The 142,542-nt window shown below is 37.4% G+C and overlaps 10 protein-coding genes, 3 long non-coding RNA genes and 2 pseudogenes across 24 annotated transcripts; 9 read left to right on the top strand and 6 right to left on the bottom strand.

Moving 5' to 3' along the window:
• The first annotated feature begins 26,333 nt into the window (after window positions 1-26,333).
• LOC126625995 (transcription factor GTE10-like) lies at window positions 26,334-32,525 on the top strand. 3 transcript variants are annotated; one of them, XM_050295142.1, is made up of 11 exons: window positions 26,334-28,488; window positions 28,597-28,645; window positions 28,757-28,915; window positions 30,423-30,496; window positions 30,698-30,767; window positions 30,860-30,940; window positions 31,021-31,136; window positions 31,244-31,310; window positions 31,409-31,539; window positions 31,629-31,977; window positions 32,014-32,525. In XM_050295142.1, the coding sequence occupies exons 1-11, from the start codon at window positions 27,163-27,165 to the stop codon at window positions 32,061-32,063; spliced, it is 2,472 nt and encodes an 823-aa protein (XP_050151099.1). In that variant the 5' UTR covers window positions 26,334-27,162; the 3' UTR covers window positions 32,064-32,525. The 3 variants fall into 3 exon arrangements, with proteins under 3 accessions (XP_050151099.1, XP_050151097.1, XP_050151098.1); XM_050295140.1 differs by having other exon boundaries at window positions 26,334-26,825; window positions 27,051-28,488; window positions 31,629-32,525; XM_050295141.1 differs by having other exon boundaries at window positions 26,334-26,717; window positions 27,051-28,488; window positions 31,629-32,525.
• Window positions 32,526-33,585: 1,060 nt separating this feature from the next.
• Window positions 33,586-36,134, top strand: LOC126625996 (3-oxoacyl-[acyl-carrier-protein] reductase 4-like). 2 transcript variants are annotated; one of them, XR_007624557.1, is made up of 11 exons: window positions 33,586-33,909; window positions 34,002-34,150; window positions 34,251-34,304; window positions 34,506-34,586; window positions 34,678-34,723; window positions 34,814-34,908; window positions 35,005-35,037; window positions 35,127-35,261; window positions 35,396-35,488; window positions 35,642-35,724; window positions 35,815-36,134. XR_007624557.1 is itself a non-coding variant. In XM_050295143.1 (11 exons), exons 1-11 carry the CDS (start codon window positions 33,750-33,752, stop codon window positions 35,845-35,847), a joined length of 966 nt encoding a protein of 321 aa, XP_050151100.1. In that variant the 5' UTR covers window positions 33,586-33,749; the 3' UTR covers window positions 35,848-36,134. The 2 variants fall into 2 exon arrangements, 1 of the variants encoding a protein (XP_050151100.1); XM_050295143.1 differs by having other exon boundaries at window positions 35,127-35,265.
• A 7,335-nt stretch (window positions 36,135-43,469) lies between these two features.
• Window positions 43,470-49,031, bottom strand: LOC126627508 (uncharacterized). 8 transcript variants are annotated; one of them, XM_050297088.1, is made up of 7 exons: window positions 48,810-49,031; window positions 48,515-48,647; window positions 48,319-48,357; window positions 47,205-47,274; window positions 46,624-46,698; window positions 46,174-46,281; window positions 43,470-44,976 (listed from the first exon to the last, which is right to left on the bottom strand). In XM_050297088.1, the coding sequence occupies exons 1-6, from the start codon at window positions 48,939-48,941 to the stop codon at window positions 46,248-46,250; spliced, it is 483 nt and encodes a 160-aa protein (XP_050153045.1). In that variant the 5' UTR covers window positions 48,942-49,031; the 3' UTR covers window positions 43,470-44,976; window positions 46,174-46,247. The 8 variants fall into 8 exon arrangements, with proteins under 8 accessions (XP_050153045.1, XP_050153046.1, XP_050153043.1 ...); XM_050297089.1 differs by having other exon boundaries at window positions 43,470-45,035; XM_050297086.1 differs by having other exon boundaries at window positions 46,174-46,293.
• Window positions 49,032-64,972: 15,941 nt separating this feature from the next.
• LOC126627082 (lysine histidine transporter 1-like) lies at window positions 64,973-68,206 on the bottom strand. The gene is made up of 7 exons (XM_050296504.1): window positions 68,028-68,206; window positions 66,948-67,331; window positions 65,827-66,220; window positions 65,628-65,733; window positions 65,409-65,500; window positions 65,252-65,320; window positions 64,973-65,158 (listed from the first exon to the last, which is right to left on the bottom strand). Exons 1-7 carry the CDS (start codon window positions 68,078-68,080, stop codon window positions 65,060-65,062), a joined length of 1,197 nt encoding a protein of 398 aa, XP_050152461.1. The 5' UTR covers window positions 68,081-68,206; the 3' UTR covers window positions 64,973-65,059.
• A 966-nt stretch (window positions 68,207-69,172) lies between these two features.
• On the bottom strand, window positions 69,173-72,374 carry LOC126627473 (uncharacterized). The gene is made up of 7 exons (XM_050297035.1): window positions 71,593-72,374; window positions 71,096-71,260; window positions 70,918-71,016; window positions 70,443-70,559; window positions 70,070-70,210; window positions 69,680-69,967; window positions 69,173-69,540 (listed from the first exon to the last, which is right to left on the bottom strand). The coding sequence occupies exons 1-7, from the start codon at window positions 72,112-72,114 to the stop codon at window positions 69,250-69,252; spliced, it is 1,623 nt and encodes a 540-aa protein (XP_050152992.1). The 5' UTR covers window positions 72,115-72,374; the 3' UTR covers window positions 69,173-69,249.
• Window positions 72,375-74,443: 2,069 nt separating this feature from the next.
• On the bottom strand, window positions 74,444-77,765 carry LOC126625006 (glyceraldehyde-3-phosphate dehydrogenase, cytosolic-like). The gene is made up of 12 exons (XM_050294082.1): window positions 77,690-77,765; window positions 77,556-77,579; window positions 77,350-77,450; window positions 76,968-77,083; window positions 76,757-76,856; window positions 76,062-76,208; window positions 75,906-75,966; window positions 75,715-75,812; window positions 75,451-75,593; window positions 75,248-75,331; window positions 74,923-75,012; window positions 74,444-74,787 (listed from the first exon to the last, which is right to left on the bottom strand). Exons 1-12 carry the CDS (start codon window positions 77,691-77,693, stop codon window positions 74,736-74,738), a joined length of 1,020 nt encoding a protein of 339 aa, XP_050150039.1. The 5' UTR covers window positions 77,694-77,765; the 3' UTR covers window positions 74,444-74,735.
• Window positions 77,766-92,892: 15,127 nt separating this feature from the next.
• LOC126627479 (GRAS family protein RAD1-like) lies at window positions 92,893-94,696 on the top strand. The gene has a single exon (XM_050297041.1). The coding sequence runs from the start codon at window positions 92,893-92,895 to the stop codon at window positions 94,480-94,482; it is 1,590 nt and encodes a 529-aa protein (XP_050152998.1). The 3' UTR covers window positions 94,483-94,696.
• A 2,776-nt stretch (window positions 94,697-97,472) lies between these two features.
• On the top strand, window positions 97,473-99,857 carry LOC126626688 (nucleoside diphosphate kinase 2, chloroplastic-like). Its single transcript, XM_050296072.1, has 7 exons — window positions 97,473-97,758; window positions 97,879-97,935; window positions 98,231-98,317; window positions 99,044-99,124; window positions 99,248-99,360; window positions 99,498-99,547; window positions 99,627-99,857. Exons 1-7 carry the CDS (start codon window positions 97,519-97,521, stop codon window positions 99,692-99,694), a joined length of 696 nt encoding a protein of 231 aa, XP_050152029.1. The 5' UTR covers window positions 97,473-97,518; the 3' UTR covers window positions 99,695-99,857.
• On the bottom strand, window positions 99,832-101,748 carry LOC126626689 (uncharacterized). The gene is made up of 2 exons (XM_050296073.1): window positions 101,046-101,748; window positions 99,832-100,548 (listed from the first exon to the last, which is right to left on the bottom strand). Exons 1-2 carry the CDS (start codon window positions 101,137-101,139, stop codon window positions 100,070-100,072), a joined length of 573 nt encoding a protein of 190 aa, XP_050152030.1. The 5' UTR covers window positions 101,140-101,748; the 3' UTR covers window positions 99,832-100,069.
• Window positions 101,749-101,882: 134 nt separating this feature from the next.
• LOC126626687 (uncharacterized) lies at window positions 101,883-106,554 on the bottom strand. Its single transcript, XM_050296071.1, has 12 exons — window positions 106,095-106,554; window positions 105,781-105,909; window positions 104,805-104,999; window positions 104,349-104,396; window positions 104,148-104,276; window positions 103,918-104,042; window positions 103,732-103,842; window positions 103,267-103,375; window positions 102,981-103,099; window positions 102,528-102,681; window positions 102,237-102,381; window positions 101,883-102,092 (listed from the first exon to the last, which is right to left on the bottom strand). Exons 1-12 carry the CDS (start codon window positions 106,215-106,217, stop codon window positions 102,031-102,033), a joined length of 1,449 nt encoding a protein of 482 aa, XP_050152028.1. The 5' UTR covers window positions 106,218-106,554; the 3' UTR covers window positions 101,883-102,030.
• A 1,286-nt stretch (window positions 106,555-107,840) lies between these two features.
• Window positions 107,841-108,520, top strand: LOC126625581 (cytosolic sulfotransferase 14-like; annotated as a pseudogene).
• A 7,295-nt stretch (window positions 108,521-115,815) lies between these two features.
• LOC126627295 (uncharacterized) lies at window positions 115,816-119,414 on the top strand. 2 transcript variants are annotated; one of them, XR_007624962.1, is made up of 4 exons: window positions 115,816-115,967; window positions 116,051-116,173; window positions 116,713-116,781; window positions 117,654-119,414. It is a non-coding gene; the product is annotated as an uncharacterized LOC126627295 (long non-coding RNA). The 2 variants fall into 2 exon arrangements; XR_007624961.1 differs by lacking the exons at window positions 115,816-115,967; window positions 116,051-116,173 and having other exon boundaries at window positions 116,699-116,781.
• Window positions 119,415-119,842: 428 nt separating this feature from the next.
• Window positions 119,843-121,841, top strand: LOC126627300 (uncharacterized). The gene is made up of 2 exons (XR_007624967.1): window positions 119,843-120,976; window positions 121,107-121,841. It is a non-coding gene; the product is annotated as an uncharacterized LOC126627300 (long non-coding RNA).
• A 917-nt stretch (window positions 121,842-122,758) lies between these two features.
• On the top strand, window positions 122,759-124,541 carry LOC126627294 (uncharacterized). The gene is made up of 3 exons (XR_007624960.1): window positions 122,759-122,868; window positions 123,408-123,476; window positions 124,349-124,541. It is a non-coding gene; the product is annotated as an uncharacterized LOC126627294 (long non-coding RNA).
• Window positions 124,542-138,215: 13,674 nt separating this feature from the next.
• Window positions 138,216-139,608, top strand: LOC126627254 (flavonol sulfotransferase-like; annotated as a pseudogene).
• The last annotated feature ends 2,934 nt before the right edge of the window (window positions 139,609-142,542 follow it).

Consider the following 142,542-nt stretch of genomic DNA (forward strand, 5'->3'; position numbering starts at 1 on the left):
CAATCATAGCGCGACACATATCAACATCAGAAGTCAATCACAATACGACACGTGTCAATGTCAGAATGAAACTAGAAACTCTCTTCTATAAATAGAGATCATTCTCTCACAATATTTTCAAATGTCATTTGTACTAAATCATTCGCTAGTACTCACTAAAAGAGAGTTTGAACCTATGTACTTGTGTAAACCCTTCACAATTAATGAGAACTCCTCTACTTCGTGGACGTAGCCAATCTGGGTAAACCATGTACATCTTGTGTTTGCTTCCCTGTCCCTATCCATTTACTTACTTATCCACACTAGTGACCGGAGCAATCTAGCAAAGGTCACAAACTTAACACTTTCTGTTGTACCAAAGTCCTCGTTGATTTTGTGTATCAACATTTGGCGTCATCCATGGGAACGACACTTATTCCCACTCTCTTCAGCTTTGCCAAGCTGGTTTCCACCATTTGTACACGCTCTTTTGACCAGGCATCCCTTTCCAACATGGGGAGCGAAGGAAGCCATAACACACAGAATGACACCCCTCTTGCACCTAGTGCGAAGCAACGAAAGAAGGAAGGAAAGAGAGGCTCTTCAAGCTAAAGTCAATAAGCTAGAAGCTCAGAACAACAAGATAGTAATGAAGAATGAGGTCCTCCATGAGCAGTATGAGAAGCTCTTTGAGACGTTCCACGAAACTAGGCGTACTCAAACACGCGAGATTGTTGCCCCTGTGGACATCAACCATCATCTGGGTACCCCTCAACATGGAGGGTCACCTCCTTTCGACATGGGTATCCCTGATGAGGAGCGAGCTAATCATCCAAACATTGATCAATATGAGACTTCTCTCAACCCAGATGCTTCGACCTAAAGTAGAAGAAGTGGAGGAAGACACGTCCTTGTTGAAAGGTTGGAAGGATCGAAAGCCATTTATCATGACTGCCGAGACTTTCTAAAGCAACGTCGAGAAAATCCCCTCCACATATGCTCGAAGATCAATAACCCAAGGGTTTCGGTCTCCTCCCACGACCCAGGCCAGCTGCCAATCTAGGAAGGAACGACAAGTCCCAGAAGAACATGAAGGTACGGGGGACTTTGAGGTATTCCGACAGACTCGCCCTAGAAGTCAGTACGGCGAGTCCAAGAAAAAACCACACGCCCAAGCTCAAACTTTCCTACTTCCAAGAGGCGATGGATACTTACGAAAGAAAATTCCAGTGGTACATAACTCCACTCATGACCCCATTGTCCTACAGCTCCTTGAGAAAGTAAACAAGTTGAAGGCCGAATGTCAGATCGAGATACCTAATTGGAACCAACCCACGCCGGACCCTCTCACAAGAAGGATCATCGACACCCCTCTTTAAGCGAAGATAAAACAAAAGCTTGGTTTACAACTCTATACTGGAAGGGAGGACCCAATTGACCTCTTTGAGTCCACCATGGCATATCGGATGCACACCGATGAAGAGCGATGTCTTCTCTTACCTCCACCCTCTTTGGCGGAGCTCTAAACTGGTATTGCCGTCTTCCACTTGAGACAGTAGACTCATTTGAGGAATTAAGGAAACTGTTTGTTTCTCAACACATCTTCCAGACCGATCGCTTACATTCTACAGATAACTTGTACACTATTCACCAGAAGCCGAACGAGTCACTACGAGAGTATGCCGGTCGCTTCAGCCATGAGTATTCTTGTTGCGTTGAGGTAGATGACAAGACCGCCCTCAAGGCTTTCACGGCAGGCCTACGTGATTGTTTCTTCAAGTACATGATCAATGCCAACACTTGGAAGACTTACTCTGAGGTGATGGCACATGCTTACAACCACGCCTCCGCCGAAGCAAGGACATACCAAGGGAACCCCCATATGGTTAACACCTATCAACAAATGGGAAGTGGAAGCCAAATTCTACCAAGTGAGGAGATCTTGGCCATTCAGACACCCATTGCATCATCTCCTGCCTCATTTAGCTACTCGCTAAGTCACTAAACGTATCTGTCTCTTGGTAAGAAGAAGGATTTTTACTCTCAGCAAGCCCATTACAACAAGAGAGATAAAAGTTCGTAACAAGACAACCAGGGGTGAACGTACCGTCGACTATTATGATATGGGGCCAAGCCTCACTCTTTCAAAGTAGGGGACTAGGTACTGAAGGAAATGCTATTATAAGAAGGCATACACATTACAAATGTTTTGACTCTCAACCGCTTGAGATCTTTTGTCACACAAGCCATTCGGCAAATATTTAAAGAAGAGGGAATTCAGACAACTTCTTTTGAGTCTTTTACGTTCCTAACACTGGAACACTTGGTATACGCTGACCTACCCTTATACTCCAACTCAGAGCTTCAACATGCGTACTTTGACACAAAGTATGTGATACTAAGTGTTACAACCAACATGGTTCACATATCAAAAGCATGGATCCCTTCATGCATAGCAAAACATTCATAAGCATCACTCATATCAATCAACATAAACATCATACATTCCAACACATTCATACATAAACATTATACATTCCAACACATTCATACATAAACATCATACATTCCAACACATCCATACATAAGCCAATTGTGCTTCGAAAGGGTTTAACATACTTTGTGTCTTCGACACTTGCTACAATGTGCCTCGACACATTGCCCTTATTCTCACCAACCAGGTTATGAAATGTGAAGAATGAACTCATCTTCATGCCACCAACCAGGTGATGAAATGTACAACCTGTACTCTCTTTCATGTCACCAACCAGGTGATGAAATGTATAACCCGTACTCTAATATCATTTGGCAACTTGCCACTCATGCCACCAACCAAGTGAAGAAGGAACTCATCTTCATGCCACCAACCAGGTGATGAAATGTACAACCAGTACTCTAATATCATTTGGCAACTTGCCACTCATGCCACCAACCAGGTGAAGAAGGAATTCATCTTCTTGCCACCAACCAAGTGATGAAATGTACAACCCGTACTCTCATTCAGGCCACCAACCAGGTGATGAAATGTACAACCCGTACTTTAATATCATTTGGCAACTTGCCATTCATGCCACCAACCAGGTGAAGAAGGAACTCATCCTCGTGCCACCAACCAGGTGATGAAATATGATGAAATGTGATGAAGGAACTCACCTTCGTACCACTAACCAAGTGATGAAAGCAACTTACCATTCATTCCACCTACTAGAAGACGAGTGGTACAATTTGTACATGTGAACTCCTAGCATTCACAAATAATCAAAAACCCTCAAGCTTGACAACTCAACTAGGGGAGCACTTATGCCCAACAAGAGTTATAGTCACTAACAAAGTCTTATTGCAAGCCAACAACAACTTCAGTGCATGGCATACGAATATCAAGCTATTCAGCCCTCTTGCATCTGCTTCAAACATTTCCCTTCTGTAACAATGCAAACATTACAACTCGTAGAAAGCTTCACACACTCTTGATCAAGACAGTGTGAAGCAAAACTAATTTATGGTGCCAACAAGAGCTTCATCAATTGGGGGCAACCACAATTCTCAAAAGCTTCACACACTCTTGATCCAGACAGTGTGAAGCAAAACCAATTTATGGTGCCAACAAGAGCTTCATCAAAGGAGTTCAACCACAATTCTCAAAAGCTTCGCACACTCTTGATCAAGACAGTGTGAAGCAAAACCAATTTATAGTGCCAACAAGAGCTTCATCAATGGAGGGCAACCATAATTCTCAAAAGCTTCACACACTTTTGATCAAGACAGTGTGAAGCAAAACCAATTTATGGTGCCAACAAGAGATTCATCAATGGAAGGCAACCACAATTCTCAAAAACTTCACACACTCTTGATCAAGACAGTGTGAAGCAAAACCAATTTATGGTGCCAACAAGAGACTCATCAAATGAGTTCAACCACAATTGTCAAAAGCTTTACACACTCTTGATCAAGACAGTGTGAAGCAAAACAAATTTATGGTGCCAACAAGAGCTTCATCAATGGAGGGCAACCATAATTCTTAAAAGCTTCACATACTCTTGATCAATACAGTGTGAAGCAAAACCAATTTATGGTGCCAACAAAAGCTTCATCAAATGAGTTCAACCACAATTCTCAAAAGCTTCACACACTCTTGATCAAGACAGTGTGAAGCAAAACCAATTTATGGTGCCAACAAAAGCTTCATTAATGGAGGGCAACTACAATTCTCAAACCTTCAAAACAAATTCAAGACTGTTTGAAGCAAATTCAATTTATATGGTTAATCCAAACCTTCGACTACTACAAGATGTGGCTTGCATCACAATCTCTTGCTCAATAGTGTGGAAGCAAAATTTGTATATGTTGTCACTCCTACATTTTCAAATTTCTAGTTTCCCAAAAAAAAAAAAAAGGGAAATTCAACAAAACTTTATCAATGGAGGACAACTACAAATTCTCAAAAGCTTCACACTATCTTGATCAAGATACTGAGAAGCAAAATCAATTCATGGTACCCAACAAAAGCTTCAACTACAAAGCTTCACCTACAAAGCTTCAACTCCAAAGCTTCACCTACAAATGCTTCACCCACAATAGCTTCACCTACAAAAACTTCACCTATAAAAGCTTCACCAACCAAAACTTCACCCACCACAAAAGCTTGACCCACAAAAGCTTGACCCACTACAAAAGCTTCACCCATAAAAGCTTTACCAACAAAAGCTTAACCCACAAAAGCTTCACCTACAAAAGCTTAACCCACAAAAGCTTGACCCACAAAAGCTTGACCTACAAAAGATTCACCCACAAAAGCTTCACCACAAAAACTTCACCTACAAAAGCTTCACTCACAAAAGCTTCACCCACAAAAGCTTGACCTACAAAAGCTTGACCCACAAAAGCTTCACCTACAAAAGCTTGACCCACAAAAGCTTCACCTACAAAGCTTTAACACAAAAGCTTCACCTATAAAAGCTTCACATTATCTTGATCAAGATAGTGTGAAGCAAAATCAATTCATGATGCCCAATAAAGCTTCAACCTCAAAGCTTCACGTACAAAACTTCAACACCAAAGCTTCACCTACAAAGCTTAATATATATATATATATATATATATATTTCAGAAATTTGAAAATTCAAAAATTCAAAAATTCGAAAATTCGAAAAAAAAAATTGCCTAGGCCTCCTTTTCTTTAGGTCTAACAACTTTCATAACAAATATATATGAAGGAGGAGTTTTGAGCTACCACTTAGAAAGGAAATGCCTCATTCGTCAACTCCCTTGACCGGAGACTTGGGGGACTCCTACCATATGCTACTGCACCTTGATACTCATAAGTCTCACGACCACTTAGTGACTTGGATTTTTCAAATCTCCAACCGAGAAGTTTTCCTCACTCCAGAAATTAAGGGAGTACTACCTTAACATACATGCTTCACTCTAAAAGCTTCAACATACAAGCTTCAACAAAAAAAAAATTCAAAGAACTTAGTGAAGAAGGCCTTGGTGTATTTAACACAATACGTTGAAATGAAGCAAAGCTTGTTTATTGATATCTCTGATAAGTTACAAATATGTACATATACATGAATCAAAATAAACAAACAAGAGGGAGCCTTCACAAAGGTTGCTCATGAGAAGTCTCAGCAGTCGGTAGAGCCTCAGAAAGAGTAGGCACTGGAGGGTGATCATTTGGAGCCTCAGTACTGGGCACAACCCCAGAAGGAGGAGGCACCGAAGGTTGATCATTTGGAGCTTCATTACGCGGTACAACCCCAGAAGACGAAGGCAATAAATGCCTTTGGAACAAACCCACAAACCTCTGATGATCAAGTAAAATCTGACCATCAGATTCCTGCAGCTGGTCAAGCTTCATCTTCATGTTTGTAGCATAGTCATGTGCAAGCCTGTGCAACTGCTTATTCTCATTCTTGAGCTCTCTGATCTCCTGTTTAAGACTTATCACTTCAGCCGCCAATGATTTAACTTGGCGGGTTCGAGCAAATAAGCGTTGGGCCATATTAGACACAGAACCTGTACATTGAACACTGAGAGCCAGAGAATCCTTAACAGCCAACATCAGACCATTTGGAAAGTAGTATGTTATCTTTAGGAGTGAGAAGGTTCCTGGCCACCACCTCAGCTGTCATATCATTCTTCATCACAGAGTCCCCAACGGTAAGAGGACCAGTAAGGGATAAGAAGGATGGGCGCCATATGTTGTCTTGAGAAGGCATGACAGCCTCTTCACCAAAGTTCAAGTCAAAACGACGATCGGATAGGCCATACATTCTTAGAAATGATAAAGGAGAAATAAGGTGCAATAAATCTCTTAAGTACAAAAATAAGGGGAAAATACAAGCAATAACTCTCTGAATGTACTTATTGCACACAATTGGTGCCCTTATAAAAGAAAGGGTAACAGGGCTGTTGGTTCAAAAATCGAAGAGGCACCACTCTCCACACGCAACATCATCTCCTCGGGTACTACATATAACTTTGCCAAAGATCTCTGACAAAGTTTAGACACATAAATTTTAAAGGTCCAGCTACCTTACTATTACCCACAAGGGTAAAGGAACATCACCACTACTTGATAACTGAAAAGTTCCTATGTGTATCAACCTTCATGCTTCGTGGCAAGGTAGACTGGCAAAAATGCCCAACCTTTACTCACATTCGAGAAAACACTCCCAACAAGATTGCTTGCTTAAAAATCAAAGAGGCACCGCTCTCCGAATCTTGAGAGCCAGATTCCCAACAGGATTACTTGCTCAAAAATCGAAGAGGCATCACCCTTCGAATCTCGAGAGCCAAACTCCCAACAGGATTACTTTCTCAAAAATTGAAGAGACACCGCTCTCCGAATCTCGAGAGCTAGATTCCTAACAGGATTACTTTCTCAAAAATCGAAGAGGCACCGCTCTTCGAATCTCAAGAGCCAGACTCCCAACAGGATTGCTTTCTCAAAAATCGAAGAGGCACCGTTCTTCGAATCTCGAGAGCCAGATCTCCGACATGATTGCTTGTTTGAAAACCGAAGAGGCATCTTACTCCGAACTTTTAGAGCCAGATTTCCTTGGATAAAGCTTGTCTGCAATCTTCACACACAACATCAACTTTCCAGATACCACGTACCACTTTTTCAAAGTGCTATGACAAAGTTAAAACACGTGAAGTTTGCAGCTCTCACTACAATGCTACGACTAAGAAGGGTAAAGGAATAGCATTACTACTTGTTGTTAGGGAGACTCTTATATATGTCGACCTCCATCCTCCACGGACAGGCAGACCTACAAAAATGCTCAACCCTTCCTCATATCTGAGAGGGCACTCCTAACGAAGCCTCTTGAAATACTCAGCTTTCTTCCTCCCCAATAATACCTATGCAAACCAGCCACACCAGAGCAAGAGTATCTCATATCATCAGGGTCAAAAGCAAGAGTGTGCCATATCATGCTTTTTCCCTGTCTTTTCCTTTGCCTTTGTTCTTACCTGTAAGACAAGGAGAAAGTGAGCAATCAGTCAGGACTTGGAATCAAGCTTCCAGCTAGGAACTGACTGCCTGGAACCCTTTGCCTGATTACTTACCTGGCATTGCTCTCGAGTACTCATCTTCAACATCTTATGCTTCCAAAAAAGATACCACATCTGTCTGAGGAACAGATAGGGCAAGTGAGAATAATACAAGGAAGCATGTGGAGACAAGCGCAACAGAACACGTGCCAATTCATCTATTACTTCGTCAATAGAAAAAGTATCTCATATCAACAAGGTCGAACGCACCCTTGATTTGATGGACTTGTTTTGACCCTTAAATTCTTGAGTCGGCCTTATACTATGGAGGAAACCAGAAAACCCTCCAGCCCAGTTCAAGAATAAGCTTGTGGAAAGTTACTTCTTCAAAAGCAAAAGTATCTCATATCATCTCTTCTCTATTTGCTTCTCCTTATCATTGTTGTTGTTTACGACGCAATGAGAAGGAGAACAATCAACCGAAAGCTGAAGTCGAACTTCCAATCCAGGTTGCTTGCTTGGAAGTCTGATTGCTTACCTTGTCTATTACCTCTTTCGGCAAATCTCCTAGCTCGGCGACTTGGGGGACTCCTACTATAGGGTTTTGTAGCGCACTTGACCAAACCTGAAACTACAAGTAAGCTTCAAGTGAAATTGATACATTACCTTGTGCATCTTCATCGGTTAAAGATACCACCCTTGGATGAAGGAAAAGTACTTCCAGAGAAAATGCCACATTTACGTATGAGACAGATAAGGCAAGTGAAAATGATACCACACTTTGGTACTTAGAAGTTTCGTGATTACTCAATGGCTTGGATCTTGCAAGTCCCCAACCGAGGAGCTTCCCTCACTCGGGAACTTAGGGGAGCACTGTTTGTACCATACTTGACCAATCCCAAAACTACTGAGCACCGGTCAACGTTATACCGTCAAGGACCCAGAAGAGTTTCCCTTCAACCAGGAGACCAATCACAGCGCAACACATGTCGACATCAGAAGCCAATCATAACGCGACACATGTCAACATCAGAAGCCAATCACAATACAACACGTGTCAATGTCAGAATGAAACTAGAAACTCTCTTCTATAAATAAAGATCATTCTCTCACAATATTTCCGAATGTCATTTGTACTAAATCATTCACTAGTACTCACTAAATGAGAGCTTGAACCTATGTCCTTGTGTAAACCCTTCACAATTAATGAGAACTCTTCTACTTCATGGACGTAGCCAATCTGGGTAAACCACGAACATCTTGTGTTTGCTTCCCTGTCCCTATCCATTTACTTACTTATCCACATTAGTGACTGGAGCAATCTAGCGAAGGTCACAAACTTAACACTTTTTGTTGTACCAAAGTCCTCGCTGATTTTGTGCATCAACAACATTAATCTGAGGGATAGATGTAAACTGCACACGGGACATTAGGGCAGAATGGCCATTCGGGGTCACGTGATGGGTTACAATTTATGAAGGATATAATGGACACGTAAAGGAATGATGTGATATGGAGGTATGTGGGTAAAGCTTTGATATTATTTTCGTACTTTATAGCATGTGTAAAATGACATTGCTTGACTGACATATTACATATTCTACTCACTGGGTGATGGTGGTTGTTGCTCACCCCTCACCATTTTATTTTTTTTCAGATGAGTTATTTGGCAAGACAAGTGCGAGACGAGTTAAGGTTGTGTTAGACGAGAGATTTAAGAGTTTTTATTTACTTTTGTAGACCTTGTAAAGATTTTGAGTTATTTTTAGCAGAGAAGTTTGGTTTTACATTTTATTTTTATTTTAATCACGCTCCGAATTTGGGTTTGAGATTTTTCACAGACCTCAGGTATAAGGCGTGACATCTTTCAACTAAAGTGATCACGACTTGTGTCACGTATCGATATATGCACATATATACCAATTGTTATGCACCTATGAGACATTTGCTCCCGACCAACATCATAGTGAGCAGAGAGAAAACTAAAATAAAATGTTGGTACACCAAATTATACTAGTGTGTCAGAAAAAAATCCAACCACACATTTCAGCCCCCCTCATCTTCGCACCCATGGTAGTGGCATCGGCGAAGCACCACCGTCGCCGACACCATGAGTGGAAATGCCATAAGATCGACACACCCTTTATACCGAGGCAACATTAGGGTGGGAGGATCCACGCACCAGTAACAAAAGTATACATACATACAAGACAAGAATATTGACAAAGATGGGCATGAGCAGTACATTATTCTATCTTTATACATAAAGCCAACAACTCCTTTTGGGGTCACAAACTTCACCAAAAATGCCCTAATAAAATTTCAAAAGCAGCCCAAAATAATGCACCAAATAATGCAGGGGTATTTTCATCATTTTAATAATGTTTTTTTAATAATTAATTTTTTTTGTACAATTTTTTTTAATTAGTACCTCACAATAGGTTAGCAACAATGTGATTCAATAAGTTGTTCATTAAATATTATTTTCTCTATTTTTAAACACGTTCAAAACATATTCAGTTTGACAACCTGTAGCTAAAATTATGTTTTTATTTATTTTAATCAAGGGAATTGACAAAAATGCCCCTAAAGGTAAGGACTTTGACATTCGTTGATCATCGTTTAGAGAAATGTATGGCTTATTCTTTTAGCATAATTGGGTAGTACTCGACGATACGAACGCGTGGGCACAAGCGGATTTGAATTTGGAGCAAAAACGGGGATATTATGGAATTCGAAATGTAAAGGTATTTTGGTAAGTTCACAAATGGAGATATTTCTCCACTTTGGGCACCACATGACTGACACGTGGCACCCAATTTCTGGTGCCCTTTTCTTTCCCATTCCGTGATCTATCTCTCTCGAGAACTCTCTCGTCTCTTCCTCTCTGCCAATTCAACCCAAAATGCCACCATCTACTGCCTTCTCCGATGAACTTCACCATAACACCACCATAACTTTCTCATCTCTAACTCTTTATGCACCCACTGTGCATAATAAAACTGCACCATCATCACTGGCTTTCTGCTTAACCTTGTGGTTAACTGTGCTAGCATGAATCCTCAGGGTACTGGGTTCGAAAGCTGGTACTGGAGATGGTGATGATGATGAATTCATGAATGAATGTTTATTGTCAAGAGAAATGCAAAGGGACTTTCTCTCTCTCTATTCTCTGTGCACAACACTATGCAACCATGGTGAGTCTTGAGACCTTCAAATTCTTCACGTTTCAAAGCCCTTTTTATGTTGGTAACCTTTAAACGGTGATTTGATGATGAATTAATGTAGGATGCAACCTTGGAAAAATTTCCCAGATTTATGAAAAACAAAACTTGTGGCCATTTGGCCATTTTCATACCAAATTTCCGGCCAACTCCGATCTCCGTTGGGCCTCCTAAGGGTATGACTCTCTTATCTACATTTCTAACTTCATTATGGCCTTTGAATCATCAATTTTGGCTAAGAATTGAATTAGAAACTAGCTATGAAAGTTGGGAAGAAATTTTCAAAATTCTGGAACATTTGGCTGTGACCATCAGGCCACTTTTAAGGTCGTTTCCTCGTTCAACTCCGGCCATAATTGGACCCCGAACTAGTATAAACCTTTTCCCCATATTCCTAGCTTCTAGTTGGCTTTTGAATCATTGAATTTGGCTAAGTATTGAGTTAGAAATCAGCATTGGAAGTTAGGATGAAAACCAGCAAAATTATGACTTTCGCGAGGAAGGCGAGTACTGATGTACTCGCGTTGCCGGCGCTTGCAGCGCATGCGGCGGCATTGGGAGGAACCGGAGGTCCCTCATTAGGTTTCTCGATGTGCCAAATCCGAATCCGCCATCTGTTTCCTGAAATTCGACTATTTTAAAATACTTTCTTTATTAGTCGTACTTTCTACAAAAACACGTTTATATATTAATACATTACATATTTACCTAAATGGTTTCGTTTCTAGGTGAAATGCATCGCAAGGACTCTCGATGCTACGAGGCGGGTTCGACTCGGCAATATGATCTATGAGTGGGCATTTGTTTATATATATATGTATGTATGTATGTATAAACTTTGTTGTTTCCAGAAACGTTTTTAATTGTTTTATGTGTAGCATGCCATTGTATAAATGTGTTATATTTCATTGTTGCAGTATTATGAGTTGTGATTATGCCACATGATTTTACGGGAGATGCAGGTAAGTTCAGGTGAGTTGTGTGTGTGATTGATTTGGTTGCATCATATTGGTATGCACATATATTCATTTAGAGCTCATCATTGCTACACCCTGGTGTTAATGCTCTAGCCCTGGGTCAGGGCATAACCTTCACGTGATTGTTCACCTCCCACATTGCATGCTCACCTTAGATCTAAGTTAGATGCTAGCCTGTTGTACAGGTCGCATTAGGTGACTCCGACTGGTATGTGACTTACACATAACGCTAGCTTTCAAGTGATCGAAACACTAGAGCGTACATATTTACACCCAGCTTGTCGTACAGGTCACACTAGGTGACTTCAACTCCTATGCTAGCATAGACTGATGAGCAATAGGTCCAGTCGTACAGGTCACATTAGGTGACTCCGATTGGCATGTTAGTTTAGAATGATTTCACACCTAGCTTACATTTACTATTGCTGAGATATTGTTGCATGGCATGCTTCTGTTTTCACAGCCCTAGTACATTCATTTACGTATTATGTAGTATTATTTTTTGGAAATTATATGGGTTTTACAATGAGGGGTTATTACTTTCAGAAAAGATAAATGTGTTTTCTAAAGCTTTATTTTTGCCCACTCACCCTTCTGTTTTTCGCCCTTCCAGGTTTTAGTAGCTAAGCTTCCGTATCGACGAGGATTCTTAGAATATCCCAGTATAAGTGGCTACCTATGATGGTATAATCCTTATCTTACCTTACTTAAGTTCTGTAATCACGTGTGAAATGGGTTCATTCCCGTTCACAGCGCACTCTTATATTTAGGCACTTTTAGGTTTAAATTTATTCACATTTTCCACATTACTACACTTTATGGCTTCGTCACCTTCCAGGTGTCGGCCAGCACAACTTAATTCAGAGTCCTAGTGGACATTCCGGGTCAAGATGTGTCATTAAGAGGCATGTAATACCAATTATAAAAAAAGTCTTTCGCACTTGCATAATAATGTGATTAAATTAGTTGTCAAATATATATTTTTTTGAACAAACGATATTATCTACACTAAGGGGGATGAGGTGGGCTTAACCTCACAATGGACTAGCAATAATGTGATTCAATCAGTTGTTTATTAAATATTATTTTCTCTATTCTTAATGTAAATTCAATAAAATGTAGATGGAGATTAAAAGACCGATTTTTATTATGTGTGTTGATGCACAAAACCGGAGGGGTCTTGGAACAACGTAAATCCGACCGTGAATCTACAAGAAAGTAAAGAACACAAGATGTATCGTGGTTCACCCCAATGTTTGGGCTACCTCCACACTGATATTGTATTTCTCTGTTTGTGAGAGGATTGTAAAGGTGAGAGCCTTGTATGTGAGGATAAGCTCTGAACATGAGAGTGAGGCTTTGAGGATCTCAGGCCCCCTCATTGTGAAAGTGAGGAGTCCCTTTTATAGAATAAGGGCTCCTCACTTATTACATATTTGCCCCTTCATTTATTACATAATTACATTTGAGTCCCCCGAGTATTTATACGAGGTCTAAATACGGAGGTCCTAAGTATGGTACAAATAATAGTCCCCCAAGTCTTCAATCAAGAGAGTCTTTTGGCTGGAGACTTGAAATTCAGTCCATGTGTGGGCCGAAGTAACTAGATGTCGTCTAAAACTGAATACTCGATATGAGGCGGTCTCAATGTGAAATGATGCTCAATTAGATGTAACACATGTTACGAGGCTGCTCGGCTTGTGGCTTATGTTGCCTTGGTTGGCTCAGTTTGTGGCGTTGAAGGTGAGGGAGTCCCTTTTATAGAATAAGGGCTCGCTCATCAATACATAAATGATGGGCTAGAGTTGATGCTCACGGCAAGGCGGTTGCTCAGCAGGTGGCGATGCTCTCTAATGATAGTGAGGGAGTCCCTTTTATAAAATAAAGGCTCGCTCCTCCATACATAAGTGATGAGCTAGAGTTGATGCTTGCGGCGAGACGGTTGCTCAGCAGGCGGCGATGCTCTCTAATGATGGTAAGAGAGTCTCTTTTATAGAACAAGGGCTAGCTCCTCAATACATAAGTGATAGGTGTTCTCTAATGAAAGTGAGGGAGTCCCTTTTATAGAATAAGGGCTCGCTCCTTAATACATGAATGATGGGTTAAGTCCCTTAAGTCTTTTTCATAAGGCCCAGTTTTGGAAGCCCAATATATTGGTACATAGTGCAGTCTCCCAAGTCTTCAGTCAATAAAAGATGTTGGCTGGAGACTTCAAATTCAATTCATGTATGGGCCGAAATGGTGGTTGTTCAGAGGCGGTCTTTATATACAATGCACTGAAGCTTTGAAGTCGAAGCTTTGTAAATGAAGCTTTTGAAGCTAGAGCTCTGTAAATGAAGTTTTCGAAGCTGATTGACATGAGTAATGCTCATGAATGTTGACATGAATGATGCTCATGAATGTTGTCATGAGTGATGCTTATGAATATTTATGTATGATTGACATGAGCGATGCTCATGAATGTTTATGTATGATTGACATGAGCGATACTTATATATAATTTTGGAGTACTGGTCATACTTTTGATCACATGGTTGGTGGTAATAGCGGCAGGCTGCCGAATAATTTTAGAGTACTGGACGTACTTTTGATCACCTGGTTGGTGATAATAGCAACAGGTTGCCGAATAATTTTGGAGTACTGGGCGTACTTTTGATCACTTGGTTGGTGATAATAGCGGCAGGCTGCTGAATAATTTTTTGTAGTACTGGACGTACTTTTGATCACCTGGTTGGTGGCGGCAGGCTGCCGAATAATGTTTTGTAGTACTGGACGTACTTTTGATCACCTGGTTGGTGATAATAGAGGGCCTAGCTCTTTTGGGCATATGGGCATTTGCCCTCCACATAATATTCCAGCCCATTATTTTGGGCTTACTGTTTTTTTTTTATTATTACCCTCTGATGGGGTTATACAGATGTCTCCGAAATATGAGAAAAATAAATCACATCATTCAAAAATAAATCTGACTCTCTGCTCAATGGATCACGCTCATAATTCCCTTTTCTGCATGACATCACCATCGCAATTATGTCTGCTTTGTTATCTTCCTTTTGCTTTCTGCTTTTGCTTTTGTTTTTTCTGCTTTGCTTTTGTTTTTTCTGCTTTGCTTTTGCTTTTTCTGCTTTGCTTTTGCTTTTCTCCATTCATCCTTTTTCTTTTTCTTTTGTATGAGTGGTTGAGCTGTCTGATGGTTTGTAATGATCTTTGAGACTGATCAAGTAGTGGGTTGTTTCATCATTCTCTGGTGGCTTAGGGAAGTAATAATGATAAAGCAAAATAAGAAAGAAAAATGAGTCTTATCTGCTTCAATGCTTTTCTGTATGCATGGCCAAAGATATTGCACTTGGACTTCTGGAAAGATGTTCAGGGAGCACGTGTTCCAGAGATAATTATGGCGTCTCTCTACTGCTCTAAGAACAATCCTAAGCGCCAATAGTAATCCTCCAACTGTCCATAAAGTCAAAAATCTGCTCATTCTCCAAGATGGTGAATGAGTCCCTCACTTTGAAACTCTGCGTCGTCGTTAGTGGCGATGCTCTCTCTTTCCGCTTCTGGTTATCGGCAGTTAGCGGCGGCTTGGGAGCCGAATCCTGCTCAGTGCTCGCACTGGCGCTCGCGCTGGAGCCTCCTGGAGACGACGTCAGTGACATCTCACAGGTGGTCACTTCTTTTGCAGGAAACGACATTGCAACGGTTAACGATGTCGCTCCATTAGCCAAGCCACCACCAGTGCCGTCGGGCCTAGACTCCAAAGCCCTAGAGCATGGGCCCACTAGCGGAGTGTCTCTGGAATCCACCACCGTCGTCGTCTCCCTTACTACACTTTTTTTCGAGCTCGACGGTGCAGTTTCTGAAATCATAGGCATGTTGCTGCTGGCGTCGTTGTTGCTGGTCCTGTCGGATTGCAGGAAGTTCTGGAGCTCAGTCTTCTATTCATAGCCTCAAATCCATCACGGAGGAGGACGTCGCCGCCGCCAACGAAAACCACCAAGTGTTCTTAGCCTCAACACTTGTTCCTTCTCTGCAACTTTAGGCTTCGCCGGAGCTGCTGTTTTTTGATCAGCTGTTTAACCTTCAGTAGAAGTGGATGATTCTTGCAAAGCAGACCAGGCAATGTTTCTTTTTCTTTGAGATGCTTCCACTTTACTTTTCATCATTTCCTGATGGTTTGAGGTCTTCATTCAAAAAGGAAGGTAGACTGATGATTTGGGGAGAGCTGAGAACTTTGCCAAACGTTTTCCATTTTGTTGTCGTCATTGTCGTCGACATTGAGAAGCATGAAGCTGAACCTGCAGAAGAGATGGTTTGGGTAGAGAAAGAATAGCCGAAGCCATGCTTACTTGCTTGGTCATCGGGTCCCGCAGATCCCTCGTCGCCATACCTCTATCTCCTTGGAATAAGCCCTTCGTTTTGGAGGAGAATAATAACCACGGCTGTGAGATCGAGATCTTGCACAGCATGGAGGTGGAGAACAGGAATACCGTGAAGAGCGTGAATACCGAGGAGGAGACCATATTTGATTATGATATCGACTAATAGTCCTGAAGCTTAAACGGAGCCATTGCTTTTGATCAGCGGTTACGATGATTGAATGCGTTGATCGAACGGTGGAGAATGAACGATAGGGTGAGCAGTTTGGTGTGAGAAGGGAGTGTTTGGTGTGCCGGGGTCTCGCCCCAGTCACCAGTGGCCTCCTTACGTACATCACCAACATGCTTTAGTACGATCTCGGGTTGTGCAGATTCACGATGGGGGTGAAAAATTGAAAGAGAACCGACGTAATTTTTTGTGTCGTTTCCCACAGACGACGCCAAATGTTGATGCACAAAACTGGAAGGGTCTTGGAACAACGTAAATCCGACCGTGAATCTGCAAGAAAGTACAGAACACAAGATGTATCGTGGTTCACCCCAATGTTTGGGCTACGTCCACACTGATATTGTATTTCTCTGTTTGTGAGATGATTGTGAGGGTGAGAGCCTTGTATGTGAGGATGAGCTCTGAACATAAGAGTGAGGCTTTGGGGATCTCAGGCCCCCCTCATTGTGAGAGTGAGGAGTCCCTTTTATAGAATAAGGGCTCCTCACTTATTACATATTTGCCCCTTCATTTATTACATAATTCTATTTGAGTCCCCCAAGTATTTATACGAGGTCTAAATACGGAGGTCCTAAGTATGGTACAAACAATTTGAATTTAGTTGCTTTGATTGGTTTGTGAGGGGTTTTTTTTTAGCATGATCTAACACTATTCATTTACTTCAAATATTTAACTTTCCTTTTGTCAATTCACACATATAAATACATTTAAAATGTGTAAGTCACACGTAGCACGCTGTGATTCAAAAAAATATCTTCTGCATGCACGTGAGTGTGTACATGAAGGCTAGTATTAAGAATTCATACCAATATTGACAAAGATGGGGCATGAACACAGTTCAATTCCATGACACCCTACGAATCCCTTTCACCTAATCCTCCTCATCAAAGAATCCGGACCCTTGAAATTTGATCTAACGACTACAAACATGGGTCCACTCTAAAAGTTATAATAACTTTAGCCGTTGAATCAAATTTTAAGGGTCCGGATTGTTTGATCAGAAGGATTAGGTGGAAGGGAACTCTATTAGTTTAATCATTTATTGGACAAATTTAATTAGGTTGGCCCTAATTTGAATCTGCTCATGATCTAGATCACGCAACCCACTAGATTTTGTGGCTATAATTAAATACAATAAACCCTACCCATCATCAGATATAATGCATTTGTCCTAAAAGTATAAGTTAATTCATCGAGAAATTTTACGGTGTTATTGTCACACCGTCATGTGTATTCTTAATCACCAATTATTATAATACGTATTGGCGGACCCATTAAGCGCCCCCCCCCTCCCAACATATAGATGACTTTAGTACTACATCCTTGAAGGTTGGAGTTGTTTTCGTACATACTCTCCAACTGCTTGATAAAATGTCTTAAAGAGGAGTTGTCATTCTTATTATTCTCTAAAAAAATATCAACTTGGGCTTATATTCTTGATATACGTTCAAGTAGTGAATTTTCTTAATTAAACGGAATTGGTAGTCTTAATAAAAATGGTGGAGCCAGGAAGAAATAGAATATATAATCATACGTATTTGCTAATTACATTCCTGAAAAGTCCATTCCGTAGCCGAATGGGAGATTAATAGTTGAGTAAATAATCTTTTTCAAAACATGAAAACGCATCGGGAACAATTGTAACTTATATTGTTATTTGTTTTATAAATTAAGAATGATGAAACTATGGATTCATTTTAAGGTTATTATATGTCTAAAAAATGTTTGTGAACTTTTACATATGATCTTCCAAATAATCTTTCCAAAAATTCGCCATTGATAATACAAGTATATATTTATCAATACTGTACTAAGCATAGGTCCATAAAAATATTGATTATATCATCACTTATATTATAATATGTGGATTGACAACACTCGTGTCAATATAAATTTCACACCTAAAACTTTTCCTAATTTATGCTGGCTAATTAATTAATTGATTAAATGATCAAATCTACCACGTACGCTAGATCCACCTGCATGACAAAGCATTTCTATATGTTGAAAGCCAATTCCTACCACAGTCAATGAGTCAAATTAGTTAATTGATTTGATGAATATGAGGGCCTTTTGTTGTTGGATGTTGCAACTGCAATTGCATATATATAATTGAAATAATGTAAGAAGGATTAAGATAATCTTAAAGCAAATGGATCATGCCCCACTGTCTTTACTTTTGATAATGAAGCTCGATCCAGAAGAAGATATATAAACAAAAGGAGAAGTGCCCCAAAAGTTGCTTGCCATGAATAGATTGGCTGCTGACATTGATGTCCCCAAAACCCTAATTCTTCAAGGCTCTGTTTGTTACGGTGGACTATCTTGGATTAAATTAGGTTCAGGTACTATAATATATAGATTAGCTTGACGAGTATTAAGCAGTATAAAAATAATGAATTGTATGATGCAGTACTGGATTAAGTCATAGACTACATTTTATTTTACCTTTTTAAATTTATTTTCGCATTAAAAACATAAAAATAAAACTCAACCCTCGCCCTGCCAGCCACCACGATCACTTATGTCTCACACAAATCATGACCACAATGTTATGAAAATGGCTGGGTTTTTTGTGGCTTAATTAGAGGAATTCATGGCTTTCTACAGAAAATCATACCTGAGTTATAGAGAAATAGAAAACCCCAAAAAGACAAAAAAAAATTAATTCCCAATGATGATGAGATCGGTAACGACACGCTTCAAATTGAATACGAGCTCCAACACGACTAACTCGTAAAGCTGCACGATTTTCTGTATGCTCGGAGGCAATGACGACGACAGGAAGACAACGACAAGACGACCACAGGAAGACAACAGAGACAAAGAGAAATTCGTTGAGATTTGAATTAAAAACCCGACGAGGAAATTTGACTAGTTTGGTGACTGGAGAAGGGGAGCGGCCGCTGCTGGTGATGTGCGAAGGAGAAGCCAGGTTGGAGGGCTCCTTAGCAATCCCACACTGACGAACGAGATTGCTAGTACCACGTTAATGATGACCGTAGTCTACGTGACTCCCATCAAATTGTTAGTCCTTGCTACACTAAAATGGAACGCTATTCTTGGCTAAATTAGTCTAACCTAAGGAGGTGTAACAAACAGAGTCTACGAGCATCACTAAGAGAAACTCTAGATTTTCGGTAAACTAGCAAATGAACCGTGTCAAAGCCATTTTAACCACTTAGTTTAAGCTCTCATCTCCAACAATACTCTCTATTTTAACAAACTTTGAACATTTTATTATTAACAATTAAAACTCAATGCACTCATTTTCTAAAACAATCTTCGTTCTCTTCCTTTTCTTCTTGCTCAATGATCCACCCTTGAGTTTTATTATTTTTAATTTTTAGCAAGTGAATAGTTACACTCTAAATTTAAAGAGTGACTGTTTATGTTGCTAGAAACTCTTTTCCAATTTTTTTAATTAATTTTTTTAAATAGAATTTTATTATTTTAGAGATTTTTTTTGGAGATGCCCAAAGGAACAAAACACAAAAGCACAGTTCGAGCTAGGTGAATCATATTCTGCATTTGATTTGCCCTAATTAAGAGTGTTGGCCACCAGCCATGATTTCAGCTGCAATAACCAATCAGTTTTCAACACATCAATGTCATCCTAGAAACTTCAAAAATTAAATATTTGATCAACTAAAGCCAAACTATTTTATAAAACACATTCTCAAAGACCTAAATAATTTGGGTTTTAGCTTAAGTTGGCGAGTAGTGTAACACGGATGCTAGCTAGGGTTTGGTGTTTGGGTCAAGCTAGCTATATATAGGCTAAGCAGGATTAGTGACTTAGTTTTACCTAATCCATGAAAGAAATGCAGCACTGCATGCCTTTAGGTCAACAGAAGAAAAAAATATTATGCATTGATATTAGCATTGCACCACAAAATCTAGCTCAAAGTTTATATTTAAGTGTGGTCAAATTTTAGTCTTAAGGAAGGTAAATAATTTTTCTCTCAATGTGACATCTCATCGTCAAAACGGCCTACTTCTGGGTAAGAAATTCAATTGAACAATCGGAAGAAATTACTTCTACACCTTTTCAGGCCAACAATTATGCATTTGGACTCAATGCTTTGGAGATTCAATATTTATATATAAGACCCTGACCAAAGTGAGATCCAAATTTGAGATTTGAGTATGAGGTGGAACCCATGCTAAAAAAATATTATTCAACCAACAAAAATAAGATTTCAGTTTTGAGTACAATCATCTTAATTAATGCATATACCTAAATTGTTAAAACTCGAAATTTGAATGCACCGGACTCATTTGTAAGTGCTTTTAAAATGACTAAAAGGGTTTTTGGTGAAATGTTTTTTAAACCAATTTTTGGTAAAAATCCAAGTGAATCTTGAAAAAACACTTAGAATGCTTCATGCAATAAGCACACGTTTTTTTATACAAATTCCGCTAATCTTTGAAGCTTCAGAGATGAGTAACAATGTCTTCAATTTTGCTCATCTTACTGATGCTTTCTTCAAAATTCTATGTACGATACAAAAAGCTTTTGCCAACTGAATCTAAACAAAAGTTTAACAAATTACAAGCGACAGATAGCTCTGTAATATGAAATTAGATTACTACATAGCATTATTTGATCAAACTATAATACATTTTTGTACAAGAACCTTTACAGCTAGAGGACTTTTGAGCTTTATGATTGGTCTTTTCGATGAGATATAAGTCGATTTGATGTGGTTTGAGTTACGATTTTTCTTCGTTGGAATCGGCTTAAACAATCGGATATAAAAATGTGTTATATGATGGACATGTAATTCTTGGTTTGCTTTACCAGTGTTTTAACTGTTTTGTTGTTAATTTGTTTGAGTAGTTTGAAGAATAAGGGGGAATTCTTGTGTAAGATGGATTAAGTAATGAAGACTAAATCTTTTTCACATGCATATCATCTTTTGTTTATAGATTGTATCAATCAAATCTTTCGTATATAAAAATTTATCCAGTGTTGTCAATGCAAATAGCATTAATCTTCTTTTATACATTTAAAATAAAAAATTTCACATAATTTTTAATCCCACAACAACAAGGGGGTAAAACTTTCTAGTTTAAGACTAAATATGAGGCCAAACCTCTCCGTTACACTTTTCAACCAAGATAAATAAAATTTGAGTTTTAACTTCAACCATTTACAATGCGCATACCCAAATTTTTTAGTTTTGACTTCAATGTTTTCACCTCAAATCCAAATACTCAAATCTTAAAAAGGAAAACTAATGAAAATTGTTTGAAAACTTTGAATTTTAACGATAAGAACAAAATAAAAGGTAAAGTGAATAGTACCACGATTGACTTTTTTAGTATAAAAATGTAGTTTTTCATTAAAATAAATAGTACCAGAAACTTTTCAGTTACTAAAACTATAAATCTAATGATAGATGCCTTTGCATTTTAGGAAAAAACCAAAAAACTCATCTTGCATTGAAAATGGCCTAATTGTTCAAAACTTTTCTTATTCCGGGTGCATATATTACGTATTTCTGTCTTCTGACCTGTCAATTATTAAGGTAGTGCACCTGGAATAGATAAGTTATTCTCTAACGACTGAATTTTCTTTTGTTAAAAGTATAACTATCATAAAATTCTAATTGTGCCTCTGTTATGAGTCGATTATAATTAATAATCAAACTAAACATAAATATTAACGTTCCCACCATATCTATAAGTCAAACATGTGACATCTCATATTCAAGTAAAAGAAAAACGCCACTGAATTAGAATACTAGTTGATAATTGGACAATTGGATGTTAGTTGGGTGGAAGGGAAGATTAGAGAATAAAAGATGGGAAGTTTAGTAGTGTCCTAATTATTAGCTTATACTTTGTAAAGCTCGTTAATTACTACCACCAACACATGTGACAACTGTGACTACTATTTCTATGTCAAGTCTATTCAAAGTAACTAGTAATTCCACACACTTGCTACATATGTATATGGATAAAATTTTATAACAACCCAAGATTCAATTTTGTATTCTACGTGTCCTAATACAAGTGGAGGGGTCGGGTACGAAAAATATATCTTTTTTTTACTTGTATTATAACACTTGAAGTAACAGGTTGAATATTAGGCACTAAAAAAAAAGTTGTCATGCATGTGGGAGAAAAATGTGGAAGAGAGATAGAAGTGGGAGACAAATATGAAAGAATTATTTTACATTGTTTAATTTAGTATAATTACTACCTTACTTTTCATATCTCCTCTTTTTATATATCTTTCTTGTTTTCGTTTCTAGAGAGATAAGAGTTACGTCTCTCTTATTTTTCATGTATTTTTTTTTATGTATTATAAGGGATAAGATTCATGTCCCCTTGATTAAGTGTAATTTTTTTTCCTTATCAATAAGGTTTCCCTCGTACCATCAGGATTTCTTAAAATATATATAAACGTAGTTCATTGTAGCAGGTAAATGTAAAAAAAAAAAAAGGAAATATAATTAGTTTTTTAGAAAATAGGTTGAAAAGCCCTCTTCTCTCAATTAATTGTATATTTATAAATTAGGAGACAACTAGAAAATTTTGTCCGCGCGTTGCTACGGGATTAAAAATTGTAAGAAATATCATATTTCAAGGATGTGAAGACTACACCATAGAAGATTAAAACTACTTATATTAAAAATGTTGGGAAGTTTTCAGAATAACAAAAATATGACAAATGTTGCTTACTGCAACACTAAAAGTTTTCCTCTGGTAGTGTTGATTGTCAAGGAAGCATCCTAGGCAAGGAAAAAAAAATTGAAATACATGAAATAAATTTATATGACAACATAATTACATCATAAAAAAAAATAAGGATAAAGAATGGTTACCTAGCGTTTTTATGCGTGGAAAGGAATGCGGTTTTGCATGAATTGGAGAGGACATTTTTCCGGCAATTTTATAGGTCCTTATCAAACTTTTGTGTGTTCACCTCTGTGATTTGTTTTGTTTCAATATCTTAAATGTATAACAAAGATTGAAAAAGATAAATGTATATTAGATAAAAGCTGGATGAAACATAGGAAAAAATATTCTTTAGCAAGGTGCTAGCATAAAGTTATATTTCTGTCCATCAATTAGGGTAGCAAAAGTTGTAAACTGAGATTTCAATTTAAGCATTCTATATGATTTTACAAAATGCAAAAACTTCTATCAATTAGGGTAGTAAAAGTTGTAAGCTCCATATGATAACTTGTGTGCCTAAAAACCGATCGACTCTTGACAACAACACATAAAAAATACTTGGAAAAACGAAGTTGTGTGCCTAAAGGCTTCATTTTAAAAGACGGAAAAGGGCAAAGGAACTTTACCTTAGGAATTTTCCTGCCCTCCGCTCAACCTTTTTACCCACCCTAAAAAATACTTGAAATTCGATCGACCTGCTAAAACACACCAAATTTTAAAAAAAAAAATTAGCAAACTAATAAACTTAATTATATATGATCATTTCACCACATAATTCAAATTAATTGGTGAAAAATTAATTAATTAAATTGAGTTAAAAACTAAATATAAAAACCAATAATAATTGTGAAAATGCTCCATGGGCTTTCCACTTGGAGTTCAAGATATAGCACGAAACCACCAAAAAAAAAAAAACTATTCAATTTCTGAGACCGGAGCACAAAACCAATGAGGGAAAAGACATCGCTTAGAAGCAAACGGACGCGTGGGTACCAATGAGGGAAAAGAATGGGAAGGCTGAATAGCACAAACAAAAAAGGGACAAACACGTAATTCCACAGTCCAACAAAGGAAGAAAGCTGAAAATTGAGGGGCAGATGGCAGTGCGCTCTCTCACATGATGAACAGTAAGTTTCTGCTGGCTTTTAGTAGATAGTAATGTGTACCTTAGTTAGGACACTCTTCAAAAGTTTCTAATGAAATTAAGATAAAAAAAATAAAAAACTAATGAAAATAGCTTGAAAACTTTGAGTTTTAACAATAAATAAAAAATAAAGGGTAAAGTGAATAGTATCAGGATTGACTTTTTAGTGTAAAAATATGGTTTTTCGTTAAAATGAATAGTATCGGGACATTTTCGCTAATGTTCTCATAAAAAAGAGTCTGTCCATAGAAATTTGAAAAATTATGTTTTCTAGGTTCAATAAACACTACATGACATAGATCAGAGCTCATAAAGATATGCACCATCTTGCTATGCACCCTCGAAGGGCCAGCCCAAATGATTCATTCCGTTTCAAGGGAGCCCAAAGGAGTTGTGGGGTTGCAAGGTTTGAATAGTAATGTGGGCAACCCAATCACACATAGCACATTCCAATGAGTTTTTACATTTTTATCCAATTATTTTAGTAAATGAAATTTGAATTCAAGACCTGTTGTAACATTATGTAGATTTCGTGCCATCAAACCTAATGATCGTCAACGCATATTAACTGAGATTGACCATATTTTGTGGCGATTAATACGTACTTGTTACCTCAATTATTAGAATTAATTATAATTACATGACAAGTAACCAAAAAAAAAAATGGTTTCGTTCTAATCTTTAAATCAATTTATCCATTTGGTTTGTAAAATCACTTAAAACAAAACACAAAATATCCTATTTGGTTTGTAAAATAGATTTGGCCCATTGGCCCATTTAACACAAGTCCATTTAGATCTACGTCCAAATCCAACTTCGGTTGTGCTCCAAATTTGGGGTCGGTGAAAAGAAAAAATAAAAAAATAAAAAACCCGCTCTAACACAAATAAAAATCTAAACTATATTTAATAAAATATTTATTGTCAACCAAAACATTATGAAATTATCAATTTAACTCTTTAGTAAAAATTGAACATGAATAAGTAGTATGGGCAGAAATGTAATTTTACACAACCAAATATATATATATATATATATATATTTTTTTTTTTTTCTTTTCAAAACAGCACCTATATGTAATCCTAGCATATCTCTAATTAAAAACTAAAAAAAAAAATTTCCACTCTCACATCCTCTACCACTCTCTTCCTCTCTCTTTCTACTTCAAAAACAAAAATAAAAAATTTTCATACACACTTTGTGTGTGCCCATATGCTAGTAAAAATGAAGATAACGAAAACAAGGTATGAAAACAAATTCCCTCATAAAAAAAATTTGCATGTGTACAAATAAATAAAACTCTATACTCCTTCATCAAACACCAATGTCCACGTCTTGCTAAGTAATTAATCTGTAAAATACATAAGTTAGGGGTAAGTAACAATCACCGTAACCGGTGAGTCAAAAGACTGACAATATATCATATGTTATTATGCAAGTGGAGAATAATTTATTTTTCAAGTGTTTTTCTACTTATATAATAACATATGACGTATGTGCTCGTATTCTGAGCACACGGAAAAATCTCAATTGTTGACAAGGTTGAAGAAATGAACAAATGGATTTTTTTTTTTTAAAAGAAATCTTTGTCAAGTTAACAGAGTTAATTTGTATCTAAATGAGAAGCTAGGTGTCGATTGTCGAAGAGAGGTTGCTGTCACAGGGTGGGCGGAGGGTTTTTGAACACAGGAGACCTGCGCTCCCACCGCAGTGATCTAGATTGTCTGAGCTGGCAAGTCAAAATCTACCACGTGTGGACCCAGTGGATGGCTTCCTACGTCATCTGGCTGTAAAAAGTCAAACACCTCACATGGTTGACACCGTCAGTAACTTTCCTGTTTTCTCCGAAAGAGTCCTCTCAACGCCACATAATTGTCTCACTACTCGCTCCCACCAACGGCCACGTGTCAGACTACAATTTCCTGAACAAATCTGGCCAATGAATGGCGAGTGTGAGTTTTTCGTACTCGAGAGAGTAGTATGGAGTTGTGTTCTCAATAATTGGATTTTTTAATGGGCTCCTGGGCTGCACGTTTAATTAATGAAGACAATCTGCACGGTAAAACAAAGCCGTCAGATCTGAATCTTGCGTGTGCGAAATTATCCAATCCTGAACCGTTGGATCGTCCAAGTCGGTGATCAACGGCTAAGATTCCTTTTTTGGCGGCGGGCAACGAGGCCTCACGGGCCTTTAAATACAGGCATCGAGGGAGAGGGAGAGCCCATTCTCATCCAAGGCTTGAGATCCTACTCTCGCTCTCTCTCTCTCTCTCTCTCTCTCTCTCTCTCTCTCACTTCGTATTTTCCTTCCTGTTTCTCTCCCTTCGGCTTGTCTCTCTCCTCCTCTCTTTCTCTCTCTACTCGACGAAGGGGCTTTCTAGGGTTTCTGTGGCGCGCGCTTCAACGGCTCCCTCGACGAGATCCAGGTTTTGAATTGCGGTTCCTCCGAAAGCAGTATCTAGGGTTTGGTTTGACCAATCGCATTCAATTTCTCCTCCCGCGCATTTGTTTTAGCTTCGATTTTGCCCTAATCATTTGCGATCTAGGGTTTTCAACTTGTGGGTTTATAGAGAGAGAGACCCGAGTATAGGATTTGCTCGTGTAAGTGTTTGAATTCCTTTTATCCTTCCTTGCATTTTTATTGGGCTCTCTATTTCTTGAAGGAGCTTTCGATCTGAGCAATTGGACAAAAAGCTGCTTTCTTTTGGGGTTAGTGGGTGGAATTCGAGTGTTTGAACATTCCAATTCGCTTAGATTTTCAGATTATTGTCAGAAATTGTTTGTTGATTTTGCACATTGGCAACTTATACAACTGCGAATTTTGAATTTTGAGCATTTGCTTGGACATCAAATAAACTGAAATATTTTGACTTTTGACAATAGAAAAGGATAGTATCAACCACTTGGTTAATGATGGAAAATTTTGGGTTTTAGGTTTCGATCCCGAAGCAAAAATTGGGACGTATTGTGTCGGTGTAATAGGAATAACGCTGAGGGACTAAACCGAAGCTACAGCTGATATGTGCAGTAATTGGGAGCGTATCTTATGGCACCAGCTGTTCCAATAGATTTCACTGGACAGAAAGAAAGGAAGTCTTTTCTTTCGCAGATGATGGGGAAGTCACGGAAGTACTCTAAAGGGCAGTTGTCTGGTTTTGTTCCAGATAACCGGCATGCTGTCGAGACAATGGCTGAATCGGAGGGGTTTGGAAGCTCAGGACGCGTCGACACAGAAATGACGGCTTCAGAGGATTCATGTGCGCCTAAAAGGAAATCCATTAGTTTGAATGTGGATGGTTATGATGGTTTGGGGGTGCCAATGCAAGTACTGCCATTGTCACGGATGTCGCGGTCAGAAAGGAAGGATTTGGAAATGAGGCTGCAATTGGAACTTGAACAGGTCCGGGTTCTTCAGAAGAGAATTGCTACTATGAATTCCATTGTTGCTGTACTATCCCCATCTAGTGATATTCGGAGTTGCAGTGATGGGAAAAAGAGACCTCCGCCTGACAGATATCAAAGATCATCCGAAATTTCTGCGCCTCAAGGTAAGAGAAAGGCTCCTCCGGGGCGTAATGGTGGCCGCACGAAGAAAAGCACGTCTGGTCCTGTGGAGCCATCAAGGCCAGTGGCTCCATCAACCACTTCAAATGCTATGTTGATGAAACAATGCGATCAATTGCTGACCCGCTTAATTAAACATCAGTTTGGTTGGGTTTTTGAGAATCCAGTTGATGTGGTGAAGTTGAACATACCAGATTATTTTACAGTCATTAAGCATCCAATGGATTTGGGCACTGTGCAGAGCAAGTTAAATTCAGGCGTGTACTCTTGTCCATTAGGGTTTGCTGCTGATGTACGGCTTACTTTCTCAAATGCTATGACTTACAATCCCCCTGGAAATGATGTGCACATTATGGCCGAGACCCTCAGTAAATATTTTGAGCAGAGATGGAAACCCATAGCAAAGAAGCTTCCTGTAGCGACTGGTGTGCAGTCTTTGCCTTCAAGAGCAAGACCGGCTGTTTGTGAAGAAACCAATCCTGCTGCCCCAATGCCACCCTTAAAAAAGATGAAAAGTACCCCTGTTGATACTGCTATCAAGCCTGAATGTCCTAAACGCATCTTGACTGTTGAGGAGAAGGTTAAACTGACTAAGGAGCTGGAGGATTTGCTGGGAGAATTGCCGGAAAATATTGTTAATTTCCTAAAAGAGCATAGTAGTAGTGAAGGGCAAACTGACGAGGATGAGATTGAGATCGACCTTGATGCCCTTAGTGACGATACCTTGTTTGCCTTACAGAAGCTTATGGATGGCCATCTGCTGGAGAAACAGAAAAGGCAGGAGAAAGTTGAACCTTGTGAAATGGAGGTATGTTCATCTTTTAAATTATGTTTTCATGTGTTATATGTTTACAATAGTTTCTCAACCCAATTTTTGCATGGATTTCTTATTGTTGTACTCCCTTTGTTTCTGCAGATTATTAATGAGTCGGGATTTAGCAACTCATCAATGCAACCCTGCAAAGGTTCATTTGCAATAACAGCTCTGTAAATATTTATTTGTTAAACTGTTAAAAAATTGTCTTGTGTAAACTTATTTCTAACAGTGGAAATGGTTATCACATGTATATATCCAGGCAATGATCCAATTGATGAGGATGTGGATATTATTGGTGGGAATGACGCTCCAATTTCAAGCTTTCCTCCAGTAGAGATAGAGAAAGATGCAGCTCGTAAAAACAGTAAATACAGTAGCTCAAGTAGCTCCAGCAGTGATTCAGGCTCTTCATCTAGTGGTTTGTGTTTCTCCGTACTTCTTATATATGTGGTTTCAATTGTTTTCAACGTTGTAATTTTGGAGTTTGTTTGCCTGAGGCTCTTCTTGCATTATTTAAATTTGCGTTGATGGGAGCATTACTACTGTACTAAATGCCCTGTCTGGCCCTGTCTGTCTTTGCCTCTCTCTCACACTCAGACACACACATGATGTTTGAGGTGCTGTGTGACTAACATTGCAATCTATGATTGTTATTTTTATCTACTTGACCATTGAATGTAATATCAAGTTGCAATCTTTAATCTATGATTGTAATCACCATCTCCCCAGACCATTAAAGTAGTGTAGACTGTCTATTATTGTTTAGCTGTTCTGCTTCCTTGAACAGCTTGTTTTGCATTGCCATAGTGTTCAACTGGAACATGGTTAAGAAAAACGTGGAAGTAGAAAATAATGCTTTAGACCCCATTAAGTTGTACATTGTTGTGCATCTCTCAGTATGACCCTTTTTTTTAATATTTATTTATTTTTATATCTGAACCCAGTAAGTTCTCCATCCCTTATTCACCCCCAAACAAAAGAAAATAAACCAGAATTTGTTGGAATTTGGAACCTTGGGGAGTCATTTCTTTTGGATGGGGAGGTTGGTTTCTATTGAAAGCTGCCTAGGGCCGGTTTTGCTTATTCATTTTAATGGTTGTGGTTCTGTGTCAGGGTATTCTTATCTCACATTTTTATTGGAGGGTTGTTGGTGGTTGAATAAAGCATCTTATGTGCTTAGAATATTTAGTGACAGCATTGGCCTAGGATTGTGTGAGAAATTTGTTAAAGAGGGTTTGATCATTGACGGGTTATTTGGATGCTGAAGCTCAATTGTAGGTGATTTTATCACCTAGTAAAAACCATGTGCACCCCCTCATGTTTAGGATTTTTGAATGGGGTGGGCAGCATGCAAAAGCTGGTAATTTGGTTTCTGGCCATTATTTTATTGGATTAGTATGTCTTTCAATGAATCCATTCTGAAACTGGTGTTTTGAGTGCTGCTACACCATTCCTGTTTCCCCATCCACCTTAAATTCAGTTGTTATGAACATTTTTCTTAGTAGGGTGGGTGGAAATAAAAGGAAAGCTGGGTGGGGTCTAGAAGCACTCGTGATATATAGTGAGAGTTAGTACTAACTACTAAGGTAAAAAAGTAAAAATAGATTTAAAAGTAAGAGAGTTCTCATGTTTTTGACAATTAAACATATTACATTCATTGGATTTCAAATGCTGGTAGCGTGTTTCTTTTTCCCAGCTTTTTAGAATTGTCCACTTAACAAGAGTAACTCAATTTATATCCTTTTTGTTAATAATTAAGTAAAATTTAGTTGGTATCCTCATTAATTTCACCCCTTAGTACATTTGTCTAGCCTCTAATGAAACTATAAGATTTCATGGAGTTTCCAGCATATTATTCCAAATAGAACCAACCACATTCTTACAATTTGGGGTGTGTGTTGCTCACATATAGAATTTCTTCACAGATTCTGACTCTGGCAGTTCTTCAGAAAGGGATTCAGATGATGCTAAAGCTCCAACCTCTATTGGGGGAGGAAAGGTATATTGTAATATTTTGAATAGCTGGTTCTTCTGTCTTGGATATCTATAGTAATATGTGTGGCTTTACAAGCATTCAGTGGTACCTATATGTTTTTGTGTGCATGCAACTCTGCACGTATATCTTTCACACTGTCTCTCCCCAACTCTCTTGTTCTTTGTTTGTGAATTGTGAAAAATATCTGACATCTTCATTTGGCAGGAAAAATTGGGTACTGGAGCAAATACAGATCAGAAGAGAAGTGATATTGGGGATTCAGAAATTGGAAATCGTGAGTTATGGATTTATGTTGCATTTTTTTATTTGTAGAATAGATAGGTCAGGAGTTCTTCTCTAAAATCCGTTGTCATGAATCTTGTGTAGAATCAATAAATAGAGTGGCCCCACTTGAGCAGGATCCCCCATCTAAACCAATTCCTGTTGAGGAGGGTGGACATAGAGAGGGTAAGCATGAATAATCCAAGAAAAATTGTCTGCTCTTAAATTTGGGATACCGTCTTACAACTGATGCTGTAACATTGTAGGGGAGAGTGCTCCATCTGAGAGGCAAGTCTCCCCCGATAAGCTCTACCGTGCAGCCGTATTGAGGAATAGGTTTGCTGACACAATACTAAAAGCCCGAGAGAAGGCACTAGAAAAGGTTGGTTTCCACTTGCCATTCTGGGTGCATTTTCCTTGATGTATGCATCCAAAATTTTGTTTGATTTTTGCATTGTGATCGGTTCTCATCTTATACTTTTGGTTCAGGGTGAAAAGTTGGATCCTGAAAAATTGCGAATTGAAAGAGAGGAACTTGAAAAGCGGCAAAAAGAAGGTTTGGCTTTAAAACTTCAGTCATCTGAGATGAGGTTTGCATTTTATGGGTTAGAAGGCAGCTGTTTAAAATAGTAATTTTACTTTGTGCGTCATTAGAGAAAGCACGTTTACAAGCTGAAGCCAAAGCTGCAGAAGAGGCTCGAAAGAAGGCTGAAGCAGAAGCTGCAGCTGAAGCTAAGAGGCAGAGGGAACTAGAGAGAGAAGCTGCACGTCAGGCATTGCAAATGGTAATTGGATGTGTCATTACATGGGTGGAAGCATTATACGGCCTTGTATTTAATTTAACTGCAGCTGACGAATATCTGTGTTTGTGCAGATAGAAAAGACTGTTGAAATTAACGAGAATAGTCGGTTTCTGGAAGATCTAGAAATGTTTAGGGCTGTTGATGAACATGTGACAAATTTCACGGAGGAGACCAGCCCAGAGCACATTGAAGACAAGCTTGCCCGGCTTGGTAGCTTCAAACTACAGGGAAGTAGTAATCCCTTAGAGCAACTTGGTTTGTTCATGAAACTGGATGATGATATAGAAGAAGAAGAAATCGAACCTCCCCAGAGTGCCCCAAAACCAGAATCAGCACTTGAACCAGAACCTGAGCCAGAAAGTGAACTTGAACCAGAACCTGAGCCAGAAAGGGAACCTGAACCTGAACTGGAAAGGGAACCTGAACCTGAACCTGAAGCAGAACGAGAACCAGAACCAGTAAATGATGCTGAACCAAATGACGTTGAAGAAGGAGAGATCGATTGATCTGTTTGTCTCTTCATGTTATTGTACTGACCAAGAAAAAAATGGTGGTTCTGAGACGCGCCGGGGCAGAGACTTGGGATGCTTCTATTTGGATTTGATGGCCGCATTATCTCTTTCCTGAAAGGGAGAAGATGGACTTAGCTGGAGAAGAATTGTCAGCAACACAAATTGAGTGATGGATTGGGCTTTTCGGCATGTTCTTTGAAAGGATTTTTTTTATCTTGATAGTTTCTTTTGGGAAATGTAGCGGGCGAATCTCGAATATAACGCGATTCGATCCAATTTTGGTTTGTAAAAAGAAAAGTTTAATTTTAGGTACAAGGGTCGGCTTAGAATTGCAAAATATCAGCCTCCTCGGACTATTTTGGCATTCTACCCATTTTTATTTTTTCCTTGGGAAAATGATGTCTTCTCTTGTTGGAGTTTTTAGGAAGGAATAATGACAGATTTGGATTTTAGAAACATGTTGGAATATCTTGGTTTCGCTTTTCTCATGTTTTTTTCCTTCATATATTTGACTTTCTATACCCTGTTTTTGTGTTGGTTATCATTTTCGAAACATGCAAGTCACCACCACCTTTATGATCATCTCCGCCATCACCTCAATCCCCGTCATTGCTACTACCATCGATTCTCCCACCATCACTCCCGTCCTTACGTCTAGTTACACACTTCGACCACAATGTCTAGTGGACAGGTGACGATGTCGTGATATGCATGAATCATAACTAAAATTATAATTGGGATCCCCAAAACCTTATGCTTTGATACTATTTGGCATGATCCAATCTTGACGTTCACTCGGATATCGGAGTTGAGACGTGCTATCTAGTGCTCTGATTACTAGTCATAACAATCGTTCGTAATGTTGAATTGCGAAAATAAAACAAAAACTGAAAATTACTTTTGTGAGTTTCAAATCTTGGTTTCATTTTAATTTTTCAATTTTTTTTGGCAAAACTTTTCAATTTTTTTAATGAAAAAAACAGAAGAAGTTATCTTTAACATTTTAATTGATCATTTTTGAAACAAAAAAATTTAAAAATCCTTAATGCCCCAATTCAAACGACACCGTCGTTTTTGTCGTCTTGTACACAGTAGGATGGATACACATTGCTCACCCGGACGCTGCCCCCTGAGAGCAACTCCACCCATGTGGGTTGTTCGGGGGACAGTGGAGAAGAAGGGGTCGGAGGCCCGGTGGAGAGAAGTCCAGCCGTGTGGAGGCCGAGCGAGGGTGGGAGCCCGAGCGAAGAGGGGGTGGGGAGTCGACGGGCCTGTAGCCCGAGGGCTTTGCAATTTTTTATTTTTTTTGTGTCTGTGAGAAAGAGAGAGAGAGAGATAGGGGTTTTTTATTATTTAAACAAAAAAAAATTATTATTTTAATTGCTTATTGCCAGAGGAGGGTTTTAAGGGTGGAGATGTAAATGGCAATTATTGTTCATTAATGGTAGTACTATTTATATTTATTTAAGGCCGTTACTGTTTAATGTTCAATTGAGTGGATTGAATAGAAGGGCTCCATGAAGTTGCTCTGAGAGAAAGTACGGCCGCCCATCTTTCACATTCTTCCCATCTTCTCTCTCTCTCCCTCCCCCTCAGAACTTCGATTGATTCTATCTTCTGGCGACCGTACTCGCATCTCTTGCTTCTCTCTCCTTCTCGCCAGCCATTCTCCGACTCTCAATGGCGGCCTCGATCGCCTTCAATACCGTCGGAGCTCCGTCGCGACTCTCCCGCCAATTCTCCCATCCGCAAAGCTCCTATCCGCTTCTCGGAGGGCTCAAACTCAGCCACGTTGCTCCGGCCCGATTTTCGAGCTCCTCATCTTCCTCCTCTGGCTCTGGTAATCGAATCGCATTTTTCATGTCATTGTAAATTGAAGTTTGTATCGGAACAATTTGGTGATGTATTAATTGAAATGTGATGAAATTTCAGGCATTAGGGCACAGGTGGCGGCCGTTGAGCAGTCTAGCTCTGCTGTGGCTCAGAATCCGAAGGTGGAGGCTCCGGTGGTTATCGTCACCGGAGCTTCTAGAGGAATCGGCAAGGCTGTTGCTCTTGCTCTTGGCAAGTCTGGTTGTAAGGTCTCTCACCATCACCATCACCATCACCTTCATCATTCATCATCATCATCATCATCATCATCTTCATCGTCGTTTATCACCATCATTTCATTGATAACAGGTGCTGGTAAACTACGCAAGATCATCCAAGGAAGCTGAACAAGTTTCTAAGGAGGTACAGTGCCATTTTAAATCCTTGAGTTCGTAATTTTACAGTGATTCATAACATTGATACTTGAAATGTGAGCTCGAATGTCAGCAATTTTAGCAACTTTATGACTTGATTATGTAGGGATTGCTGACTGCTTCAGTTGAAATGTTTCGTTAAAGGTCGCATTTTTAACATATTTTAGGGTGGTTTAATTAAATGCTGTAGATCGATGCATCTGGTGGTCAAGCTCTAACATTTGGCGGTGATGTCTCGAAGGAAGAAGATGTAGCAGCAATGATTAAGACGGTAAGTGAACGTGCCCTTTTTTGGCTAGCTTTGTGTTTTTGGGTTGGATTACTTCTTGCTACATGACAACATTTGAATTGAATGAATATAGGTGGTTGATGCATGGGGAACCGTTGTTGTCTTGGTAAATAATGCAGGTCTGTCGGCATCACTTTGCTTGCTGTATTTTAGAGTCGTGTATCGCCTTTCCTTTTTATTTCAACTGACTGGCCTACAACCCATTTCAGGAATTACGCGGGATGGCTTATTGATGAGAATGAAAAAATCCCAATGGCAGGAGGTTATTGATTTGAATCTTACTGGTGTGTTTCTATGCACACAGGTGAGTATTCTGGGGGAATTTTTTTATCTAGTAATTCTAGTTGTTCAAGCGTACATTTGTTGGATTTCTGAGCAAGGATGTTCGTGCTATCTGCAGGCTGCGGCAAAAATTATGATGAAACAGAGAAAGGTAAGCACATACGTTCTTCCCTTCTTGTATCGTTTCACTTTGAAAAATCCGATTTGCTTTTAGATCCGTTTAGTTATTCATCATTGCAGGGAAGGATAATCAATATAGCATCTGTTGTTGGTCTTGTTGGCAATGTTGGACAAGCCAACTACAGTGCTGCAAAGGCGGGAGTTATTGGCTTCACAAAGAGTGTTGCAAAGGAATATTCGAGCAGGAATATTAATGTATGTCAGTGGTTAAGCAGTTCAATCTTCAAGACATTAAACATGAAAGCAGATAGATTTTGACTTTCTATCGTATTGCAGTCTTATACTTTGGGTCCGAAAGAACATCTCTCTAAAGGTTTATTTTCTCCTAGGTCAACGCTGTTGCCCTGGTTTTATCGCATCTGATATGACTTCCAAGCTCAGAGAAGACATAGAAAAGAAGATCTTGGGGAGCATCCCCTTAGGTGAGAACACAATCAATTGGCTACCAGTTATTTGAGCATCAATTGAAATTTGATTGATTCTTCTTCCTTTGTTCACCCAAACTTAAATTCTTAATTTTGAAGATTAGGACATAAATTAGATTTAAATTAGATATCAATTTGCGATTCTTTCAGGGCGATATGGTCAACCTGAAGAAGTGGCTGGACTGGTGGAATTCTTGGCGCTTAATCCCGCTGCCAGCTACATTAGTGGACAAGTAATTTTCTCTTTAAGATCTAATATTTTTCCTTGGACAGATACGAAAAGGGCACAGTATTGATCTACTTTTTCTGCTCATTTGTTGTAGGTCTTGACCATTGATGGAGGAATGGTGATGTGAGAGGCTGAGTCCGGCACCCCCACGAGCTTCGTCCTACTGAAAGTTCAAAGGAAGAGATGCTTTTCTTTACATTCCGTTCTTGACGGCTGCTAGTTTCAACGAGGAATTGAACAGAAAAGTCGAAGGGATTTTGTTACCTAGTATTTTTAACGGGGATTGTGTCCGCTGATCGCTGCATGTATGTAAGAGAAAAGAAGATTACTTTCGAGTAGCGGTTTCGATCCAAATCGGGCAATGAGAGTTTGTAAAATTTGTAGTTCGTAACAAATTAAAGCTTCTGTTATTTCTTCCCCTTGTCGTTTACATTTTCTTTCAATTTTAAATTTCTTCCGCTTGGGCATTCCAACCTAAAATGAGCCTCGCAAATCAATTGGTTATTCTGTTAGTTTTTTGTTAAATTTGAGGCAGCTTAACGAAAAGGGCTTGGGTTAAGTTGATTGTAACTAAAAATCATCATATAACTCTATTTAATAAAAAAGGCTTACTTTAATGAAAAGAATTTAAATTTAATGAAAATGGCAAAAGTTTAACATAATAAAAAATGATACAACAAATAAATAAATAAGTGATAAATCCAACACTCTTCCTCATTATTTCTTAAACTGACTATATTTGAAAGTGAATACGTGTACTATACTATTTATTAAACTGAACATTTACTGTTTCTAAATGATTCCTGGTCGTTGCAGTTTCCTGAAGCATATAGGGAAATGCACACACTTGTTGTCGTTAACTGAACACAAGTTGGAGCGTGCATTGCACTCGCATTTGGTCGGATTTTATTGTTTTTTTTCCTTTTCTTTCTTTCGTCCTTATTATTAAATAAAGTTATTAGATACGTTTTTTATTAAAATTTAAAGTTTTGAATTCATTTTCATTAGTTTTTCATATTTTATACCACATAACACACTAACGTAAATTTTAACATAAAACTAATGGAAAATTCGAATTAATTTGCGAGACTCAATTTCAAGTTTCTTTGCCCCCAATTGTAACTTAAACTATACTTTCATCTCATCTGTTTATTTGAATCTAACAACTTTTACTTAGATGTGTAATTAGCATGTGCATTTAAGCATGTGCACAAAATAAAATCCAAACAGGGAGGGAAATTTACAAAACAATGGTAGCCCAAAGCCCAACAAATAATAACAAATAATAAATCTCAAATAAAGATGTTTAACTGGAACTAGTGATTTTTGTTACTTAAAATTGTATTTTTCTTTTCTTTTAAGTGAGATATTCGATTTAATTTTCGTTAAAGGCGAGATTAACCCACATCATCGCGCTTAATGTAAATAATATCAGTTGTTCAAAAAATAAAAAATAAAAAAAACTCTAGTAAGTCCATATAAATAGGATCAGTTACCCTTTCCCTATCTCCTAGGGTTTCTTTTTTCCGAAGAGAGATGAATTCAGACGCATGCAAACACTGCGAGAGGCTCGATCACGCCCAGAAAGAGTGCAGGCTTCTGAAGAACAATGTGGGTGCCGCAGACGCAATCGAAGTCATCAACGACGCTCTGTTTCTCACCGTCGACAGCCCGCTGGAGTCCTGGATCTTCAGCGCCGGCGCGCAGTTCCACTGCAACCCGCACAAGGGGATTTTGGAGAAGTATACCGCCGGCAACTACGGCAAGGCCTACTCCCTCACGACGGATCCTGGGCTGCACATTGTTGGAAAAGGCGACGTCCGGATCAAGTTGCCGGGCGGGGCGGGGCGAGGTGGATCATCCACAATGTGAGGCACATTCCGGGTTTGGTGCGGAATTTGATTTCGGTTGGGAAGTTAGATAAGGAGGGTTATGCTCTGCAAATGTCTAGTGGGAGCTGGAAGCTACTCAAAGCTGGAGAATTGCTTTTCACATATGAATTTGAGCTTCCTCCAGGCTTTATCTCCATGATTCGGTCTGATTAGGGTTTACGTAATTATCTCTGTTGATGAGGAAATGCTCGATTAGTTGTTTAATTAATTAATTATTAGTACATCGTTAATCCCAAATCAAACTCTGCGAGCCGTGTGTTAGTGTTCATATCAGCGTTTGAATGTCGGTTATCTATGGTCTGTACATTGCTAGCTAATCCCGAATCAAACTCTGCGAGCAGTGTGTCAGTGTTTATATTAGCTTTGGAATGTCGAATTATCTATGTTGTGTACGTTTTTAATCGTAATGAAGATCACTATTTTAAATACATTGTTCCGTTTATTTAATTATGAATGTCAATCGGAAGAATGTGCTTGTAGGTTATGTGGTTAATAGCGTTTACCCTTGCCGCCTCAGCCCTCTCACCCCCGAGGTTGCAGCATTCTAGGTGCAAATCCTGCAACCCCAATACTGCTTTTGTGAATGCCACCAACTATTGCTGCTAAGCAATTGGGATCCCCATTTGGACAAATGCTTGTGGTACAAGAAAGATCATTTGTTAAATCGCATCCTGCATCTGCTTGCATTTTGCTGTTGGAAATATCTAGAAATGGCACGTAATTGTGCAAACGAAACATCTTAGTTGAAATTCATGGCATTGCTATTTTACATTGCCCCAACTTCAGCTGCAGTTGGTTCAAGGGTTCATCATGAACATCCGCACGGGTTTTGTATTCTGCGGCAATTTTCTATTTAACTTGTTCCCGTTTTCAATCAACGGAAAAGTGATTAGTTTGGAATGCAGGGCAAGTTTGCTTCTCATCATTGAAAGGCTTTAAGGCATTACCAGTCTGCATTCAGTGTAGAGTTCCGTGAATTCTCCATGCTGATACCTCATGACTCGTATTGGTTTACCCCCAACTGCTGCATCAATCATTTGAAAAATCTAAAAATGTTAAATAAAATTTGGGGTTTTCTTAGTTGTTATTATGTAAATAGTGTTAAAAGCTTTAAAGAGACATGCAGCGGTTCACCATTAATAGCATCTATATTGTCCCTACTTAATCACTAGTGCGATCAATAGGTGTGAGATTTTTATGCAAAATGCCTCGATGCAATTAGAAGTGAAACCATTTGATTTAAAGTGTGATTTGTTTTGTGAGATGGCCGATGTGAGACATTTTACTTTCTTCAACAATTAATAAATCTCTTTGCACCAAATTGGTGATTTGTGATAGGTTTAGAAGAATTTCACTCTTGCATCCCGGTTACATTTAAGTTTCTCTTTACTAAGGGTTTGTCTTCAGTAGTCCGGATTACTAAGTAAGTCAATTTTTTAGCGGGGCCGGCAAAATAACCATTCCGGTGGTTGATAGTGGAGCAAAGGCTGGATAAAACATGGATAGGCATGTCTTATCATCCAAAAAGATGTAGAAACAGGAAGGGCGGGTCGATCCCACATCTCATAGAGAGGAGGAATACCAGGGATGATAAAGGATAACTAACTCTACAGCTCACAGGAATGGGAAAAGGAATTCCACATTACTCCAGTTTTATCATAGCTTTATTTAAGACAGAATAGGGAGTAAGGCTGAAATGGCTATAGGCTTCAATTTTTTATTTTAAACGTATGTTGATTGAACTAGATGCTGGGTGAGGGCTTAAAGACCCTATTCACATAGCGTTTCTGGACACATATTTTTCCTCGGGGCGGGCAGATTTTCCTATAAATAAATAGGGGATCCGGGCCTTTTTGGGGGAAAAGGGGCTTTTTATCGGGTCATCCTTTTTCGTCGAATGTTTAATTATGACTGCTATTTTCCATACTACTTAATAGTTCGGACTATTCAGGAAAAATTATTTACTAAATGAGAACCCAATACAAAATAAATCGACCATAAGAAATCCATTAGTCAAGCCCCAAAACAGACACTCCACCCATCCCAATTGCAAAGGGATTGGGCGATTCAATCCAAGACAAACAAAATGAGCTCCACCCCAGCCCAAACAAGTCGGGCTATAGTGAAAAACAGGAGGCCTAACTGCTTACTCGGGCCAAAATCGCCCAACCCACTGCCTGAGGCAGTCTGACGTCAAGGTGACTTCACCCACAATACAATTTTTTTTGGGAAGTTTTAACGAAAATCCCACGGTACTGTTCACTTTAACGAAAAACCACATTTTTACACTAAAAAGTCAAACCTGGTAGTATTCACTTTACTCTTTATTTTGTCCCTATCATTAAAACTCAAAGTTTTCAAACCATTTTCATTAATTAGTTTTCCTATTTTTTTTTGTGCTAGGCGATTGCGCTTCACGCGAGTGTGGGCAAGAGTCGTCCAACCAAAATCTAGGCAGCGGGCCGGCGTTGGGACAATCTGGGATTCCGGGCCGTTGTTATTTTGCAAGAGTGTGCTATTCATACACCCCATTTTACTTCTCATACACCACTTGATAATTTATGTCCGTTGATCTTCTTCAATTCATCCGATTCGACGACCGAAAATTAAAAAGGTGTGTAAGAAATAAAATGGGGTGTGTGGATATCACACCCCTATTTTGCAGTGCCTCAACCGCAGCTACAGTTGGTTCAAGCTTTCTTATTGAACAGCTCGTAATCTGCGAAAAATTGCATTTTAACGTGCTCCCTTTGTTTAACTTCAATCAACGAACAAAATGTGACTAAAATAGATGATCGAGTGATTAGATTCTACAATACAGGAGGTGAAGAGAGTGCTAAAGGGCTAAAAAATCGATGTGCCTGTTTGGTTCAAGATATTGAGGGACACTCTTGCACATAGGACCATTGATCGGTAGATGGAGTGTCATATATGGAAAGAGAAGTCCAAGAGGCGCTGTACGACACGCTCGACTAGGACTAGCTGTTTACAGATGAGGGGACCGACCCCTCTGAATTTGAGAATTTCTTGCTGCTATTGACTATTGTCCAAGCAAGTTCTGTGGCCATTGCTTAGCAACGGATGGAGAGTGGAATACTGGGGGATATGACCGATACATGGTTTGCCGGAACTGTCACTTGACGTAATGGGATGAGCATCATTTGCTAAATGGTTGCCTATCAAAATGTAAGAGTTCCTAAAATCAGATGAGCACCTGTTGATTTTGGTGATATAGTTGGTGCTAGTGGATCCATCAAACGGCCAGAGAGATGTAACTTCTTTAAAGTTTCTTGTTTCGTAATTGGCTGTTCTTACATTATTGTACAAATGTATTAGACTATATTATGTTGGTTTCTCTTTAATTTCTTGCCATTTAAAGTGATATTTAATGAATTTATTTATTTTTATTTAGTCAAGTATCAACCTCTCCTGTCGTAGCGAGAATAGACGTCGCATTCCCCGAAATGGCCTAATCATAGGAGTTATTATGAGCTTGATGAGAAGTACTTTCAAAATAACTGAAAACGCAAATGAATCCTAGAAAAACACTTAAAGTTCTTGCAATAAGGTACTTTGGAACCAAAAAATATTCTGAAAGTGCTTTCAATCATTTTAAAAGTACTTCAAAATGAGCTTTATATCAGTTCGAGTGAAATTTTATTTTGCATACTTATTTCGGTGAAGCTTCAGTTATCGTGATTTTTATTACCAACAATTATTACTAATTAAATAGTTTGAATTCGATAGGTTGAAGAAGAAGGGTCTAATCGCTGAAAATATTGTTATAGGGTTTTGAAAACCTTTGAATCTAACAAAGAGCGCGAGAATGTTAATTGTGACAGCCCGTCCCTAAAAATTATGGTTTTTATAATTTTAAAAGTGTGAATTTACGAAAATGCCCTAGAGGTGAAGGTGTTGACTTTCATTGACCAATGTGTAGTGAGACGTACTAAATATTCTTTTAGCATATTCCTAAAGTACTCGACGATATAAACGAGTAAGCGCAAGCAGAAGTTAATTTGGAATTACGAACCGAAAGTATTTTGAAGAAATAACTATTCTATTTATATTATATTAATGTATGCTAAATTAGGAGGACGTGTGTGTGTGTGTGTGTGTGTGTGTGTATGTGACGGAAAAGGGGAAGAAAAAGAAAAGGAATGGGGGAGAAGAAGAAAGGAGGAGAAGGGAAGGGCTGCTGCCCAATCAGGAAGAGAAGAGAAGTGAGGGACCAACCAAAGAAGAGAGCAATGAGGAGAAAGGAGGAAGAACAGAAAAAGGGGAAACCGGGTTTCCCTCAACCCGTGACCCGACCCGGTGGATTCTCCCATCTCCGGCCACTTTGACGACAAGGTTAGTGTCAAAATGACCCTTACCACGAGGCCAACCGATCCCTCTTCCATTTACATGTGAAAATTGGGTGGAAATTGGTGAATTTTGGGTAAAACCGTGCTAGGTAGAGATGAGAATATACATATAAGGATTACAGGATCCTTACCCCTAGGCGATGAAATTGTCACATCCTGGCCCGGGCCTCTACCACATCCCGGGCTTAACTCCACCGGAGCACGATATTGTCCGCTTTGGGCCCCAACCACGCCCTCATGGTTTTGTTTCTGGGAACTCACACAAGAAATTCCCAAAAACCATGCTAGGTAGAGATGAGAATATACATATAAGGCTTACAGGATCCTTACCTCTGGACGATGAAATTGTCACATCCCCACCCGGGCCCCTACCACATCCCGGGCTCAACTCCACCGTAGTACGATATTGTCCGCTTTGGGCCCCAACCACGCCCTCACGGTTTTGTTTCTGGGAACTCACACGAGAAATTCCCAGTGGGTCACCCATCATGGGATTGCTCTCGCGCAATCTCACTTAACTTTGGAGTTCTGATGGAACCTGAAGCCAATGAGCTCCCAAAAGGCCTCGTACTAGGTAGAGATGAAAATATACATATAAGGCTTACAGGATCCACTCCCTTGGGCGATGTGAGATGTTACATTAATCTTCACCAAAAAAAAATTATCGTGATGTTTTAGCTGCAATGGTAATCTTCACTAATTTTTTTGTTTTTTTGTTTTTGTTTTGTTTTGTGTTCTTAGACCAATTTTGTGGTGCAGTTAGCATCTAAAATAACCATTGTAGCTAAAAAAGAGCGTGAGAATGTTACAGGGAACAATCCGACTACCTTCAGAAGATGGTGAAAGGATTGTTTACCACCTGCAAAAGTAGGGATAAAAACACTTTAAAATACTTGCAAGAGTACAAGGTTATCGCAGTATAGCAGCTCAAGTAAGGTCGTTTTCCACATGAATTGAATGAATAACTTGTATTTAAACTAATCCTTAGCTAATTATTTAGAACAAAATTTCGAAAAGGTTGATTTTGGAATTTAAAATAATTAAATAGTTGGAAAAGTAAAGAAAGCAAAAGAAAAAGGTTTTGTAAAGCAATTTAAACACTAGGGTTCTGGCGTCACCATTAATAATCCTATGCAATTTTACTAACTACCTATGAATTTCTACATACATTCTTTGAAGGTTAGGCTTTCCTAATACATATTTTCCTCGTGATGTTCAAGTGAAAACGTATATCTAACATGCAACCCGTCTGTGATGTTCAGATCAAATATAAACATGCAAGACTCATTAAGTTTTATGAAAACCCTTTGAAAAACCATGCAACCCTTAAAGAGCGTGATGTTCGCCTTAAGTGAACTTACAATTACTAATCATAAGAAGCCCTCTTCAATTTTAGGGTGATGTTCGAACAAAAATTGCATCAAATTACTTGTCTAAAAACCCTAATGATCGCGAATCACTAAGACAATTAGATAGTTTAATCACGGTAATTAATAATTCAAAGCAAGCATGCATCCATTCATAAGCAAATTAATAAAATCACATATTCCTGCTAAGGCTCGCGGCTTCGCCTTAGCAAACGGAAATTAGTTACAAACAATCATAAAACAAAATATTATTGAGAATAAGGTTTGAAAACACCTAGAAAATAAACTTCAAAGCTCTCTAAAGTGTGCGTTTGTTTTCTCCTCTCCTCCTCTCAATGTTGCGTCCCTCCAAACCCTAATGTCTAAAAGCCTTATTTATACTACTCCAAATTAAAACCCTCATAGAAAAGGTTTTCTAAAAACTAGGAAATAAAATAACAAAAGGATAACTAGAAATTACATTCATATCCTGACTAGGAAATCTTCCCAGCAGAGAAAGAGCCACGTTTTTGGACCTTCAGGGCTCCAAAACGACTCGAACTAAAGATTAGAACCTCCTCTTCAAGTTCTAAGAAGAGCCCAAATCCAAAATCTATCATCTTCCCGCCCAAAAGTCGCAGATAAGCTCTTCAGCCCAATCTGCCAGCACTGCACGATGGGCATAAATTAATTTGCCACAATCAGATGCTTCGGGATAAAATTATGAAATTTTGATACAATCTTCTTGACAGATTCATGAACACGCTCCAATTGGAATCACTCAAAAATTCCACTGTTTGATTACTTTATGCTCAAAACAAGTTCGCATGTCTTACATTAAAAACATATAGGAAAACATCAAAATCTCATCAAAATAATAACCAAAATATACCAAAAACAAGGAATAATATATAGTATAAAATTGACTCATCAGATGACAAGGTGTATTAATTTTATATCGGTCAGTCAACATCGATGGTTTGCGACCTCTAATCGAATGTGGTTGCAGGACCACCAGCGCAAGCAAAGCAAAGGGTCGATCTAAATTATTAGGCACTGCTCAGATAATTGATATAATATTTCGTTTCACTCATAGTATGTAAGTAGCAACAGTGCCCACGCGATGCTGCGGATTTAAAATTGTAGATGTTCAAATCTATTTACAACTGTTACCAATTTGAATGAGATGTACAAAGAATTTGTGCAAGCTGGACACATGGAATATCAATAGTGACATAATTTTTTCTTAAGACATTGGAAAAACTAAGTTAAAACTTGTAATCACACGACTCTTCAATCACATGACACAAAACGCAACTACTGTTCACAAACATGTATTAGCCAAGAATGGAAAATCACCAACGATGAAATGTGGTAACAAATCAATAACCTCACTTATATAGCTTTAGGATTAACTATGCTAATTTGTTTATGTAAGTGATTTGTCTGCCCACATTTTTCCTTTTTTTTTAGCAGACAATAGACATTTTTTGTTATTTTTTAAATGTGCGATGACATATAATACTATAACAGAATGATGAAACAAAACAGGTTAATTTTTTAGCACAACATGGATTAAAATTACCTACATTTTACATATGCAGATTAAGGGAAGTGGTGGCAAACCTTGTAATTTGTGCAAGTTGATCATCTGCAATATCAACAGTGACATAATTTGTTGTTAAGGCACTGGAAAAATTATATTAGAACCTGTAATTACATGACACTCGAATCACATGATAGAAAACCACAGAGAATAGAAATTGAAAAAAAAGAAGTTGATAGAAATTGAAAAAAAAAAAAGTTGAACACATTAAGTCTTCACAAAACTCCCAAGAATGAAAAATAAGCAAAAATACAGATTACCAATGAAGAAATGAGGAAACCTATCAGCAACCTAAATTGTACGCTCATTTTAAATAAGTATGATAGAGAGTTAACATTATAATCAAATTTGATGAGCCCAACTGGAGCAAATTGAATACTAACATTCAAAGTGGATTAAAAAGATGAGAATATGCTTTAAATAAGTATTAAGTCTGTATTTATGTGTAGTACAATTGTGTGGGATTAGAAATTGAATATACTATCTTATAACTGAATGATCATGCAAGGAAAATTACCGTGAGATTGTAAGTAGCATGGAAAAGGAATCTAAACAATTAACATTACTGATTAGTAGTTAACTTCTTAGCATTTTCATTGTAAAAATTAAATATAAGGGTGTAAAATGATGGATCAGATTTAGTTGGTTTGGTAATTTTCCAAGTTATTTCAGTCTTCATCATTTGGAGGAATAACATCACTTCCATCTTTCAACTGTTACTAATTTATACACAGACTTTATTCTTTTGACCTATTCTAAATGCATGATTAATCACTTGACTATACACTGAGTGGTTTAAGATGGACATCCAAAAGTATAAACAGAGATGCTACCACCAAAGATGCACCCTCTCCACATGCTTTAGCCAAATAACACGTTAGGAGTGGGGGTACCATTAAATCTAATTAATGAGTGATGGGAATGGTTTATGGATAGATTTAACAATTCCACCATTACTAAGGTGTTCTTTGGCTTAATTAAAGCTTGTGGAGAGGGTATATCTCTGGTGGGGACATCTATAGTCATACTTTTGGATGTCCAACTTAACCCCTTAGTGTGCAGGCAAGCAATTAGCCATGTATTGAGACCAGGTGAAAATAGGATAGTATGTATGTGTGTGTGTGTGTGTGTACATATATTGGTAGTAGTTAACTCCCCCAAAGAGAAACACTAGCAAACATTGAATTTAAACGCAAAATGCCAACGAAAGAAAACCAAGAAAATCTAAAAAATTTCACATACCATTGGATCCTTGCGAAACCTATTTGTTGAAGCTGCAGCTTGGTTGTTGACTTTGTGATTTCTTCTCTCTTTTTTTAGTGTGTAATTGTTAGACAAAGCTTGTAACATCTTATTCCATACCTAGACACCAATCATACAAACTTCATTCATTAGAATATGACTGATCTTTCTGAAATTCCATGAATTGTAATTTTTTACCAAAAATTTGACAGAGGTCAATATCACACTCTCAACCAAACATTAAAAAAGTGGAGGGACAAAACAAACAGGTTTTAGTCCTCACTATAGTTAAAATAGTTATGTTTTTTGACAATTAAATAGCAGTGATAGGTATCATCTGGATTAAGAGAATTAGTCATTGAAGAATCTCCAAGAAATTATCAAAGTGGATTCAAATTTATAAATTTTTTATTGAAATAAACTAAAAAAAGTAATAGAAATCAAGCTAACATGTGTTTGGTATATGGAAGATACTGGATCTCCTTTTGGCCTTTGTAAATGACATGTTGTTCATTGTGTACAAAGCTAAAAAAACACAGTAAAAATGTTAATCTAGGCCAGAAAAAGTATATATAGAGTGTATTATGTAAATATTTTCATATAAAGTAAGAATATTTAAAACAATTAATTGCAAAAAAATAAAATTTCAAAGATAAGTCAGAGAAATCTTTGAATCAGAGAAATATAACAAAAGTTTTTCCAATTGTAGCCATGCATAAACCACTAAAAAAAAGCCAAGTATATTGACATAGTTGTAATGCTAACCAGAAGACATTAGGTTACGTGGATAAAAATGGATTCAAATAGAATTGAAAAAGGGTAGAAACAAATTTTTCGGATTGAAATTGACACATGTATAGCAAAGAACATTAAGTTTTAACTTTTAAGCATATCAACTCATGAAGCATCCCAACATATATATGGAAAAAGAATGATACAAATACCAGCATACACATGTAAAAGCAATTATTAACACAACTAACAAACATTTGTAAATTAAAAATTTTGCACTATTTAACAGCCCGACTCACCTTTCCCCTTTTTTTTTCTCAATTTGACCAAGAGCACTTTGCAGCTCATATAAAGTGCTTCCATACCAATCTGCAGCAAAAAGTGAAATTACAAATTAAACACACACAAAACAGTAAAAGTAAAGTATTTTTCTTTCCATTCAAAGCAATGCATAACTGAAAAAAGCATAATTGTATAAAAGATTAAATTTTTTTTTTCAAAGCATATACAGTCTAAAACCCAACGTTTATAAACAGTCGCATTTTTTGTCAAAATTGTATTTGCTTTACCTCCATAAGTTTGATTTCTTTTCAGTGTTTTTTAGAGCTTGACGAAACCATGAAGAGACAAACAACAGCACTCAACTGTTTTTGCAACCCTGTAACCAGTTACACAAATAAGAATGCAGCATTTCTATTAAAGCATGTAATTCTCCTCTTCCTATATTCTTCCCCTTTCTCTAGCTAAATAAAAATTTCCAAAACTATGTACCAAAAGCTCAAAAGTGGGATTCAAAGAGTCAAAATGTTCAAATGCTATATTTTTATTAGGACTTCATAGTCTATTTAACACTTGGTTTCTCGAGTAGTAAGTTTCCCATTCTTTGTCTAGTTAATTTCACACGCCTACAACAAATAAAATAGTTGAATAATTTCAGTATAATTACCAAATTTTGACTATTCAACGCTGAATCTCCTTTTTTATGTACCTACTAAAGTACACATATGAATATCAAAACAAAAACCTCCAATTATCATAGCATTCCCTTTCTATCTTTATTTTTGAAAAAGAAAACACAAATGGAAGAAAAAATTCCACAATTTGAACTTGTAACTCATAACCACAGAGAGTCAAAAGCACTTCAATTATGTAAGAAGGGAAAGGGGGTGCAAATAAGTGATGCTCATTTGAAATCACTGCCTAGTTGTCAACTCTTTAGTGAGTTTATCCCAATCAGCAACACTTTAACACATCACCTTCCAAAAACTTTGCATGTATACCACGGAATGAAAACACTTTATACTCCAACCAACTTAACCCAGATAACATATGAAGTCATCCAACAGTTGCAGGGGGGAATGAAAACTGTATCTAATGGCACAACAACATAAAGTTATTTGTGGCAAATCTTACCATCATATGTGTCTCGAACCATTTGAGATATGACGAATCCTGAAAAAAAGAGTCAGCCGAAATCATGAAACCAAAAAATCAAAATGTTTACAGAGTATTCCTTGAAGCAAAAGCATGCGCGGGACATTCACTTAAAAAATGAAAAGCTTTCAGTACCCAAATAGCTAAAAGCCGAGAACAAAAAAAAAAACAGTACCTTTGCGGGTTTGGAGCTCTTTTCTTATAAATATTATAGTATTGGTGTGGCGCCTCAATTCTTGGTGTTTCCGTCGATAACAATCGAAGGTGGGGCAGCTGGTTTGGGTGAAGAAGAAAAGGAAGATCCAAGCCTACAAACAGATTCACAAAAAACAAACATAACCACAAAACCCATCTGCAAACGATCGGATCGGAATCGAAACGAAAGAGATAGAGAGATCTAAACAAAGGCAAACAGACGGAGAGAGAGGAGAAAAGAAGAGGAAAGGGAAATGCCCAGATCAGAAAACCACCACAAAGAAAAAAAAGGCGGAAGCTGAGTAGAATACTCTCGAAGCGAATAGATCAACGATGAAAGACGCGTGGCCAACATGGGTAAAAGAGACTTTCCATTGCACAAAAAATGAATCAATGCTTTGAGCCATGAAAAAACAGAGGGCATTTCCGACCAAACACTGTTCATGAACAGTGAAAAACAGTACCGGGGAAACCGAGTTTTAGTATAGATAAAATGTGTCGGTAATCAGTTATATATAATATTAATCAAACAGTTCAATGATATTTTTATAAAAAAAATGGGTATACGATGACTTTGAAGTTGAACGGTTTCAATGAGTATTCAACATAAGCTATCGTTTATTGTGACATATCTGTATTGGTAGTTTTTGTGCATTTGGTGATTGTATGTTTGTGCTTGTGGGTGTCTACTAGGGGTTTACTATTATTTGTCTATTTGTGCAAATTCATTCCAAATCAATTTATTGATTACTGGAATTATGTACCCAATGACACTCTATGATTGTTTGTGTTAATTAATGAAATACTACGCTATCGTTTCTTGTAAAAAAACAAAAACATTTCACTACGAGATAATGAAACATGTCCAAAAAATCCCAAAGGGGGTCACTTTAAATGGAGCTAGTAATATTGCATTGCATGAGCCACGAGTGTGATTTCTTCATAATTAAGTCTCGAAGGACACACACACACACACACACACACATATATATATAGGAATTGCTTAAGGGGAGGGATCCCCATTTTTTTTCAAAAAAATAGGGACACGCTCCCTACCGTTGGATTTAACTTTAATGAAATTGTGTGGTTGAGATTGTGTGGCCTGTGTTTTAATCTCAACCACACAATTTCATTAAAGTCAATCTAACGGTGGGGAGTGTGTCCCCATTTTTTGAAAAAAAATGGGGATCCCTCCCCTTAAGCTCTCTGTGTGTGTGTGTGTGTATATATATATACAGATTGCCTAAGACCATCTCCAATCCTTGGGCTAAAAGCCAAATTTTTTAGCCCGGAAAATTTGGCTTTTAGCCCAGAAACATCTTTTCTGCTTCAACCCTTATGCCCTAAAATTTTAGCCCAGAATTATTAAAGAATGAACTTAGGCTAATTTTTTTCAAACCTGGGCTAAAAGCTAAATTACCCCCCAAACACTCTCCAACCCATGTTAAAATTTTAGGCTAAATGCCAAATGTTATTTATGGGCCAAATACCCCCCAGCTTTCCCCTCGGGCTAAATCCCAAATGTTTATCGGAATTTAAATTTTTTTAGATTAAAATGTTCATAAAATTAATTTACAATAATCTACATATTTAAATTTTTTTTTTAAATTGATTTAAGAAAAAAATTAGCCTAAGTTCATTCTTTAATAATTCCGGGCTAAAATTTTAGGGCAGAAGGGTTGGAGTAGAAAAGATGTTTCTGGGCTAAAAGCCAAAATTTCCGGGCTAAAAAATTTGGCTTTTAGCCCAAGGGTTGGAGATGGTCTTAGGGGAGGGATCCCCATTATATAGAGAGCTTAAGGGAGGGATCCCCATTTTTTTCAAAAAAATGGGGACACGCTCCCCACCGTTAGATTGGTTTTAATGAAATTGTGTGGTTGAGATTAAAATACAGGCCACACAATCTCAACCACACAATTTCATTAAAATCAATTCCAACGGTGGGGAGCGTGTCCCCATTTTTTTAGAAAAATGGAGATCCCTCCCCTTAAGCAATCTGTATATATATATATATATATATGTATGTATGTATGTATGTATGTATGTATGTATGTATGGCTATGGCTGTAAAGCTGCTGAAGCAAATATCATGACCTAATTCCTAAAGTTGATTTTTTTTAAATTCATTTCAAAAGTAGTGGAGTAAAGCGCATGCCAAATCAATAACTTTCAGATCCGTCCTTCGGCTCGGTTGGGCTTCAACCTAGTGCAACTTGAGTTTTTTTTTTTTTTTTTGTGCTCATTTTTTTTATACAAATGATGTGATAATCTATATTAAATTTATCTGTTAGTATTTATATTAGCTTTTAAATGTCGAATTTTCTATGTTGTGTACATTTTTAATCGAGGAATGCAGGACAACCAGCTTGATATATTAGCTTTTGTGAAATTTGTAATACATATCATTTTAAAGCCTCTGTTATTTTTTTTCCCTGTCGTTACATTTTCTTTTAATTTTACATGTTGGGTTGTAGGAAATGAACAGATATGGATGTTCGTCCCTAATTCCTCGAAAGAAAGGGAAACTATATATATGCAAGCTCCTCACAACAAAAATGGGATTCGACATGTGTAAAACTTCGGCTCCTCTGCCAGTTAGAGACCTTATAATTCTCGAACATGCCTTCATGTTTGTGAGACTCATCTGCACTAAAAACTTGTTACTAGGTTTTGAGAACTATTGCAGCTAAAAAAGAGCGTGATGATGTTAATCATTGCTAAAAAAATTATCGTGATTTTTTTAGCTGCGATTAATATCTTCACTAATTTTTTTTGGGTCTTCTTAGCCAATTTCTTTGAGTGCAGTCATCGTATAAAATAACCATTGCAACTAAAAAAGAGCGCGAGAACTTACGACTCCAGGTTTGTTGTTCCCTAAAGTGTGTCTCATTTATGTCTCCTTACTAATATGTTGACACGTGTTATTTAACTTAATTTAAAACTTAACTCTATTAACTTTATTTTTTTAACATTTAAATTTTAAAAAAATAAATCCAAAATAATAAAAAACTGTTGGGTTAACGAGGTGAGCAAACCCAAATAGGATTCTTCACCTTCTCAAACGCCTGTAAAACCCAGCCATCTAAATCTCTACTCTCATAATCTGCAATAAGAACACCACTGTTCTTGTATATTTTTTCGTTCTTTTTCAAAGCCCATTCCATCTTCACTGTTTTTTTTTTTGTTTTTTTTAACCCATATACAATGATTAAAAATTAACACTGAACTTCATCATGAACCATGATATCTTCAGGACTGAGATAAATTGTCAAACATTCTTTGTACTGATTTTTTTTACAAAAACAAAACATGAAAGAGGCATATGATATGAGACAGGAGCAGAGGGAGTGGACAAGAGATGAAAGTGGGCATAGAGGGTTCAAGATTCATATACTGGAATTGATGCTTGCCCCCAAATTGTACGAATTACAGGAATCCCGATCCTTCACCCTTGTCTTTTTTTTCTATTAATCCCTCACTCGGATAGGGTTTGAAGATGATAATCGAGATCGAGAAGAAGATTGACGCAAGATTTACTTTGCTCAGGCGTAAGTATTTCATCGTATTTTAAAATATTAGCAAAGAGACACAATATGAGACACAAAAAAGGGGACAGCAGATCCTTGGCCAGAACTTACAGGGATCAATCCGACTACCTTCAGAAGATGGCAAGGTGTATTTGATATTGATAAGTCAACATCGATGATTTACAAATAAAAATAAATGAAATAAAATAAAAAAAAAGTACAGGATGACTTTTGAATTGAATGGTTTCAATGAGAATTCAACATTGCACCACGAGATAATGAAACATATCAGGAAAAAAAAAATGAAAAACTAATGAAAATGGCTTGAAAACTTTGAGTTTTAATGATAAAGACAAAATAAAGGGTAAAGTGAATAGTACTAGGATTGACTTTTTAGTGTAAAAATGTGGTTTTTCGTTAAAGTGAACAGTACCGGATGCTTTTCGTTAAAGTTCCCAAAAAAAAATCCAAAAGGAGAGTCACTTCAATTTTATTTCTAACGTAGTTGAGTAGAGAGAGCATGTTAAATCAATAACGTGAATTGCATGCAAGGGTTATGCCATTTGAAGGATCTGAGAAGATTACAATTGGCAATGGTACTACTTTGCCTATTTAGAGTTCTGGTACCACTACTATAAAGACCGATACTCACTCACTTGTTCTTAAACATGTTCTCCATGTCAACTTTATGCTGATAATAAGTCTTGATTTATATGTGATGAATCTAATTTTTTTGTGCAGGACAAGAGGACAAAGGAGATACTGTATCAAGGAAAAGTAGGCCAAGATAGTTGTTTCATTTCCCAGTGTTCCAGAAGCACAAGGGTTTACAGTTTGCAGTTACATCTCCAGAAGCTCTAGTTGGTCAAGTAGTGAAGTCTCAGCTTTGGCACCAAAGGTTGGGTCATCCTACTAATGATATATTGGCCTCTATGTTAAAATAATCTAAGATTCCAACTAGCATAGATCATAGTCATAGTATCTGTGTATCTTGTATTCAGGGAAAAATGTCAAAATGACCATTTCCGTCTAGAACTAAACAATGTACCTTACCATTTGAAAAAATTCATAGTGATTTGTGGGGTCTTTCACCTATAAAGTCTCTACATGGTTACAAATATTATGTACTATTTCTTGATGAATATACAAGATATGTTTGGATATTTCCATTGGGGAATAAATCAAACTTGTTCTTTGTGTTTATCAAATTTTATGCATTTATATTAAATTAGTTTGGGGTATCCATTAAATGTTTGCAAACTAATGGAGGAGGAGAGTATATCAGTAATCAATTCAAAGAATTTCTTGTTGCAAAAGGTGTAACGTACATGTTGTCATGTCCCTACACACCTCAGCAAAATGGGATTGCTGAGAGGAAACACAGACATATTATAGAGATTAAAATTACTTACACAGGCTGGGTTATCATCTGAGTTATGGTATTTTGCTTGTGCTCACTCAGTATTTCTTATCAATAGAATGCCATGTAAGCCATTAAGTATGGCATCTCCATATTATCTATTGTATAAGAAACTTCCTGACATACAAAGATTAAAAATCTTTGGCATTGCAGTTTATCCATGGTTTAGGCCTTATACTACAAACAAGCTTCAACCTCGATCTGTGATGTGTGTTTTCTTAGGATACTCAGTAGGATATAAAGGAGTTATATGTTTTCATTTAATGACTAGAAAATGCATAATCTCAAGGCATGTGTTTCATGATGAGAGTATTTTTCCATGTAAACACGTGATATTGTCTCCTCCTTGTTTAAAGACTAGAAAATGCATAATCTCAAGGCATGTGTTTTGGATCAGGTCAATTCTCAAAGATATTGTCTCCTCCTTGTTTACATTGTGATAATTTATCTACACTGGCAATCTGTCCCAATCCAGTGTTTCATTCCAAGATAAAACACTTGGATACGGATTATCATTTTGTTCGATAGAAGGTTCAAAAGAAAGATATTATAGTTCAATATATTCCCATTGAAGATCAAGTTGTGGACATTCTAACAAAAGGTTTGCATAGTCCAATTTTTATCAAACACTGTCACAACCTGGCATTGGGAGCTTCAGGCATTGTTACATCGACTGCAACTTCTGTCACAACAACGAAACTCAATAGTGATATAGAATCTGCAAAGCATAACAATGGTCAATTCTAGCAGCAATCTCAGCTTCATGATCACTCGCTGAGTTTGAGGGGGGAGTAATAGCTAACACTTATCAAATACTGAGTGAATGAGTTAGTTGTTGAATTAGTTGAAAGTGTGGTGAGAAGAATAGGCAGTTAAGGTAGTTAAGGGGTATTTTTGTAATAATGAAGAAGGTTGAAATACTATGTAGTCTGAAATGTAATGCTTTAGAGATTAATTCATTTTCCTTGTAAAGCAATACAGTTGAAAGATATTAACTCTCTCTCTCTCTCTCTCTCTCTCTCTCTCTCTCTCTCTCTCGTGAGAAGAATAGGCAGTTAAGGTAGTTAAGGGGTATTTTTGTAATAATGAAGAAGGTTGAAATACTATATAGTCTGAAATGTAATGCTTTAGAGATTAATTCATTTTCCTTGTAAAGCAATACAGTTGAAAGATATTAACTTTCTCTCTCTCTCTCTTCGTTTTCCCTCTCATCTTCATAGCCTTCATCACTTTCGCCTATTCATTCTTCTCAAGAGCTTTAATATCTAGCTATCGACTCATTAATATAAATAAAACAAAGTCAATGGTATAAATATACAGTATAATATATATTATATATTGTGATCAATTTAATCATAATCATCAAGCAATCAAAGCCAATCAACAAATTGGACTGACTTTTGTACTGTCATCCTACAATGAAATCAACAGGATGTGAGTTCGCAAAATGATCAAACGCAATAGTTAGTATATATACCAAGAACATATAAAGATGTTACTTCCCTTTTGATGTAAGTCTGATGGTTCTCAATATATAGTGGCTTGTCCGCAGAACGTGAATTCATATTTGATCAAAGAATGTTGTAGTAGTATTTTAAGTAGCAACCAAAATCTACTCTTAAGATTGTAGGAGATATAGGCGATATGGATGCTTACTTCTTCTACAATAAATCACATAAGATAAATATTAGTAAATATCGTTTCACATAAAATAACAAAATAAATAAAAATAATCTAATAACAACAAAATACTCATCTTTTATAAGGTAAAAATGCTCTTGGTCGATGCTTGATTAGAACAAGATTTTAGGTTGAGGCGTGTAAGTTCACTGTCCTTAAGAGTAGATTTTGCCCTTCTAAGACAATGTCTTGGTGTAATAGGTTATGGCACCCTACCATCGAGGATACAACAACCTATGATCCTCGTAAGTGTACATTCGCAATACTTGAATCGTATGAACAACTCGATTTTTCTTTGGCATATGAGAAGTGAAATTATAATAGCATTTGAGAGAATAGAATAAATCAAGAGAGGAGAGGAAGGTGGGATTCATTTCAATTAGGTGAGGTTTGTAGGAAAGAAAATATTTGAAGTCCAATAGCAAAGGAGTAGTCTAGGTAAAGATCAACATGATCCTCACGGCTTGAAGAGTTGTTTTTATATAGAACATGAGAAAGGTAAACATGATTAAGCATGGTCTAAAAACGTTAGACTATATAATTGCTCAATTAATGGGTTAATCAAGATGGAATATCAAAGAGAAACTGTAATTTATAGCCTCAATATTATAACCCCTTTAATGCATCAGCAAAAACTGAAATTGAGATTAAAAGAAATCATTAAGAATGATATTAACATGATCAATGAGGAGTTGTATTTTGAAATACCCAATCAAAAATTCCAACAAGACAAGCATGATTCATATTATTCTTGGCTTCGGTAACTCAAACTGCTAGGAGGTGCTTCCATGTCCCATTTTCGTAATGGGACTCCTATAGGTACTTAGAACATCGATGACCTGTTTAGCTTTGTAGGAACTTATTGTCACTTCGTGCAACTGTCTTTCCAAAGCTATGGTTGAATGCTTCAGTACTCATCTCTCTCTGTAAAGTCATCCAAGTATAAAATTGGTCCTTCTGGCGCATCTTTTTAAGGGAATGCCATGTTATTCCTCTATTCCTCTCACTTTGGCTTCTCTTTTTATTTTTATTCAAGTCTTTGACCCCCTATTATGGCTCGGGTTGAAATCATGACTTCTCGATGCGGCAGCGGTGCAGTGGTGGTCGGCAGCAGTGCGAGTGCTTGTGGCCGTTGCTGTCTTGGCAGCATGCGTTATAGCCATCATGCATGATTCTTTTTGTTCTCTTCTCCGATCATCATTATAGTACGTAGAAAACAATTCCAGTGACAAACATTTGCCCCCAGTACACGCCTTGCGTGTCGATCAAGTCCGATCGCCTTAGCCTAAGACGAAGTCTGTAAAGCTGGTTGGTGCAGCGCTGAACTCTGATTCTTGCTCTTGAGAGAAGCGCGAGTGTGGCCATTAGTCGTTAGCGAACGTTTCGCTTAATACTTCGCAATGCCTTTCCTTCATTTTCAACCTTTCCTGCTAATGCAAAATTTTCTATACATTGGTCTTAATTAGATCGTGCCCCCCACTTTGATTGTTGCATAGCCATTGAATGCCTATTCGAAGTCTTGGAATCATGTCCCCATCGTAGCTTGAACAACATCTGTGGAGCAGCCGTTGAATATGGAGGCTCGTACGCTGCCGAAGTTGGTTGGCGGCTACCTCAAGACACCATTATAATACCATATATCTGTTAGGAATGTCGTACTACAAGATAGAGAATGCACAAAGTAAAGTTGAAAATGGACACCAAGAATTTACGTGGTTTGGCAATTTATGCTCACGTCCACGGAACAATGATCAATCTTCATTATATGAAAATGATGAGTACGACAAGAGTAGTCTTACCAAGCCAAAGAGAAGGCTTGATGGATACAAAAAAAAATATAACACATACTTTCTATCACTCTAAATTTCACTCACACAATATGTAGTGGAACACTCTCACTCTCACTCTTAGAGTGAAACTCTAGCTTTGGACTTGATCATTTTCTACTCACTTCTTTCTTGATTGGTTACATCACTACAACATCACACCCATATTTATAGGTAAGGGTTTGGCATTATACTAGTTTCTAGTTTCTAGTATATTCTACAAACCTCTAGCTTAGATAATTCTAGACTAGCCATCCTACTTTGCATGCTAGAATTTTCTAGCATCCATCCTTTATAATGGGCTGGACCTTTAATGTCCTTCATCATGGGCTGGACCCATGGTCTACCAACAATGTCAACTAGTAGAGATATTATAAAAGAAAAAGTAGGAGTGCTTCTCTGTTTGATGTCTCAGCCCGTGCCCCCATGGTATAGCTAGGATGGCTAATATTTCGTTACACTTCTCAATTTGATTTTTTGTTCAATTCCCACAGACAGTGCTAACTGTTGGAGCGAAAAAATTCGGATCTTCCAATCTTCCAGAAAGTAAATCTTGTGACCATGTTGAAAAGCCCACAACACCATGTTTGCTTGCCATCAATGAGGGAGGTGGAGGACCTGCGAGAAAACACTCTAATGCTCAAGTCAATCTTTGTTTAAAAATGATACACTGATACTTCTTTCTTTTCTTTTTTTTCCAAAAACCCCTATGCTGGTGGGATTATTAGGCTTTTATAGGCATTCAAGTCTTGGGCTCTAAGTCCCATTTTCCTTGTATTTCTCCATGTTTCACATTCCATGGAAGTGTTCGATCATGCTTCTTTATTCTAGCTCCCCTCCCCTAATTGTAGGATTCATGGGAAGTGGGCTCATTGCTTGAGCCTTAATTTTTGCACCCACAGTATTGTGAAATGACCAATGAGAGACCTTTTATTTTATTCAACAATTAATGAATCTCTTTGCTCTATATTGGCGATTTGTGATGACACGCCCCGATCCCGATATTTCCCCGAATACCAGGATAGGCACGTTCTGGCCGACACCCGAGGGTGACGAAAGCCATTTATTGAGTACAATTGCTGAAAACAAGGAATAGATAAGGTATATAAATATAAAAGAATAAAGAATATGCATTTAAGGAACGTGTTCAGAGCATACGACTAACTAGAATACTAAAAGAAATAATATAAAATTGAATGAATAAAAGAATGGGTCCCACACCAAGAGGACTCAAAGATGCCGATGCGGAAGTGCCTTGATGCCGGAATTGTATGCCTTGATTCTAAGTCCTGAAGGGGGCGCAAAACAAACATGAGTGGACCAAGTTGATATATATATAATAAAACAGTTATCAACGTACTAACTCCCAGGTTTTATGAAAACACATATATAATGTTAAACATAGGTTTTCCGAAACCTAGCATGTCGTGCAATGTCTCAAATCATAACTCATATATAATAATCACTAGTGAATTGTCCGATAACCCCCAGGCCCCATGCCGGCTCCCCGTCCCTGTATAGCCAGAGAAAACACACTCCAGGCCTTATGCCAACACCAAACCGTCGCCCGGGACGGACCGGAATCTATCCCTACGTCCCGTAGCGGAAAGGACCACTAGGTAAGTATAAAACCATTGAATATATCAATATTGAAAAACAACTTCATAGTATAAAGTCATCCATCATCTATACTATAAAGAGGTGTTCTAAACATGTTCTAAATATCATATCGTCATCCATCAGATATTCTATAAGAATATGGGTTATAGGAAAAATAGTAATAATTCAATCTAGCCTCAGTAAGCATATTATCTCACAAAACGTTTCTTAAAACGTAATCATCAAATCATGTTTTTCATTAGGGATGAGTTCAAAAAACTGAAAACCAAAAAAAATCGAAAACCAAATCGGACCGAGATCGAAAAAAACTGAACCGAAACTGTCAAACCGAACCAAACCGAACCGAATCTGGTCAGTTCGGTTTCAATTTTTGAGGTTCAGAAACCGAACCGAACCGATATATATATATATATATATATTTAATTATTGTTTTAATATTATAAATAGTTTATTCATACAATCATAACAAAATATAACCTGTTGTCAAGTTGGTTTCAGGGAAATTTTTAAAGCTGCAGCGCATGGGTTCGAACCCTCATGCCTCCAGGATTTCATAAAAGTTTTTAAATTTTTTTTGAGAAATCGTCAAAACCCTTTTTAACCCTAGCCACTAGTAGTAGCAGCCACACCTTTTATTTTTTTTCATTCCTCTCTTCTATTCTCTCTCGTTCCCTGCCTTTAGTGTAACCCTAACCCAGTAACCCTTTCGCGCAGCCGAGCCTCCTCTCTCTCTCGATGGGTCTCTCTCCGCTTCGTCTTCTTCCTTCCCAGCGACCTGCGACCTATCTCACATCTCGCCGATGCCATCTCACTATCAGTTTCTCACCCCCGTGACCCATGACCCGCACGCGACCCACGACTTCCTCTCGCCATTTCGAGTCTCGACCCACAAATTCCCTCATTTGCAAGGTTAGTCTCTCACCCAATCACCCCCGTGATGCTTTTTGCATATTTTTTTATTCAATTTCATTGGTTCTGATCTGTAGCTTTTCAATTTCATGGATTTTGCAATTTGTTTTGGGTATGCTGGATTTGGTTGGGTAATTTCATTTCTGAACACTATTAGACTTTTAGCTGAGGTTTGATTAATTTGTGAGAAATTTTGGTTCTGCACTGCAATTTGTTTTGGGTATGCTGGGGAGTGTCTGTCAATGTTGGGAAATTAGGGTTGTTGGGGAAATTAGGGTTATTGGAGAAATTGGGGTTGTTGGGGAGTACCAGGAAGTAGCAGGAAATTTTCGTTCTGCACTGCAACTTATTCTTACCATTCCTTTACCTTTTTAATCCTTAATTTTTCAACTGGTTTTATTGGTAAAGAAGTAGCAGGAAAGTTTAGATCTTAAAGGGTTTTCATATTATATAAATGGCAAAGAAATAGATTCAAAGGTCTTCCATGTTTTTTTTTTTTTTTGTATTAACGGGTGATTTATTTTCTTCTGGGGTTTGGTGTTTTTGATGGTGTCTGAGTTGGGTTGCTGCTAAAATCTGAGAAATGAGAATTATGATGTGATTCAGGACTAGTTTAAAGTGTGGATTTGCGGTTACTTTGGGACGAAAAACCACGAAAAGTATGAGTTTCTGATTGACTTTGCGAATGCAGGAGCAAATTGGATATATGGAGTGTTGGGAGGATGGTAGAATGGAGACCTTGCAAGTGGTGGCTATAAGGGCACCTCACTGGTACATTCCAACTTATTTTGCTTCCATTGCATTTGGATGTGATTAATGGGAATAAAATTAGGTTTGAGGTGAGGTTACTGCATAGTTTTTTGATATTCTGAGTCAGTCCCCTTAATTAACTATCATTGCAGACAATTGCATTGGTTTTCTACAGCTCTGCCATCAAAGAGTAATGGATTCATTCGAGTGGATTGCTATGGGGGCCTTAATCAAATGAGAAGAGATGTGAGTGATTGAAGCAACTTTGTGATTGCTTGTATATAATTTAATTTTTGAACTATTAGACTATTAGTTGAAGTTTGATTAATTTGTGAGAAATTTTGGTGTCGACCCACAGCAAAAGGAAGTTGCGTAACTGAGGGCCATGATTATTGAAAGCAGAAAGGATCCCCTTAAGCATTCCTTTTGGTGAACACAGTTTTCACCCCTCAATTTAACATTTAAGTTTAATCTCCACAATTTTTAAATCATAAATGTGATGTAATCAACATTTAAGTTTAAGCATTCCTTCTGCGTAACAGAGGCTTATACTGTGATGTATTCAACATGAAAGAATTTGACTGCATCATTACAGTTTATGATTGTGTTTGAAATGTTCAAATTTCATATTTCAAAATTTTTCATTTTTTGGAAGGAAAAAAAAAACCGAAACCGAACCGGAAAAACCGAACCGAAAAAAAAAACCGAACCGAGAAAAAACTGAAAAAATTTGAACCGAACTAAACCGAACCGAAATTTCAGTTCGGTTTCAGTTTTGGGAAAAAACCGAACCGATAAGAACCGAACCCAGCCCTACTTTTCATGTATGCATTACTACTATTAAACATGTATTTTTAGAAGGGGTCCACTCACAGTACTTTGCCGCCGAAGAGCAACGTCACTATAATTGCCCCTAAGCACATAAAGGGTCCAATTAATAAAACTCTATTATAACAATTGAATTTGAGAAAATGGACGTCAGAAATGGATTCAGGACGTCGAATTACGCTAAGAAAGGGTTTTGGGTTTAGGGTCCGAAGTTTCTTGGTTAAAAAGGGTTAGGGTGAAAATAGGTGGTTTGGGTTTAGGCCCAAACCCACACACACACACCCACAGCACACAACACACACACACACACGTACACCACACACAAGTGCACCACACGCACTCACACGGACACACACACACACATACGCACCCATACACACCCACACGGTACACACATACACAACACACACTCACACAGTACACACACACACACAACACACACTCACACAACACACACACACACACAACACACTCACGGCCCAAAGGCCTCACAACCAAAAGGGTTGGGCTCGGCAGGGAAGGTCCAAAGGCCTTGGGTTTGGTGGGTCACTGGACCCAATGGGAGAGAAAGCTGGAAATCGGCCGAAAATTGCACAACCTTTTAACGGCCATAACTTTGTCAAAACTCAACGAAATCAAGTGAAACAAGAACGAAAGTTGTAGTACTCAGCGAGACGAAGAGATTGATACCTTGCACGCCGGCCAACTCGCGGTAGTTTGGCCGAAAATTGGCTCGAAAACCGTCGATCTCATCTAGGGAGTGAGCACCGTGACTGTCACAGTGGAGTTCCTAGTTTTTGCTTTTGGTTTCAAGGTCCAAGGTCTAGTATTTGGTGGTTGGGATGGTAGCTGGGTGTGATTTTCAGAGAGGGGATGAAGAGTTGCAGAGGGAGAAGGCACGGGAGAAAGATAAGGGAGAGAAGAAGAAGAGGGAGAGAAAGAGAAGAGAGAGGGCTGAGAGAGATGGAAGAGTGACGGGAAAGGGGGACACAAAATCAAAAAGTGGGCCCCTTGGGCACACCAATTAAGAATTAAAAATCATTTTTAAATAAAATGGGGGTGGGTATTACATGTGACATGGTTAGAAGAATTTCACTATTATGTCTTTATTACATTTAAATTTGTCCCTTTACTAAGAGTTTGTCTTCAGTAGTTCGGGCTAGTGAGTAGGTCAGCTTTTTATCGATGAATGTCTAAGTAAGAAAAAAAATAGTTTTTTTTTTTTCAATTTAATCATAACAGCTCATTTTTCATACCATTTAATAGTCCTGTTAAAAAAATTATTTTATTAAGGGACAACCCAATCCAAAACAAATAGACCCGAAGAAATTCACTAGTCAATCCCCAAAAGCCTAACAAATATTAATAAAATAAAATGAATCCCTAGTAGTCGGAGAGGATCTCGTCGTATCTTTTTTGTGAGAATATCAGAGATTCACAAATCACATATGTTTATTGTACACCGTGCGATAAAAAATTATTATAAATTTTCTTATTTAAAATTGAATATAACAGTACCCGATGAAAACTGATCGTACAATATACAATAAACAAATGTGATTGAAAAATATCCAGAATCCTTGTAAAAAAAGTCTTCAGGATCTTCATAAAAAGAATCCATCGAGAATTATCTGTCTTCTAAATGGGACCATGACCCCTCCCCTTCCCTCCCTAAGGTTTTTTCAAGAGACCAAAACCAAGGGCAAAGGGGGAGAGAGAACGAGATAGGCAAAGCAAATATGAAATCAAGAACCAGAGGCATAAAAATCGAGCCCGATCTCGGAAAATCTGGATTCGGAAAGTGGGGAAACGCATGCTCGCACTGCGGGAAGCTCGATCACGCCCAGAAAGACTGCAGGCTGCTAAAGAACAATGTCGGTGCCGCAGACACCATCGAAGTCATCAACGACTCTCTGTTTCTCAGCGTCGACAGCCCCCTCGAGTCCTGGATCTTCAGCACCGCCGCCAGTTCCACTGCTCACCGCACAAGGGGATTTTCCTGAAGTACACAGCCGGAAACTACGGCAAGGCCTACATCGGCATGAAGAACAGTTCGCTGGACATTGACGGGAAGGGCGACGTTCGGGTCAAGTTGCCGGGTAGGGCGAGGTGGATCATCCACAATGTGAAGCACGTTCCGGGTTTGGCGCGGAATTTGATTTCGGTGGGGCAGTTGGGTAAGGAGGGTTATGCTCTGCAAATGTCTAGTGGGAGCTGGAAGGTACTCAAAGCTGGAGAATTGCTTTTCACTTATGAATTTGAGCTTATTCCGAACTTCGTCTCGTTTGTTACGTCCTCCAGAGATTAGGGTTCATGATCATGTTTCGGGCTTTGGGTTTAGGGTTTATAACTACATGGTTTGACGAAGAAGAGCTTAGTTGGTTGGTTAGGTAATTAGTACAATGTCGTTGATCGAAATCAAGCTCTGTTAGAATTATGTGTTAGTGTTGATATTAGCTTTTGAACTTCAAATTAACGATGTTAAGTACGTTTTTAATCGAAATGGAATCCCTACTCTTGTCAAGGCTTCCGTTTTTATATTGTTCATGTTGTTCGATTGTGAATTGCTCCCACCAATCGCAACTATTATTATGTTTTGTTGCTTCCAAATGGTATACAATTTTTGTAATGGTAGAATTTACCAGTTTTTAGGCGCGCAGCGCTCTTTGCTGCGAGGCGTATAGAATTTTCCTCGAGGCCCTATACCACACGCTTGACCAGGACTAGCGTTTACAAGTGAGGGGATTGAACCCTCTGAATTTTTTGCTGCTAGTGCTATTGTCCAAGCAAGTTCTGTGGCCATTGCTGCATTTTCAGCAACGGGTCGAGCATGGAATACTGGTTGTAAGTGCTGGGGGAAATGACCGATCCAAGGTTTGCTGGAACTGACTGATCGAGAGTGGAATACCCATCTACTCCATAGCCCCCGCCAACCTGAGTTACGCCAGTAGGGAGCCGCCTCCTCCATGGGCATTGTGCAGCCCGGTGGCAAACTTAGTGTAAATTGCACAAGACGGCAATTTGGTGACCATGCGTACGTGGCTTGACCATGCGCCGATTGGCAATGCAGCTGGGAATTTTGTCCTCCTTGAAACAAGTTGGACTCGTATTCGTCTCCTCAAGTTGGAGCCGAGCAAGAGAGTCTGCAACAGCCTTTTCGTTTTTTGAGACGAGTCGTCGGAGTGTCTTTAACAGCCCTTTTTTTCTTTTTATATTTACAAAAGGATGAAGGTGTTTACAAACGGAAAGCTAGCGAGCATTCAGAGGTTTGCTCGAACATATTTTTAACACGAGGGAATTTGTACGGACACAACAATTAGGCATCAAGTAAATTAAATTCAAGCACTGTAAAGTTTTGGTTAGATATGTTTGCTGCTCAAACATATGCAGGCAAACTCGAAACTCCTCACAAAAACCATAAAAACATAAATGAAGAGCATACGAAGAGGACTGCCGGTGTCACCCCAAAGCAAAGATCCTGGTCCCGCGAGGGACTTGGCCTTGAATCTAGCTTCCTTCATGGTTAATTTTGTGAGAGAGAGATTGCACGAGTTGGTTGATTCGAAAATGCCAAAACACTTATTCTGAACCTATCGTATAAGAGTTAAATGTAGCAAGTTGATCACATCTCTCGCATAAATGCGTCCTAATTGAGGTTTGTTGTACAATTAGGTTTAATTTTCTTTTCAAATAAGGAATTAGATTGAATCGAAAAAATAATATGAATGATAGAGCTCAAGGCAATGTTGTTGAAACGTTTCCCATTAACAACAAGGGAGGGTCTGAAATTGAATTGTATATCCATCAAACAAGCTATGAACAGATGCTAAATTATACAAAGCAATAAGCAGGTCCTAATATTATAAAAGAAAGTTATAATTAAACAATTTGTTGATTACCAAAAAAATAATAATAATAATACTATTTGTTGTGTAAACTCGAACTCAATCTCACGCTGCAGATATTCAAGAGTAGAATTTGAAGTTCTTTGCTTGGAGTATGAGGTTCCTTAATGCCCCGATCGGAGCTAAAAGCATCAGTGACACTCCAACTATGATGCACAACTGTCATTGCAACAAGCAGCACAAAATTGTTAGTTTTAAAAACGAAAGAATGTGAAGAAAAAAAAAGTTCGCTTTCTTGGGAGCCAAGCTTACCCAATTTGCAAACCAAGAAAGGCCAAACTTCTTTGGTTTGTAGATGATAAGCCACATGATGCAAGGGAGCTGCAAAATGATCGAAAGAAGAAAGTTCAGACGTTTTAATTTACGTGGGAATAGAGAGTTATTGGAGGCTTGGGCAATGATTCCTTACATAGTATGTTGTGGGAGCAAATGCAAATCCTCCGAAGAAACCAAGAAGCCCGCCAAAGAACGGGAATGTAATTCCAACGAACAAGGTGAATGCTGCATCCGCAAATATGAGTATCGATATTATTTACATTGTTGATCACATCTCTTACAATGTAAGGACTTATGTATGAAGTCATTACAGGTTTAACATTAAATAAACGAGCAGGAAAATGCTACTTACCAACAATCACATTTCTTGTTACGAAGCGAAGGACCAAAGATGGCTTGAATTTCATCTTCTTCAACAGAAATAATTCCGCCATGTCAAACACCGGCATTGCGTAGACCTGCATATATGCATTGACGAAACTTGTTATGCAAGAAAGAACACCAACTCATCAGATTTTTTATGCAGATCATAATTTGAAGTTGTAGTGTACCTGATAACTTCCAATGACATGAACAACAACAAAGCAATTCGCAAGAACAATAAGCCAGGCAGGCTTCTCCAACGATATGAGGATATTATCCTCGACGTGGTTTCCAAACACCCAGTATCCGATGAGAGCGACTGGGAAATAGCACATTGCGACCACAATGTAAGCAAGAACGACCCCCTTCCACATTGGTTTTTTGGACGGCTTTTCAGGCGTGGAAGGAATAGTTGCTTGAATCTCCAAAACCACATTGTGGCCAGCAAAAGCAAAAGCTACGTCTCCCAAAGCACTAAAGAAGTTGAACGTATTCCCTGCAGGGGTTGAAGCCCTGGGACCATACTGCACTTGTGGCTCCACCCCTTTGTGCAGAGAAGCTCCCCAAGCAATGGTAGAGTAGCTGTTGAATTGTACAAGGAGCACAGTTAAAAACGACATCGACTAATCGAATTCTGCAGATTAATTTGTAAGCAAACGGAATTTGAACCTTTTTAGTTTTACGCTAAATGGATTAAGAGAAGTTTCTTGATTTTTAACCGAATCCAAATTACTTGGAACATTAGCATTCCAAATTGGATTGGAATGGTTAACTCACTAGATTAGATGTATACTGAAAGAAGAAACAGATGCTGACTTCCAGAATTTGTCCAAGTTAGAATATGGATCAATCATGAACAAAACTTATCCCTTCCAAGCCCCTAAAGAATGAGATGATAGAAGGGAGGGATAGGTTTTCTTCATGACTAATCCATCGTCTACCATCAACTTGGAAGGTTTGGGAGTTGTCATCCATTTTATCCTGAGTTATTCACTCCAATCCAATCCTTGACACGGTTTCAGTATGAAGAAGAACCTCCCTATCACAGGGTTTCATCAAGAGATAGAGAGGGGTTGCAAGAACACGTTCATGTAAGTTTTTCTTGCCAATATGATTCGTCAAGCAGATGGAGTTGCATATATCTTTTCAAACCGAATTGTTATTAGCACTTCAAAAACGTCATTCTGCACTACTCTTACTCTTCAATTTTTTACAAAGAGGAAGAGAGCGGGTAAACCTTTCATGAGTGCAAACAGCAGATCCCTAAAAAAATTATAAAAAAAAAAAAGAAAGAAATATATATACATACCTCAATGACATGACAGCAGCAGCAAGAGAAACACTAGCAATGGAATTGAGGCTAGGGAGGTGGGAGAGAACAAAGTGAACAGATGCAAAGATCATGATGAAGTAGCTGGTTTTGATAGGCTTACAGTCAGGACACACAGTACTGTGAATCTTCTTCAAGGAATTGCCACCTGTAATCATATAAACTATGCAAGTTCCAAGTTCCACCATCAGTTGCTGGGGCACCACAATGTAAAGCCCTAGCTTTTCCCCAAAGGCATGTTGCCCTAACTCATGGTACCTATCAAACCTCTTGCCTGGTACAATTTCATGCATTTCTACCATCTGCCATAAGGTGTAGAGTGTAATTATCCATGAGAGAACCAGCACTGCAACTCCAGGGCCCCTAGTACAAGAAACACATAAAAACTTAATAGATGGGGTGTCCTCTCTCTTTGTGTTAATATTACGTTTTTTTTTTTCTGAACACGAGATTAAGCGGTTAAGAGCATTCATCAATGCAACTCAGGGATTGTATAGTTTGTCTACAAGAGGCTATAGCCCAGGTACGTAGCTATTCCAGGAAAATAAAAATTATATCTTTTGAATGAAGTTCACTCAAATAAGCTAGTGGGTTAAGGCAATGTGCTCGCCTCTTTGCACTTGAGCTCGAATTTCCTTTTTTGTCGATGGATGTAGTTTAGAATAAAAGAAAATTACGCCTTTAGAGAAATGCTAAGGAGACTGTCTGCCACCAATCTCCTTAGCATTTCTCATCCCTTGATTAAAACACTCAGATTTGATTCTAACTCTATATTTCATAACATCTTTAAGATTTTCCCTTGATATGTCTCCCAGAATTCATATTAGCAACCAACGAGCCACCCTTGAAAAACTTAGCTACCACACCCTTTCAAAAAATCCTAACTCCGCCCTTGTTTGTATAACAACAAAAAAACCCCTATAAGGGCTCACTTTTAGCCTTAAAACAATGTCGCAAACACAAAACATATAAACATTGATCATATATGTTTTTTTCTCATAGAGATGGTGAGAAAGTAATGAAACTATATATATATAGAGAGAGAGAGAGGTTACTTACCATCCAAGGTGAGACATGGCATAAGGGAGGCCAAGAACACCAGCACCAACCATGGCAGTGACATTGTGGAATGCCGAATACCACCATGTCGCGTTCCGCGATTTCGTGATCGGCAGCCAGTCGTTGATATCTTGCACCGCCTTTTGCTGCTCCTCCTCTCTAATTTCTCCACTTCCTCCCATCTTTTTTTTTTGTCACAGAAAATCACAAATATTAATCCCACAAATCTCCTTTTCCGGATGGAATAACAAATAATTAGGTCACTAATCCAGTACAATTACGTGACTGATTACTTGGAGCTTGTTTCCTAATTAAATTGAAATTGTGTACAGTGGTGCTAATTAACTAATATTCTGATTGAAGGAATTTCAGCCGTCCGATTGAAAAAAACCTGATTTACCCTCTTGATTTTTCACCGCAAGAAACACTTCGGAGAATTTTCAGAAATTTTTTTTCGAAAAAAAAGGGCTGTGGAATCCGGAGCGTATCTTTATTCAACGAGTCATAGTGTCTCCGAAATTTCCCGTCCCAGAATCTACGATCCTGATTGTCTTGGGACAGGTGTCAAGCGCTCGTGCAATCTGCTCTAGATTCGATGCTTGATCGAAGGCAAAGATCTTTCCAAAAGGATCAAGTCTAAGTAGGAAGGGTCAAGGGAGAGAGAGAACGAGAGGAGAGAGAGTGAGGAGGGAATGGAATGGATGACGAAACAATTTTAAAAGATGATGCATGATTCCCCTCGCATTAGCTATTTCTTCGGGAATTTACGGACCGTAAACTACGGTCGTCAACCGTCGGAGATTCGGTTTGGACAGCCACGCGATGTAACTGTATGCAGAAGCTGCATACACCAACCGCGGAGATTCTGTTTCAACAACTATCCACGCGTTTACTGTATGTAGAAACTGCATTCATCAAACGCGTGGACAATTGTTCTTAACGTTCGTAACAAAACTGTGAGTCAGTTGCAAATGTACATCTCACATTAGTCACCGATTCAGGAATCAGAGTTGCCAACCGCCGGAGTTCCGTTTAATTTGGACAGCCTTTCACGTGCTTTAAGCGTACTTGGAAGATGCATACACTGATCACGTGGACGACGGTTCATAATATTTGTAACAAATCCAAAGCTAAAAACACTTGACTGCAGAAAACGAAAAATCTATACAAAGTATCACTGTGGTTTACAATGGAGTGAAAGCAACCTGAGAGACAAATTGCGCTAAAAAAGCATCCGATTACATAGCAGGAGACCGCCGGAACTAATTCTCTGTTGTTGTTTCAACCTTTCGATGAGAAAATCGTCATTGTTCTTAAGATGGAGATACTCATCCATGTCAAAGCAGGAACCATTTGACCCACTGAGGCGTGAGTGGCACTCGTAGCTTCTATATCCTCCCACTTTACTGCCTGTATCTTCCATGTTAATTGACAGGGCGTTGATTATTCCAGGGCTCCAGCTTCCATGGCTGCTAGCAGATTGATTACTTCGATCTTGCAGATTTATCACTCCCTGAAAATTGATATGATAAGAACAGAACATCATGAACCATCCCAATATTAATCGAAACGGATTTGACAGATAAGGCTGCATTTCAATACTGTCCATATGCTAGAACTTATAATCCCAAGATGAGCTAATCAGTTATTACCTGTGGTTCGTTCTTCTTCTTGCATCCTATAGGAGTAGCATCGTTACTAGTCTCCCACTGCAACCAAGGTAGTGCAACTCCATCCATCGCAACAGGAAGAGGAGTAGACAAAGCTGGACTCTGATAAGATTCGTGCTTTGTTATTCCTCCTATGCTTGAACTTGTATCGCTCCTTTCCCCATCAATTGATGATATATCCGTGTCTTCCACATTTGAAATGAAATCCTCAATGTATCTCTCTGCCTCCTCAGTCAGTCGCTTAGACACTCTACCTCTGTCGTTACTCCTCTGCAAACGTGTAGGTAAATAACAAAGTAAAACAAAGATAATAAATCTGAAGAAAGACACAGTAACATGTAAATGTGCAGTGTGTTTCAGACAGAATGGTACCCTTCTGGTTCTTGATGGTCTGTCTGCGGCAACAATGTTCTTTGGCTCGGGAAGCAATTCTTTGACAATCTTAGAGAGCTCCCTACTATGTTGTTCCTCCTGTACTATTTCAGCTAATAAATCTTGTTTTCGTTTTTCTGACTTCTTTTAAATGACATCGTTAGTACTAGTAGCCAAACTTCTTTTAAATGACATATGATGCACAGTAGTTGCATTCAACATTCTCGCCCAGAATAATAAATATTAACATGGCAGTTTGGCACCCAAAGTTAACAACTTCAATAAAAACCGATAATAATTTGCCCATTATATACATACAATCGAGTCCATATTCTTACTTAACTAGACTTAGCCTTTATGGTAACGTTAATACCTGTTCCAATTTGGAGGAGTAATTCTTCCTGATCGAAGAAACAGCCTGAAGTACATCTTTCCTGTTAGAACGTAAATCACCAGGTGCTGAAACAGTGGATTTAGTTTTCTCACTTGCCTAAATAAGATAATATAGAACCAAGGTTAGGAAGCATAACACAGGAAGAGAAAACTCTAAAATCAAACAGGGATGAAACAAATGTCAACATCGATATAAAGAACGCTAAATATGGACTAGTTCAAGTTCTGTCCGGATCTCTTCCACAGCATATCTAAGTTCTTTCCGCATTACTTAATAAAATCCGTTTTTAACATCAGTACCAGCAGGGTGCTCTACCTAAAGGGTGACAAAAAGTAATAAATAAACGACTACTATAAACCAACTACAACACTGAGGTCGTCATCATAACATAAAGAACTAATACAAAAGAAATACACTGGGGTGGTTATCATTAGATAATTGTTCAAAAGTAAACCTTCTTCTCTGAATACACAGCTCGAATAGTCTTCTCCACTCCATTTTTGTTGGAATAAGCATCCCTCCCGTCATCATCTGTTAGGACCGAAGACTGGCTCTGAAAGGTCCAAACAAAACGTCTCAAAGCATAGTTCACTTAAATGAAAATACCAAAAGTTAAAGAAAGTAAGACTTACAGAGCAACCATCATGGCACTTAAAATCTTTCTGGCTGAGAGATCTCCTCAATCCCGGTCTAAAATTTGAATCAGTTGACTTACGGGACAAGGGTGTCTGGTTGTTTCCACTAATGCAGTTCCTCGACTTAGCGGTGCTGCGATTGTGGGTATGATCTAGATCACTCTGTCATTAAAAATACAACAAATAAACCACAAATAAATGAGAGTATAGTTACACTAATCTGACTATGCTAACAAGAATCGGTTAATTTTAACAATTTAAGATGATCATTATATCAATTCCTTCAATTACGATACTTGTTCAATGGCATTATACTGTCTAAACCATCTTTAATTACACATTGTAATTGTCGTTTTGTCGTTTTGATTCAAATTTGCAGTAGTTTAAAAAACAAGCCCATAAAGCAATATTATCTAAACATTTTACAATGTGCATTAAATCAAATAAATCAAAATTCAACGGGAAACTAAAAGCATAAGGACATAAGTTCTAACCTCAGAATCGCTCATCTGATACCGAGCAACCGAAACCGATCGCCTTCGGCTCGAATTACCCTTACTTTCAGAAACTACCCTTCCTCGAGCTGAATTATTACCAGCACTGCCCCTCACATCACCACCAGGTCCACCACCACCAACTCTCGGACCGTGCCTCGAGACCGACCTGCCTCGTCTCTGAAAGGCACTGGCAGCAGGAGTAGCTTCGGAGCTCCGCACAACCGAGCGGCCTCGGTCGGCGGAGGGGTTAAATAGCTCGACGGCGAGGTCATCGAGGCTGATCTCCGGGAATCCCGAGCCTCTGACCGTGTTGACAAACCTCCCTCTGCTGGGAACCGGTGTTTCATCGTAATCGTCTCCCGCCGGCTTCCGCTCGGGCAACCCGCGAGAGAAGCAGCTCAGGCTCCGGGAGCGCCGGTGAGACGACCTCCGATTCGACGAAGCGGAGTCTTCCGCCCTAGCCGTGGGTGCTCCGATCGGCGTCCGCTTCGTCGTTGATTTGAACGCCGAGGTCGCCATTCCCGATACGAATCGAACAAAACAAAGAAAGCAAATGTTTAATCACATTTTACAAATTTGATAAATTCACATATGGAAGGTGAAGTGTTAGGGTTTAAAGGTAAGCAATTTGAAGGTTGTCAAAGAAAACGACGGATGCAGATCGTAGAGAGAGAGAGAGAGAGAGAGAGGGGACAGAGAGCTCACGAGGTAGCTGAGAAAGTGATGTCAGAGAGAGAGAGAGGTTTAGGGGGGGAAAGATGGGCGGATAGATCGACAATTGGGGAGAATTTGAATGACGGAGTACTTTGGGTTTAAGGACTCACGTGGATTGGGCCGGACGGACATTAATTTCCAATCTTTTATTATTTTCTCGGCGGGCTTTTTGTTTTATTTTTATTATTTATTTTTGGATATACTGTTTTGGCACATTGTTCCACTTGTCAATTTGTGCGTGAATTCGTCAAGAAGTAGGATTCTCTCTCATCTTTCTCTCCTTCCATCATTTTTTATTTAAATATTGCAATTACGCCACGGTTTACATCTTGTTTTGAATTTTTATATAAAAAATAAGACAAAAAGAATAGTGTGAGAGGAGGGGATGGAACGAAAGGGATCATCTAGGATCCCTTCCACCTAATTCTCCTCATTAAACAATCTGGGCCCTTGAAATTTGATCCAACGGCTACAAACACGGACCCACTCTAAAAGTTATAATAACTTTAATCGTTTGATCATTTCAAGCGTTCGGATTGTTTGATGAGGAGGATTAGGTGGAAGGAATCCAAAGATGATCTCTTTTCGGGATAAAGGGGATGATAATAAGAGGAGAGAGAATCTTACTTCATTCATCAAATGTGTATATACTTGACTTCAGTTACAAAATGTTTATTTATTTATGTTTGTTGGAATCTTTTAATTTTCCAACCTCATGACCTATTTACTTAGCTTGATATGGGAAAGATAATCGTTATGGATTGAGAGCATCTTTGAATTTCATACTCGAGGCTCATACACTGAGTTAATGGGAACCGTGTGATCTAAATTGAACAATTTGAATTACTCAGTCGATTTCAAAATGTAAGATCCAGAGAAAATCTCAATCCACCTATTATAATACGAAAATAAGCGAGTTCTATCTTAAAATTTGTAATCAAATAGGAAGAATGGTGGATTCAACTCTCTTTCCTTATTCTCCTATTTCTGAAATTTCTACTTCCTTTGCTTGTCTCTATCAATGTAAGTAAAAATTGCTTTTAGTACTAATGGCGTAACCAGGAATTATTCAGTGGGTGAGCTAAGCTAAAATTATTATACGAATCAATTTTTTAATCTTTTGTTGCCTGCATAAATTTACATAATAGTAAACCTGAAAGTAATAATTTGAAGTAAGAAATTTATACTATGTTTCTAGACTTCTAGCTTTCAAAACTTTCAAGTAAATAAAATAAGGAACCAATTGTGGTATGGAAGTTTTAATTTACTTCTACTATATTAAAGTGATTAGTTTATTTAACATTTATTTGCTCTTATTTTCCTATAAGCAGCTTTAAGATCCAAATTTTCATTTACTAAGTAGAATATGACAATTAAAATTCCTAAAATAGCCCAAAGATTAATATTTTTAAGCTTAAAGATCCAAAACTTTCCCTATGTTATAGCCTAGGGGAGCCTTGTACTTGGCTCCGCCAGTGTTTAGTACAAAATGTTTACTAAATTAAATTATGAGGAATTACTCTAATTTTTGACTTCTCATGCGTTTACACACAAATACATAATTAAAAAAGGCTCACTGCTTAATCTATAATCCAAAACTTAAAATTCCAAAAAAACCAAAATTTATTATGACATAATTTCCCACTCGCAATAGGGAAAGTCAAAGAATTGAAAAAGGAATGGAAAAGTGGTTAGAGGATCAAACACTCCCCTTAATGAATCTGATTCTTCATTGCAAATTACAAATTTTCGGATTCTTTTATGTTGATAAACGCAAGAACTTAGCTCAAGAATCGGATTCTTAATCCACATTCCCATTCCAAGTAAACGTCGTTTTAATAAATTTTATGACGAATTCAAACAGTTTTCCCTGCCTAGAAAGTTTTCAAGGACTTGCCGGCCCGGAAAGTGACGGTTCTACTGAATAATAAGAAGGGGGAGTGATTGACGACGCGTTTGCATCAGAGTAATCAGAATAAAAAGCGTAATTGAATTCCGATTATGGGATACTTCATTGTTATTCAAATACTGGGAAATCAAAAGTTTAATAGGGCCCATGCAAATTTTAAAATCTGAACTCCAAAATTTGAAAGACTTGAATTCCCTACAATTTGGCAGAAATTGAATTCCCAAGTTATAAAATATGAAATGTATTAATAAATGAGCCATGAGAGTTGTAAAACATGAAACGTCTGAACCAAAGCAAATATAAAGTGAAGAACATAACAAGGCACAGAACAATCTCACGTCCAACACAAAACTTAAAAACTTGGGGCAAAATTCATCACCCCCATGACACTCAACCAAAATAAGCTACCACTACTTTGGGGATACACGATTTATTTTTGCACATTGCATTTTACTTACTAACATGAAGGGAAACGTACACCGATGCGCCTAAATCGGCAAGTCTTCGTCTCGTTGCCTTAAGCAAGATCAACAGATGCGATGTAGGAAATCAGATCGACCACACGGCAGCTACAAAATCATCAAATTAAGCAAACAAAATGAGAAAGATTACCAACACATATAACCACTACAGAACTGAGTAAGATGATGTTCTAGAGTAAGGCCGTGGCGTATAAGTTATAACACGAAGGCGGTGTTTATTACCTATATCCCCACTCGTTGTCATACCACGAGATCAACTTGATGAAGTTATCGTTCAAAGCAATTCCGGCTTTTGCGTCAAAAATACTTGACCTGCACCATCAAGATGAAAACATCAGATTGAGTACATTGCCGCTACCAGCAGCAGACAGGTGCGAAAAGACGGAGGTTCAATCTTCAAAACAAAGCCTTCTTTTCTCAATCACCATTAGAAATCGATCCTTTTTTTTTCTGTATCTTATAGAACAGACCGCGCACCAAACTTCGGTCCATTCCATATCCACAATTTCAGACAGAAATTCAAAGTACAATGTTTATCATTGTGTACCTGCTGTCGCCCACAAAGTCGGTGGAGACCACGTCATCTTCGGTGTAACCCAGGATTCCCTTCAGTTTCCCCTCAGACTCCTCCCTGTGGAGCATCAAATAAAAACGAAAGAGAAAAGAACATCAATCAGATAACGTTATATAGACATGGTTTGGTAGTATTTTCTAAAATATTATAGCAAGAAAACTCTTCTGTTCCCTTACTTGATAGCAGCTTTTACTTCATCATAAGTAGCTGCTTTTGCCAGCCTCACTGTAAGGTCAACCACCGAGACATCGACAGTAGGAACACGGAATGCCATTCCCGTCAATTTTCCGTTCAGGTCAGGCAGCACTTTACCAACAGCCTTCACAAACCAAAATACATAATTAGTTTTCATGCTCGCAAGTAAATTACAAACACTCGAAAGAGAAAAAAGTGCTCACAACCGAACTATAACATCATAGAGGTTAAATATCCGTTTTTACCTTTGCAGCTCCAGTACTGCTGGGAATGATGTTGAATGAAGCTGCCCTTCCACCTCTCCAATCCTTCGAAGAAGGTCCATCAACAGTTTTCTGGGTGGCTGAATCATGGTAACAGAAAAAGCGAAATGAACATACGAAACAAAACCGAAAAAGCAGAATAATTGCAAAGCAAACTCTGACCAAGAACCCACCAGTAATGGAGTGAACTGTGGTCATCAGACCCTCCACAATACCGAATCTATCATGAATAACCTACAAAATTAAACATAATCACCGTAAGACATCAAATTCTTTGCAATTTAATGCCTTTGAGAAACAAAAACATATAAAATCAGAGAGATATAAACCTTCGCAAGGGGGGCAAGGCAGTTGGTGGTGCAACTAGCATTGGAGACAATATCAAGATCTTTCATGTAGTCCTCCTCATTGACACCAACAACGAACATAGGAGCATCCTTGCTGGGGGCTGAGATGATAACTTTCTTAGCTCCACCCTGATAGTAGAACAAAGAAACTCCGTTAAGCAATCAACAAATGACCACAACACGTTCACTCGAAACCAAAAACTTCAGAAAATAGCAGATGAAATGCAAGATAACCCTTCAAATCAGATAGGGAAAAGCAATCTTAATAAACAAACAAACGAATTCTAGCATAAACCAACTCCATACTAATCCAATAGTAAAAAGGGACATAAAACAGAGAATTACATGTTATCCCGCCATAACCAACCGGTAAAAAACCAATTTCTAGCATCAGAAACTCCAAACTTCAAAACTCAATTGGAAAAAGCAAAATCTCGTCATTAACGAGAGGAATTTACATGTTACCTCACCATAAACACCCAGTAACAAACCAAAATTTTGATATTAATATGCAGCAAACATAACATATCCTATCAATGAAATTCTATACATAAGATATATATACTACCAAATTACACAAAATTTCGAAACTAACAAATGATATTACAGGTTATGGATATAAATCACAAAACATAAGCATTCAAGCAAAGTTCAAAAACTGAATGTAATTTGCCAACCTTCAGATGGGCAGCAGCCTTTTCCTTGTCGGTGAAAACACCGGTCGACTCAACGATGTACTCAGCTCCGCTCCCGGACCACGGGATCTCCACCGGGTCCCTAAACATTTTGCATTGCATACATAACAACATAATCACACGTTCAAAAAAATTCTCTTACTGAATTTCAAACAAAACTATACTATTTTTAAGCGGGAATTGTATAATATACCTGACAGCAAAAATGGAGACGGGCTTGTCACCAAAGAGAAGGGTGTTTGCGTCCTTCAGCTTCACATCGTTATGCTTCCAGCGGCCGTGGACGGTGTCGTAGTTGAACATGTACACCTGCCACACACCCAAAAAAAAAAACAGTAACCATGCTTAGTCAACTAATCCGACGGCTTAGAACTCCGACCAAATATATTTTGACGATCACGATCACTCCAAGAAAAGCACAGAATACAAAATATAAATACAAAAGAAAGGGAGCCGCTTGATACGATGATTTAGTAAGTAGGAAGTCTAAACTACGAGTTCGTAACCAGTTCTTTAACTTATTGTAAATATATCGTTGTATTTAAAAAGCACAACCGAAATGAAAAAAACTAAACCATGTAGTCGCCGGTGATGAAGGGGTCGTTAATGGCGACGAGTTCGATATCCTCTCTCTGCAGAGCAATTCTAGCGACCAACCTTCCGATCCTTCCAAATCCTAATTTCCGAAAAATAGTTGAAAATCCATAAATAAATAAAAATTGATCGAATCTGCAACAATTCATATATACGAGAAAAAAAAACGCGGGAAAATTGAAAATACCATTGATTCCGACCTTGATCTTCCCTGCAACAGAAGAAAATTTTCAGATTAAATCAAAGGTCGCGTAGAAATTAAATCGAATAAAAATACACAAAAAAAAATAGAGAGAATGAAAATATTATCAAACTGTTTACCCATGGGAGCAGATTGGATAAAAACTTTTGAGTAAAAAAGATGAGAGAGAGTGAGCGGAAGTGTGGAGTGAGTGACACCAAAGAGTTGCGGTAGCTTTTATATATAGGGGCGGGGCAATGGGAGACCGGAATAGCCGGTTACTAGCATGCTACGGTGGCGGTTTCTGATGCTCAATGCAGCGCCTGCGTGATGCATCGTTAGATTCGGTCGTCCTGGTAATCAGAGACTTAATTGATTTATATTGACCGTTGGATTGTGCGTCAGAATGAAAGGTCATGGTGTAGCGCTACTCTGATTTTAGGCGCTTTCGGGAAGGTCAGGAAATCCCGGAATTGTAATAATTTGCTTTCGTGAAGTAAAAAGATAAAAGTGGGGGATGGTTTGGATGCCACGCTAGGTTAGTGCCCAAGTGTCTTCCCCATATTTTCCTAGTGCGTTCAGAATATTAAATCAGATCAACTTTTTATCTTTTATTCAAAGTTACATTAACAAAAAGTAATGTTAGGAAGATAAAAGTTTTAAATTAAAAATTTGTAAATCAAATTATGTGTCACCAATAGAAGATAAGCACGTTAATCAACGCTTAAATAATAATACAATCATCAACAACCGCATCATTTAGTTTAAAAAATTTGGTCTCTCTAATATTATCCATAACTTCATTCCACTACAAGAGGTTGGTTATATAAATTCTAGAAAGTTATTGTGTACGATGTTGCATTAACTCTTCCGTTAACTCTAAGTATTCTATATTTTTGTTTGTAGTCTATTTCAAAGTTTTTTTGGGTCATCCTCTACCCATCTTAACCGATTTTTTCTCATTGTGTTCAATTGGACTCATCTCTACTTAGCCTGGATATCCTTGTTCTTAATCCCTTTTTTTTTCTTTTTTTCTTTTTGTGTCCATGCATTCAACAAAGCATCATCATCTCAACTATAGTTATTTTTTGCAAGTGTTGCATTTTAACCGTCTAACATTTTGTGCTATAAAACATCGCAGATCTTATTGCCATCCTAAATCAATCGAAATAGAACAAATCTTTTTTTAAATTTTTTTTTTCTGTTTTAGTTATGCAACAATTTTTTTGTCAAATTATACAAAGATATTTGGTGTGATAGACAGGATGAAGTCACACAATGAATTAAAGTATTGTACACATCATCCACATGTGTCAAATTTTAAACATTTTCTTTATATATAAAAATATCACTAAATCGTAGTTTTATAGATAATCTTAAATCTCTTGGCATTTGACTGAGAAGTTTGGTTGAGGAGAGATTCTTGGGCATGCATGGTTGCCCACATAGAGTGTTGTTGCACAAATATTATTAGCATGGGGTCTGAGATGGCAATATCCATATAGCCACCAAATTAACCATCGATTTAATAAAAGTATCGGTTTATCCGTCCACATACTCAAATAACTATATCCAAATCTTCTTCAAACGGTTCTCTAGCTCCGATGAGACTAAAAATACAAGGAGTTTCATTGTTTTCTGAAGTCAACTAAATATACCAAGCAATCAGTCGACATGATCGAAGATTTTAAATGTTCAGATTTGTGTTTGTTTCATGTATATTAGCACATCATTTAGATGGTAAATTTAGTTAAATGGATGTTTCAAAGTGATTGATCACCTAATATATATATATATATAGGCACAATTTAGCAATATGTTTATCATTATCTTGTGTTATATATGGCAACGAAACTGCCTTTTTCATGCAGTATGGATTGTGCTATTGTTAAAAAACTCAGACGTTTTATCACGTACAATCCAAAAAAAAATTTTGGTCGAAAGAAACCAAAATTATCTAAACAGAATAAAATATTACAATTCAAAACAAGAAAAAGGATTTTTTTTTTTTTTTTTTATCATTGAACAAGAAAAAGACATTGAGGACAAGGAAAATGACTTATTGGTTGCAGCAAAATGATCCGACACCCGAGATGATAACCTAACCCCTACTACGTTTGGAATTTTTTTTTTTTTTTACAAACGATAGCGTTAATAGATTAAATTGTTAGTTAAAAAGAAAAAGAGGAATTGATGGGAATCGACCTCGTACCAAGGTGCATAGTCATAATTTTTTTCTGACACTGCGTTAAAACGCCATATACAAGTTTGGACAATTTCTATACCTTGGCCATTTCATTTTCTAATACAATATGGCCAAAAAATTATCTATCCAATCCAACCGTTTATGGATATAACACAAACTTTCATCCTTAAGCTCAATATTTTGTCAAGTAAAATTTTATTCAAACCCAACTATTCTCTTTCCATAACCACAAGCAAGTGGTTCAGTGATAAATGGTGGATTACGAAGCTTCCTTCAAATTAAAAATTGGAGGTCTTGGGTTCGAAACCTTCTACTAGTGTAAAAGCCAAACTTGTGGCCAGGGAGAGGCTGAAATGCCTCTGTCAGTCTTCTCGGCCCCAGAAGAAGTGGACAATTGTGGCTTGCCACCAATTGTCCCATTTTTTGAAGAAAAAAAAAAAAACTATGCTCTTTCCATACTTAATTTTAATATTTTTTTCACTTATGAACTCTCTAATAAGGGGTCTTCAAATTTCAACTCCTTTACTATAAGCGTTCACTCGCTATTTCTTCAAATAGAGTATGCTAAATATCTACGGTAGCATTCCTTTTAACTTAATTACTTCATTAAACCCAATTATCTTCCTTTTTAACTAATTTTTTTTTTAGTCTAGATAGAGTGTCTCTTTCTAATATTGGTAGAGGTTTGAATCTCCCTTTATCATTGGAGACTAGATCACTCACTTTGCTATTAATTTGAGTATTGAGACAGTTATATTCTTGAGTCTATAACATATAGAGAGCGTAACATGATGACAGACTGCCTTGCTCATCTAAGAAGCAGCCTTGAGTTGGAGCTTAATTACCATATGTCGTAACCCTACTAACCTGGGTATCTTAAGGCGTGTTTTGGTGACCTCACACATCAAACAATGTGACCAGATTATAACTCTTTGACTCACCTAAGATTAAGGTTCATCACACAATCAATTACTTCCTTGCTTAATCTACCAGGCTCGGCAAGAGAAGTAACGTTCGTGGCCTTTTTCCATTCACCTTTTCTTCCTTATGTACACATTTGTTTACACTCAAATTTTGAATTTATCATTTAAATGACGATCCATGAGCATATATAAGCTGAATTGTACGAAAAAAAGATTAAGTGCGGAAAAAGTAAATAAATGGCCCAATAATATGTCCAACTCCAACACAAAGCCATTTGGGCCTGGTGGTTCGAACCCTCCGGAGAGGAAAGGGTGTCCATCATCTCTTGGATGGTCTTTTTTACACTTCTTTATTTTCTTCTTCATTACCTATGGGGATGGCTTGTATAATGGTAGAAACTTGTTTTCAACTTTTTTTTTTTAAATTGAAATCCAAAAATTATTTTTGGGAGTTCTTAAAATTTGGCTTTACTTTGAATTTTAGTTTTTGAAAAAATATATATCATAAACTAAAAGGATGGTGCTATTCAGATATCTCTTGTTACTTTCCATATACTCCTCTTAATTTTCGGCCATCATATCGAATGAATTGAAGAAGATATAAAAACATAAACTAATGAGATGCAAAGGAGGTAAAAATGAGTGTGTGAATAGTACCACCCAAACTAAAATGCTTTTCAAATAGGGCCTTTGGTTAATTATAATTGTTTGAATGTTCACCGCATTCCGTGTAGACTTGCAATATAAACTATATATATATGAACACATTCTCCAGAAGTACTTGCATCGTAAACTAACTTGAGCTTTCTTTCTTAAAACAACCACATTTTTCTTACCTGGTTTGAATTTGGAGGCTAAATATCTACTAATCTTCTGTCCATGAATCCGAGCTGTGACTGAGAGATTGTGCTGTACAGTTACAAGGCATGCATGCATGACAAAATTAGGTGTTTTCTTTTCCTTTTGCTTTCTGCATTACATTCTGATACCAAATCATTTTTCTCTGTATTCACTTAATTTGCATTGATCGTCTGAACTGAACCTGGGAGCATGCGAAGCAACATACGAGTTTGAATAAAGCAAACAAACTTAGTTTTGCTTGGTAGAGTTATATTTGATGTATATCCCGAAGCTTGCCGTCTTCTTGTCATTGCAATCGTTCAGACAAGCGTGACAAGAAGCCTGATGCAAGTTTCGGGAAGAAAAAAGGCGCAGCATTAAATAGGTTTGTTCTCTCTGTCTATGCAACTAGTAATGGTGAGAAGAGGATCACAAGAAGCAGCCGCAGTGAGTATAATTAATCCCTAAAGCTTGCATCCTGAGTTTACAATTCACACCCATCTAAGCTTGTTGGTAGCAGAGGTGCCACCATAAATTTAATTAGCTATATAGAAAGTAGTCACACTCCTTATAATCCCTCGCAAAGTTTGGTCCAACACCAATATGAGACTTTTGTACTGCACATTCTCACAGCTACGTACTGCTCCTTCCCCATAATCAAACTACCCAACTCTTTTTTGAAAACACACCAGAACAAAACAATAATCAAATAAGGAATTAAGAGCACATATAGCGGCTATATATTATTTTGTATCTAATATTCTTTGGATTATTCAATTATTAATATTGTTTAGACACATAAACCAAACACACTTGTTATTGACACACTTTTTAATACAGGTTGATACTATCATTGTATGTGGAATACCCACTTGTATTAAAAAATGTGTCAACTGTATCATTTTTATGTGTTTAAATAACATTACTTATATTTAGTAGAATAAAAAAATTAAATGAACTAAGACAGATACCTAAAAAAGAGGCCCAACAAATAACAAAGAGCTAGGGAACATTCATAGAAATGTAAGAAAACAAACATCCACAATGTGGTGACCGATTTGTATTTTTGTGCCTTGAAAGAAACAAAGGACTAAACACCAACCAAAGCAAATGCTTATATTCAAGGGTCAAATAAACCAACCCAAATGGCTTGTTCTCAGAATGGCCAACATCCCATATTCTGAAAGTATGGCTCCTCTACCCTGCATGCTAAGTCCATCTCCAACCGAATGAGGATCAAGGATTCTCTTTAGCTTTATAGTCCTCCAAGAAATTATATTTTAATGAACAGTGTCATGTCATACTTCATACCATCTTCAACCGAGGGGGCTAAAGGATCATAGGCCAAATATGGTCTTGTGACAAAAAACCATCTCCAACCAAAGGGGCCAAAGGGTCATAGGCCAAATATAATTTATTATTTCAGTTTAAACTTGTTTGAGAACTCCCTCTTACACTATATTTCAAGACCCATCTATAAGTCATGCAAAGAGCTTCATCTTCTTTTCGGGTCCAAGCCCTACCCTTCATTGCAGATGTGGTCATTTGAAAATTATTGAAAAAATTGAAGGAAAGATTATTGGAAGAGGTAAGACAATAGAATGTGAAGAATTGAAATAAAATGAAGTAAGATAGTATGGAATGGTGAAAATTGTGTGAGAAATGGTGCATGAATGGTTTAGGTATTTATAGGAAAAAAATTAGAATTTTTTTTTAAATTTTTTCTGAAAAAAAAAATATTCAAATCCAACGGTAACCTGGCGTCATGCTGATGCTAGGTAGCTGTTGGGTTTGAAAGTTTGGGCCTGCCCAGGGCTGGCTGGCTGGCTTCTTTGCGCCAGCCAGTTGGCTTGATTTGGTGGTTTGGCCCGGTGAGGCCCACAAGCCCTTTGGCATAGCCCTCGGTTGGAGACGGTTTTCGTGTCATTTCAAGCTATTTTTAGCCCTATAATCCTATGGCCGGATCGGTTGGAGATGGCCTAAGAATTATGGGTTCATGAACCATGCCCCTCTCCTTCTCTTACTTATCCATATCATTCACATTTCATATCAAAGGTATCTGCATCTACTGATTGTGAAGTTTGGTCACTTGGACCCTTGTGTTAAATGAATTATAACCATGTATTTTGCTACATTTTATTTTGTATATTATTTTATCAACAAAACAGTATATCTTATGATTTATGTAAACATATCCCCAATAATTTAAAAAAAAAAAATTTGTATTACAATAATTTAGAGGAAATGGAGTTTCGAACTCAAAAAATATAGGTAGAAACCCAATACCCTATACACTAAGATATTGGACCACATGCAGGGCTGATTCCCAATCATGTAACCCTAGATGCAACTATAAGTATAAAATCTAAGCACTAATATATTTTTAATATGCACCATTAGAATGTTTTTTTACAGATTGTGAATGAAAAACATACATGGAAGTGGTGGCTTATCTAGTGTAAACGGCATTCCTTTTCAATCCACTACATTCTTCTATACTCTAGTGTAACTTAGAATAGTAATATCACTTATAATTTAAAAAAAAAATTCATACATTTAGACACAGTTTCCTAAAAACAATAACGATTCTTACGTGTAGTCTAAGAACAATACATTATATTGCAAGATAAGAGAAAATCATTTTGTGATTCATGAAACTAATGAGATCAAACTCTGGTTAATTAATTGAAATTTAGGGCATGATATATGGTAGGAAAATATATGACATGTGGGTCGTAAAATTGAAGGGTATATAGAAAATGGAGGGAAACCTTCGGCCCGTATGGATCGTAGGCCAATCAGCATGGAAGAACAAGAACATTAACACATGGTCACATGGCCTTGCACATGAAGATCTCGTCACTCTATAGAGCACGACAAAAATACTAACTTGGGAAAACCATAACTAGTATAATAACGGCCAAGACTTTCTTATTATTTAGAGATAATTGGAGCAATGGTCCCTTTATCGAAGTTTTGGTCACTGAATTAAAAATTTATGAGTATTAGTCCCTGAATTTATATTAATGTAGAGCAATAATTCTTTTGGCCAACTCTGATTTACATTTTTTGCCCTTTTAAACCCTTTTATTTTGATGGAAGTTCTAATGGAATTAGCGAACATGACTTTTGCTCCACTTTATAACAAGTTAAGGGACCAATACTTATGAATTTTTAGTTCAAGGACCAAAGCTTCAATTGACCCAAACTTTAGGACCATTTCTCCAATTTTCTCTATTAACTATTACATTGTCTTTTAATTAATTTTTAAATTTCGATGGAGCTTTCATTTTGTTGTTTTTGGTTCTACAGCCAAATACCAGGCATGCACATTGTATACTTTAGGATCTACATATACATTATATATATGAGATATGCTAAAGGCAGTCGTTTCGTTCACAAGTGTACCCTACATTTTATCAACAGTCTGGAATCACTCACTTCCGTGCAGACCAAGCACAACTATCTGTAAATGTTCTTATACTTGTCAAGGGACTAGCTTTAGGCTCTTAAGTTTTTTTTAATCAATTCAATCAGTTTATTTTCAACAGCTAAGCGATTATACTGGTTGATAAATGATTGAGCATTGTTCCAACTAAATTAAGAGAGAATCCTATGTGCCGACCGGAATATATACCAAATGGAAATCGTGGCTACAACCTTAATAATAATGATAATGAAGAGAGAGAATATATGCTAATAAGGGTATTCTTTTCTTAAAAAAAATGATGCATTGGCGGCTAACTCACGGTAGTTTACTTTTTTCGAAGGCAGAAAAAACTCATAAAAGACATTTCAATATCCTTCTTATCACCATCGTGTGATTAATCAGAGCCAAGAATCGAACCCAGAACAAGTCGTATGATACGAATCTGAAATTTGCTCCAACCAAAATAATTTAAAATGACATACTGCCAGCCTGCAACATGACCTAACATTGGACTTTGGTCAACTAGGGTAGGAAGATTAATCCCCATTCCTTTAGGCAATTTACAATTGAAGTCAATTTACATTCCATACATACATCTTACTTTTTCTCCCCAATTTCAAAAAATTAGGGTTTGGTAGTCAATTCCTTTGCATGGTGTTATTTTTACTCTTCCTGTTTTTGAATTTCACGATCAACCAACTTTCGAGTACACTTTACATAGTAATTCAATTAACCGTCTAATTACTGAGAAAACATCATGTTATGTTATCATCCATTTAGATTAATTGTAGTGCATGCATGCGAGGTTGTTGTACTGGTGATTTTAAACGCATAAAAAGGACCAGACACTGAAGCATGTGGGCAATAATGATCTCATCCATTTAACACTGAAATGTCCTCCTCTCACATGCAGTATTATCTTAAAATCCTCCTCCAGGAACAACCCAATCATAATGTAAATTCACCAAGGGCATTTTTGGCATTATCACAAATGTTAGAATGCTTCCTATAAATTGAGAAGTGCATGTATGTCTGTTTCCCCAAGCAAAAGTACCCTATCGCCTTATTCTTCTTTGTCTCTCGATCGCTCTTTTGAATTCGTTATTCTTTAATTTGAAGTTTGAATTAATTCCGCTGCAGGGTAAACTACCGACTCTCAAGCCCCCGATTGATTCTACTGTAACCAGTTAATAAGATGGTGTCTAAAGTGGAAGAAGCAATGAAGAGGAGGCAGCAGCAGCAACAGCCACAGAAGCAGAAGCAATTAGCAAAAGTTTGCAAGTTCAAGAGGAGCACGTCTAATATTGACGAGGATGGAGCTTCCACTGCCATTCTCTTGCTTGCTTGCATTGTCTGTGCACCTTCATCCATATATAGCTAGCTAAAATAATTGAATAGATTACATTTTTTACAGATAAAATTAATTTTCAGCTCATAAAGCTAGTTAATCTTTAAATGCCTCATATCCTTCCCCTTACTGTTTTTTCTTCTCCTGCTCTAGTATATGAAGTACGAATATTTTCGTTCAGCATATAAATTCTATGTGCTTGTGTATTTGTAATTCTTCCTTTTGTCTATAATTAATCAAATTTGGACGAAGATTGTATACTATGCTCTGATGCATAGCATGCACATGGACTGGAGCAATGACGTGTTGATTGCGCGCGAAAGGATTCAATGATCACTAATCCAACAATCAAGGATTTTGATGTTTACTGTGCTCCGGTGCAGAAATAGTATAATCATGAATTGTATTATCAAAACATTTAAACCACCAATATATGAAAAAGCATAAGATCATGGCTACTACTGGTCAACCTACTTATGCTGGGAAACTGAAAGAGATACACAAGCATCGTTGCATGGCCTAGCTAGAGAGTAGAGACCTGCTTCTTGGAAGTTCTGGAGAACATTTTATGTCTTTATTTTCCTTTTATTGGGAATATTAACGAAACATTCTCGGTATTGTTTACTTTTTACGAAAATGACATTTTTACCTTGAAAAGTCACTCCTGGTACTATTTATTTACACTTTTATTTTGTCATTTTCATTAAAACTAAATTTTTTGAGGGCTTTTCGTTAGTTTTCCTTTTTATTTTTTGTTGTACCGTTTCTCTTGATCCAAAAGTATAATGTCGACTTATGGCGGGGCTGCATGGAAAGTGGGATTAGTCTGTCAAACAAGACAAGTACACAAGAATATTTAAGATAATTTTCCCCTAATTACTACATAGACTCAAGATTGCCAATTCATAGTGATCAAAGGAAAAAAACACGCTTCTAACTGATTATCACTTTGCCGCTTAGTACTACGGTGGATGGTATTCCTCTTCACTTGGAAGTGAAAGGTTTTAAGTTCGAATATCGTGGATGGTGAATTCAATACCAAATTAGGCTGCCCATTATGTGATTTAATCAAACTCCTCATTCACTTAGTGTAAAAATATCGATGTACTAAAAAAAAAAAAACTGATTGTCACTTTAGCTTGTAAGTATGTGCTTCAAACCTGAATTCACAACTGGTTTCCATTGCGTGGGGCTGCTGGGGCATAGTCATTAGTCATCACGTACCATGAATGTAAAATCATAAATTTGCAATATACAAAGGGAGCAAACTTATGATGTTCTATGTTCAATATCGTTTTCATGACCAATTAGGGACCCAACGGGTTTGTAACCAGCAACTTAGATGATGGATCAGCACATGTTCTGTAGCACAGAACACATGGGGCAGCTCTATCCCAAACTCCTAATTGATATACACATATTACATAACAAATAATGCATCTAGTGTTTACACATTAAAAAAGTTATAATGTTTTTGTTACCTTTTATTATTTTTATTTGGCAAGTGGTGGATTCAACGATTAGGGACTTCTTCAACCAACTGTGTTTTATATGTTCAAACTTTCACCTTTCTATAGTTTGTAATTTAGTGAAGTAAGATCGCTTGTTGTAATTTTTTTTCCACCACTTAGTATTACGGTCTAATGGTATTCCTCTTCACTTGTAAGTGAGAGGACTTAGGTTCAATTCTCGCCAAAAGACGAATTTGAACCACATTATTGCTAGCTCATTGTAAGGTATTAGCTTACTCCCTCACCCTTTTGGTATAGATAATATCGTTTGTTCAAAAAAATAAAAATCATGAGCTATAAGCATTTAATTTAAGGGCAATAAGTTTGCGATAAGATTTAAGTTATGTTTGTTAGAGAGAATTGACTTTGAAGAGAATAATGCACTATATTCAAGGCATATCAAAAGAAGAAATAGATGACAACTCCCAATTTTGTCAAAGTAAAAGGTAGAAGATGAATCACGGTAAGAAAATGTTACTCATTTTAATCCTCACAAAAATAGTAGGATTAATAGGGCTAACTTCCCTCCAGAATTACTACAACTTTTACCTTTATTAACGCAAGGTTCTTTCAGACTCATTAAAATAATATATAGTTCTTGTCAGTTTTAATGAGATGGACTTGAAGAGAGCCCACCAAAGGTGAGAATATGAAGGCATTGGTCCTGCAAGCCAACCCAAGGAATCCAGATGATAAAACACCACCACAATGACAAAAGACGATTGCCATCACTGACCGCTCATAGCCCTGTGTTGTCTATTGACAATAAGAGACGAGCACAGAACTTAAAGTAGACAGCTTGAGCCAGTTGGCAGACCTGACAACTTTCTAGCATGGAGCTCAAATGACAGGTTTGTCTCGACATCGACGTCCCAGCCATGCATATGCCATATGTGGACAAAGAAGTCATGAAGTGACGCAAAGTCATCCAACTGGCTCAAGCAGTCTGCTTTAAGTTCTGCGAGTGGTGTGCTCGGTATGTGTCGGCCCAGGAAACCATGCAAGTAGCACCTTGTGAGTGTCACTTCCTCACCACACCATTATAAGTCCAAGACTTTGGGGGCTGACTTTTGGCCTATATAAAAGGGTTGAATGCTCCACAAAAGGGGTCGGATCCATGAGAGGAAAATTATTCTTGTAATGCATATCAAATATATATTAGATAACTGCAGTGGCTGTAGCCTCTCTTTTTTGCGCGGGGGGGGGGGGATTGAACCAGTTAAATCCTTTTGTCTATATTTTTTTTATTTGCCATGTTGGTTTTTGTTGATATCTTAGTTTTGAGCGTTAACAACTTTCAATTTCGACAAAGGGTCGTTCTCTCGACTTTTCTCATTTCTCTTCTCTTTTCCCTATCTCTCTCTCATTATTTTGCGTGCATCTTATATTACGCTTTCTACCCAGATCCAGGTTATTCCCGTCTCAAGGCCTCTTCCTTGTTTTATGGCTAGATTCGGAGTTGGGGTTTGAATTTGGGGTTCTTGGTGGGTCAGATCCACCTGCGTCTGTTTGATTCCGTGGTGGGGATACGCTCCCTTGACTCGTCTGTGGCTGCACCACCTTGTCAGGTCTAACAACGGCGCTACCTTGGCAGAGCAGATTTGGCGGCAACACAACCGTGGTTGATCAACCTGGTGGTGACACCATCTTGGTTAACCAGATCTAGTGTTTGCACCTCATGGGGCGATCAGATTTGGCGTTTGATCCACCACATAGTACCTTTCACATATGGCAACACCACCACCTCCCTTGATCGTGGATGTTGCGGATCCAACTGGAGTGGCGACATTGCAGATTGATTTGGCTAGAGTGGGCCAGTGACTATCTTCTGGGATAGTGTAGTTTAGTGTAGTTTTGTCATCTTGCCTAGCGAGTGTTGTAGCTCTTCGACAATGGCTAGATGTGATCTTCGCTTCTAGCATTGAGATTTGTAGTCTCATTTTTAAACAATGACTTTACGTGATCCCCTTAAAATTAATTTGCATCTAATCAGTTACTCTATCCAAGCCAATCATCTCTAACAAACACATGATATAATTAAGGTTTAAACTCTTTCAATGTGACATTAAGCTAGGATAGAGAACAATGAAAAATCAAATAAATTCCCAAGTCAATTTTCAGCTAGATGGTTCAAAATCAAATTAACCAAGACATATATTCATGCCTGATGATTAATTGTCCTGTTAGTGTAGAGCCTAATCAATAACTTTTAGTAAAGCTCAAAACACTGCCTCCTTGGAACCTCTGCATTCCCAGCTAGCCAAGAAATGGACAGACAATTCTTGAAACTTAATACATTGCTCTTAGTAAGAATCTGAACACCCAGAACCAAAAAATTCAGATATTCAAATGAAGAGGAAATTGATGTTTCTAATCTATTACTTCTTTTGGGTCAATTTATGTTTTTAGTGGATTGGTTTATATTTGCACACAATGAAAATAAAAACTATTGCCCAAGTCGATATCATTTCTATTTCTGTACAATTTATATTTTTATAAAGGTACTTAGTGGGCCTTGTTCATTGTTGATATATATAAGTATAGGAAATGTTTAAGGGAAATGATCCTTATTTTTTTATAAAAATGGGGATTAGTTGTGGGGTCTACATTACATCGAACTTTAACGATCCGATGCGTCTATGTTTCAAGTTGCATCTCATAGATCATCCTTGCAAAATATTAGCTAAATCGAAAATGTTTAAGATATCTAATTGAGTTCAAATAAATTAACGAATACTTTGTTATATAAGAAACAATGAAATTTTATCATAATAATTAAATAGGCAAATGGTTTCAGATTGAATTGAATTTTTACAAGGATGATCTATGAATCGAGACTTACAAAATGGATGGTTTGGATCGTTGAAGTTCGATATAGAATGAGCCCCACACCTAATCCCTATTTATGTGCACAAATTTGAATCTTGCTGCATATAAGGTAAATAATCTTCCTAATTGAAACAGTTGTACAAAAGCTTCATCTATAGACTATATAGAAGCTTCCCCTTAATTCTAATTAACTTGACCAGGCAACATACAAAAGTGGAGATTAGTTGTGGAACTCACACCACATCAAACTTTAATAACGATCTAAACCGTCTATTTTTTAAGTTGCATCTCATAGATCATTCTTACAAAATATTAGCCAAAATGAAATATTTAAGGCATCTAATTGAGTTCAAAGAAATTAACGAATACTTTGTTCTCTAAAAAATATTGAAATTTCGTCATAATACTTAAATAGGTAAATGGTTTCGGATTGACTTGAATTTTTGCAAAACTGATCTACGAATCGAGACTTAATTACAAAATAGACAATTCAGATCGTTGAAGTTTGATATGGAATGGGTCCCACAACTAATCCTCATTTTTTTTTCAAAAAATAGGGATCCTTCTCTTAAATGGTCTGCATATACATATACATATATATGAGGCCATTTTTTTTTTATAAAAAATGAGGATTAGTTGTGAGGTCTACATCACATCGAACTTTAACGATCTGAACCATCTATTTTTCAAGTTGCACCTCATAGATCATCTTTACAAAATATTAACTAAATCAAAAATATTTGAGACATCTAATTGAGTTAAAAGAAATTAACGAACACTTTGTTCTATAAGAAATAATTAAATTTCATCTTGATAATTATATAGGCAAATGATTTCAAATTAAAATGAATTTTTGTAAAGATGATATGTGAATTGAGACTTGTAAAATAAACGGTTCAGATCATTGAAATTTGACGGGGAGTGAACTCTACAACCAGTCCCCATTTTTACCAAAAAATGGAGATCGCTTTAGAGAAATGGCCTGTGTATGTGTGTGTGTGTGTGTGTAGATGCTAACTGAAATAAGCCCTTAGAATATGCTACACTGATCGTATCGATCGATGACGCAATGGATGACGCGAGTTGTTAATTATAAAAAAAATGAAGAAAAATCCACAACGCAATATAAATTAAATAATACAAAGATGCAACATGTAGAAACGTAGGGGGATCTATGGCGTCGCAATGCACCTCCAGTTTTGCATGCATCTGCTTGTTTTTGCTCATTGTTTTCATGGAAGCCGGCAAAAGAATAAATTCAATGAAAAATACATTGGGGAGGCTGGTGGTGTCTGCATGCTACAAAGTTCAACAATCCCCATTGAATTGTTCATAAATCGGCCTGCAATCTTCCTGCACGTGCTTAAATTGTTCGTAAGTACGTAAATATGTGCAACGAAGTCGGAAATACGAATCGCTGAATGGAAGAAGATGAGGAGATGGAGTTTGCGATCCATGAAAATGAAACTTGGAAAAAAAAAAAAAAACAGCACTCTAGGAATCGTCACAACCTAAGTGTGGCTGAAAAGGGTAGTAAAGAAACAACGTTGTTTTTCCGCTGTAAAGAACCTTAGTTTAGCCGAAAACATTGGAGCACTACCTCACCAATAAGTAATCTAGATTGAAGTATATGAAATGACTCACAAAAACAACTTGTTAAAAGCATGTCTCACACGTCGGAAATCTGATCAAGATCTTTCTTGCATCGAGACTTTTTGTATAAAACCCCGTAACTATTAAATTACACAGGTGGTCAAGTTAGGGCCGTATTGATGTGCTTAGTAGTGAGCCGTTGGATCGTCCTTTTAACTTTAACACAACTTATTTGTGGAGAGAGAAAAAAAGATCGAAGGAGGTTCAATGGGCAGGAGGCCGTAGAGAATAAGACAATGCAGAAAATGACAAACCCTAAAAGGTGTTTGGATTACAGATAAAATAGTTAACTCCCAGGAGAGGAACAAACTATAAAATCCAAGATTATGGGAGTGTGACATATACAGACAAGCCTTGTCCTTGGAGAGGTCTATGCATTAAAGTTTATTGATGAGTCTGTCTGATGTTTTGTGCAGGTAGACACCATCTGTCCTAACTCTTCCCTTCGTTCGAGTTTTATAATCTCCCTTGTAATATCCGAAATCACAAGAAGATCGCTAGCTAGCTATTTAAGTCCTTGCTGCTTGGGATTGGGGTCCTTCAGGGCTTTATTGAATATATTTTGAGAAAAGAGGAGGGAGAAGAGAAGGATAGGTATGAGAGATGGGGCCAAACCGAAAATTCCTGCCTAAGGAGTACATGATCAATAATGAAAGGACTAATAAAAGGAGTGTCCTTGATCTCATTACTCACTCAGCTGCCTCAGCCATGCCTTGCTATCCTTATCCATACACGCCCTTTCTGGAGGAGGGCGCTACAGCTTCTATCCTCCCTTACTCGGACGAAAGCGGAGACCATAAAAGGCTGAAAAGGAATATAAATATCTCCGACAGTCATAACAGCCTCTATAGTGGTGGAGGAAGCGAAGATAGTTGCATTACTGACATCAGCCTCAGCCGCAGCAGCAGCACGAATAGCTTCAACACCTTCCGAAGGCTTCATTTCCGGGATCATATTTGGACTTACTCACAAAGGTACCTTGCAGCTGAGGCTGTTGAGGAGGCAGCAACAGCTATGTCCAATGCCGAGGAAAATGGAGCGGAGGAGGACGGAACTGCTGATGGGATGAGGCTTGTTCAGCTCCTAATTGCTTGCGCTGAAGCTGTTGCTTGTCGCGACAAGGCACATGCCTCTGCGTTACTATCTGAGCTTCGGGCCAATGCTTTGGTCTTTGGCTCTTCATTCCAGCGTGTGGCATCGTGTTTTGTCCAAGGCCTTGCCAACCGCCTAGCCCTGGTTCAACCGCTCGGGGCAGTAGGGTTCATTGGGTCCGCAATGAACACGAAAGATTTTGCCTTGGACAAGAAGGAAGAGGCATTGCGCCTTGTTTATGAGATTTGCCCCCACATTCAGTTTGGTCACTTTGTGGCCAATTCATCAATATTGGAAGCCTTTGAGGGAGAGAGTTTTGTTCATGTGGTAGACCTTGGGATGACCCTTGGTCTACCACATGGAGACCAGTGGCGAGGCTTGATCCAAAGCCTTGCCACACGCACAGGCCGGCCGCCTACACGCTTTAGAATAACCGGGGTTGGCCTTTGCGGTGACAGATTGCAAATCATTGGAGGAGAGCTCGAGGCCTACGCCGAAAGCTTGGGAATAAACCTGGAGTTTTCCATGGTGGAAAGCAATTTGGAAAACCTGCGTCCGGAGGACATCAAAATGTATGATGGTGAAGTCCTTGTTGTCAATAGCATTCTTCAGTTGCATTGTGTGGTGAAAGAAAGCAGAGGAGCTCTCAATTCTGTCCTACAGATGATCCATGAGCTTTCGCCCAAAATCTTTGTTCTTGTGGAGCAAGACTCAAGCCACAATGGACCATTTTTTTTGGGGAGGTTTATGGAAGCACTGCATTATTACTCTGCAATCTTTGACTCCCTCGATGCCATGCTGCCAAAATATGACACGAGGCGCGCGAAGATGGAGCAGTTCTACTTTGCTGAGGAGATTAAGAACATAATCAGCTGTGAGGGGCCAGCAAGGGTGGAGAGGCACGAGAGGGTTGATCAGTGGCGCCGGAGGATGAGCCGTGCAGGGTTTCAGGCTACGCCAATTAAGATGCTGGCGCAAGCAAAGCAGTGGCTCGGAAAGATCAAGGTCTGTGAGGGCTACACTATCATGGAAGAGAAGGGTTGTTTGGTTCTTGGTTGGCAATCCAAGCCCATTGTTGCTGCCTCCTGCTGGAAATGCTAATCAAGCATTTATCGGTTCCAAAATCGCAGCTCAAAATTCAGTTAAAAAACCAGAAAAAAAGTAAAAAAAAATCCCAACTCACATTTCACTCCAAATTCCAATAAAACAATTCCAGGGATCTTGGAAAGCTGATTTGGGTGACTACTTTGTGTTCTGTGTCATTCGCTGCACACTGTGTTGGAACAGTTGAAAAATAAGTGAGTTGGCTTTCAAAGTTGAGCTGTTTAGATGGAATAAAGAGGAAATAGCCTCGTGTGGATATTTAATTTAGGCTGAGATTAACATTATTTCAATTGTACATGAATTACAATTTATTTCATTCTTTTTAATAATCAAAGGTGACAATCTTAGTGATGGAAATTATGAAAGTTCCACAGAGTCTCTCTCAAAAATTATTCTAAAGCCAATCTCAACTTTCCAATGTAAAGAGTTAAGATTTTGTAGAACAATGTCCTAGATTATTAGTAATCTAATGTCCAAAATAATTGAGAGCAAGTAAATAATTATGTTGAAGGGCATACAATCTGCTAGTTTTATTCATAATTGTCTTCCTCATTTAGCAGAACTTGTGGGTGAAATTAAACTTTACATGAATGGAAAATGGGAAATATGCACAAATAGAGTGATTGCAAAAAAGTCACTCAGTACTATGGTCTGGTGATATTTCTTTTCGTTTGGAAGTAAGGGTCTTAAGTTCGAATCTCGTTGATGGCGAATTCGATACCAAATTAAGTTGTCCATTGTGTGACTTAGCCGAACTCTTCATCTCCTTAGTATAAAAAATATCAATGTACTAAAAAAAATTGAAAATCATACATACAATAAAGTATGTTAAACTTCTGTTCATATACAAGTTAGAATATTGTTTGGAATACCAAATTTAACTCACATCGACATGGCAGTGTCTGATTTATTCCAATATGGATTCGGGTTAACTATTAACACATACATTGTAGCATTATTGATACAACAAATATTATTTAACATTTTTTTAATAAAAAACGAAAATTCAAAGGTCAAGGGTGCACGAGTCTCACAAAGGCTTGGCATTATGTGAAAGGCATATTCACAAGAGAAATTCCTTGGAGTGTGTGTGTGTATAAAAGAAGTCTTTAAGAGTAGGGATTCTTATTTTTTTTTTATATAAAGATAGGGATTAGTTGTGAGATTCATACTACATCGAACTTTAACGATCCGAACCGTCTATTTTTCAAATTGCACCTCATCAATCATCCTTGCAGAATATGAGCCAAATCAGAAATATTTAAGACATCTAATTGGTTCAAAAAAATTAACGAATACTTGTTATATAAGAAATAATGAAATTTTATCTTGATAATTAATAGGCAAATGATTTCGGATTGAATTTAATTTTTGCAAGGATGATCTATGAATCGAGATTTACAAAATAGACAATTTGGATCGTTGAAGTTCGATGTGGAGTGAACCCTACACTTAATCCCTATTTAAAAAAAAGGGTAAATTACATAGTAGCCCCTCAGGTTTGAGATCTATTACAACCTCACACAACATCTTTAAAACATTTCACTTTCATACCTCAAGTACTATTTTATTTCAAAATAATACATCTGTTACATTTTTCATCCATTGATATGTTAAGTGCTGACGTGGCTACCACATTTATACCACGTGGCTGCCAAATGTATGCCACGTGGCAAAAAAATAATTTTAAAAAAAAAACCTTAATCTTCTAAATTTACAAAAAAAAAATAAAAAATTAGAAAATCCAGATCCCCCCAAAGCCCCCGTACCTGAACCTTGAACCAAAAAAAAAAAAAAAAAAGCTCTGAAACCCGATCCCATTATCCCTCCCCGGCAACCTTGAACCAAAAAATTAAAAAAAAGCTCTAAAACCCCGATCCATTACACCCCCCCCAAACAAAAAAACCCAGATCGTCCAGTTCCCATTAAAAAAACCCTGGATCCCATTATTCCTCCCCCCCCTCCAAAACAAAAAAACCCAGATTGCATACCTGGCGAAGTTCGACGGTTCGCACCCATCCTCCACCTCCTCCTCTGCACCCAGCTCCACCTCCTCCGCGCACCCATCTTCCGCTACCCCAACCTGCAACCCAGAAAGAAAAAGAAAAAAAAACCCAGCGCCCCCACCCTCGCACGCATCCACTTCCCTCCTCTACACACCTCATTTCTTAAATCCACACTCATTGGAGAAGACAGGATCGGGGTTGCAGGGAAAGGGAGATAAGTTTTTTTTTTTCTTTTCTTTTATGGGTTGCAGGTAGTGGATGATGGGTGCACGGTGGGTTTAGGGAAGACGGGAGGGGGTTGCAAGGAAAGGGGGTCGGGGAAGATGAAGATGGGTTTTTTTTTTTTCCCTCTCCTCTTCTTCTTCTGGGGTGCAGGTTGTGTGGGTGGGTTGCGAGTTCAGCTTTTGATTTTGGCTTTTGGTTTTTTTTTTTTTTTTAATGTAGAAGATTCAGGTTTTAAAAATTTTTTTTTTTTGCCACGTGGCACATATTTGGCAGCCACGTGGCACAAATATGGCGGCCACATCATCACTTAACGGATCAATGGATGGAAAATGTAACGGATGTATTATTTTGAAATAAAATAGTGCTTAAGGTATGAAAATGAAATGTTTTAAAGATGTTGTATGAGTTTGTAATAGACCTCAAATCTGAAGGGCTACTATGTAATTTATCCTAAAAAAAATAGAAATTTCTTTGTGGAAATGGCCTATATATATATATATATATATATTATTTACAAAAAGTTTAGGAGGAAAGGAGGTTATCCATTACAGTGCATATCATAAGTCTTAACTCATTTACTTTTTACAAATTGTTCATCAAAACGGATTGACGATAGCGGAATCGAACCTAATTCTTGACCTAGCAAAGAGAGTCGATACTTACCGACTCCATGAATTTTCAAATAGTTTCAGAAATTATTTTAGCTAAAACGTTAAAAATAAATTACTCATGAAAAAATGATTATATAAACACGTGCAGGGAGAAAGGGAGGGATAGAGAAAGAGAGAAGCGGAGAGACAGAATGGAAACCGTGGCAGTGTTTGGTGGAGCGAGTGCAAGCTTTACCTCATCCCATCAACGCAGAAGAACCTGCAGCAGCTTACCCTCCGCCCACCACAACCCTAACCTACGTGCCCACCACCACCACCAACTATCTGCATTCCCTTCAAGCCTCCATCTTTTCTCATATTTCCCGGCTCGTCCCCATGCCAGAACCCTCGCCAAACCTCGCATCTTTCTTCCCCACTTGGTTGCTTCACTGGTTTGCCTCCTACCCTCTTCATATTTTTCAAAATTGTTGAAAGCCCGTTGTTTAATTTTCCATTTAGTGAAAACCCATTTGGAATTTTTGGGATGTAATGGCGGCTTTGTGTTTTTTCAGGAACAAGTTGATGAGACGTACATAATGGTGAAGCCTGATGGAGTTCAACGTGGCCTTGTAAGCTAATTCAATTCTCGAACTTTGTATTTTTGTATTTTTGTTCGTCAAATTTTAACGGCTCTATGTTGTGTTGGGGTAATTGGTAGCTGGAAAAACATGGGGCGGCTACGAAATTTTTGAAATTTTGATTCTGTTCTTAATTTTCAGTTTCTGGGGTTTTGAGAAAACGAAAGCTTGAACTTTAATTGAATCCAATTTATTGACTGGACAGGGGGAAGACCTTTCGGGTTTTTTATTTTAGCTTTGTATTCATAGTTTATCCATATGTGTGATATGGGGTGAATTGTTTTAGGTTGGAGAGATAATCTCAAGGTTTGAAAAGAAGGGATTTAAGCTGACTGGCTTGAAGCTCTTCCAGTGCCCCCAAGATTTGGCAGAGGTTTGTCTCTTTTCTTCCGTGCCTTGTAGAAAACCCGAAATAAGCTTTCGAAAGTACATTATTCTGGTAGTTCTGTATGGTCACTTTTTAAAGCACCTATTTGATGAATTAAGCAAAAGGGGAACTTCATAATAAGCAGCTCGGAACCGAAAAAGCTTTGAGTTGTTTAGCTCAAGAGATAGAGGGTCATGAGATTCAATCTTGTATTTAGGGCTAGTTTGGTATTGCTGTGATTTAAAAAAAAACTGCGAATAAGCGGCTATGCTGTGAAAATAAGCGGCTGTGAAATAAATCAGCAGAGTGTTTGGTAAACTTTTTTGTAAAAGTGCTTTTGGAAAAAAAAGCAGGCTAATAGTGGGTCTTTTCATTAAAGAAGCACTGTGGCTCCGTATGCTTTGAAAAAAAACCAGTTTTCCAAAGCTGCAAATAGCAGCTTCAGCTTTTTCCTTTGATTTCAACTTATTCTCACAGCAGCTTTCAAAATAAGCCCTTTTTTTTCAGTTTACCAAACACCTAAAACCCTCACAGCTTTTTTTCATGGGTGCTTTTTTTTTAAGCACCTCACTCCCAAACTGGGTCTTAGTATGATTTATGCATTCTTTGCAATCAATCTTCAGATGCACGCAATTATATCTTGTTTACAGTGTTCAAGTGCATTACGTATTCATGGAAAAGATAGTATGGTTCGACTGTGTGCCCTTATGTGCGTGACTTTTGTTGTTTCAGGAGCATTATAAGGATCTCAAGGGAAAGTCATTCTTCCCCAAATTGATAGACTACATTGTATCGGGCCCCGTTGTGTGCATGGTATGAACGATTGATCCTAATTCTCCTCAACTTTGTATGTGTCCCAAGGAAACCAATGAATCCAAGCTGTATTTTAGCTGTATTCTCTTACAAGAATACTGACCATGATGTTATGCTAGCAAGGCATGGGAGGGTGTTGGCGTTGTTGCTGCAGCACGTAAGTTGATTGGGGCTACAAATCCTCTACAAGCTGAACCGGGAACTATAAGAGGGGATCTTGCTGTTCAAACAGGAAGGTTGGGCGCTTTAACGTTTTGGTAGTTGAGTACTGATATGTGTATTAAGCTGCATCAGGTTGCTAGTAATTCTTTTATTTTCACTTAATGGCATGCGGATTCTAATGGGGAGAGATCTTGTATGAAAATCTTGGCAGGAACGTTGTTCATGGGAGTGACAGCCCTGAAAACGGAAAGCGCGAAATAGGTAGGAACGTTTCTAATGGATATTTTTCATCTTCGACCCCTCCCTCTTTTCTGTCTCATTCGCTATTTGAACTATGCAGCTCTCTGGTTCAAAGAAGGTGAATTATGTCAGTGGACACCAGTTCAAGCACCATGGTTAAGGGAGTGATTTCTCCGAAACGCTCAGATCTAGCAAGGGACGCGATTTTGAAAGAGTTTGCTGAGCCCCTATATCTATGTGTCGGTTATGTATGTGATCTTAGACGATTCAATAACCCGTCATAAATTATCATTTTAAATCTGTGATTTTGAAGCTTGAAGAATTTTTTCGTTTTCATCGGCGTTGTACCTCTCAGTCTTTCAAACTAAATGATGAATCACAATATGATTCCAAATACATAAACATTATTCATCCCTCAATTGGGTTTATAAAGTTACAACACTTAATCGGCTTCACACTGATCGTGCATGATCATGCCCTCCGTTTGCAATTTTCTTCAACAAACAACGTAGATAAAGACCACGACAAATCGCCAGTGCGAAATTAGGCGCAACTAGCAGGTAAAGAGTTCCTACATTCCTGTTCCGAATGTTCTGTGCTGTTAAAAGATTGGCAACCGCTAGAACTTGGAGAAATACTTGCATTCTCTGTCATCGTTGTATCCCCAGAGGATGAGCAGATTGCTTCTTGAGCCCTCTTAAATTTTGAAAAGAGGTAGAAAACTGAAACGTTTGTGCTCCGTTGCTGTTTCAAGGTGCCTGTCGAATGACAATCACTGAAACTCGTCGAACTTCTTGGTGAGGAACAATCCGTGTCTAGTGTCATAAACTCCTCTTGAGGAGAGCTGGCGGCTTCAATACAACCCGGTGAAGTGCCAGCAGAAGAAGCACAATTCGCATCTATCTTCATTGGCTCTGAATCGGGAGAGCTTGAAGTAGAACCGGCATCTGTCTCCCATGCCTCATTAGAGCATGGACTTAAATTGCGTTTAGCACCTAATTTGAGCTTCAAAAGTGTAGACTCTGCATCAAAGAAAAGGGAAATCAATGACAACGATCGCGTTCGCGGCCTAGCAGATGGTTACCCAAGTGAAATTTTTTTCCAAACAATACACCAAGCATTCTTCCAAAGTAACAATCTTAGCTAGCTAGTAGCTACATGTAAATTAAAACACGTATACAAAATGAAGAACTTGCTTGCCCGAAAAGGGAAAAAAATCAAATTGAATCGCTGGGTTTCAAACAACGGTGGATCTCAGATTCTCGGTCACCAAAACATGGCTTCATGTGTAAATTGAAGAACCAAGTGGGGAAAAACAACGAGGTGGGCGAATATGCAATACAGATTTCTGCTAAGATTATGAGGTTGCAACACTCCATAAGAAAAATAATGTCAGTGAAGCAAATTATCAAACAATTGGCAGTGCCCAGAAGCAAGCGCGACGGAAAATACGTCGGCAAATCATTCGGAATTGAAAAAAAAAAGACAGTAATAGGTGGAAGAGGAGCAGTGGTGTTACCGTATATAGAAAGAGAATCGTCTTTGAGAATCTTGGACGGCGGTCTCTCCAAGCTCTCCGCCGGGCAAGACGACGCTCTTATCCTCCCAAACATCTCTCAGTCTCTCTCTCTCTCTCTCTCTCTCTCTCTCTCTCTCTCTCTCTCTCTCAGATCTGAATCGTGTGGTCTTCACTTTGAGGAGAGAGAGAAACTAGAAGTGAAGGGCGCGGGAGAAACACAGAACTGGCGGGAAGCATGCTTTGAACTCTTTCTTTTTGGGGCGAGCCCGACTGCATTGACTGGGCCAGACCCTTAGCAATTTTCTTATTTCATTTTATTATTACAAAGATCCTAAGGACCTGAGAGGTAGGATGTGGGACACGAGGCCTCACATTCACAATTATAGAGAATGCTATTAGATCGTAATATGTTTCCATTTGAACTGTTTGCTTGCAACTAGACACCATACGACACACGTAGTGCTTCGTTGTGCTTTTGCTTGGATTGCCTTAGGGTAGAGAGGATGAATGTGTTTTTATTTTTAGAAGATAAAATCAGAGTAAAACGGGTTTTAGTAGTCTTATTATGATTTAGGGTTAATTACGGTAGTGGTCTCTAAACTTGTACCCGTGTTATACTTTGGTGCTTCAATTCATTTTGCAAAGTATATAGCCCTTCCAATTGCGTCATGTGTCTTTAGTCATTCCATCTCCATTTGAGAGCTCAAATGATCAAAACAAACGAAAGCGGGATGGAATGACTCAAGTGAGACCCCTGACGCAATTGAAGGGACCAATATGGAACATGGGCATGAGTTCATGGACGATTGTTGTAACTAACCATAATTACAATTAGAATAGAAGTGAGAGCATAACTACATAACGAATACAGAATATACACCATTGGATGAATTGAATTTTCGTCCTTTACGTTTATCATTAATCACACAATTAGGAAAAACACTATCACTATATCAGTTAAAGGCTACCTCTTCTTACAAGATAATCAGTCTCTCCTGAATAACCTCGATAAACCGCGCCTACGACCTCTGGCTTTGATAGGCCTACCTGGTAGAGAGAATGTGAATGAAAGAGACATCAGAAAACAACTCAAGGGGTAGTATTCAAACATTGCGTTGAATAAGAGCAATTCCGGGAACATGCTTCCTCAAGACCGGGTTAGCACAAGAATTTGGAGTTTGGAAAGGCTACCTTTTAATCTCCCAGCACGGAACAAAGCTTCTTCTGCAATTGGTCTCCATTGTTCCGCACATGAGTAGTTGATTCCCAAACCGACGCTAAGTCCTCTCAGGAGATGCACTGTCCGAAGTACAGAAAACAACTCCTCTGGAAAACCCTACAAGAGCCAGGGACAATAGGGGAAACAGCAAGCAAACAATAACTTATAGATCAGGAACAAATTAACGCCTTAACTAGTTGATAACCAGAGTGATGAAATGATGTGAATTAAGTAGTCGATGAAAATTTGGAATCTAGGGATACCTGAACTGCAATTTTTTTAATTGAAGATTCGTCAGAAAAAGGCTGCAGCATCGTCACTCCGGGGGGTAATTTTGTGTCAAACATTGTCTGTGCCAACTTCAACATTTCATGCTGTTCATTTTCACATTTGCTTAAGGTTTCTATGCCAAGCTCCCTGTAAAGAGGAATAAATTAGTACAATGTGCATACACAGTCAACTGGGAAAGCACCTTATTAAACTGAGATTGAAAAACGAAAAGAGGTCAATTTTTTACTTAGTCCCATGTTTCATATATGCAAGATGAGCACAGCAATTCAACTATTTTCTTTATTGCAATTCCATCTCCATGAGCCTCACACTCACATGCACTTGCGTGCAGTTTGCAGCTCGTATATGAGCCTTAGTTTCTTTTGCCTTGTTGGCTACTTATGCCCTATAATAAGTATAACAACAACAGTGAAGTTATTAATTACCTGTAGCTCTCCGATGCTCTAATAGGGTCACCGTCAGCAATGGCAAGAACAAGGTTAGCATAGCCAAGTCTCAACTCATTGGGTAGATCTTTCACTTGGCCATAGTCCAGCAAGGCAACCTAACTTAGAAGAATTGTACAAATTCTGAATCAGCTTTCCGTTCAAATTAAAGGAAATGTTATCTATAATGTAAGTTATTAACTAGAAAGACAAAAGTAAGTAGCTTTCCTGGAGAAAAAGCATAAAATATGAAAGATTTTCCCACAAATTTAAGTCGGTCATTTACCTCCGAGCCTTTACAAATTAGAATATTTCCTGGATGAGGATCTGCATGGAAGAAACCGGACTTCAAAATCATTTGTCCATATGCTAGTGTCAAGCTTTGAAGGATTTTCCTGCATATTTAGAAAACAGATCATTGTCCTTCTCCATTCCTTATGAGAGAACAAACTATCTAATAAAAAGACAAATATGAATTTTTTTCGAAAAGCTAGAACAGAGAACTTTCTCAGAATCTTCATATACGAAATCAGTTTGCAAAAGAGAAAGAAGGGGAAAGTTAAGGTATTGAATTGACCAAAGGAGCCCTTCCTAATAAAATACGTGACAGTTTGAACTTCTAATTTTGATCGATACGTAACAATTAATGAAAATAAATAAATAGCACTTTATTGACAATTAAATGCAATTTTATAGCATACACATGTAGATAAACAGTTCAGCATACTGTCTGGACGGATTAGAAGCTTACTGCTTTGCGGCCACTGCAATCTTACCACCAGGGTTTATGCCTCTTTTCGCAATTTCATCACCAAGGTTCAGGATTGGGGTTCCATCAATATATTCCATAACTAAGACTCTCCTAACCAAACAAAGAACACTTGATCAAATGCATCATTATTGGTAGGGAAAGAAAATGGGGTGCAACATTACATACCTAGTGACCATATCACGTATAAGTCGTGGCACCAAAACAGGTCTCCTTTTGTTATTCTCATACAAAAAACGTCTAATCCTTTCCATAGCATCAGCCTCCCTCATGAAATCAAATTCATATCCAATCTTAAAATGGAAACATCAAAGATAGTTATTCTCCAGATTTTGATGATTATATTTCAGACATAATCTATCACACGAATGATTCCACAATTTGTGTGTATTAGATACCTGTTTCTCCATTTCCTTAGTTACAGAGTATAGATCAAATTTGATATCTGTCTTTTGCATATATAAAGCGAAGGCTTGGAGGTTATGGATATCTGTCATCATTAGGTCCTGAACTCCAGGATGTTGCACCTGTTATAGCCCAAAAGAAATCAGAATTTCACAGAACATAAAGTAGCCACAGAGTTTTCTAAGTTCCCTCACCTTGACAACAACATCAGTTTTATCACCTCTCAATCTTGCTCGGTGAACCTAGTTTGAGCATAAAACACATATCAGGTAAAAATGTATATGCTTCCACAACCATTCTAATACCGTTTCCAGAATGGTTGCCTCCAATACAAAACAGCTAGCCCAAAAAGGCATTAAACGCAAATAAAAAGATAACTATAAATTCCAACAAGAACTCTGAAATTTGACAAATTGTTCCTTAATCGTAATATCTGACCAAGAATCTTAATCGTAATAAACAGATGCAAATTACATACTTATAGAAGAACAATATCAACATCAAGTCGTGTCTGCTTTCAGAAAGTTTCTCTTAATTAAAAACTTGATACTGATACTAGCTAAGTATATTAACTTGCAATTTCAAATTACTACTGTAACTTCTACTGTGGCATTTTTAGCAAACCAGAAATTACTCATGAATAGAAATACCTGTGCAATTGAGGCAGAGCCAAGAGGATCCACATCGAATCTTTCAAACACTTCGCCAACATTTCGACCCAACTCCATCTCCAACATAAGTTGCACAGCATCAAATGGGGTTGCAGGAGCATGATCATACAATGTAACAAGCCTTTTCACCCATGCAGCTGGGGCCAAGTCTGGCTTCCCGACAATTTGGGCAACCTAATTGAAACCCCCATTCAAGAAGTAACTCAGTATTCAGCACAAAAATTACAAAAACCAAAAACCACCAACGATGAATTCCAAGGTTCTTTAAAACCAATATGTTCACTGATAACTAGTAACTACCCTAATCTGGAAACCAATTGGAAATCAAATTGAAACGAACAACAAGTGTTTATACCATATTGGGCATCACTAGGATCCACCAACCAAGGGAGAATTTTGACCCTTGATATTTACTGAGTGGTTTCTATTAGGCCACATTACCCTTACATTGTGTCCACATGTTGGAACCAACTTAAGAAGTTTAGAAGCCTACAAAAGGGACTGCCGTAGAGGCAGCAAGGGAGGCTTTCCTCACCTTCGTTTGCACTGTTCTTCTCTCCCAAATTCTCTGTAGAAAGCTCTTACTGATGCCTCTCCCATGTAATATGTCTATGTATCCTCAAATACACTACAACATACTACAGAGGACGTAGCCTGGTTATGGGTGACCCACTAGAATCCCGTGTGAATGTGTGTGAATGCGGTACTACCAAGCTAGATCACCCTCCACCACTCTAAGTCCTAGTTGACAGCCTAAAATGCACTTCAACAAGAAGCAATTGATAAAGCATGACTCTTTAACGTTTCTAATCATACACAAACATCCAGTTTTCAATACAAAACACATAATCCAAGTGAATTCCCAATTCCGCCCCCTAAAATTAAATCCAGTGGCACAAGGGCAAGGAATGAAGGAATCCATACGAAAAATTAAAATTGCAAATTCATGGAACACCTTGAGGAAGAAACCGCCAAGGTCCGAGCACATTGCATATATCTTCTCGGCTGCAAATTCATGCTGCCTCTCCCACATTTCCTCTTGTTTCTTCGCATCCTTCACCAAACTCACTCTCAGCTGAAACGCCTATCAAAACCAAACAAAGAAAAAACCATCAAATCAATATCTATCACCAGGCACTGCAATTCTCAAAGATTCCATGCGTGCACCCACAAACATACATACAAATATATATACACACACACATGTAGAAATATATATATATATATATATATATATATATATATATGTATAGAGAGAGGTCAGGGGACCTTGTAGCCAGTGTAGATGTCAACAGCTCGAACCCAGAACTGAAATGAACGCTGCCATGGCCTGAAATGGGTGGCGAGCTTCTGCCGAACATCTTTGAGATCAATGGGAGGCAGAGGAAGCATAGCTCTCTGAGCTTCTCTTGTTCTTATCGCAATTGGGTTTCTTTCAATTTTGCTTAAAATCCTAAAATTCCAATCAAATAGGCAGATTAAACAGAGTAATTAGCATGCAATCGAGGCATTGTTGATGGGTTCGGCTCAAAAATCAGAACTTGGGGGAAGTCACGAACCGATATCGGTGAGTTTTGGGGGGAGAGAGAGAGTGAGTGTGCGAGTGTATGAGTATGTGTGGCTGAGTCGAGTGGCGACACGATTAGGAAGGTTCACAATTGCTTGGCTTGTAAGGCTCGCTTTGCTTACGATGTGTTTTTAACTTTTATTATAAACTCGGGAAACGAAAGAGTGTTTCAATCCCTTGTTTCGTTTTGGATACTGTGATGATTGATAGCATACTCTTTGTTCTTTTGTCGTGTGACCGAATATTTGCCAACTTTGGGGTTGACGAAGGATATTTGGTCGAGATTCGATATTGTCAAAAGTATTAGCGGTTTAGCTCAAGTAGTAAGAAATAGTGAATACGAGTTAGGATTAGATATATAGAGTTTGAAACCCTTGCACGTTACCAAAAAGAAATATTTATCTTTGATTTTGATGTTAGGTTGACGCTTTGCTGGCCGCGGCCGGTGGCTTCTTCCTTGTGGCAGAAGCGATTGATTGTGGTGGTGTGGGGATGTGCTTTTTCTTTTTTGTTGAAAAATGTTTACATAAATCATATTCAGTATACTATATAAACCATTTTTATAATACAAGTGAGACTGACTTGTATTGGTGGACCCTCTCTAGCATCACACTCTTTGGTTACATTAAAAAATTTTGAACCCTAGACCGTACTAACCCTACGCCCCTCCCTCACCATTGATAGTGACGAGACGTGCATTGATATGATATTATAGAGGGCAGTGCTATTCGCACACCTCTTTTTATCTTTCGCACATTGTCGTTAATTTTTGTCCACTGACATTCTTCAATTCATTCGATATGACGGCCTAAATTTAAGAGAAATGTGTGAAAGGTAAAAACATGTATATGGACTTATTGATTAGGAGTTTTCTTGTATTTGGGTTTTTTTATGTTGTATAGGGTTTGGGCTGCCCTTAATATTTTTTTGGGCTTGGAGATTCAGTTGTGCCTTTTGTTGGCTATGTTTCCTTGTTTTTGGGTTGGTTTGGTATATGTGGATTCAGTTGTGCCCAAATGATGATCATGTGACTACCAATCCATTAGTTATATAATTGTACGGATGTTATCATTCGACAATCTGTGTGGTGCTGAATTGATATAAGTTGTTTAACTCTTGCTTGTCCTAATTGGGTTTTGTTTGAAAGATTTACTTGTCCTAAAAGTAAAGTGCAACAAATTTAAATCCAAAAACTGAAATTTAGGCTATGAACTCTTCATAGAGTTTGAACCAAGTCAGTACAGTGTAAATTGGAAATTTTCCAACAAAATTTGATAGGTTTAATCTCTAAGGATTTCTATTTTCATTAATCACAAAACACTATCGAACGCTTCCAATAATAAAAAATAACTATTATTATTAGAGGGTATATAAACGATTGGGAGTTGCATGGCGGAGCAAGGGCGGAGGACTTGTAGCTATATATTACAATTTTTTTTGTCAAAATCATTACTTATATTATAATCACTACTTGCAGCTACAGATTACAGTATATCACTGTATTATGTAAAGTTTCTAAACCTAGATATCCTGCATTATCCCCCAAATGTCTTCCGCTTCGACGTCCCGACCTTTTGTTCGTAAAACCAATTATATTGTGGAGAAGGAAAAAGGGGAAGCCTACCGGAAAATCGTTGCGGAAATTTGTAGAGAAATGCTGCCAAATCCTCCGAAAGAGAAGGGTTGGACCTCTAAACACTTGGTTCAGTACCAAGGCTTCTGGATAAACCCTACCTTTATGTTAAAAGCAGCCCAACTTCAATAACATTTCAACTTATTCCAAACAACCGGAAGTTCTACCAGCGGCGCCCGTGGGTCGTCCCCCATATTCTTCTTGGCCACATTTTCGAAATCAGGTACGACGTGGCTTAGAGCACTCATGTTCGCTGTACTCAACAAAAGCCTCTATGATGTTGCCTCTCCTCATCATCCCTTACTCACAACTGGGCCCCACGACTGCTTTCCTCTCTTGGTGTTGGATAACATGCTTGGAAATCATGATCACAACCGTCCCGTAACCTCACTTGATCATGATCACGACGATCGTGACGGTGGTGATGGTATGATCAGTGGCGGATCTACAGAGGGACCTGGGAGGTCCCAAGACCCCTTGATGACCCTAAATTGATGTTAGAAATTTTCCGGAGGACCCCTCAAACACGAGGTCTGTGCTGCTGTGCAGGTTTCAGATTGCAGGTTGCAACAAAGAAGAAGACAGCGGGGAAGAAGAAAGAAAATAGGGGTTTTTAACAATTGGTCCAAAACGGTAGTGTTTTGGCCAATTGTTTTAAGTTTATAAAAAAAAAAATAGGGAGACAAAAAACACTGTCTTTTGTCCATGAGTCATGGGCCATGATTGATGACTCCATATTGTTTTAATTTTAAAGCCCAGCCCCTGAGCCCCACATCTTTCCCTAGAGTTCTCTCTTTCTCCGCTGCTTTTCCCCCAATTCCCCATTATTTGGTTCCCTCCTTCCCCCCATTTCAAAACCCTAAATTTCTAATCCCACCCATGACCCAATCCTATATTATAATTACATAAATCAAATATCATACCTCCACCTGTTTCAATTCTCCACTCCACCACTATTTGGTTCAAAATTAAAGTAAGTTTTTTGGAATTCTAATCTAATCTCAATTAAATTATATTAGACATTGATGGAGATTTTTAGTCTATTATTGATATGATTGTTGATATGTTTTATGTTTGTATACTCATAAAACATTTGCATATGTATATTTGCTTGTTTTTTGTTTTACCGGTTGCAACCGCTTCAGTAGAGAGGACATTTTCCGATATGAATATCATCAATGGTCAACTTTGCAACAAAAGGGAGATCAATGGTTGAGTGACACCTTAGTTGTTTACATTGAGAAAGATGTTTTTTCATGTATTGGTAATGAAGCTATCATGGAACATTTTTAGACTATGAAACCTCGTCGTGGACGCTTGAATTAGGATTTTATAGCTTGTAATGATGTTTTGCATATGATTTTTGAATGAAATGTATTATATTTAACTTCTCAATGTTATTTTTGTCTATAAATTTTTGACCTTTATTATTGGGACCCCCCGAGTTAAAAATCCTGGATCCGCCACTGGGTATGATTGATAATTAAGTCCCGCCTACAAGCACTACTCAACTCTTTGCGACCCACCTGCCTTACTCTTTGTTACCAAAATCTGTGACAACTTCTAGTAGTACTTGCGGTGTGTCAAAATTCGTTTATGTTTGCCGCAACCCTAAAGATGTATTCATTTCTTTATGGATCTTCGCAAGCAAAGTTAAAGCAGTAAACACAGGACTTGCACACCCTTCTCACTAGAATAAGCATTTGAGCTTTTCTGCGGCGGTGACTGCCCATACGGGCCCTATTGGGATCATGTGCTAGGGTTTTGGAAAGCAAGCTTGGAAATGCCAGAGCGAGTTTTGTTCTTAAAATATGAGGATCTCAGGAAGGAGCCATCTGCTAAAGTGAAGAGACTGGCTGAATTCTCGGGTCAACCTTTTTCAGATGAGGACGAAAGCAAAGGGCTGATGCAGCAGATCATAAAGCTTTGTAGTTTTGAGAATCTGAGCTGTTGGAGGTAAATAAAAGGGAGACTTTGGATGCGGTCCCTAGTTATGAACAGTCTTTGACTGAAACCTTATTGGTTTTCAATTTTTGATCCAAGTCCCTGAAATTAATTGATAATTTATTTCTATGTACGTTACTATATTTTTTTAATTAAAAATTAAAATTTATAGTTGTTTATAGTAATGAGATTTTAAATAAAAAACCATAATTTGTGGGATTAAAAATATTAAAATATAAATATACTATTGTGTGTGTGTGTAAACATGGGTACATTCATAAAAATAACCAAAAAATTATTGTATCAAAACATGGGTACATTCTTCAAAATGGGTACATTTAGCAAAAATAAAAATGGGTACAAATAAATAAATAAATATGGGTACAATACAAATAAAACTTTAAAAAATATGGGCACAAAAAGAAATTAATATATGGGTACAAATTAAAACTGAAAGGAAAATTGGTACAAATTAAAAAAGGGTTGCAAATTAAAAATGGGTACAAACTAAAAATAAAAATATATGATAAAAAATTTAGCCATAAATATAAATATACTAATTGTAACATTTTTAATATTAAATGAATATATTTAGAAATAAAAAATATTTTATTATTGAAATAATTAATGATATTATTAATACAAAGGACCTTGATCAAAAATTGAAAAGTAATAAGGTTTTAATCAATAGAGTAGTAAAAATAAGGATGAAAACCTAATTACTCCTAAATAAAACCTCCAAGACGCAACGGTACTTTATTAAAGCCAATCTTGTCATCGAGAACAGTGACTTCTTCGGGAAAGGCCAAGTTGGGGATTGGAAGAACTTCTTCACTGATGACATGGCAAAACGTATGGATCATATCATAGATGAAAGGATCAGTGGTTCTGGATTGACATTTGCCAATCCATAGCTAGCCTTAAAAATTAATTGCTTAATTATTATGTATTGTGCTTCTCTTTGGTCAATTTAACAATAAACTTGGCATATTAATTATGATCGAGCGGCACCACAATGAATAATAACACGGATTCACTTTCGTATTGACGTTTAAGATAATTCATGTGTGTGTGTGTGTGTGTCTCAATATGTGTGTGACCAAGTCAACTAGCTAGTCCGCATTTTATGATAGTGTAGTATTATGCATATATGTGTGTAAAAGGATTATGATGCAGGGATTTGCTTTCTCCATAATTGAAATTTTATAAGTTTTCACAAACACTCCCTCGTCCCTGCTTCCACTTAACTTATGGCTTGTTTGAAACTACTTTTTGTGAAAATATTTTTAGAACCAATCTTTAGTAGAAATGCAAGTGAGTCTTGAAACAACACTTGAAGTGCTTCCTACAAAAATCACATAACTGTTCCTTCTTACAAAAAGTCATTTAAGTGTTTTTGGAACTCAAATATAATTTTGTAAAAACGATTTTAATCGTTTTAAAAACACTTTTGAACGAACATTTCCTTATGTTTAATAATTACTATTACATACTAGTCTCGATATTTCTTATTGAACAGGATAATTAAGCAAACTTTTGTTAAGAAACGTGAACAAACATTGTAATTTCATACTGTTTGGGCCCAAAATAACAGTTTGGGCCGAGGGAGGAATCACTTTCGGCCCAGGAAGCTGTACGGCGAGAGGGTCATGGGGCGTTCAGCTCATGGGCTTCCAAGTCTAGGTCGGTTAAATCAGAGTGCAAGTCGAGTCCTAATACAATAGGGACCCTCGACGACATCAGTAAAACTAGAAGGCGAATCCGGCTCAGTTAAGGACTAGATTCGTAGTCCTAGCAGAGATAGGACTGATCGAGGTAATGTTAATCCGGAGAGGGAAACCTAGTTCGAATAGGATTGGAACTCGGGCTCGGTGTTCTGCTACTATAAATACAAGACATTCAGCAATGGAAAAAGCCCCACAAAATCAACACAAAATTGCCCTGCGCAAACTCTCACAACTTGAGATTTTTTTCTTTTCCTTTTTCGCTGACACATCTTCCGTTGGCATCAACAGCACTGTGGAAGCAACCGGTGATATCTTAAGTCGGCATAGATAGCTCTGTCACCGTAGAGTCGGTCGGTCTCGCAGTATCTTCCGTTGGCATCAACAGCACTGCGGCGAGAACGGTCGATTACCTATCCAAGTCTCGGTCGAGAAGGGTTTTCGAATCCTTGTTGGTCGAGGTCATCTCATTAGCCTTCTCGGCGAGGTGAGGTGTCACAGTTATTACATTCGGCACATTGCAAGCCGAATTCGGTTCGTGAACTTTGTAAGAAATAGCAGCCTTGTCTTCAGGCTCGAGAACCCAAGAGGCCGAGACGTGTTCCTTTCTCGGCCGCAATCGCAAGACGCAGAAGTCAGTAGCGCGACCCAACGCAGCATCACCAAATTTACTCCTCGGCCGAGCCTCGGCCGACGAGTTGGCACGCCCCGCAATCACCGAAGGACGTAGTTAGCTTAGAATATACTCGGCCTGCGCGCCACGTAGGCTTTGTAATTTCTAGGGTCAACACATACATAGCAAATATAACAAATTGTTTTCTTCCTCTAAAAAACCGTTCTTTCCTTTTCTGTATAATGCCCATTTCAGTCAGTGACACTCACAAGAGGGGATAATCATAGAGGCGGGCCACGGGGACGATGGAGAATTATTTTCTCAAAAATAGTTTACAAGAAGAAATAATATTAGCTAATCAACAACGAGCAAACTAGGCATTTTAGCCCACCCCGGTCCAATAATATTTATTTCATTATAAGAATTTACAGCTCTCTAATTGGAGTAGAACTTTTATTTATATTTATCTCACATTGGTCAAATTGAAAAGTTTCTTACATTTTATGACATCAAGTCCGTCTTACGAAGTGATTGGAAAGATGAACTATGGAGAGCAAATTTGAACTTGAACTTTGAATTTAAGCTTTAGGGTGTGATAATTATATATATATATATATATATATGTGTGTGTGTGTGTGTGTGTGTGTGTAGGTCTCTTAAATATATATATATTTAATTATGAAAAGATGAGCCTTGGGTTTAGGTCTCTTAGACCATCTCCAACTCTTAGAGTAAAACTCAAATTTTAGGTTCTAAACTTATCCCAACTTGCTCCAACTCTTAGGGCAAATATGAGTTAAAACTCAAAACTCATTTCTAGGGCAAATGTAGCCCAGGATTTCCCCTGAGTTAGTGGGGTTGGCCCACCATATATGTATATTTTTTTAGTCTTATATTTATAAATTCATTGAATCCAACGGTTAAGATCTAACTTAATCAAATCCAACGGTAAAAAAGATATCTAGCGGTCCAAATTTAAATTCAACGGCTAAAGTAATTAAAAAAATTATTTTATGTGTTTCATATTCTTTCGTAGTGTTCCACGAGTTTCATGGTATCGGTTTAGTGATTTTTCAATATTTATCGGAGTTTAAATATTTTTAGGTTAAAATGTTAATAAAATAAAATTATGATAGTCTACATATATATATTTTTTAAGTTACTTTAAGAAATAAATTATCCTAAATTCTTAATTATCTCGGGCTAAAAATTTAACCCAAAAGGTTTGGAGGAGAAAAGTTGTTTCTGAGTTAAAATCTAAATTTTCTAGGCTAAAAATTTAGGTTTTAACCCAAGGGTTAGAGATGATCTTAGGTTCGGACTCTAATGTCAATTAAAATAATTAATTTATTAATTTTGGATTTAATTATTTTTATTTTATTTCACAAATATTTATTTATTTTTATTAATTCGGTAGGGTCATCCTTTTGGGTGAAGCGTGAGATGATGAAAGAAATCTAGGAAAATGCATCATTTCTGAGCACATTCCTCCTATAAAATACATCTCAAATTGATACATGTTGCGAACAGGTATATGTACATTATACATCCATTTGCATTGCATTTAGAATACAAAAAAAAAATCATTTTCATACTATTGAGAGAAGCACAAAGAAGTTTACGAACCAGTGTAACAGTATATCTCTTGACTTGTCCCCTTCAGAACATAACAACCCAATTGAATTGTTGTTTAACTCAAACATATCTGCACAAAAAGGGATGAGTCCAAAGCTTCAAGACAAAAAAACCCTTCTTTGGCCAATAAGTAAAAGATAGAAAATAAGGAGGAAAAAAAATTGTAGTGAAAGAAGAAATTGGTAGTGGGATCATAAATAAAAAGATGACGGGAAAAATGCTAATAATTATATGTTTATTATCACCCTTAGTGAATAGGGTAATAAACACAAATTAATAAGAAAAAAAAGGTTACAAGAGTTACAAAAAATAAAAGGAAAACCAATGGAAAAAGCTTGAAAACTTTGAGTTTTAATGATAATGACAAAATAAAGGGTCAAGTAAATAGTACCAGGTTTGACTTTTTAGTGTAAAAATATGGTTTTTCGTTAAAGTGAACAGTACCGTGAGCTTTTCGTTAAAATTTCTAAAAATAAAAGACTGAAGATTCCATCTTAATTTCTCATTACGTCAAAAAAACTAAAAGACTGAAGATTCCATCTTAATTTCTCACTAACCGCAAATAATGACAAATAAACTTACTTTCCTACTAACCACCAAATAATAACAATTATAATTAATTTAATATTACAAATGAACTAACCTAGCTAGATCGTGCTCATTCTCATTACGTCACAAAATGTCTTCAGCTTCGTCCCACCCTTCTTCTTCTAAGCCATACCCCCGTAATATTGTTCCTGAACCAATTACATTAAGCAGAAGGAAGGCCTGGAAGCCTACCAAAAACCTATATGCAGAGTTTCTGCTAAACCTTTCGAAAAAGATGGGTTACGCCACTTGGTTCAATACTAAGGCTACTGGCTAAACCATGCCTTTGCCTTAAAAAATAGTATTGTTGCTTCAACACCATTCCAACTTCCTCAAAACTTCTGCACCAGCTGCAAGTACTTGTGCCGCCGCCCGTGGCTCCTACATTTTCTTCCTGGCTACATATCTAAAATCAGGTAGAACATGGCTTAGAGCACTCATCTTTACTACCATCAAGATAATTGATAGAATTTTTACCACCTGCAAAAATAGAGATAAAAACACTTAAAAATACTTTAAAGAGAACAAGGTAATCGTAATATAACAGCTCAAGCAATGTCGTTTTCCACAAAAATTGAATGAATAATTTATGTAAAATCAATCTTAGTTAATTATTTGAAAGTTGAAACGAAGTTTTGGAAAATATTGATTTTAAGACCTAAAATAAGAAAAACGTATTTAAATAAAAATATTAGAAAAATAAGCAAAAGTAAAAGAAACTAAAATAAAACGACTTGGAAAATCAATTTGTAAAAGCACTAACTGAACACTAAATTATTGACCCATTCTATTGACATATGGATATGGTCTTACCGCTTTTGGGTACATAGCATTTTTAGAATTTTTAGCATTTTTAGTTCATAAACCCCACCATTCACTATTATTAATGTGCAATGCACGTTATTGATTTAACGTGCTCTCTACTCAACTACTTTAGAAATGACTTTATTTAAAAGGGAATTTTAACGAAAAACATCCGGTACTGTTCACTTTAACGAAAAACCATATTTTTACACTAAAAAGTCAATCATGGTACTTGTCACAGCCCGTCCCAGAATTACTAAATACCGAGGACGTGAAATTACAAAAACGCCCTTAAACGGGATTAAGGTGCGTAATTTTGGTGTTTGTTTTACTTTAAGATCCTAAACTAGGGTTAGATTTATAATTGTATGTGTTATTTTGTATTTGGACTTTAGGTAGGGTCCTACCTCCCGAATTCCTTCCCCAAAACCCGTAGGTTGTCTCTTCCTCAGCTCTTATCCTTCTCAGTCACACACTCTCTCTCTCTTTCTTCATTTCAGACTCTCTCATTCTCTCTCTTACTCTCGAACTCACAAGCTCACACACAAACTTACCTAAAACATTCACGAACGTCCAAGTGAAGATCACCACGACACTCCTGATGACTTCACGAACACGGGGATACCATTTTCGAGTAAGTTTCATTTCTGAAATCCTAGTTTCAAAACACCCCGTGATTAAGCACTGTTCACAAACTTTAATATGGTCGTGTTTTAGGTTAAACAAAGCTCACAGTGAGCTTAAGGAGGTCACGAGGAGGCTCGGAGTGCCTCGTTTGAACAAAATGGACGTCGGGATCGTTGGGTTCGAGTTTGGCCGAATTTGGTGAAATTTGGAAAGGTATGATCTTGTTGTTTTTGGACCTTAAAAACCTTCCAACGTGATAGTAGGTGTTAAATGCTTCATTTTGGTGTAAAATTCGAAGAAAATGGACCAAAAACGAGTGAAATTAGTGGTTTTGAAAATTTACCCAGTTTCCGGCGCCGACGACGGTCGCCGGAGCTGAAGGTTGAAGGTGACGGAATATTCCGTCAAGTTTGACGGAATATTCTGACGCCGTTAGTCAGTTTTAACGGAAACCGTTAGTTTTTAACGGAATATACTAGGATTTGACGGAATATTCCCTAACGTCGTTCACTGTAGCCGTCAGTGTGCATGTCACGTGGCCGCGCGTGGGGGGCGCGTAGGTCCGTGCCACGTCAGGCGCGTGGGGGCGCGTGAGACCTCCAAAAAATTATTTTAAAAATATGGGGATGATCCTGAGGTTGTGTAGGTCACGGTGGTATATTCATATACCCAATTTGAGCAATATATGAGGAGTTATTAACTAAGATTTGGGTTAGGCGTTAAATAACGTCAAAATGGTTACTTTTGTATAGGTGAGGTTTATGCGGGCATCGGGCATGGCCAAGGGATGCTCAGGGACTTACGAGACGTCGATGTAATCTGTGAGTGGGCAGTTTTGTTTTCCGTATATATATATACTTGACGTTTTCCCAGAAATTGAATTAGAATGAAATTATGTTTTAAACGAAAGGTATATAGAATTATATGAAAACGTGAATTGAAAGGTCATGCATAGAAGTATATGAAATATATATGGAAATGTAAATCGAATTGCCATGCATGAAATGATATGAAAAGCATGAATTGAGATATGATGCATATGTATGAATTGGTGCGGCGGACGCACAGGTGAGTATCAGGTGAGTATTTAATTACTGTTATGATGATGATGATATATATTGAGCTCAAATCCTGCACCATGGTTTAGTGCTTATAGTATTCACCGCATCGCACGCTCGCCTTGGATCCAAGTAGATGCTGGTCGCACAGTCCACGCGGAGTGGGTGCAACGGGCCAGTCGAAGAGTGTTAGTGAGATTTCGACTGGTGGGTGACCTTAGATTATGTGCACAGATGATTGATGAGAGAAGCACTAGAGCGTAACTTGTGTGCAGAAGGCCGGACAGGTCACAGAGGTGACTCCGGTAGAGTGAGAGTGATAGATTTTGAGCTCTAGGTTCAACCGTGCAGGGCTGTTAGAGGGCCTCCGGTTGATTACTTCTTGCACCTGATATGATTATTGTTGATGCATCCATACTTAACTGTTGATTTTAGACATGGCATGGCATAACTGATATGAAAAATGTTGAAAAAGTGAATTGAAGTTTTGAGAATATATATGTATATTTATATTTTACATTTCTGGGAAAGTATACAGGTTTTACGGAGAGGGGTTACAACGTTTTGAGAAATGTTTGGATTTGGAAAAGAATTGTTTTACTGACCCACTCAATTTTGGTTTTGCGCCCCTCCAGGTTCAGGAATCACAAAGGTGTGGTGACTACGAGGAATTCGACGGTGTTCTGACAGATTGGACAAAATTAGGACTCACCTTCGGGTGTATTAACTTTGAAGTTATATAATTTAAGCTTCCGTACTGTGCAAATGGTTACGTCACTCTCACGTGACGGCCAGCATGCCCTCCTTCGGGATGGGGTGTGTCAGTTGGTATCAGAGCATGGTTGCAATCTTGGACATTTTGAGAAGTTCTAGTGAATTCTGTCAGAACTACACCGCCTCGTAGCAAGCCACTTAGTTAGAGGAATTTAGTCTCCCTAATATAGCGGTTTAGGGGAAACTATTATTATGGTGATTCAGTATATTATCAAAATGGACATTTTAAACGGGTTATGAGTTGAATTTGAATCACCTTATGAAATGATGAACCTGAGGGAACGAAGTGACGGTTTAACCGTTTGGAAAAGATGTTTCGGAATATGCAAGTTAAAGGAAATTTCCTTCTGACAGGGGGTCGAGACGACTACCTGGTTTTGGGTATGAATTTGTATCCTGGTGGAAACAGGAGTATGATGTGTTGTCACCGGAGGAACAGCCGATTTAAAATTGTTAAAGGACTTGTTTAAGGAAAAGTTTATCCCTCCGGCATTTATCGATGGTAGTAAACAAGAGTTTACAATTATGAGACAAGGAAGGTGATGATCGAGGGATATTATAGAAAGTTTTCAGAATTGCCTCGTTCCATCCAGATATTACTGTTAATTTGGTGGAGGTGTTATGTTGTTTTAAGCTGGGTGGCAAAAAGGGAAGTGGTATTTTGGGTGACCACTATCCATTATACTTCTTACCAGGAATATACGAGATGCTGTTGAGTCTTGAGGACTCTGAGAACATGATCAACGAGAATAAAGAAGAATAAGAAATGAATGGGAATTAAAAGAAGACGATAAAGTTAATGATTCGTCTTATCAAGGATATAGAAAGATTCAGAGCTTCGAAAGAAGTGAAGCTAGAGTTAATTCTTCCAGCTGAGGTTTTAATGTCGCTGGTCAGAATAAAAGTGATGGATATACTGGTAATCCCAGATATTTGAGACAAGGTGTCTCGAGTAAAGGAAATGTACCTTGTGCAGCAGGTACAAAATTAACACTTTGGGAAATGTGAAATTAATGAATGTGTTTATGTGAACAGAGGGGACACAGAATTGTGAATCGTCCCTAGAATCAGTTGTACTCAACAATTTTCCATGATATCATAGTGTCGATTCAGCAGAGTTATGGACTTAGTAGTTTGGTCGGATTGACCGTGGGTACAGAGAGATTTGATGAGTTATATGTTCAGCCGTACAGGCCACGAGAGGTGGATCTGGCTGACGCATGAGAAATTGGTGAGTTATAGGCTCGGCCGTACCGACCACGCGGAGTGGATTCGGCCGACGTATTATTGAGATAAGAGTTGAATCAGCCGTATTGGTCATTCTAGTTGACTTCGGCTGATATATTTCTTATTATGTATGTTATTACCTAAAGAGTAGTAAATAAATGTAGTTGAGACGAGTGTATGTATTTTGCATTGAGTGACAAAATAGTAATGTTATATCTTTGAGAGTGGTTGCCTACTTATCGAGACAACGATGATTTATCAGTATTGCGGGCTGCAGACCGTAATATTAATAACTCATTCGTGGATTCGTTAAGTAAGTAAACCGGTAGATTATTTTATGTTAGTATTGTACTTATTCAGAATGCTTAGTAGTAATAAACTATGTATTGGGTCAATTAATTTTATTCCATTAGAGTGATTGTTTATAGTTGTGACTAGATGGAATATTACGGGAAACCAGTTACTTTCCATCGAGTTGATTAATCAGAGGTTACCTTAATGAGTGGGCATGCAAAGTGAAGTGAGTTCAGCCATTATTTATGCTGTGAAAGCAAAGAGATTGTTTTGAAAGGCTGCCCAAAAATACTTAGTTCATGTGGTACTAAATGATGTTGTTTGGAGTAGTGTGAATAATGTCAAAAGGGTTAGACTTTTCTTGATGTCTTCCTTGAAAGTATACCTGGATTGCCTTCAGGCAGAGATATGAGGTTCACTATTGAATTGTTGCCAGGTATAAATTTATGTTAAAGAATTGGTTGATAAAAGTTTTATTCAACCGAGTACAACACTTTTGAGGAGCCCAGTTTGTTGGTGAGGAAGAAAATGGATCTTGAAACTGTTCATTGATTCTAGACAATGGAGTCGGGTAACGATTGAGAATCGTTATCCATGGTGATGTACTGATGTTTATTTAACCAGCTCAGAAGTAATTGCGAAGATTCAAAGATTGAATTGAGATCTGGTTACTACCAATTGAATATTATGAGTAACGTTGTTCCTAAGATTGTTTTTCTGGACTCGTTATAGTCTTTATGAAGTTTGGTGATGCTATATGGATACTCATGCTGTTTTATGAGTTATTGGATGAAGTATTCCAATAATGCCTTGATAAATAGATATCATTTTCATTGAAGATATTCTGGTATACTCTAAGCCTAGAGCAGAGCATGTTAGATATTTTAAGTTGATGTTACAAAGTTTGAGGGAACGTCGGTTGTATGCTAAGTAGCAAATGCTAAAGTTAGATGAATCAAGTGGCATTCTGAGATTGGTTATATCTACTTAAGGTATTCAAATGAATTCTTAAAAGGCAGCAGAATTGAGAATTTGGAACAACCACGAGTCGTAATTGAGATTTGGAATTTCTTAACTTACCAGGCTATCTTGGATGGTTGTGAAAGATTTTTCAGTCATTGCTTTGTCATTGACGAGACTGTTGAGAAAAAGAGTTATGTATGAGTGGGAAGGAAATTGTGAGTAAGGGATTCAACAACTAAAGTATTTCCTCACTCATACACGTATTTTAGTAATCCTAGAAGATAGTGGTAATCATAAATTTTTAGTGATGTTTCTTGAATGGTATTGGAGGCATGTTGATGCAAATGTTAGGGTGATTGTATATGTTTCACGACAAATGGAACCTCATGAGATGAATTACCCTACTGGTGATTTGGAAGTCACGATTATCATCCTTGCTGTGAAGTTATGGAGACATTATATGTTGATAAGAATGCAAGATTTTACAAATCAAAAGAGTCTCCAATATTTGTTTACTCGGAAGGATTTTGTTATGAGGCAACAAAGGTGGATTGAATTACTTAGTGATTATGATTGTACGATCAGGGTGATCGTGAATTGTTGTAGCTGAAGCACTTGATGAGAAGACTCCAGCAAGAATTAATGCTTGGTACGCTTGCCAAGATTATCTTCTTGTGGATTGGAAACCAACTAAAGTAAAGTTAAGAATGAAAGATCGAGAAGAAGTTATACTTGCTAAGTTTCAAGTTAGGCCTTTTGGTAAGGTCGTACTCGAGACTCAAATGGTTAACGAAGAAATTTAAGAATTAACCAAGGCAGAGAAAGAAGAGAAAAAGAATGAGTACATGATTCGTGAATCAAATGGTATGTGGATACAAGAAAACAAAAAGTATGTGCCTAATGCTAAGGATTTAAAGCAAGTAATTTTGGACGAAGTACACTGTTCAGCTTCTGCAATATTCCGAAAGTAATAAGGTTTATCATACCATTCGACAGTTTTATTTGGTCAGCAGATTGAGGCAGAAAGAGATAAACCTTTGGATTGAGATAACTATTTTCTGTTTCGCAGTGGAAATGGAAAGATATTACTTTGGATTATGTGTACAAGTTTCCTTGTACATAGGATGGTTATGATCGAATTTGAAGTGATAGTTGGTCAATGTACCAAGTTAGTATATTTACTCCAGTGTTGAGTAATAACTTTTTCCCAGACAGAGCAACGGTACTTATTTGTTTTATGGAAAGAAGAATTGGTTTACGGAACTGCTGAGTTTCTTAAGTATGTTGGTTGTGCAGTTTCCGAAGTAACGCCATAGGGTCCCTGAAGCGTGTCGTGTGAATGAAATGCTTCTGAATAGAGAAAGATTCAATCAAGAAAGAGTTTTAGTAGACCTTGAGACTATGGATGAGTCTCCTCAAAGTATTCAGGTGATTAAGTTAACCTGAAGTAACCAGGAATGGCAAAAGAGATCAACAGATAGATATGCCACTAATCGAGTATATAAGGTAAATGGTTTTATATTTTCGAAGTGTTCACCATAGAAAAGTATAATTCGGGTTGGAAAGGAAGGCAAGTTAAATCCTAAATGAATCGGACTTAGCGTGATCATCGAAAGGTTGGTAAAGTTGATTATAGAATTGAATGGCCTCCAGAGTTGTCTAAGGTACATAATGTGTTTCATGTCTCGATGCTTCGGCATTATGTTTCAGATCCTTCACATGTGATTCCTCCTCAACTTTTGGAAATTAATCCGGATTTGACGTATGATGAGGAACCAGTGACTATACTGGATTGGAAAGATAAGACTCTAAGGAATAAGACCGTGAGCTTGGTAAAAGTATTGTGGAGAAACCATACAGCGGAAGAAGCAACATGGGAGACAGAAGAACGGATGCGGGATATGTATCTGAGGCTATTCTATGAGTTTTGATGTTCTGGTTGATGACTGGAATTTCGGGGACGAAATTTTATAAGGAGGGGAGATTGTCACAGCCCGTCCCAGAATTACTAAATACCGAGGACGTGAAATTACAAAAACGCCCTTAAACGGGATTAAGGTGCGTAATTTTGGTGTTTGTTTTACTTTAAGATCCTAAACTAGGGTTAGATTTATAATTGTATGTGTTATTTTGTATTTGGACTTTAGGTAGGGTCCTACCTCCCGAATTCCTTCCCCAAAACCCGTAGGTTGTCTCTTCCTCAGCTCTTATCCTTCTCAGTCACACACTCTCTCTCTCTTTCTTCATTTCAGACTCTCTCATTCTCTCTCTTACTCTCGAACTCACAAGCTCACACACAAACTTACCTAAAACATTCACGAACGTCCAAGTGAAGATCACCACGACACTCCTGATGACTTCACGAACACGGGGATACCATTTTCGAGTAAGTTTCATTTCTGAAATCCTAGTTTCAAAACACCCCGTGATTAAGCACTGTTCACAAACTTTAATATGGTCGTGTTTTAGGTTAAACAAAGCTCACAGTGAGCTTAAGGAGGTCACGAGGAGGCTCGGAGTGCCTCGTTTGAACAAAATGGACGTCGGGATCGTTGGGTTCGAGTTTGGCCGAATTTGGTGAAATTTGGAAAGGTATGATCTTGTTGTTTTTGGACCTTAAAAACCTTCCAACGTGATAGTAGGTGTTAAATGCTTCATTTTGGTGTAAAATTCGAAGAAAATGGACCAAAAACGAGTGAAATTAGTGGTTTTGAAAATTTACCCAGTTTCCGGCGCCGACGACGGTCGCCGGAGCTGAAGGTTGAAGGTGACGGAATATTCCGTCAAGTTTGACGGAATATTCTGACGCCGTTAGTCAGTTTTAACGGAAACCGTTAGTTTTTAACGGAATATACTAGGATTTGACGGAATATTCCCTAACGTCGTTCACTGTAGCCGTCAGTGTGCATGTCACGTGGCCGCGCGTGGGGGGCGCGTAGGTCCGTGCCACGTCAGGCGCGTGGGGGCGCGTGAGACCTCCAAAAAATTATTTTAAAAATATGGGGATGATCCTGAGGTTGTGTAGGTCACGGTGGTATATTCATATACCCAATTTGAGCAATATATGAGGAGTTATTAACTAAGATTTGGGTTAGGCGTTAAATAACGTCAAAATGGTTACTTTTGTATAGGTGAGGTTTATGCGGGCATCGGGCATGGCCAAGGGATGCTCAGGGACTTACGAGACGTCGATGTAATCTGTGAGTGGGCAGTTTTGTTTTCCGTATATATATATACTTGACGTTTTCCCAGAAATTGAATTAGAATGAAATTATGTTTTAAACGAAAGGTATATAGAATTATATGAAAACGTGAATTGAAAGGTCATGCATAGAAGTATATGAAATATATATGGAAATGTAAATCGAATTGCCATGCATGAAATGATATGAAAAGCATGAATTGAGATATGATGCATATGTATGAATTGGTGCGGCGGACGCACAGGTGAGTATCAGGTGAGTATTTAATTACTGTTATGATGATGATGATATATATTGAGCTCAAATCCTGCACCATGGTTTAGTGCTTATAGTATTCACCGCATCGCACGCTCGCCTTGGATCCAAGTAGATGCTGGTCGCACAGTCCACGCGGAGTGGGTGCGACGGGCCAGTCGAAGAGTGTTAGTGAGATTTCGACTGGTGGGTGACCTTAGATTATGTGCACAGATGATTGATGAGAGAAGCACTAGAGCGTAACTTGTGTGCAGAAGGCCGGACAGGTCACAGAGGTGACTCCGGTAGAGTGAGAGTGATAGATTTTGAGCTCTAGGTTCAACCGTGCAGGGCTGTTAGAGGGCCTCCGGTTGATTACTTCTTGCACCTGATATGATTATTGTTGATGCATCCATACTTAACTGTTGATTTTAGACATGGCATGGCATAACTGATATGAAAAATGTTGAAAAAGTGAATTGAAGTTTTGAGAATATATATGTATATTTATATTTTACATTTCTGGGAAAGTATACAGGTTTTACGAAGAGGGGTTACAACGTTTTGAGAAATGTTTGGATTTGGAAAAGAATTGTTTTACTGACCCACTCAATTTTGGTTTTGCGCCCCTCCAGGTTCAGGAATCACAAAGGTGTGGTGACTACGAGGAATTCGACGGTGTTCTGACAGATTGGACAAAATTAGGACTCACCTTCGGGTGTATTAACTTTGAAGTTATATAATTTAAGCTTCCGTACTGTGCAAATGGTTACGTCACTCTCACGTGACGGCCAGCATGCCCTCCTTCGGGATGGGGTGTGTCAGTACTATTCACTTTACCCTTTATTTTGTCCTTATCATTAAAACTCAAAGTTTTCAAGCCTTTTTCATTAGTTTTCCTTATTTAAAAAGATCATGATATTTATTTATGAAGAAATAACACTAGTGTCCTATGCAATTTTGCTAGATCCATCTGAAGTGACTCCTGCTTTTGGATTTTTTTCCGATATTCAATTCACGTTATTGATTTAACGTGCTCTCTACTCTACTCAACTACTTTGAAATGACTTTATTTAAAAAGATCCTGATATTTATTTATGAAGACATAACACTAGTGGCCATGCAATATTGCTAGATCCATCTGAAGTATGTCTGGCAAACGGATCGTGTTTGTATCATTTTCATGTAACATATGTTATCTTAACGAGTCGTGTCGTGTCACATATTATCTTAACGGATCCTTAATAGGTCGGGTCAATGGGTAAAGTGACCCGACTCGTTATGATTCATTATGACCCATTAAGAAAAATGTATTTTTTTTCTTAAATTTGCACATACCACACATTACCACATAAATATTACTTTAAAACATTAAAGCACATTTTTCTTTTAAGTACTACACCTACACTCGAAAATAAGAGTCTAAGAAACAAACATTCATACACTACTAGTCTATTACAAAATATTAAATGTGCAAGGATATGCAAAATGAAAGAGTTTTTGTTTTCAAGGTTGTGAAGCCTTTCTCAAAAGTTTAAACCTTGCCAATGGAATTCAAAGCTTGCATATTATTCCTTTTACAAAACCCTCAAATTTCATCGATCATCATGACATAAGATTTTGTAATATCCACTAGTGTAAATATTTTAAATTGAATATCGAATTCATTCATTGTATTCATACAAGGTGAAAGAGTGTAGCTGTAAAAAAATCATCAAAATCAGAGTTAAAATAACCGTTAAATCGTAATTTTTCGTTGATAACCGTCGAAAAGTTTTGTCCCGTTACTTAATCTCTGAATGTTTGTTTTTTGCAATTTTTGACGTATGCAATCTTGAAACATATACAAACAAGTTTGACGGTTAGATAGTTGAAATTAGTTTCATAGAATGCGTATCCCATCAAAACGATAGATTCACAAATACTTAGAGTTTATTTATACTTTCATTAAGTATAACATAAGATTTTGTGGTATCCACTAGTGTTAATATTTTGAATTGAAGATCGAATTTATTCATTGTATTCCTATAGAGTCAAGGAATGTAGCTGTAAAAAATCATCAAAATCGGAGTTAAAATAAACGTTCAATCGTAATTTTTCGTTGATAACCGTCGAAAAGTTTTGTCCCATTACTTTATCTCTGAATGTTTGTTTTTTGCAATTTTTGGCATATGCGATCTCAAAGTATATACAAACATGTTTGACGGTTGGATCGTTGAAATTAGTTTTGTAGAATGCGTATCCCATCAAAACGATAGATTCACTAACACTAAAGAGTTTATTCATACTTTCATTAAGTATAACATAAGATTTTGTGGTATCCACTAGTGTAAATATTTTAAATTGAAGATCGAGTTCATTCATTATATTCATATAGGGTCAAGGACTGTAGCTGTAAAAAATCATCAAAATCAGAGTTAAAATAGTCGTTAAATCATGATTTTGTAGTTGATAATCGTTGAAATGTTTTGTCTCGTTACTTAATCTTTGAATGGTTTTTTTTTTGCAATTTTTGTCATATGTGATCTTGAAGTATATACAAATATGTTTGACGGTTGGATCGTTGAACCTAGTTTCGTAAAATGCGTATCCCATCAAAACAATAGATTAACTAACACTTAAGAGTTTATTCATATTTTAATTAAGTATAACATAAGATTTTGTGGTATCCACTAGTGTAAATATTTTAAATTGAAGATCGAGTTCCTTCATTGTATTCATATAGGGTCAATGAGTGTAACTGTAAAAAAATCATCAAAATTGGAGTTAAAATAACCGCTAAATTGTGATTTTTTGTTGATAACTGTCGAAACATTTTGTCCCGTTACTTGATCTCTTAATGTTTGTTTTTTGCGATTTTTGGCGTATGCGATCTCGAAGCATATACAAACAAGTTTAACGATTGGATCGTTGAAATTGGCTTCGTAGAATGTGTATTCCATCAAAACAATGGATTCACTAACACTTAAGAGTTTATTCATACTTTCATTTAGTGTAAATATTTTAAATTGAAGATCGAATTCATTCATTGCATTCATATAAAATCAAGGAGTGTAGCTGTAAAAAATCATCAAAATCGGAGTTAAAAATAACCGTTAAATCACGATTTTTCTTTGATAACTGTTGAAAAGTTTTGTCCCGTTACTTGATCGTTGAATGTTTGTTTTTTGCAATTTTTGGTTTATGCGATCTCGAAGTATATATAAACATGTTTGATGGTTAGATCGTTGAAATTAGTTTCGTAGAATGCGTATCCCATCAAAACGATAAATTCACTAACACTTAAGAGTTTATTCATACTTTCATTAAGTTAGTGTCAATATTTTAAATTAAAGATCAAGTTCATTCATTGTATTCATATAGGGTCAAGGGGTGTAATTGTAAAAAAATCATCAAAATCGGAGTTAAAAGAACCGTTAAATCGTGATTTTTTTGTTGATAACAGTTGAAAAGTTTTGTCCCGTGAATTGATCTTTGAATGTTTGTTTTTTTACAATTTTTGGCTTATGCGATATTGAAGTATATACAAACATATTTGACGGTTGGATCGTTGAAACTAGCTTCATATAATGCGTATCTCATCAAAACAATATATTCACTAACACTTAAGAGTTTATTCATAGTTTCACTAGTGTAAATATTTTAAATTGAAGATCGAGTTCACTCATTGTATTCGTATAGGGTCAAGGAGTGTAGCTGTAAAAAAATTATCAAAATCAGAGTTAAAATAACAGTTAAATCGTGATTTTTCGTTCATAACCGTCGAAAAGTTTTGTCTCGTTATTTGATCTCTGAATGTTTGTTTTTTACGATTTTTTGTGTATGCGATCTTGGAGCATGTACAAATAAGTTTGACGGTTGGATCGTTGAAATTAGTTTCGTAGAATGCGTATCCCATCAAAATGATAGATTCACTAACACTTAAAGAGTTTATTCATACTTTCATGAAGTATAACATAAGATTTTGTGGTATCCACTGGTTTAAATATTTTAAATTGAAGATTAAATTCATTCATTGTATTCATATAGGGTCAAGGAGTGTAGCTGTAAAAAAATCATCAAAATCGGAGTTAAAATAACCGTTAAATCGTGATTTTTCGTTCATAACCGTAAAAAAGTTTTGTCCCATGACTTGATCTCTGAATTTATGTTTTTTGCAATTTTTGGCGTATGCAATCTCAAAGTATATACAAACATGTTTGACAGTTAGATCGTTGAAACTAGTTTAGTAGAATGCGTATCCCATCAAAACAATAGATTCACTAACACTTAAGAGTTTCTTCATACTTTCATTAAGTATAATATAAGATCCACTAGTGTAAATATTTTAAATTGAAGATCGAGTTCATTCATTGTATTCGTATAGGGTCAAGGAGTGTAGCTGTAAAAAATTATCAAAATCGGAGTTAAAATAACCGTTAAATCGTGATTTTTCGTTGATAACAGTCGAAAAGGTTTGTCCCGTTACTTGATCTCTGAATGTTTGTTTTTTGCGAGTTTTTGTTGATGCGATCTCAAAGCATATACAAACAAGTTTGACGGTTGAATAATTGAAATTAGTTTCGTAGAATTTGTATCCCATCAAGTTCAATGATATATATATATATATATTTATTTATTAAATAGATTTAAATTTATTTATTTTGTACGTATAACACTTAAGAAATTGAATGATATGTATATTTAAGCCGATCCAATGGTTGCCAATTTTTAATATTTAATTTAATATATACATACATATATATATATATATATATAATTATTATAGTTTTTAGGGGTATAAAATTGTTAAATTAATATATACTAAAAGATGAGTGCACACTTTGTGTGTGAACAATTTCATTTTCTTTTTTGTTTTTGATTAAGAAGTGTGATTAGTTTTTTAAAATTTTAAAAAGAGTATGAGACAATGATGATGTGATTTCTTAATAAGGCCATATTTTTCTTAATATTAAATAATTACCATTTTTCATCCTTTATGTAAATTTTGTGTATCAAAAGCGAGGGTAAAATAGGAAAAATGGGGATATGATTATCATTTTATCAAAAGATACAAAATTATTATTTTGCCCTCCTTGTGTAAGTATTGTGTATCAAAAGTGATGGCAAAATTAGAAAAAAATGGCAAAAAGTTGACAAGGAGGGTTCTCTTAATAGAATAGATCATTATTATAATATTTTTTTAGTGTTATAAAATTATAAAATTAATATTTTGCTTATCGTGTATCGTGTTACCCATGTGTATACCCGAATCAACCCGTTATCTTAACAGGTGTTTATCGGGTTACCTGATAACGACCCGATTTGTTATTGTGTCGACCCGAACATATTTTAATTTCATATTATGTCGTGTTGGATTATCGGGTCGTGTTAGGAATTACCAGGCCTAATATGAAGGGACTCCTCCTTTTGGATTTTTTTTCCAATATGTTTCATTATTTTGTAGTGCAGTGTTAGATTCTCATTGAAAACGTCAATTCAAAAGTCATATTTAGGGAATTCTGGCGGGCGGGTAACCGCGATTATTTACCCATAACTATTTTTATACATACCCGCATAACCGTTTACCCGTTGGGTAATTACATAAATGGTTATACCCATAACCATAACCGTTTATAAACGGTTATCCATGCCCATAACCGTGTACCCATTTACCCATAACCATTTACCAATTTAACCATAACCATAACCATTTACCCATTTACCCATTTTTTCGCCCGTTTATCCTTTTTTAACCCATTTACCCTCTTTTTTTTCGCCCGTCTACATTATTTTTTTAACAATTTGAAAATTACAAAAGAAAAATTTGTCATAATTTTTATTTTCTGACAATTAAACACCGTTATAAATGCATTTTATTATACATTTCCCTATTTTAATCATTTAAGTTCTCGTATAATTCCAATAATTGAAATAATAGTTTACGAACGATATTTTTCTGTATAGCAAGTTGTTCTGTATAGCATATCCCAAAAACTTAGTCAAAAGCATATCCCAATAATTGAAATAAATGATATGCTCTGTACACGATAATTCTCGAAGTTGGAATCGAACATCTTGAAGTGTCATCTGTAACATCTACAAGTGAAGAACTCCACAGCCAACAAAACAAAACAACCAATCAATTTTTTCAAACTAACGCAATCAATTTTAATCAATTTTTCTATATAGCAACTAGGGATGGGCAAAATATCCATGGGTATGGATAACTGCAGTTACCCTCCCATGGATAACCGCGGTTACCCGCCCATTTAAAGTTGATGGTTATGGTTATGGGTAACCGTTTAAACAAATAAACGGTTATGGGTATAACTGTTTATCCATGAAATTTAAATGGGCGGTTATGGGTATTATCCGCAGTTATAACGGGTATCCATCGATTATGGGTAATATTCATGGTTATAATGGGTATCCATTTACCCATTTAATTTAATATATGTAAAATTAAAAAAAAAAGTAAAAACCCTCAGAGTTACAAATCCGTCACTCTCTTTCTCCGCCTCTCGACTTCGTCAATCTCTCTCTCCGTCACTCTCTCTTTGCGCCTTTCTCCATCGCTCGCTCTCTCTCTCCGTCGATCTCTCTTTGGGCCTCTCTCTCAGTCGCTCTCTCTGCGCCTCTCGACTTCGACTCGACCACACCTCGGCGACCTCGCTCAGACAACCTCACCACCCTCATCGACCTCGCTCAGACAACCTCACCACCCTCCTCGACCTCACCTCAGACAACCTCCTCACCTTAGAATCCGGGACATCAGTTAAATTTTGGAATTAATTTAGGGTTTGAGATTTAGGGTTTGTGAAATTTAAATTAGGATTTGTGAAATCTAGTCTTGATTAGGCATTGTTCTTGATTTTATTAAAAATTTGCATTGTTCTTGATTTTGGAAATGTACTTGTGTGTTTGGTTCTCCAGTTTGTATTTGTCATAATTTTATTTTCTAACAATTAAACACCGTTATAAATACATGTTAGCATACATTTCCCTATTTTAATCATTTAAGTCCTCGTATAATTCCAATAATTGAAATAAAAGTTTACGAACGATATTTTTCTGTATAGCAAGTTGTTCTGTATAGCATATCCCAAAAACTTAGTCAAAAGCATATCCCAATAATTGAAATAAATGATATGCTCTGTACACGATAATTCTCGAAGCTGGAACCGAACATCTTGAAGTGTCATCTGCAACATCTACAAGTGAAGAACTCCACAGCCAACAGAACAAAACAACCAATCAATTTTTTCAAACTAACGCAATCAATTTTAATCAATTTTTCTGTATAGCAACCAATCAATTTTTTTTATTCTATATAGCAACCAATAAATTATGGAAGTTCAGGAACCTGAGAAAATTGAGCCTAAAGGAAGAGTAAAAGTAGAGTTTTTTTATTTCTGAATTCCCGAATGATTTTTAAAGCACCAAACCCTTTAGCAACAACTCATAAATCTGTGTTTCTGATAACAAAAAACAACCATACGAAACCAACCAAATTTCATCTAATTCATCACAAAACTGAGTTAACCCTCTATTATTTCATATAATTTCATCTAATTGAAATCTGTGTTTCGAACACGTTCAATCACAAAGTATCATAGACTCATTGTCACCAAAAGAGGCCTACAAAAGAAATGTATAATTGAATTAGTCAAAAGCATATCCTACAAAAGAAATTTAATACACAAGCAAGATCTCTTCCATCAGTAGACAAGACATATTCCAGATTATGTAAAAAGGAAACAAAAAGTTTCCAAACTTAGTCAAAAGCATATCCCACATCCAACATGTGAAAGTCTCCAAAAAGTTTTCCAAAAACTTAGTCAAAAGCATATCCCACATCCAACATGTTAGAACATGTTAGAAAAGTTTCCAAACTAACGCAAAAAAGTGAAGAACTCCACAGCCAACAAAACAAAACAACCAATCCGAACACTTCTTTAAATTACAAAGATATGGTATTAGTTCGATAAATTACCTTAGAATTCGACTTTGAAGCGTCCACGAAGCATCAATAAAATGAGAAGTGATAGCCATAAACCTTCTCTTCTGATTACTTGAAGTCCACATGTCAGTCGTGATTGCAATTTTACTCTTGTTCATTTGCAACAACTTCATGGTCTCTCCCTTTTCACATTCAAATACTTTCATAATATCCCTCTTGATAGTACTTCTAGAAATAACCTTAAATAAGGGTTGCAATGAATTGCAAAGCCTCTTAAAACCCAAGTGGTCCACCATAGATAAAGTATACTCATGTAAGATAATCATATAAGCTAGCTCTTTCCTAGCATTACCTTCATCAAAACTATATGCACCATATTTAACAGACCCATCACCAATTATAACTGGACTCTTTTTCTTTGTCTTCAATACAGGACATGTTCTAACATGTGAAAGTAAAGATGAAATACCAACAGTGGAGCCCGATGCTAGCCTAGCTTTACAATGGTTACAGACAACTTTCACCTCCCCAAAAAAAACGTTTTTCCTCAAAATGCTGCCAGACAACTGAGGTTCTTTTTCTCTTCCTACCAGTGTCATCAAAGCTTGATTCACTTAGGTCCAATTCTTGATCAAGATTAATTGGTTCAATAGCTTGGTTCTCGCTTTGAGTCTCCATCTTGGAACTAGTTGAAACCGTTAGATACAAGACTTTTTGAAGATCTAAAGATCTTCAAATAATTCATACGAAAAGAGTTCCTGCTGAAACAAATACAGATTATCAATTCACAAATTATATTGCAGGTGGAAATAGTTCATATGAAAACTGAGACTGATTTAAAATACCAAACAGATGCTATTGAGTTGATAATCTACAATCCCACAAATTAATTCTATCAAAAACAAGTTCGATAGAAAAACTCATGTCAAACAAAGGCCGATGATTTATAATCCCACGACTTAATTCCATTGAACAAACAAGTTTGATATCAGAACAAGTTCGATAACAAAACTCATACTAAAATTTAAACAATACCAAGCAGAAGCAATCGATAAAAACCCAAACTTTTGTTTTATAAAATTGAAAAGACATAAACTTTTATCTGCAAATCATCCTTCAATCCAAAAGGGCCACAATCCATAATTCAGGTGTTCAAGAACAAGACATCAAAAACTACAATCAGCCAATTAAAAGAAACCAAAACAGGCATATGGGCATTCCAGAAACCATACAAATAACCCAACAAAATTAAAAATTAAAAGCATACCTAGAGTATGTTCAAGCTTGAACGAGCTTTTGGCCATGGCGGAATTCTCACTACGATTGATCTCTGCAAATTTCAAACAACAAGACATAACAAAATTGAAAATTCCCTCCTACCCAAAAATGGTATAACAAGATTAAACACAAATACAGCAAGAAAACCGAGTAATAAGAGTTTACCAACTTGGAACCCCCTACTTACTGCTACATTTCATTCAAACAAAACAATACCAAATAGTCCTAGGCAAAATTTAAAAGCCTGTAGAGTAATAAGAGTTAAATAAAGATATGTGAACACATAATTACTCTACTAAATTCAGTAATACATAACACAGATACAAACTGGAGAACCAAACACACAAGTACATTTCCAAAATCAAGAACAATGCAAATTTTTAATAAAATCAAGAATAATGCCTAATCAAGACTAGATTTCACAAATCCTAATTTAAATTTCACAAACCCTAAATCTCAAACCCTAAATTAATTCCAAAATTTACCTGATGTCCCGGATTCTGAGGTGAGGAGGTTGTCTAAGGTGAGGTCGAGGAGGGTGGTGAGGTTGTCTGAGCGAGGTCGAGGAGGGTGGTGAGGTTCAAATGATGTGGTTGTCACTTAAGGTGATATAGAAATGTGATATAGAAATGTGATATAAAAATATAGTATGAATAACATTACTCCTATCTATTAGAGTTTTCCTTGCAAGCAAAGACATCGTGGTCCAAACCGTCAATGTTGAGTCATCCATATCAAAGACACCTTGCCATATTCTGAAGGATTGATCCCTGTACCGTCGTCGCACTCGTTTTTAGCTGCAATGGTTATTTTATACGATGACTGCACTACAAAGAAATTGATCTAAGAACGCAAAAATAAAATAAAAAATTAGTGAAGATTACTATCGCATTTGAAAAAATAACGATAAATTTCTTAACGAAGATTAACAACCTCGCGCTCTTTTTTAGCTGCAATAATTCTCAAAACCCAGTTACAATTTTTTAGTGCAGATGAGTCTCGCAAAGATGAAGGCATGTTCGAGGATTAAGGTCTCTAATTGGTAGATGGCTCAGATGGAACAAGGTTATCTGTACAGCAGTTGGTAGAAAAATGAGGAGCCGAAGTTTTACGCATAGAGAATCCCATCGCGAGGAGCTTGCATACACTGGCGGATCTAGAAAATAATATTATGGGGCTTAGTAAGAATAGCGCGCGTAGCGCATAAATTTTTTTAAACATAAATAGCATGCGTATCGTCATTTCATCGAGTCTTGGTAGACCTGAAATCATTTGAAAATGCATACTGCACACCTGTTAATGCCTCATTTGCATGGGTAACTAATATGTTCTAAGGCTGTTCCCATATGAATACTTAACAATGAAATACACTTATCTTGAACACACTAACAATGTTTGATATCATTGCATCCCATTAATATGTTTGTCCAAGAATGATGATAGTTTGTTACTCTTTGAGATCACTATTTCATTTCCTTTGCATTTTTGGATAATTTTTACTTGGTTCTTTTTTTTTCTACTTACAATTGTAATCATAACCAACAAATAAGTCAGAGGTAAATAATATTAGGACCATACTGTAAAGGGGCAACACATCTCTAATGTATTTTATCAAGCAGTTGAAGGGCATATATAAAAGGCAACTCCAACCTTTAAAGGGGCAAAACCCAAGTCATTTATGGATATTCACCGAAATTCGAAAGGTCAGCACTCAAGCTATCTCTGGATATTCACTGAAGTTCGGGGGTCAGCTGACCCCATGCCCCTCAATGCATCCGCCCTTGCTTGCATATGTATAGTTTCTCTTTCTTTTGACGATCTGGGGACGAACATCCATATCTCTTCATTTTCTACAACCCAAAATATAAAATTAAAAGAAAATGTAAACGACAAGGTGAAGGAATTTTACAAACTCTTTTTGCCCGATTTAGATGAATTAAAAAATATTTGAAGCTGGGGAAAACTGTTATTGCATGTCATACCATATTAAATTTGATTTTTCGGATGAAAAACATTGATGCTGTTATTTTTTATTGTTATTATTGATTTCGATATTTTAATATCTCCTTTGAAGATGTTCAAACTAGAAATTGAGAGATGGAAGGAACCAGAAATTTATCACAACTTTCTGGGTTTCATCTGCATGGAGGAGAGAAAGTGGGGAGGAGAGAGGGTGAGGAATAGGCTAATAGCAAACAAGAGAGAAATATCGTCTTAAATTATAATTTTAAAATTATATTAATAGTGGGACCCAAGAATGAAGGCAATTGAATTCTCAAATACACGGAAATGAATCATTTCTAGATCTCTTCCATTATACATCAATCCAAGTTCATGAAATCTGATATTATTATAACAATTAATGGAATCTCTTGTTTTTAATCATAAATCAAATTTCAAGAATCATAATCGGTAGATAGGAAGGATTTGGAATTTGGAGAGGATCCATTTTCCAAATGCACGTGGTGAGTCTAGCTAGCTAGCTTTCCCTTTTTGAATTATATTAATAGTGAGACCGAAGAGTCTAGGCTGCTGAAGGCAAATACACGCGAATAGTGGGCGGGAAACCAAGAATGAAGGCAAATGAAGGCAAATACAGGTGGTAAGCCATTCCGTCTGGCATTCTTCCTTTATGTATATAGATTAATAGCGGGACCCAAAAATGAAAGTAATTAAAACCACATACACGTGGTAAGCGAGTCCGGCTGGACCTTTATAATTATAATTTGGATAATGCGAGGTACAATTTATAAATAAATTTTGCAAATTAAATGTTGATAAATGTACTAATTTATATTAATAATATCATTTAATTTATAAATTTTATATACAAATTTAATCCCTTAGCATTAAGTTTATATTTTAGTCACTACTTAAGTACTTATAGCTATAGATTATAGAATATATAAATATATATATATGGGATAGGATCAAGGGACAAATATTTTTACAAATACTTTTACACTCTTTTTAAGCCTTTGGATTATATGACATCCAAGGGTCCTTATTTATTCATTAAATGACATGGATACTTATGTGGATTTTAACTAATATTAAAGATAAAATAAAACTGAAAAAAAAAACATAAAATCTGGAAAATTAAAAATATAATTAAAAGGGGAAGAAACCCTAGATTGATACGAAAGCAACTTTTGCAAATAGAAATAAGGATTGTCTGCAGATGTGAGTGTAACTAATTCTCCATCATTGTTTGCTAAATTGAGTTGTCGTGAGAGCGCATATATGCTAGAACTAAAATTTAAAAAGGAAGAAACCCTAGTTGTAGCAGTCTTCTGTCTCCCCCTCTGCAGAAATCGCAACAACCCCTCTGCTCAACCTCCTGCTAGCAGAGACCCAGTTCGGTTAGCAGAGACGCCCGTGCTCCATAGTTATCAAATATGCAATGTTTAATGATTTGGTACAAATGAAGAACTAATGGGATTGAAAATTTTCTACAGGTACCACGAAAAAACTAGTTGTTACAGGTTTGTTCTATATGCATTCACCATGAAAGTTTTTTTTTTTTTTTTCCTTTTGAAAATTTGAAGTTTAGTGTAGAGGTTCTTAATTGAACGTAATATAACTTATGTTCTTTGAATTTTGTTATATGAACTATGTAATCTCGTTATTAAAGAGAATAACACGGACACAAATCATGCAGCCAAATCTGCAATTCCGCTGTGATTTACTCATTGCCCAAAATTCTGTACTTTCCTGTAAAATATTTGTTGTATCATTCTCTTTTATTAGTTGTCATCTTTGACTACACCAGTCAACTGTGTTGTTTGAATTGTTCCCTAATTCAATTTTATGATAATTTATAGTGAAATTCGAAAGTACCAGAAGAGCACTGAACTTTTGATCCATTGGCTGCCGTTTCAATGCCTTGGTCATGAACTCGTGCAGGACTACAAGACGGACCTCAGGCCAATCTTTAATCTTTCTAGCGAGCTTACTGTGGAAATAGGAGCATCAAGCTTTACACTTCACAAGGTGAGTGAAACTAGTTCAGAGTAATTGATGAAGACATAATGGTTGGTGTTTTATTTTTAACTAACATGATGGTATTTCAGGTTTATATTTCTAGCCTTAATGGATCCTCAACTTGAGGATGTCGAGTTAGCACCAGTTCAAGAAATAAGTGACACAGACAATTGTCACACTCCAAAGAGAACTGATCAAGCATTAGAAACGCCATATGTGGGTATGGTTTTTGAAACAATGGAAGCGGCAAGAAATTATTATGAAGATTATGGCCGACAAGAAGGGTTTTGGATTCGTATTCGAACTTCATCAAAGTCCAGACGACGTTCAAATGAGGTGACAAATGCACAATTTGTTTGTTCACATCAAGGAAAATACAACATGCAGCCTGAAAATGAAGATGACATGAATGATGATGATGAACAAGAGGTATGTGACATGAAAAAAGGGAAGAAAAGACAGAGAAGTTGTTCAACAGTTAAATGTGGGTGTGAGGCTACCATGCGTGTTGTTCATGATAAATGGACTAACAAGTGGAAAGTGTCAGTTTTTAGTGACATTCACAATCACAGACCAGTTACCCCATCTCGAAGGATAATGATGAAGTCCAATCGACTTATGCCTGATGCAGTTAAGGAGTTGACAGAAGCATTTCACAGAGAAAATTTACAGATTGGTAAAGTTCCATCAATTTTTGGTGGTGCTCAAAATGTCGGTTTCGATAATAGGGATTGTTACAACCATTTAAGAAATGTCAGGCATAGAGAGCTAGAAAGAGGAGATGCACAATCAGTTCTCAAAATTAATGTCCTTAATCGATTGCTATTGGAATTAATTCATATCATACCTTATTTCTATTTGCAAAAGTTGCTTTCGTATCAATCTAGGGTTTCTTCCCCTTTTAATTATATTTTTAATTTTCCAGATTTTATGTTTTTTTTTTTCAGTTTTATTTTATCTTTAATATTAGTTAAAATCCACATAAGTATCCATGTCATTTAATGAATAAATAAGGACCCTTGGATGTCATATAATCCAAAGGCTTAAAAAGAGTGTAAAAGTATTTGTAAAAATATTTGTCCCTTAATCCTATCCCTATATATATATATATTTAGAGAATTGTTATTGATATTTCAAAATTCTCATTCTACACTCCAAACTTTCTATATTTAGAAAGAAAAATACACTTGTGATGAGTATAAAATGAGATTTTTGAAGTGCCAATAACATTTTCCAATATTTATTTATCAAAATCATTACTTATATTATAATCACTACTTGTAGCTATATATTAAAGTTTATGTAAGGCTTATAAACCTTGATATCCTGCATTTTCGCCCAAATGTCTTCAACTTCGACGTCCCAACCTTTTTCTAAGTCATGCCAAAATATTGTTCCTAAAACCAATTATATTGAGGAGAAGGAAGACGGGGAAGGCTGCCGGAAAATTGATGCCGCATTATGTAGAGAAATGCTGCCAAATCTTCCGAAAGAGAAGGGTTGGACCACTGAACACTTGGTCAGTACAAAGGGGTCTGGCTAAACCCTATCTTTGCCTTAAAAGCAGCCGTGCAGCTTCAACACCATTTCAACTTATTCCAAACAACCGGAAGTTCTACCAGCGCCGCCCGTCGGTCGTCGCCCATATGCTTCTTGGCCACAATTCCGAAATCAGGTACGACGTGGCTTAGAGCACTCATGTTCACTATACTCAACAGAAGCCTCTATGATGCTGCCTCTCCTCATCATCCCTTGCTCACAACCGGGCCCCACGACTGTTTTCCTTTCTTGGAGATGGATAACATGCTTGGAAACCATGATCACAGTCGTCCCGTAACCTCACTTGATCATGATCACGACGATCGTGACGGTGGTGATGGTATGATTAATAATTATGTTCCGCCTACAAGCACTACACAACTCTTTGCGACCCACCTGCCTTACTCTTTGTTACCAAAGTCTGTGACTACTTCTAGTAGTGCTTATTGTGTGTCAAAATTCGTTTACGTTTGCCGCAACCCTAAAGATGGATTCATTTCTTTATGGAAGTTCGGGAACAAAGTTAAACCAGTAAACACAGGACTTGCACCCTTATCAATAGAAGAAGCATTTGAGCTTTTCTGCCGCGGAGTCTACCCGTACGGGCCCTATTGGGACCATGTGCTAGGGTTTTGGAAAGCAAGCTTGGAAATGCCAGAGAAAGTTTTGTTCTTAAAATATGAGGATCTCAGGAAGGAGCCATCTGCTAATGTGAAGAGACTGGCTGAGTTCTTGGGTCAACCTTTTTCAGAGGAGGAGGAGAGCAAAGGGGTGGTGCAGCAGATCATAAAGCTTTGTAGTTTTGAGAATCTGAGCAGCTTGGAGGTAAATAAAACCTCCAGGACGCAACAGTACCTTGTTAAAGCCAATATTGTCTTCGAGAACAGTGACTTCTTCAGGAAAGGTCAAGTTGGGGATTGGAAGAACTTCTTCACTGATGATATGGCAAAACGTATGGATCAGATCATAGATGAGAGGTTCAGTGGTTCTGGATTGACATTTGCTAATCCATAGCTACCCTTTAAAATTATTTGCTTAATTACTTATGTATTGTGCTTCTCTTTGGTCAGTTTAACAATAAACTTGGCATATTAAGCGGTACAACTATGAATAATAACAAGGATTCACTTTTGTGTTGCCGTTTCAGATAAATCATGTGTACATATCAATATGTGTGTGTCTAGTCAACTAGCTAGTTCGCGCGCATTTTATGATCGAGTAGTATTATGCACGTGTGTAAAAGGGATTATGATGCAAGGATTTGCTTTCTCCATAATTGAAATTTTTATACGTTTTCACAAATCGCGGAACCCTCCCTCATCCCCGCTCCCACGGTGTATTGCTTTTTGGCGGTCCATGCAAGGAGGTAGGGACCAAGGAAAATGCATGCACCACTTGATGAACGACGATCATCGACGGAACTGACCCAGTTAATTAGCATCAGAAAGCTGCAAAGAGAGAAGTCCGGAACAGAAGAAACTTTGTTTTGAAAGCAAGATAAAAATCTGAAAAAAAAAACTCATAGACTGCAAGGTTCTCCGAGGAAGGAAAGAGTTGTAAACTACAGAAGACAACGGTTGAGAACAACAAAACACAGATTCGCCACAAACCGAAGCAGAGAGTTGAGAACCAACGAAAACAAAGCTTGAGAGCAAAAGACAAAGACTGAATGAAATAAGAAACAGAAAGAAAAGTGAAAGAACACAACCCCAAAAGAGCAACCCACGATGATCGACACCTAGCATGGACAATTCTGAAGTTTTCACTATAGCAATGAGAAAAAACCAACAAAAATCGAAAACAACGAAAGTGCAATTTGGGCACTCGAAAACACCGGCCCAGCATGGGCATACTCGACCTTTTAGTATATATAATTTTAAAGTTTGAGTACAAACAAGATAAAAATGTTATTTTTATCACTTTTTTTTACCACATTTATATCATTTTTCTAAACAAAACGACGAGTAAACAATTAAAGAGGCCGTAATTGATATCTTGGTAATCTCTAGTCACTCTACAATATTTCTCATGATCAATTTATCAAAGTAATTATTTTTTATTCATTAAAAGATCATCATTGCACACGAAACAAAACATGATTAGTTTTAACCTCCAGGACGCTACAGTACTTTGTTAAAGCCAATATTGTCTTTGAGAACAGTGACTTCTTCAGGAAAGGCCAGTTGGGGATTGGAAGAACTTCATCACTGATGGCATGGCAAAACGTATGGATCAGATCATGGATGAGAGGTTCAGTGGTTCTGGATTGACATATGCTAATCCATAGCTAGCCCTAAAAATTATTTCTTAAGTACTTATGTATTGTGCTTCTCTTTAGTCAATTTAACAATAAACTTGGCATATTAATTACGATCGAGTGGTACCGTTATGTGAATAAAGTAATGTTAGGGAGATCAAATTTTGTAAATTTAATAACATGAGTTGATGATTGGATTATTACTCAAGTGTTAATTAACGTGCTTATTTTTAATTGGTGACACATCATTTAATTTGCAAATTTAATTTATCTAACATTACTCTTATAAATAATAACAAGGAGTCACTTTCATGTTGCTATTTTAGATAAATCATGTATATATTATTCAATATGTGTGTGTCAACTAGCTAGTTGCAATTTATGATCGAGTATTATTATGTATATGTGTGTGTAATAGGGATTATGATGCAATGGTTTGCTTTCCCCATAATTAAAATTTCTTAGGTTTTCACAAATCGCCGAACCCTCCCTCGTCATCTCCACTTTGGAAAATTTTTTGAGTGCCAGAAACTTGGGTACATTTATAAAAATTTGTTGGAAAATATTAGTATTTATATTTATTTTAGTATTTGGGTTTTTCTTGTTAGTTTAGGAATTGGGTCTAACCTATCTGAGTTACGATTTCTTAAGTTTAGTTCTCTATAAATATTGCTTGTAATTTAGTTTGAGAAATAAGTTAGTCATGATATAGTTTCTTAGGGTTTTGTAGTTGTTCCGGCATTCTTGTCTATTAATAATATTCTTATTATTTTGTAGTCTTATTTGTTCCGCACTATGATATTCAACTTGGTATCAGAGTAGGTTAAATCATTTGGGAATTAATCTGTTTTGGGGTTGATATCGATTTGTTTGTTTGTTACTATAAGTTTTCTTTTAGTTAGGGTTTTGTTGTTTGAAAACGAAAAAAAAAGTTGAATCTGTTAGTTTGGGGGGCACACCGTGCTGAACCCAGAACCCCAAACTACAGTTCGCCGTTCGTCATCTGCTAGAACCCAAGCCTGCACCGAAGCTACTGTATTGCACCTACATTAGACATGCACCACCTCACAGCTACCCACATCATGTCACCACCGTGTCATGCCGAGTTCGTTTTGTCTACCCCACTGTTGCTGCCTGACCACCCCACTGACAGAACCACAACTGCGATTTGATGAACTTGCGATTTCACTCGCGATCTGACGATCGAGTGCTGCATTCATGCAATCTGGAAAGGACCCAAGGAAGAAGGAGGAGAACGAAAAGAAAAAAAAACAGAGAAACGGAAAAAGAAACAAAAATTGTTTGAGGTTTAGGCCCGCACGGACAAAAAGGAAAAATGGGTTGTAGGTTGTTTGCCACCCATTTTTTGGTTTGATGTCTTTGAGGCCCGCGCAAGTTGTTGGTTGTTTGAGATTGTTTGTGACTGTTGCTTGGAATTGTGATCAGTGATAGTGTTTGTGTTTGTTTGTTCATTGTTACAATTGAGATATGGAAATCTCGTCCGTTTAGTGACGGGTTCTTTCCATACTCTCAACACTAGCCAGTCAGAATCAAAATCAGAATCAGTTTGCCAATCCATAATCATTTCGCCAGTTCGCCAATCAAGTCATGTCAAGTTTGCATGCCAGTTAGTCCGCATCTGCTTGTTTGCAAACTCATGTCGTATACCGTCATAAATTTGATCGCCGGGGGGGGGGGGGGCATGTTGAAAAATATTAGTATTTATGTTTATTTTAGTATTTGAGGTTTCCTTGTTAGTTTAAGAATTGGACCTAGCCCATCTAAGTTAGGGTTCGTAGGTTTAGTTCTCTATAAATATTGCTTGTAAT

This window comes from Malus sylvestris, chromosome 6 (assembly GCF_916048215.2).
Source record: "Malus sylvestris chromosome 6, drMalSylv7.2, whole genome shotgun sequence".
Taxonomy (NCBI): Eukaryota; Viridiplantae; Streptophyta; class Magnoliopsida; order Rosales; family Rosaceae; genus Malus; species Malus sylvestris.

Excerpts from the sequence above, each read along its gene's own strand:
- LOC126627473 (XM_050297035.1), bottom strand. The coding sequence starts at position 72,114 with ATGGCGACCTCGGCGTTCAAATCAACGACGAAGCGGACGCCGATCGGA. Across the intron at positions 71,261-71,592 it reads ATCAGATGAGCGATTCTGAG|AGTGATCTAGATCATACCCA; the intron begins GTTAGAACTTAT and ends TTTTAATGACAG. Across the intron at positions 69,968-70,069 it reads GACCATCAAGAACCAGAAGG|AGGAGTAACGACAGAGGTAG; the intron begins GTACCATTCTGT and ends ACACGTTTGCAG.
- LOC126627479 (XM_050297041.1), top strand. The coding sequence starts at position 92,893 with ATGGGGCCAAACCGAAAATTCCTGCCTAAGGAGTACATGATCAATAAT.
- LOC126627082 (XM_050296504.1), bottom strand. The coding sequence starts at position 68,080 with ATGGTTGGTGCTGGTGTTCTTGGCCTCCCTTATGCCATGTCTCACCTT. Across the intron at positions 67,332-68,027 it reads GCCATGTCTCACCTTGGATG|GGGCCCTGGAGTTGCAGTGC; the intron begins GTAAGTAACCTC and ends TTCTTGTACTAG. Across the intron at positions 65,734-65,826 it reads ATGTCATTGGAAGTTATCAG|GTCTACGCAATGCCGGTGTT; the intron begins GTACACTACAAC and ends GCATATATGCAG.
- LOC126626688 (XM_050296072.1), top strand. The coding sequence starts at position 97,519 with ATGGAAACCGTGGCAGTGTTTGGTGGAGCGAGTGCAAGCTTTACCTCA. Across the intron at positions 97,759-97,878 it reads CCCACTTGGTTGCTTCACTG|GAACAAGTTGATGAGACGTA; the intron begins GTTTGCCTCCTA and ends GTGTTTTTTCAG. Across the intron at positions 99,361-99,497 it reads CTTGCTGTTCAAACAGGAAG|GAACGTTGTTCATGGGAGTG; the intron begins GTTGGGCGCTTT and ends AAATCTTGGCAG.
- LOC126626689 (XM_050296073.1), bottom strand. The coding sequence starts at position 101,139 with ATGTTTGGGAGGATAAGAGCGTCGTCTTGCCCGGCGGAGAGCTTGGAG. Across the intron at positions 100,549-101,045 it reads CGATTCTCTTTCTATATACG|AGTCTACACTTTTGAAGCTC; the intron begins GTAACACCACTG and ends TCTTTGATGCAG.
- LOC126627508 (XM_050297085.1), bottom strand. The coding sequence starts at position 48,941 with ATGGCTCAAAGCATTGATTCATTTTTTGTGCAATGGAAAGTCTCTTTT. Across the intron at positions 48,358-48,514 it reads AGAGCTCCAAACCCGCAAAG|GATTCGTCATATCTCAAATG; the intron begins GTACTGTTTTTT and ends TCTTTTTTTCAG. Across the intron at positions 46,699-47,204 it reads GAGAAAAAAAAAGGGGAAAG|CTTTGTACACAATGAACAAC; the intron begins GTGAGTCGGGCT and ends GTGTTTTTTTAG.
- LOC126625006 (XM_050294082.1), bottom strand. Across the intron at positions 75,013-75,247 it reads GACTTTGTGGGCGACAGCAG|GTCAAGTATTTTTGACGCAA; the intron begins GTACACAATGAT and ends TTGATGGTGCAG. Across the intron at positions 74,788-74,922 it reads GACAACGAGTGGGGATATAG|CTGCCGTGTGGTCGATCTGA; the intron begins GTAATAAACACC and ends ATGATTTTGTAG.
- LOC126626687 (XM_050296071.1), bottom strand. The coding sequence starts at position 106,217 with ATGCTTCCTCTGCCTCCCATTGATCTCAAAGATGTTCGGCAGAAGCTC. Across the intron at positions 104,397-104,804 it reads GCTCTGCCTCAATTGCACAG|GTTCACCGAGCAAGATTGAG; the intron begins GTATTTCTATTC and ends TGCTCAAACTAG. Across the intron at positions 102,682-102,980 it reads AGAGCATCGGAGAGCTACAG|GGAGCTTGGCATAGAAACCT; the intron begins GTAATTAATAAC and ends TCCTCTTTACAG.
- LOC126625995 (XM_050295140.1), top strand. The coding sequence starts at position 27,163 with ATGGCACCAGCTGTTCCAATAGATTTCACTGGACAGAAAGAAAGGAAG. Across the intron at positions 28,489-28,596 it reads TTGAACCTTGTGAAATGGAG|ATTATTAATGAGTCGGGATT; the intron begins GTATGTTCATCT and ends TTGTTTCTGCAG. Across the intron at positions 30,497-30,697 it reads CCTCTATTGGGGGAGGAAAG|GAAAAATTGGGTACTGGAGC; the intron begins GTATATTGTAAT and ends TTCATTTGGCAG.
- LOC126625996 (XM_050295143.1), top strand. The coding sequence starts at position 33,750 with ATGGCGGCCTCGATCGCCTTCAATACCGTCGGAGCTCCGTCGCGACTC. Across the intron at positions 34,724-34,813 it reads TGTCTTGGTAAATAATGCAG|GAATTACGCGGGATGGCTTA; the intron begins GTCTGTCGGCAT and ends AACCCATTTCAG. Across the intron at positions 35,489-35,641 it reads CTTGGGGAGCATCCCCTTAG|GGCGATATGGTCAACCTGAA; the intron begins GTGAGAACACAA and ends CGATTCTTTCAG.